We start from the raw sequence: 144,179 nt of genomic DNA on the forward strand, positions 1-144,179 counted from the left end.
TGATTGTGTAGGTTACTTGTGCATGTACTATTTAAGTTGGCTCACTCAACATCCACCCTGTTCACTTTCCTTTGCCTATTACTTTATAATGACTGGAAAGCAAAACTCAATCCCTAGCCTTCTTTGTGGCTAGAGTTGACTGGCCAGTGAAATGCGGGCTAGAATTTCTGAGCAGGGATACCCTCTTAGAAAGGTAAGCCTTCTCTGAAAGGCTTTTGACTTTTGCTATTTCCCTTCTACTCTCCTGGAATGCAGCTATGATGCCTTGGGACATAGCAGCCATTTTGTGTCTTGGTGTGAGGTCAGAGGCACCTATTAAGGACAGCAGGGTAAGAAAAGGGACCTGGCTCCTTGAAGACAGCCTCAAGATAAGAGCCCTAGACTAAATCCTCTGGACTTCTTATGTGAGAAAAATAAACTTTACTTTTTTTTCTTTTAGGTTTTTTTGTTCTTGGAGCTAAGTGTATTCTTAACATAGTGGTTAAGAACAAACATTGTAGAGTCAGAAATATGAAGGTAGGTCCCACATTTTGCCTTCCATAGTTAACTAAGTCACTTACCTCCCCAAACCTATTTTCTCATCTGAGAAATGAAGGTAACCATAGCACCTACCTTAAGGGATGGTGTGAGGAGGGACTCAGCATGTAAAACCATCAGCACAATATGTTACATTTGTACTTAATGTTAATAATTATTAGAAATTCAATTATAATGTGTAGTAAAAATTGTCCTTTAAAATTTTTTTTAAAACCCTGACCTAGTTTCTGAATATGTCCACATAAGGTCTTTGGTAAAACTCGTCTCTCATTGCCCTATCGCTGCTTCTAATGTTGGGTCTAGTGAGCTGTAACCACATCTAGATCTGCTCCTTGCTTTAATAATGCCTTTTCTTTGACTTTTGAGGATTTTGGAATAGACTTTTTCGTGAGTATGAGTTCTCTAATCAAGGCCAAGTCTTATACTTTTCTTGATACAGCTTTCTTCAGCCTTCCTTCTTCCACTGATCTTCAACAATAAGGCTTACTCTACAACAGACTAAGACATGTGATTTTGCAAATATTTGCTTACCCATCTGTATTGCCAGTGGACTAAATTTCTTCAAGGCTAGGAACCATATCATTTTTACCCTTACATTTGTGGTCAGCTCATATTAAAAATATATCATTTGTTTGTTTTCCAAATCAGTGCGTGAGTTCCACAAAGACAGTGCCTTTTGGCACTTAGACCAATGATCAACACACAGTAGACAGTCACTTAATATTTGCTGAGTATGAATGGCAGGTTCCTAATAAATTTCCTGAATATAATTCTGCCAGACTCTTAAAAAAATCTTTCCTATGCACAATAACATATTTTGTCTTCTCTGGTCCTGACTTTACTTTCAGACCGTTTAGTATTGTCTGATCGTACTACTGCTTTTCAGCATTGTTCCTTCACTATCGTATGTCATGATAGTAAACACACAGGTAAGAGTTAAGAACCATTTTGAAGGAGAGGTCAACAAGATGGAGGAATAAGAAGTTCCAGCTCTTTCCTCCAGAGACACCGACTTAACAATATGTGGACCAAAATACCTTTGTGAGAACTTCAGAAGCCAGTTAAGAAGTTGCAGTATCCTAGATGAGGGCAAAGCTGAGAACTGCCACACTGAAACAGACAAGAGCCAGTTCACTTCCCCTGCCACCATCCCTGCCCCTAGCTAGCCCAGCTTGGCCCCTGGCCCATGGATTCTTCTCCATGGGGAGTAAAGGGAGAAGAAAGTTCATCCAAAGATTCAACATTTTGGGGGGCTGTCCAAGTGACTGGTTTTGTCTCGCCTCACTTGCAGTGCTGATTGAACTGGCATGGTTTTGCACCTGAGGGCCTGCAGCGCTCCAGACCAAGCTCTGTCAGGAGAAAGTGCCCAACTCACAGCTTCATCCTTGGGAGGGAGGGAGGAGAACAGAGTGTGTGACTGGTGTTTCAGTTTTTTGGAGGGTTGCCCGAGGGACTGGTCTCTGTCTTGGCTGACTTGGGGTGCTGATGGAAGATGTAATTTGGATGCCTGGGGCCAATGAGAACAAAGGAGAGTGGGGTGGCTTCCTGCTGCAGCACCAAAGAACCTGCAGTACTGCAGACACACACAAGAGGAAGCAAGAGATTATGAGCTCCTGGAAAAAAAAAAAAATTGCAAACCTCCCTAATTGGCAAATTACATACTCAAGCCCAGAGTTCACATCCCCTAACCCCCAAAAGGTTTCAGAGGCCCCCAGAATCTAACCAGACTGACTGGTGAAGGTCTTCCCCTCTATAAAGCAGTCCATAAAAATTGATGAGGAGGCTAATTTTTTGAATGCACAAAATTCAGAAAAAAAAAATCAAGAAAGCACAAAAAGAAACAGAAACATGGCCCAATAAAAGGAAAAAAATAATTTCCACAAACCAACTCTAAGGAAATGGTGAATTACCTGACAAAGAATTCAAAATAATAGTTTTAAAGAAGCTCAATGATCTGCATGAGAACACAGATAAACAACTAAGTGAAACGAGGCAAATAATGCATGAACAAAGTAGGAATATTAACAAAGACATAGAAACTATAAAAAAGAACCAAACAGAAATTATGGAGCTGAGGAATACAATAACTGAATTGAAAAACTCACTAGAGCAGACTTGATCAAACAGAAGAAAGGATCAACAAAGTTGAAGACCCGTCATTTGAAATTATCCAATCAGAGAAGCAAAAAGAACAAAAAGTGGAGAGCCTAAGGCACTTATAAGACATCAGCAAGTGGACCAATATATGCACAATGGGACTTCCAGAAGGGAAAAATATTTAAAGAAATAATGGCCAAAGGCTTCCCAAATCTGAGGAAACAAATAGACTTCCAAATTCAAATGTTAAGCAACATATTACTAGACTGGATTCCTGATGATTGATTGTATTTTTAATGGCCTTAAAGTAATTTTATTAGCCAGGTGTTCTTACGTATTTTGCATTACTTTTACTCAGTAGAGGAGCAGACATTGTAAAGAATCAAACCTGCAGTTCTGTTAAAGTGTCTTGTTTGGGTAAAGGTGAAAAGGAGGAAAGACTCCCAAGGGACATGTCTGGGGCAGAGAATTGCAGGAAGGGAGAATTTCCCTTAGCCTTAGAGAATTCTTATGGATTGTAGTATGTTAAAGGAAAATATCCAATCCATAGACTTTAAAATGATGACTATAATGCAATTCATAATTTCTTCCTTTGAATTAATCTTCTTACCAAAGAGCCAAGAATGCCTTGAAATCACTAACTCTGTTCTGAACTCTGTTCTGCAACTTGTTTTATAAAATATTTGATATAAAATATTGGATACTCTCTAAAATCATAGCTCTTAACCTCTTACAGGGCACAGATCCCTTTAAGAATATGATAAAAGAAAGTATGAACCAGAGTATCCTAGAAAAATGAATCCATACAACACACAAAAGTTAACAATTTTTTCAGAAGTTATACAGACTGCATGAAGCCCACCCATAGATGCCTTACATATATGTGGGGACCCCAGGTTTAGAAAGCTTTCCTTTGATAGAAACTCTGGTGCTGTTTCCTCATGTCTAAATAGAATAAGTAGAGTAAGTGATTTATGAGGTTCTACAGCTGGAAGTGAAGTGCAATAGAGTACAAAGTCCAATAACAAACCAACTAATTTAAAGTGCTTGTGTAGGAAGTGGGATGGGAAGGGTAACAAAAAAGTGAAAAGGAACTTTTGTAGTTACAACAGTAAAAGATAGATTAGACTAAGAAATGAAGATTATAGCACTTGCCATCCTGTAGCAACTTAAATCCAGAAAGCACGTGTACATTTTCATAGCAAAATTCTGAAAGTCAACAAAGAAGAGAGCCAAATACACCCTGAGTCCCCCCACTAAGAAACCATTAATTAATATTACAGGAGTTGTGATTTAGTACTAATTAAACATTTTATTAAATGTTCAAGGTATTAAAAAAGGAGTTTACAATTTTGTTAATTACATGAAGCTTTATATTAATTTATGTATAATGTTTTGGAATTATCTAAGTCATATCTGGACTTTACAGAAATAAAATTGATACATTTTAGATTAGCAATTTCTTTCAATAACTTTATTCTTTACAAAATAAATAAATAAGGCAATTCAACTTCTAAAGTCTTACCACATTCAAGGAGACAGTATTGCTAACACCATTCTACCTTACTGGAATGCATTCATCTCCTGTCCTTTCACCTTCCCATTCTAGTGGCAAAGTGAAAACTGAATTGAAATTAAGTTAGACTGTGACATCATTGCCAGGGTTGGAGACATAAAGTAACAATCAAGGAATGCTGGGCCCAGAAAAGTGTCATAATTGGAGTCTACTGAATCTTGCACTCAGGCACATCTTTTTCTGAGAAGGCCTGCCTGGCATGTGACTGAGGATCCACATTCTCTGCTCCAGCAGGTGGTTCTTCTGAGAGGGAAAAAAAAAAAAAAAAAAATCAAAAACAAAAGTAATCTTATTTTAAAAATACACAAAAAACAAATCAGCTGGAAACGGAAAAGATGTTGTTAAGACAGTAGAAATATGAAGAATGAAAAGTGGCAACATGGTCATTAACTTCCTCGTGTTTGGTCATTAAAAAGGGTATATTTCACCTCATCAGAGTTGGAGTTTATTCCCTATTTTTTTTTTTCATAAAATGAATTGTGAGAAAAACTATGTTTTACATAAGACCAAGAAGTAATAAAGTCTTATTTGGAATTCATAACTTTGAGATTCAAAGTGAATCAAATACGGATTGAGTTTGATTTTCTTTTGTCTTATTTTTAGAAAACAAATGGTGTGCTAAACAAATAGTATGTATTTTAGGGAATATTTTAGACATCTTGGGAAAAATGTCTTTGAGCCTTCAAAAAGCACTTCAGCTACATCTCTTTATTTATAAATAATATTCATTTTCAAATTATATTCATAAAAGTTCGGCTGACCCTTGAACAACATGGGTTGGAACTGTGCAGGAACATTTACGTGTGGATTTTTGCAATACATACTATAAATGTATTTTCTCTTCCTCATGATTTTCTTAACATTTTCTTTTCTCTAGCTTACTTTATTGTAAAGAATACAGTATATAACACATGTAACATACAAAATATGTGTTAATTGACTATTTATGTTATTGCTAAGGCTTCCGGTCAACACTAAGCTATTAATAGTTAAGTTTTTGGGGAGTCAAAAGTTATACGGGGATTTTTTTAATGTGTGTGTGTGTGGGGGGTTGGCACCCCTAGCCCTAGTTTTGTCCAAGGGTCAACTATAAACCTAGCATAACTGGTCTTGCCAATTATCTTAGTTCTTGAAATAATTTAGATTACCTTTTTTAGAATTAAAATGAAAAACTGACACAAGTTTTTTAGACTGTTTCACTAATTTAAACTAGGACTATATCCTTTAATTCTGAATTCATCAGCTTTTGATTGATATCTTCTTCCAGTCTACGCTTTACTTTATTTCACTTAAAAATTGTACCAGAAACATCCACATATTGATAAAAAGAATTAAACATTTTTATTTGTGTTTGGATTAATTTATATTATGCCTGACTGTGCTTCTGGCACTATCAGATAAAATAAAAAAGGTGGTGATAAAAGTTTCTCCGTTTTTCAAAACTCTTCTAAAATAGTATATGTATACAGCAAAAGTACCACATAAGCTAGTTAATGGTAGGTCCGTGAATCATTGTTAAACACTATTCCATGAAGTGAACATTTCAAAAGCTTTTCCAAATGGTTTTGTGACTTAATATATTCCTAAGAGCAGTTTCAGACTCCCAATTTGATCTAATTTTGATGAGTAGTTGATGAGAATGGACTGATTTCTTTGTCACAAAGTAGAGCTCTCATAAACCCTGGCAGCCTTTCTTTGCTTAAGGCGTTAAATGACTTGGCAGCTGCCTTTCTTAGGTACAGTTGTGTTGCTTTAGATTTCTACAGCTGCACAATAGAGTATTTCAGACAGGCAGACACACTGTCACAAAGGGCTCTGGCCATGCACACCTGGGCACATAATAAATGCTATGTGGTGAGAAAGACCACAAGGAACATTAGAGCTTCTCTTGCAATGCTCCCCACCTGTATACAGCACCCCTGCAGGGCTGGGGGGTGACCCTTGACCCTGCCCCACTGCATCCAATCAGGCAACCAGCACTGCTGATTTTACTCCCCAATCTGTGCCGTCCGTCCACTTCTCTCCATCTCCACTGCACCTGCCCAAGTCCACACCACCTGTGACTTGCTTAGGCAACTGCCATCAACTCTTGCTCCTATTATTTGTTGGTTACCTCACAGTTGAGGTAACATTTTCAAAATGTATAACTCATTATGTTCCCCTGCCATTGTTTAAAATCTTTCAAAGTTTCCCTCTACATGCTTTCAGGAAGGAATACAAATTCCTTTAACAGCCTACAAAGCCCTGCACGTGTGGCTCTTCTCTCTCCCTCTGGCTTCCCTGACTCATCATCCACAGGAGCCTGTGTGCACTGTGCTCTGGCCACACCCTATGTCTTTCAACTCTTCCCCTGGTTATGGTCCCTCCTACTTGGGGCTGTCACCGTTCCATCTTCCTGACATGCTTTTCCCTCCCCTTTGGTAAGCTAACTCACATCGACCTCTTAGATCTCAGTTCCATTCTTCAAGGAAAACTTCCTTAAAATTCCTAGAACACAAACCTATTATAAGCCTCAGAGCCTTTTGCACTCTAGAATTTTACCTTTTCTTTTTTTGACTACTTGATTATCGACTATACCTCCCATTAGTCTGTAAGCTCTAGGACGGCAGGGATCATGTCTAGTTTTGCTCGTCAATATATTATCAGGGTCTAATGTGTGACACATAGTTGGAGATCAAAAAATTCTATTGACTGAATGAATTAATAAGTAAATGATGTAAGTCTATGATCTGGCTTGTGGAAAAGGAACATAATGCTTTTGGAAACACTGGCCCATCGAATTGATGAGAAAGTCTTTTTCTTAGTAAAAGTAGTTTTGTTTATAGGGTAGTGTCTTTATGTCCTTGAGAGAGTTGCTTGTCTATTCTCGGGAAAAGCTTGAAGGTTTAAGAGGCAGAATAAAGACTTTACTTGGGGTAAAGTGACTGCACTTCAGTGCTGTGCTTTGGAGAAGCTTTCTCACACAGAGACAGCTCCGCATCAGTGCTCTGTTACTTGCTCACCTACCTCTTCTCTTGTCTAAACTTGACCTTTGCGGCCACATATTAAAGATAAGCTCCAAATATTATCCCCTATTTCCAAGTAATCAGTATATTTACCCACCTGGGCAAAGGCCTAAGCCTGAGTTATCAAAATATCGAACTGGATGAGGTGCTGGTAAAGACTTTGATCGGCTGTCAAAAAACCAAGATTTTGGTGATTCCTTTGGCACGGGATCTTGTAAATTCTGTTCCTCACACTGAGAAGCTATACGTTGTCTCTTTTTAGAAGCTGCTCCAGTTACTTTAGGAGACTTTGGAGAATTTTCACAAGTTACTTCTTTGCAAACTTCTCTTTTAAGGATTTTCTCCTTCCATGTTTTGACTTCATTGGAAAGACGATTATTATTGCTTAAGTGGGGGAAGAGGAGAAAGGAGACCGTAAGACTGCTCACTTCCTGAAACGTGTTCACAGTTACATAAAACTTTTTTATAAAAAGTGTCGTAAAATATACATAATTTACCGTTTTATCATATTTATGTTTCAATTTCATTAAAATATTAAACTACATAGTAATTATAGTTAATCTCTGTGATCATGGAGTCTTGAAAAGAAAGCTCACGGTATGACATTAGGTTTTCAAATGAATCGATGATATCATCCAGAATGGTTTATCTATTATTGATACATTAATCTTCTAGATGGGCAAACCTTTAATGTTCTTTTGTTCTATTAAAAGAAACATTACACTGTGCTTTTCTGAATTGATTATAATCTTGCTTCTTACAGGAAATGCCACCAGCATTTATCTGGTTCCTCCAGAGAAACCTGGGAAGCAATTCTAGAGGCCCTGCTCTCCTTTCTCAGTTAGCCAAGTCTGGTGATACAACCTCAGACTTCCCGCTCAACCTCATCTCCTTTCTTTTAATTATTGACATCATTCTTATTTATTTATTTATTTTTTTGCCTGGACTACCACAGGTTCCTAAATTGGGCTATCTGATCTCACCAGGCCCCGGCTGAAAATCTTCCAGTGAAAGTAACCCTCCCATTAAATTTAGGATACCACCCAAACTCCCTCAGAATGACCTCTAAGGGCCTGTGGAATCTGTCCCAGTTACCTGTGGCCTCTCATCTTGCACCTTACTCAGGCTCAATCACTGTAGTCTGGCCACACGGGATGTCTTTCAGCTCCACCGACTGGTTATTCTTCCGAACTCAAAGTCTGTGTACATGCTGTTCCCTAGGCCTGGAAGGCTGACCAGGCTCTCCTTTCATCTAACTGAGCTTGTACTCATTTTTCAGATCTATTCATATATTAGTCTCTTGATCACCACCTCTCCCCATGCTTTGATCTCTGTGATACCCTTTCATAATATTTTATTTGTTTTTTGTTTAATAGCACTTATTACAAAGAATTAGTTATTTGCATAGACATTATTTGTTTAATGTCTATTTTTTTCCTACTGCATTATTAGAGATTAACACAAGATTCTAATCTTTGGTAGGTGTCAAATAATTAAATCTGTTAGAACTGTTTATAAAGTAAAATTAAATAGGCGACAATAGTGAACCTAACGGGTTCTCTTATGAGTAAAGCCTCATTGACTTAAGTATATGGACTTGTGGTGTATATAAGCTGCCTCCTCAAAGATGTTTGTTTGCATCCTGGTTTTTGGCCTAGTTAAAAATAGGTCAGTTGATAGATAGCAAACATCTGGAATAGTGCTATCATATTCTTACTCCTTTTAAAAAAGACACATTACATGAGCTCTAAAAATTACTTTCCCCATGTGTGAAGGGTTGCTAACTGCAAAATATAAATATGTATGTGTATCTATCACACCCCCACGCACGTAACAGCCATAAACATAGTTTCTGTATCACGTAAGCAGATCTTACCTTAATAGTTCATTCTTTTGCTTTATTAGCTGTTCATTTTGCTGCTTTAACTTAGAAATTTCCTTTTCGAGTCGTACATATTCACTTTTCAAAATAAGAGCTTTTGTGCTCTGTACAATGCCACTGCCACCACCACAGGTTAGGGGTTTATTTGAAGGCTGAGAATTAGTATCTTCTGATACCACTGTGGGAGGCAAATACACAGATAAGTGATAATTTTATTTATCTGCCAAGTTCAAAATAAAGGAAACATTATTCAGTGCAGCAAGTCACCACAAAATCGAACGCACCTTAACCATCATCTCCCTGGAAACCATCCTTGACTTCCCCCTTCTACCTGACCCCCATGCCTATTCCATCATCAATTCTAAGTATCTCTAGAAAGCTTCTGCTACTCTCCACCCACCAATTCCGCTACAGTAATCCTGCTAAGATCTTTCACCATGACTGCAGCAGTAGCAACCCTCTCCAGCTGGACTTGTCCCTCACTCATCTGCCTTCTACATCAGTGGAAACACTTGGAGGGCTTCTTCCAACAGAGTGTGTGGGGGGATCCACCCCATTCATTCAGCGTAGTATATATACTCAATATATACTTGTTAACTAAACAAACCTTAGAATTAAAGCATATATTATATATTCTACACTATGCATGTAAAAGTAGTGTAAAGAATTGTTTTATAAATTTTAGGTAAAATTTCATAAAAATGTGAGGAGCTTATAAAGTTGAACAATCCACTAAATCAATGACAATTTACAAAGGGGGTAAAGTGTGTGTGAAGAAGATACTCAATGTCTATTTTCTTTTGAATTATTGTGAATTCAGGTACAACGTGTACTTGAAATGCACTTACAAACCAAGAGCCATTGTCCTGACCCTTCTGTAACAACAAAGAGTCCTCGGTTCTATTTTTACCCCTTGAAGCTATCCATGTAGGAGTTGTAATAGACACTAGGAACTTTCAAACTAAATATGTACTAGACAACATCTTTAACACTACCTCTAATTTAAAAAAAATAAGTGGACAATAATACACACAAATGCCATCTTATGTTTGCTTGATATTTAGAATTCTTAGTGTGCTTCCACACACCCCTTTAGTTTGATCATTACAAGTGTGTGTGTGTGTGTATATACGTACATATAAATATATGTATATGTATGTGTATGTATATATGTGTGTATATATATAAACATAAGAGAAATATGGAAAAAGATATAGTTTGAGGACTGTATATGCAGAAATATGATCATTAGATTTGAAAACTGTATCTAAGATAAATTTTAAAGAGTTTACAAGTAAGCATCAACTCTGTATTTTCAGTTTACTAAGAACCAGTGGAATAATACTGACTTATTTTTATTGTGTACTGATTACATTTTTACTATGTATAGCGTCAAAATCCACTAAGATGTGTTTGGATTTTTATTGGGATGGGTACTTCTACCTTTATAGCTGTCATCCTTTTATAGTATTGAAGGTATCTTCACCAATATATAAAGATCTGATAATGCAAAGGTAAAATTCATATTTTTCAAGCATATATAAACAGTTAACATTATAGTAAAACTAAAGAGATGTCCCAGGACAAATATAATGGCAATGAATTCATTTTAAAAATAGTTATTTCTAAATTAGTGATAAAGCTAGGCTTATTCTTGACTGTTGCATATTTAATAGTCCTCAAAATGTGTAAGTGATTGAGAAGTCAAATGGAAAGGATCTAGAAATACCAATATTTTCTACTTACTTGAGGTATCTTGGGCCTGTTGATTTCTTCTAAGATTTTCTCTCAATTGCCTTATAACTTCGTTTTGATGTGCTACAGTGGTTTTTGTAGAAGCAATTCTAATAAGAACAACAATAGAAATATGTAAAGGCCCAGCAACTAACTTTTAATGGAAAAATGAGCACAACTGCTGTGAAGAATTTTCTAGTAAGATACATCACATTGACATAATATCCATACAAAGCAGTAGATAAGCCCTATGATTCCCCCCTCCCCCACCACCCCACACCCCGCAGCATGCACTTTGTAGCTATAACACCATCAAACTGGAAGTATTCAGTTTGGTTGCAGGGGCAATATTTTTAACATTGAAAAACCAATTCTTTCAAATTCCTGTAAGCTCAATAGCTATTAATTGGATATTGAGCAAAATTATACTCAAAGTCACCATAAAATAAATAATTAGGCTGTAACCATACCATTCTAGAAACACCTTAAAGGCACAACCAGTACCAGAGCATAAAAGTGAAAAGCAATTTCCTTCTACATTGTCAGGCAAGCAAACCTGGCTACAGCTCTGGTCGAGGTGATAACTAAAAGGTCAAATTCTGCTACTTGTTCCACAGGAGAAAGAGATACTTTATGAATTGTTGGCTTCAGCATTAATCAGTAGTGATAAATTATAAGACTTTCTGCCTTTATTAGAGACTGAAGTATCTGCTGATTCTATTCTATAAGCAAAACTGCTTTTATAATGAAGAACTTAGTAGGTTTCATTAAAACCAATATAGTCTTAGCGGAAGGCTGGTTAGAATGCATGCAGATTCAGAGTGCTGCTTTTTGAGCAAAATTAGATATCATCATTAAATATTTATTAAAGATTTATAGCAAGAATAAAAAGTGTTAAGAACTGGAAGGGATATTAAGAAATTCTCTAATAGAAACCCATCCTTTTATTAATTATGAATGTGAGGAGCAGAGAGATTAAACAAGTTGCATAAAGTGACATATAAATAAGTGGCAACATTGTATTTCTAATTCAGTTTCCCAGACTCTATTCAATGTTCTTTTTATTATGCTACATCACAAAAAAACTTTAGGTATGCTATCAAGTATAGTAATATATATTGATAAATCAATAAAAAGAGGATATGCTCTTGGGCACTAGATACTATAATTTCAAAGGAAATACAACCTTTACACAAAAACACAATACTAAGAACAAATGAAATTAAAAGGACCAACAAAAACCTTAGTCAAACTGCTAAATACACACACACACACACAAACGTTCTTATCATTTACTGTCAACCATTCTAAAGCTGTTTTTGATTAAACAAGAAGAATCCAAAGAAATATTGTGTTAGTAACTGATCAGAATTTTGCTTATTTTTAGAATCTTTACATATGTAATGAGAACTTAATAAATTTAAAATCTTTGAATGTTTCTACTTTTAAAAAGCAATAATATTTTCAGATACTTGAAAAAGTTAATTAATGCAAAGAAACATATCATTTAAGAAGAAAATTTAAGCTATTAAAGTCATGTTCAGTTAAGGCACAGACATACTCCTTTTCACACTCCTTGGCAATTTTCATCTTCTCTAGGTCTATTTTCACCAACTTCATTTTGAGATCTTCAATTTCTTCTTTATAGGGCTTAGCTCCTAAAGCACATTTGTCCTAAAGATTTTAGAGAAAAGAAAAATAAAATACTTTTAGAGCAGTTTCAAGAAGTTGTGAACAGCCTTTATTTGGTAGGAATATTTTAAAACAGCAAATTCTATTATATGAAAAGCAAGAAAGGCACACATTTTAACCCTAAAATGAGTAACAAATAGATATTTCAGGTGAAGTATATCTGAAGTTATTGGAAGCTAATATGTAATTAGAGAACATATAATTTTTATTTTTTAAAACAAATTCTTTCCCAGTTAAAAAACGATATAAACAAAATGAAACAGATTGAAAGTAATGAAATGGGTAGACAAAGGTAATCAGGAAAAGGAAAAAAAAAAAAAAAGACGTCAGAACGACAATATAAAACTAGAACTAAATTCAAAGCACAAAGTATTAGATAGCATTATTGGGGATATTTTTTATTCAAAGATGGTTCAATCCACTGACATAAATATATCTACTTTCCACTGAGAGAAAAAGAATTATTCATGTATAAATATATACATACATACATATATAATTTTTTAAAAATGAATAACGTCTCATTGAATGAATGTTAAATAATGCAAAGAACAAACATTCTTGACTTGTTCCTAGTTTTAACTGGAATGAAGAGACGCTGGAGCCGGAATACAAGCTTAAATGTCTTTTAGGGTCAAAGTCAGTAACAGAAGTGTGAGAAGTAGCTGGGCCTAAACTGAAAGGGAGTGCTAAGGAGGTGATGAGTAATGAGGGTGTGATGTGTAATGTAATGGCATTCATTGAAATAAATGTTCTAAGAGGGGGATCAAACAGAAAAAAAAATGTAAAAATGTACTTATCTAATAAGGAGTGCTAAATAGTTGGATAAGAAGCATTTTATTTTGAAAAATGAATATACATCTTCAACTATAAAGAGTATCTCCATGTCTTTGAAAAATAAGTTTTTAGAAAGATAAAAATAATCATTCTTTTGCATGAAAATATACTCCTGCATTTCATTTTTAAGTTGTCACTCAATTTTTCAAAGGTTGAGTACTGAACTTGAGACATACATCGGTATTAGGAAGTTGAAGTAAAAGATTAGAGTCCTAAATGATCTGCCACATTCAACAGTAAAAAGAAAAAAAAAACCCTTTTATTTATAAAATGAGTTTAAGTTACCTGAAGTACTTGGATCATTTCTTTTGTTTGTTCAAGGCATTTATTTGATTCATTAACTTGCGCTTGAAGTTTTGCTATTACGTCATTAGTCTTTTCAAGTTCTTTCTGCAACTTTATAATTTTGCCTTCCTTATGCATAGCACTTTCTTTAGCTTTAAGTAGTGAAGTTTCCAGCTCTTGAATTTTCTATCAGAAAAAGCACACATACGTAAGTTCTGTCATAAAGACAGAATCACTGTAAGTTTAAGACAAAGATGATCATATATAGGTATTAATTTTTCACAGACTCCATTAAACAAAGGAGAGAAGAGAAGCCAAATGTCACTCAATTTACACATGTATTATTTTTTCATTTAAAAGCTGATGATTTTGGATTAAAAAATGCCCAAATTTTATATTATAATGTTTAGCGTTTATTTTATTTACTGATTAGCACATTGCTAAGCATATTAAATCGGCACTCACATTTTAAATTAATATTACTTAAAGAAAGTACATTTGTTAATTGACTCTTTCAAGTAATACACATAACATATCTTTCTCTTTATATTTATTACCTAGATTTTAAATTGAAATATACAAGTGGAAAAATTTAAAGGCATATAATAGAGTAAGTTTTCCCATCTCAGACTCCCAATTGACCCTAAAGCAACGACTACTAAACATTTTCAAGTGTATCATTCCACAAATTTTTCATATGTATCTAAGTATATATGAATATAGTTTTTAAAAGTCAGTCATACACACAATAGAAACATGCTAAACATATAGTTCTGTCTCTTTTTCTAACTTAACAATATATTTTCCAGATCTTTCCATTATCAATACATACAGATCTCTTACATTTTTGTTTCCATATTTCCTGTTTCATGGAAATAGCATAAATTAGTTAACCCATCCAATGAACATTTAGATTATTTCCAGTTTTTGCAAGTACAAAAACACTTGAATTTGTTCATATTTATAAGATTATTCTCATGCACACTCATATAGGTTTTCCTGGAAAATGTCTGTTTCTTTCTGGCCCACTTAGAATATATTTTTGTTAAATGAGTGAGGTAGGAATCCAGACCTATTTTCTGCCAGATGGCCATATGGTTGTTCTGAATCAAATATTAAGTATATCATCTTTTCCCCACTGAGCTGAATGTTACCATTATCATACACTAAATTCTCATACTTACTTGGGTGTACGCTGAACTCTATTCTGTTCCATTGTCTATTCCTGAATCATTACCAAATTACTCTACGCTAATTTGGCATCAATACCAAACTAAGAGCATATATTTTATCTGGTAGGGTATTTTTCCTGGGGTCATTGAAGATGGAATTTCCTTCTGCTTCTTTATCTTATTGCTTTGGTAGGTGGGTTTCATAGTGCCACTATTTTTATCTCTGCTAGCTGATTGAGGTCTGTAGTGATCAGCAAATCGATAAACTGTATACTCAGGTTCTTTATGTTTCCAGTGGTAATTATTAAACTAATGAATGATGATTTATAGGTATTTATTTTGATAAAAATGATAAATTTACTTTTGGGTTCCCCACTAAGTCATTTTGTAGGCTAACAAAATAAAACATTGTATTTGCTTACAGACTCTCAAGTAAGGGTAGTTAATAAAGTAATTGCATTATTCAAATAATGTATCAATTTTTGGCTAATCTGCATTAGAAATCTGTTATTTTTTTAGCTTTTCATATTTTTACTTTGATTATAATATTAACCAATATTAAAGACATTGATGCCAATTGGAGAAAAGCGAAATTGCTCTTTCCCTCTAAGCTAGTGCTGTATCCAGACACAGATTATAGCTTGAAAGGAAAGTCACATGATTTAGGAAATTTATAATGAAGGGTGATAATGCCGTAAATGGCATATATATATCTATGATTCAAATTAAGCTATGAGTTACTTCTGTTTTATAATCCAAAGGGAAGCTCTTAAATAATGTCTAGCTTTATGGATAATTTAGGTTAATGACAGTCATGATAGAACTGTATTTAAAAAACAAGTTCCGCAAACACATACACAGATGGTCCATGTTCCTTAATAAATACATTCAATACTATAATTCTGCTCTGAAATGTTATATAAAATACAGCTTTACCTCTGTGATAAAGCTGCAAATTCAAAAATACAAAAAAAATTACATACCTCTGTGGTTAGTTGTGTGGCTCTTGATGTAACATGAAGATTCGAACCATCTTGTGTAGTAGGATGAACAGGGGCAACAGACGTCTGAGAGATCTTCAAAGTTTGGCAGTTTTTAAACAGTTTTTCATTTTCCTCTTTCATTAATTTCAGGTCATGTTCCCATTCTTTGGCTAAGGTAGAATTTCTTTCCTCAAACTCTGTTGATTCATTCATTATAGCCTATAGCATAATAAAAATACCATTATAGCTCTAAAATGAATTACATATTTTTTTTAAAACACTATGAAAAAATGCGATAATTCTAGGATAAGGTATATGTTGAAATTCATTTTCAGAACACTCTAGAACAGTATGTGAAGAACATAAAAGAATGTGAACACTCTTTGTGGTTTGCATCAGTTCCTGAAATTTCAGAAGATGTTGGATGTTGATGATAAAAGAATAAGGACTGGAGAGGATTCAGATTCATTTTCAAGGTGATAATCTTGCTATTAGATCAGTACTAACATATGAAGAGAAATTTGAGGTTAAAGTCACTATTTATATTATGGATGTTAACAAAACATTAACTGACATCTAATCGCAGAGCACACCCAGTAAACTTAACAACAATCAATTTTCTTGTTTCATTACAAACCTCAGTGTTAATAGGAAAAAGAATTCACTGACTTTTGGTATTTAATCTGAAAATCTTACATTTCTGTGCAGGGAATAACAATCAATACCATCTTTTACTTCAAAGGCTAACTAACTCTGAAATGACTCAGATCATCCTTTTTACTTCCTCGTTACTATGGGATGTTCTTTTTGCTCTCATCACAAATGTCTTATTGGTCTTATCTACAAGTCTGTGGCTTTATGGTCATTCTGTCAGAGTTGGATCCTAAATTAGCTGTATTCTTGTTGGCACCCTGGACTCTCTTTGGCTCTGGACTACTACTACTGACTTCACGTCACACACAGTTACCAATTCCTACTGTCAGGGTCCTGGAAGAAGCCACATATCCATGCTGATGTATACCGTAGAAATACCTGCTTTCCAATCACAACTGTGCCCTCAATATTACAAGAAAAACTGAATGATATGGAGATTATCTTGTCTAAACATTAGTTTTATGGTTTTCTCTATTAATGGTGGACTTTTTAAAAAGTTCATTTACTGTTTTGCTAGCTTCAGGTAACCAACAAATGGGGTGAACTATCCATTAAACATTATCTGTATTTCAATGTGATTTAAGTATAGTTTCCAGATGAAATCAAACTGCCTGGAAAAAACCACCCAAACACATGAAATATAAAACCAATTTTAGAATCTATACTAGTCATCTAGTTCCCTTTGCATATATATAACAAGCAACTTTCTGATTTCTACATACTTTATTTATCAAGTATATGAAGTAAGGATTACTTCAGAAAGAAGAATTAATATTCTGATCAGTGGAAGGTAAAACAAATTAATAAACTGATCTTAAAAGCAATGTTGGTTCTCACGAATTTGTCTACTAGGGCCAGTCACATTGGGAACAATGACACAAACCACATTTTTGAACCTCAACTTGAAGGATCAGCGCATGTGATGGTGACCCACTGACAGGAAAAGCACAAGGCCTTCCTGAAGTAGCTGCCTGTAGCCCTGAAAGAGGCTCCTGTCTCACCTGTCTGAGGCTCCCTGGGGACAAGGCTCAATTCCCACACAAGGAGTGAAAAGTGAGAAAGGAAAGGAGAATAGCAAGAGGACTCAAGATTTCACAAGTGGAAACCGACTATATTACACACTAAGATTTTGTTACCTTCTTTACGAGTACAAATTGATTTATTTAAGTATCTTAAGGCAGCATAATGTTAGAGGAAGAATGTGCTTTAAATAGTCACAATTTTTTTCACAAAGTATATACGAATAAATGAAAGAAAACCTTTAAAATCCAGTTGTTCTAAGTCCTTTTAATGAGGTAGAAAACGTAAAGCAAACAACAACAAAAAGAATGAGGTAGCACAATAAAAATTACTACTTACAATTATTTTGTTATTATAGAAGTTATTCACTTGACAAATCCTATCATTTTCTTCCTGGATGCCACTTTTAAGCTTTTCTATATCAAAATGAGTCTTCAACCACTCTTCCAAAAACTGGGTCATTTCTTTTCTATTACTTAATACTTGTTGAAATTCAGTCTTTATGCTGTGAAAGTCACATTCTGAAAAATCTTTGAGAATTTCCTGTATTAAAAAGGAAGTATTGAATTGCCTGAACATTAGGAAAATTTTTATCTAAATAGCATACAAATATCAAAAGGGGAAAATACCTTACTGAGCTCTCATTCTTAATATTTTGAAGTAAATATAGTTTTAGTTATTCTAGTTATACTGGAAATATAATTCTAATTTAAAACCTTATTCTAGTTATTTGAATAATAAAATATATGCTGTGTAACAGAGGCATGTCTACCAATTCTGCCTGTTAGAATTGAAACCTGTGAAAACTATAAATGTGGCTAACAATTACAATACGTGAACTGCTTCTGGATGCAGCTTTTCTGCAGAGAGCAGGCCTTACATGTGTGTTAGGAATGAGATGCCAGCCTCATACTACTTGCTGAAAGCACGACATTTCATGTGGAGTTGGTGCAACAAACATTTCTGACTCCTGGTCAAAGGTCTAGGAAGTTTTGGAAGCCATGTAGAAATTATTCTGGAGTTCTATGAATTCCCACTTGCTGATATTAAGTCTTTCTTTCTGTATCTGTGGAGTCCTGAAATGAGGCTAGTCTAGGCTATTACTTGGTACTCTTTACATTTGGCCAGCTGTCGCTCTGCAACATATTATTAATTTTTGATAAATGAAAATGCCTCTACGCATATGAAAAGATACATTTCTACTAGCTAAAAAGGCTTAAAATCTAATTAAATACATTTAAAATAAATTATACCTCAATTTGTAGATCCATCTTCTGGCTCAATTTGAGGTTCCTTAATTCTCTGGATGGTACATCACAGTCTTGTGTAAGGTGCTGCATTTCAGTTAGTAGTTCATTTTGTTTTTCCAGTTCATCAATAAAAACCATTTCAAATTTATTGATGGATTCATGTTGTTCTTCCTTTATCATTGTAACATGGCTTAACACATACTTGTAGAGAAACAAGCATATTGGAAAAAGAAACTTTTATCACATTTAGAGGATGTTTTAAATTCTTAAAACTAAAGGTGAAATGGTATCTCTTGTTTATCTATATCCTCTGATAAGTGAGGAAGAAGGAGCCTCTCTCTATCCCTAATTTCCTCCTCTCAGCATCTTGGAAGAATAGCTTCTAGTTCCTTATTTCTGACTTCCTACTGGGTATATACCTCATGGATGTCCTACAAGTACCACAGATCCAATATGTTTAAAATGTAACATGATCTTCCCCCCTAAAGCCCACCTTTCTTTTTTGCCCCCTTTTCGGTTAATTATATCACCAATCACTCAGGTTTCCCAGCTAGTCACCTGAGATTCATTTTCAACATCCCCTTCTGCCCACATTGGTCTGGTGACCAACAATGGGTGTGCCATGCCTCAAGCATATTTAGATGTTTGGCTTCCAGGTGACAATAATTTGAATGCCATTATGTTCCAGGGACCTCAAGAATAAGTTCTGGATAACAGATTGTCAGGATTTGTGAAACACTATCAGAGTCTAAGGGGCAATCTAACTAGGTAGGGCAGACATCTGCTTCCTGCTTCCCCAATTTTCACTATTCCTTACTCTATTATAATTTGGCCACTTCCTTAAAACTCAACCAAACCTGCTCTAACACAGGTCACCAATGAGCTCCACTATCAACGAACTGAGGTGACCTCTTCAGTCCATATTCTGGCTGTCTGAGTTATCTGACAAACTCTCCTCCACTGACCTGAGTGATAGCACTTTTGTTTGGTTCTCTCCTGTCTCTCTGACTTTTCCAACCTTGAACCCATGTGTTGCTCTTTTCTGTCTTTGCCTCTTGAAAATTTACTGTTTTCAGAGTTCTGTTCTTATCCCAAGGCTCTTACTCGTCTGTTATGCTTCCTGGGTAACCTCACTCACACATATTGAATCACCCATCATATACATGCTGATGAATCCCAAATCTTTATCTTTAGTCCTGACTTTTCTCCTGACAAACCTCAGATGCACAGCTCAAAGCCTACTTGGTTTCTCGGCGTGGATGGTCCATTAAAGGTATTTCTACCTCAAACATCTCAAACTAAATACCTGATCTCTCCTCCTGCCTCACCTACTTTGTTTTGCTCCTCTTCCCTTTTTCTTTATGTCATTAATGGTACCATTTCCGCCAACCTGGCTAAGCCCAAATCCTGGGATGCCATCCAAACTTCTCTCCCTTACTGCCACTGTCAATCACATGGACCTGCTATTTTAAGCTGCTAAATATTTAATGTTTTCATCCTTTCCATCCCTATGAATCCTTTCCTAGTAGTACAGTCACCCATAATATCTCACCTGGACAACTGTAACTGCCGCTCGTCTGTTCTCTCTGCCACTAGGCTTTATCCCTTGCAAACTCATTTCTTCTTGGTCTACAGTGAAGTATCTAAAATGGCAATCTAATCATGCTACTGCCACCACTTAAAGTAACTGTCCTATGGCAGCCCATCACCTACACATGAACTCCATCCAAACTTTATTGACTGAGTCTGTCTTCCACTAGTCTTATCTTCTTTAATTTTTTTCTGCTGTATCTTATGACCCGCACATACTTCTATCACTGTACTTATTGCCTGTTTCTATGTTTGCTTCACCTGTTGGACTCTGATATATTTGAGATGTTATTCATGCCTGTCTCTCAAGTACGTTGACACAGTGTGTAGACCCAAAGGCAGAGCCCAGGTTTTGTTGAATGACCAGGTTCTAGGTGCCCTGAGAATCATGCACATACTATTGTTACACCCACATAACATTTAATTCAGTAGTAAACACACTAAGTAGCAGTATATGCCAACCCCAAATCAGGATTTAAATAGACTGAAGTTTGTAACTGAAATTTATATCAACATTTACAAAGATATCACTAAAAAGGGTGGTACCTTAAGTTTCTTCATGACTCTATGGAATTCCATTGAACACCTCTGGTTTACAGTGAGAAGCTTTTGAATGTGTTTGCTTTGTGGATATGGAAGTGAGAGGTTTGCTTTTACTTCAACTGAAAGCTTTTTTTGGGTTTCAATCTCCTTCTCCAAGTCAAGAGACAATCCATGTAAGAACTCATAATGATTATTCATCTCCGAGTATCTCTTCAGAAGGCCCTAGAGAAAATTAGAATTCATTGAATTTAACAAATCATTCTAATTTAATAATAGTTCTAGCCTTAGAATTGTAACAAAACTTATGCTTTAACATTTTCTGTAGGAGAATAATAAATTAAGACCTTTTTGTTTAAAAAAAAAACCACAACAGGAAACTTATTGTTGATCTTGGATTAGAAATATGTAATTATTATAGGAATTCAACAAATTTCAACAAATATAACAAAGAAATCCAGAAACAACCATTGTTATCATTTTGATACATTTTCTTTTAGTCTTTTAAACATCCATGATTTGAATGAGCATCTACAAAGTCTGAAAAGAAATTTGAATGAATTCAACCTAGCATATATGGTGGCTCAAGGCTAAATGCTAGTTTATGTTTATAGTAGGCAGTGTGAATTAGCAGATAAAACACGTGACCAAGAATCAAACAAGCTGTTTACTAGCTTGATAAACAGCCTCTTCACACCTTTCTATTTGCCTAGAATCTGTGTTTTCTAATCTTTTATCAGCAAGTTCAAATTCTAGTTCTGCCATTTCCTGACTGGGGAAATCATTGAGACATTTTCTCAACTACAAAATGAAGACTACAGTAATTGCCACAGAGTGTCCTAGGGCAAAGAAGTAAAATGTAATATAATATCTATATGTAATGTATAAAATATATACACACATTATACATTAATGGAAGTAAAAGTATATTTGTAGATATGCTTCTATATCCAAGTTTTAAACTTAGATTTGGTTTCAAATCCTGATTCTACCAACTTACTAGCTATGTGACCGTGAGCAATTACTAAACTTCCTCTCTGAGCCTCAGTTTCTTTGTTTATAAATGGAGCAAAAAACCCTATCTCATGAGGTAAAGCACCAAGTACAGCGCCTGGCATGTGGTTGACACTCAATAAGCCTGGGCCCGTGAGCTCAAATGAGTAGAGCGTAGGCAGCGGGCACCGGTCTGAGTATAAGTGGAGGAACACACTGGTTCAAGTTGCTACAATAATCTAAAAAAAGTTTAGTTCAGGGTGTAAACAACAGAACAAAGGGCTTCTGACAGTAATGAGCTCTCTTTTTCATCAGTTAAGGAAAAGCTGGATGTTCATTAACATGGGATGTTGGAGAGGTGATTCCTGCCTTTGGCCGTAGGATAAATCACACTATGACATGCACCAGTGCTGTAGAATCATTCATTTGTACTTTTAGTAGATACGTACTGAGTGCTGCCTTCCCTTAGGAATGTGCTAAGTAGTACAGCCATAAACAACAAAAACAGTCTTTCGGGATCTTGCATTCTAGTAGGGGTAACAGTAAACCTTGTTGGTTTTACTCTCTGTGACAGAATCCAAACACTTGTCCCTACTTCCACTGCTTCCTCTCCTGGCCGAGCCACCCTCTCTTTGCCTGGATTACAAATAGTCTTCTGGCTTCCACTGTCTATTTTCAACACAGTCGTCGGAGTCATCCCTTTAAAATGTACGTCTGATCATGACTCTGCGTAGTCAGAACTCTCTATCTCCCTCAGAGTAAAACCCAAAGTCCTTTTAAGCTCGCACAGCCTGCCTCCTTCCCCTTTAACTCTCTGACCTCATTTCTTACTAGCTTTCCCCCTTCTTGACGTTCTGGAACCCACCAGACAGGCTCTGCCTCAGGAACTTTGTACTCGCTATCCTCCCTACCTGTACTGCGTGTCCCGCAGACACCTGTATGGCTCAATCCTTATCCTCTTTCAGGTATTTGCTCAAATATCACCTTATCAGTGAGGCCTGAAAAGCACAAACCTCCACTGTTTGGTTTATGTGTTATCTATATGTACACGTACCTACGCTAGAGAGTTTCGAAACATACTGAGCATTATCTATTCATTCCACAGAGATTCCTTTGATTCCATAGGCCTTTGAAGGGTACCAATACTCATCTGTAATTTTAAAAGGGGGCACTTACTTTTATCCTAAAGCACTTTTCTCTCAGGCTTTCGGTAAGGTGCTGTTTTCCATCACACCGTAACTTTTTCTCATATTTTACCACTTCTTTGTGGTTCTGTTGGTCCTGCTTGGACACAAAGAAATAAACAAGGTTTCCACTATAACTACATTCACAGATACGCATACTTTTTCTATTACATATTTTATATCAAGTTTCAATAATGGAATATTACACTTGTCAATCAAAAACAATGTTAAAAATGGTCAGAAAATGAATGATAGTACCACTAAGTCTGGTAGCAAGTGACCTCAACTCATAGGGGGGGACAAAAAAGGGAGAAACACTTATTTTTTGGAGATAGAATTTGTTCCTGTAACTTTCATAGTTGCAAATTAGGTTGTAGATTTATCTCCGGTTCCTACTTTTCCAAATCTCTGCATTGGAATCACTGCTGCCAACTAAACATACCAGCAAAACCACCTGTACTATCTAACGTGTTCCAAGCCCGATTCATATATTCTTCCCAGCACCTTGGAATAAAAAATTCATATCCTGTTTACATTTTGTGTTTCTGATTAAAAGTACAAAACGTTTTCTTCCACTTGTTTATCTTATTCACTGCAGTACCCAGAAGAATGACTAACTTCAAAAAATATTTGTTAATGACTTAAATCTCTCCTAAATCTAGTTAAGGCCAAAATGACGTGATTTCCACGTATCTGATGTTTCTATTGAGATTGCAAATGATATTGTTTTCCACTTTATTCTTGATATACGAGAATGAGGAAGATTTTTATAGATTTCATACAATTTCTTAGTTCTGAATTTTACGTTACTTTTTAGATATTCACTTTAAACAGTCACAATAGAAGAACTTCCTTTTTCATATTCATCTTGCCTTTCCCTTTTAACCTCACTGAGTCCATGTGTAAAACTCTATCATGTAGAAATAGTGAAATGGGGTGTTTAATCTTATACAAATCTAGTCCTTCAAATATTTCTCCATTGAGAATAATGCTATTTCCTGGTTTTAAAACCTTTTTGAAAATTACTTTGAAGAAAATAGTCTGCTTTATTAAACAAATCTTTTCTTAAAACTAAAGAATTAAAATGGTATTTTCTAAAAAATCATTTTGGCTTCTTTTAAAACCGTATTTTCTATTTGTGTGAAAATTATACTTATGGTTTCCCCATTTCCTTTATTGTTTGTAGACACCTCCAGAAAAACAGTAACAAAACAAACCACTGTTAACCTTTTTTAAAAAGCTTGATTCTTATATTTACTAGACAAGGGAAGATTCTGAACTCACTCTAGCTATCATTTCTCTTAATGTTTCTCTGTTTTGGTCTCTTTCCATTTTCAGAAACTCTTTTATCCTCCTTAGCTCATCTCTTTCCTTAGCTACAATTCTTATTTCTTCAAGGCTTTCATGAAGTTTCTTAGTCAAGTGTAAGTTATCCATTTCCATACTCTGCATAGATAAATTCTGAGTTTCAAATTGCCTCTTCAATCGTTCCATTTCATTCATTTTTCTATGAGTTTTATTGACACCTTCTTTCATTTTAAGAAGCTGAAGCTCTTTTTTCTGAAGTTCTTGGATCTTGAGATAATTATAAAACAAGTTAGAATGCAAACAGAATTCCTTCAAGGAAGGAAACTAGTGTCTATTTGTTATATACGTATGTACATATACAGCTACGTCTACATATCTGTATCTATATCCTTTCTCATTCCACAAATAATTTTGGACACTCCCAAAAGGACAAAACAACACATACCTTTTTCTGTAATTCAGCTTTTGATTTACTTAAATCCTTTTGAATATTTGAAATCTGAGTTGTTTTTTCTGAAAATCTCTCTCTGAATTTATCAATAGTTTCTTGGTGCTCTTTCAACTGCATATGAGCAATTTTTAGTTCCTGTTGTGTTTCCAGATCCTTTATTATTAGAAGAAATTGAGAAATATGATGATGTAAAGGCGCATTACCTTTCTTACTGAGGAATGAAAATCTTAAACAGGCATGCACATAGTTAAAAACCACCACCATACCATGGTTAAATTAGAACAGTGCAGAAGCAGAAGTAAAAGTTCCTGTCGTGAGCCTCAGCCACCTCAGTCCTGCTCCCTGGTGAACTTTGCCCCTTACTTTTCATCTTTCTTACTACTCGGTCACCTTTCTAAATCAGCATCACATGCCCCATTCTTATGCTTAGTATTCATTTATACAGATGAACCCCCACTTAGCCAGGGCATTACTGGTGGACAGTCGGATTGCTTCTACATTTTGTTCAGCACAAACTACGCTGCAGTAAACACTGGGGCATTTCTGCCCAAATGTGTGAATATATTGGTAGGATAAAATCCTACAAGTGGGGTTCCTGTGCCAAACGCATACGCTCATAGATTTTTAATAAGATATTGTCAAACTATACCCCTAAAAGGCTATAATGTTTACATTTCACCAACAGCATCATTTATTTTCAAAGAAGGAAGCTTCTTGTATTAAAAACATGTTTACTGGATAGGAAGAAAGAGCACAACTCACTTTAGCTATGGTTTCTTGTAGGTTTGCCTTGAGTTGGTCTCTCTCCAGTTTGAGAATCTCTTCTGCTCTCCTCAGATTATCTCTTTCTTTCGTTACAGATTTCATTTCCTCAAGGGTTTCATGAAGTTTCTGAGCCAAATTTAAGTTCTCCATTTCTATTTTGTCCAGAGTTAAACTTTGAGTTTTTAATTGTTTCTTCAATCGCTCTATTTCAGACATTTTTTTCTGTGTCTCACGGACATCTTCTTTTAACTTAAAGAGTTGATGTTCATTTGCCTTAAGTTCTTGGACCTTAAGATGATCAAAAAATAACATGTTAGGATATAGATGGTTTTTAAGGGAAGGATAAAGAACAGCTTCTCAATTAAGAAAACAATCTTCCCATGTTGCTCTTATGAATATTCTACTTAATTCCACATAGAAATTATTTTCTTTTGAGGTATAATATCTCTAAGTGCTCTATTCTTCAGTGTATAGAGTTCAATTATTCTGGACATATAGACACATCTATGTACTCATAACCCTGATTAAACCATAGAACCTTTCTAACATCCCCATAAAGTTGCTGCATGAGCCATCCTACAACTAACCATTATTCTGACTTTTATCATCCTGATGAGTTTTGCCTGCCTTTGATCTTATCAATCACAATGTATTTATCCATTCTCCCCTTTGAAGGCACTCGAGTTGGTTTCAATTTTTCACTATGATGATTAGAGCTGCTATGAACATTCTCATACACACCTTTATGCTGAAGTACGCATTTTCTCTTACGTACATACCCAAGGTGTAGAAATACAAGCCCTAGGTAGGTACATGTTTAGTGTAAGAACTGCCAAGCTGTTTTCCAACATGGCTAAACCATTTTTCATCCCCAGTGGATTAGGCAAAAATAAAGCAGATAACCAATCAAAACATCCCTCCCCATATCTGTTTTTGTAATTTAGTATTGGAATTTCCTAAACCATTCGCATATTTGCGATTTCATCTATCTTCTCTGAAACAATCCCCGAGTTCATCAGTAATTTCCCTGTGCTCCTTCAGATGCATGTGAGCAACTCTTAGTTCCTCTTGCTTTTCCATGTCCTTTATCATTAGAGAAATTTTAAGAACAGTGACATATCTTAACATTAACTAGTAATATAATGAAAATTATATATTTTCTTAGTAAAAATAAAACTATTACTTCTTTAACTAGTATTTTTTAAATGAAAGTGACACATTTTCTTAATTAAAAAAGTAAAACTATTGCTTCTTACTCTGTATTTTTGTTGTTAGAACGTGATAAGCTTTCCCCTCTCCTGTCCTCCCCTCCCCACAACCTACTCCTACTTTCCTGAGACAAACACATTATACACATACTATTCTATAGCTTGTTTTTCCCACTCAGAGTTATTTTGGGCTTCCAAATAAGGACACTCAAATCTATTTAATTTTTTTAAAAACCTGTTGCATAGTATTCTGACTTATTGCTCATATGTACTCAGTTTCCTTCTGATGGACATTTAGATTGTTTCCAATTTTTTACAAATTGCTACCATGAACAACCTTGTTGTTCATGTGTGTGATTATGTATGTTTATATCAAAGAAGAGTTCACTGCTGTCAGAAAAACACCACATTTGTTCACTAGGAAAAGGTATGAATGTAACTTACTTTGGCTTCTGTTTCTCTAAGGCTTTCCCTGAGCTGGTCTCGCTCTACTTTGAGGGTTTCCTCCATTCTTCTTAGGCTATCTCTTTCCTTAGTCACATATCTTATTTCTTCAAGGTTTTCATGAAGTTTCTGAGTCAACCTTGACTTCTCTGTTTCTATGTTTTCCAGGGCTGAATTCTGGGCTTCCAATTGCTTCTCTAATTGCTCTGTTTGATACATATTTTCCCTGAGATCATTTTTTGTCTTAAGAAGTTGATGTTCTTTCTCCTGAAGTTCTTGGATCTTGAGACAATCATACAATGAATTAAGATAGAGATAGATATTGATAAAAAGCCAAACAATAATTTCCAAACTATATAGGCAAATCTCGACTTGTCTTCAGTTTTAGGCTAATTCATATCCTGTTTCATTGCACAAAAGACTTGATTCAAATTCTGTTACTAAAGTAACAACTTAAAAACAAAGATACCTGTGCTTTTAAGGCAGTGTTTTTGTTTTCCAAATCCATCTGCATATTTGCTATTTCATCTGTTTTCTCGGAAACAACTTTTCTGAGTTCATCAATCGTTTCCTGGCGCTCTTCCAGATGCATGTGAACAACTCTTAGTTCCTCTTGTTTTTCTAGGTCCTTTATTATTAGAGAAAGAAGATAATATACTCACAGTAATACAATTCAAACAATGTGTAGAAAACTACAGGGTACAAAGTAAAACTTCCCCTCCCTCCTTATGCTCGTGCTCCTTCTCTACGTGACTTTTAGACGTTAACACAGGCTAGATGTACTACTCCGCAACTTTCCCTCTTCCCTAGCAGGACACTTCCCCATCAGCACCACAGCTCGACCTTATCCTTCATCTGTGGCTTAGGATTCCACGGAACAGAATTTAATTAGTCCCTTACTAACAGACAGAATTTTTCCTATTTTTTTTTGTTTGCTTTATTTTTTCAACACGCTGTAATGAATATCCTTCTACAAATATCTTTGCACAATTGTGCTAAAGTGTGTTGGATAAATAGCTGCGTCTGAACTTTTTGGGTCAATGAATAAATTTACTAAAATATTTGGAAAATATTACCAAAGAACCCCCACTCCCTTCCCCAATGTTGGGCCAATTTTACACTGTCACCAAGCCCCATCACCCAATGTCATATTTACTAGATGAGGAAAAGATGGTAACTCACTCTAAGGACAGTTTCTCTTAGGTTTTCCTTGAGCTGGTCTCGCTCTACTTCGAGAGTCTCTGCCACATTCCTAAGGTCATCTCTTTCTTTTGTAACAGATGTCATTTCTTCAAGGTTTTCGTGGAGTCTCTGAGTTAATCTTATGTTCTCCATTTCTACATTTTCCAGGTTTGACTTTTGGGTTTCAAGTTGCTTCTTCAAATATTCCATTTCACATATTTTTTCCTGAGTCTCACTTACAGCTTTCATATTAAGAAGCTGATGTTCTTTTTCTTGAAATTCTTGCATCTGAGAAAATCATATAACAAATTAGAACACAGGCAGAGTTTTTAAAGAAAAAGATTTATTACTAAACTAAGTCAATCATCTTTACATTTAATCTAATGTACGTATTGATATGAGGAATACAATAACCAGATGTCATTTTCCAACTTAACGAAACAAGACATACCCTTTCCCGTAATTCAGTATCTGAATTTTCTGAATCTCTTCTAATATTTACTCCTCGATCTGTCTTCTCTGAAATATCCCTTGTATTAATAGTCTCTTGGTACTCGTTCAGAAGAATGTAAGTAGTTTTTAGTTCCTCTTTGATTTTCTGTCCCTTTATGATTGGAGGAAAATTAATAAAACTTAACAGTGAATATCATCGTTATCCCCTTAAACTGTTTTTGCATCCAAAAAACATTGGAAGAGGGAAACTTACTTCAGCCATAATTTCTTTAATGTTTTCTTTGAGTTGGTCTCTCTCCATTTGAAGGGCCTCCTGCACCCTTTTCAGTTCATCCCTTTCTTTAATTATAATTTTTATTTCTTCTTGACTTTCCCGAAGTCTCTCAGTTAACTCGAGTCTCTCCCTTTCTATACTTTCTAGTGATGAGTCTTTGGCTTTGAATTGCTCCTTTAATTGTTCCAGTTCACTCATTTTTTCCTGCGTTTCACTGATTTCTTTGACGCAAATAACTTGTTCCTCTTTATCATGAAGCTCTTGAATCTTAAAATAATGATAAAATAGCCAAAAAACATATACACATATTCATAAAATGTGTTTATGTATGTGTGTATATGCATGTATATGTGTGTATTTGTATTTTTTTTCAAGGGAAAAAACCCAGGATGTTCTCCAAAAACAATTTAGTATGTAAACAGTAGTCTTCGCAATTCAGTTAGCTACCTCCCTCAGGTTTTTCTCCCACTTTTCCTTTACTCCCAATTTACCTTTTTCTGTAATTCATCATTGGTTATTTCTAATTCCTTTTGAAAGCTTGATAGTTCCGCTTCTCTCTCTGAAAGATTCACTCTCAGCTTGTCAATAGTTTCCTCCTGTTCTTTCAGGTGACAATGAGCAACTTTAAGTTCTTCTTCGGTTGCTAAGTGCTTTTAATAATAGAGGAAATTATAAGAAATGTATATAAACATCATAATCATCACATTCTAACTCCCTTTTCCAAAGGTTTAGTTTCTACAAAAATATATGCTTACAAAGTACTAAAAAAAAAACCCCCAAAGAACCCACACATACATGGAGAAAAAGATGCAACCTACTTTAGCTATGATTTCTCTCATGTTTTCTTTGTATTGGTCGCTGTTAGATTGGAGAACTTCTTGCAGCCTCTGTAGATCATCTCTCTCCTTAGTTATAGATTTCATTTCCTCATGACTTTCTTGAAGTCTCTCAGACAACCTGAGCTTTTCCATTTCTAGTCTTAGCAGTGCTGACTCTTGAGTTTTGAGTTGCTCCTTCAATTGCTCCATCTCAGTCATTGTTTCCTTTGTCTCACTGTTTTTTTCCTTCATATTGAAGGACTGTTCTTGTTTGTCTTGGATCTTAAGAGAATCATAAAACAATACAGTTGGTATCCAAAGATACTTTATTTTAGGGGAAAAGAAATTAGGATACTTTCTAAAATAATTAAGCCAGGATTCAATGGTTCATTTACAGATCAAGCTTCCTACTCCTCAGTCTTCCATTATTCAGGCATTTAGCACTTATTTATTGAGAGCTCACTGTGCTGTGAGTATAGTATACTACTAGAAGCTGGAGATAAAACAGGAAATGCGACTTACAGGATCTTGGCCTTTTTGAGACACATTGGGGGAAAACAGACATTATGCCAAATCTTACAAAACAGAGGTACTGGCTTCTCCTAGGGTATTAGAGGTACTGTGAGTGGTTAGGAAGGGATTCCTGCAGGACTGAAAGCTTCAGTTAAGAACGAAAGGATGAGAGCAGTAGTTAGGTAAAGGGGGGTATAATAACACTGTAGGCAGGGAGACCAGAATATCTGAAAGTCACAAGATGAGGACGAGCAATATACTAGAGTTGCTGGAACGGAATGAGCAGAAGGAAGAGAGCTGAAATAAGGCTAGAGACCAGCAAGTTCTGAGATGCAGGGCCTCCTAGGCCATGCGAGGGATTCGGGTCTTTATTTCAAGAGTAACAAGAAGCTATTAAAGAGTTTAAGAAGAAAAGACGACCTGGACTGTGAATGGGTAATAAATTGGAGACGTGTAAGAATGAATGTGGGAAGATCAGTTAGGAGGCTATTGCAGAAAGCCAGGCAAAGAGAGAACCGTGACTTGGATTAAGTGCTGGCAATGTGGAGAGAAAAGTGGGAAGATTTCTCTCTCTCTCTTACACACACACACACACACACACACCCTCAAAATATACAAGGTTTGGCGCTCGGATCATAGAATGAGTGAGGAGGGAAGGATGGTAGTAGTGGTGAACCCCAGATTTCTGGCTGAAGCAGTGAGGAAGACGGTAGTGCCTTATGAGATGCTTGAGGAATAGATTTAAAGAAGGAAAAAAACAGTATTTTTGGCTTCATCTCTTCTTGTCATATAACATTGTTCAAAAATCATTTTGAATATTTAAGAAAAGCTCTGTGTTCTCTGAAACATTTTCTGTCAGTTTCAATAGTTTCTAAGTATTTATGAGCAATTTTTAGTTCAATTTTCAATTACTTCATAAATAAAAATGTTTATGATTGTGATGGTTTTACACAACATTTGGCAAATCTCACAAAACTGTACACCTAAATTTTACTAGTTCCATTACGTCTTAATAAACCTGACTTCAAAAAAAAAAAAAGAAAATTAGTAGTAATATTTATTTAACTAACTGCCCCTTTTCCCAAAGACTTGATTCTTATAAAACATTAAATGGGAACAAAGGATGAAACTTACTTTAGCCAAAGTTTCTCCTTCTTCCAGCTGGTCACGTTCAACTTGACGAGCTTTTTCTCTTATTTGAAGGTTGTCTCTTTCCTTAGTTAGAGATTTTATTTCTTCGTGACTTTCTTGAAGTTTTTCAGTTAACCTGAGCCTTTCTATTTCTATGTTTGCCAGTGTTGTTGAATCGGTGGTTTTGGATTGTTCTTTTAAAAGCTCCAGTTGATCCACTGTTTCCTGAGTACAGCCGACTTCTTTCACGTTAGGAAGTAGCTCCTGTTCCTCATGAAGCACTGGGATCTTGTAATATTCATAAAATACCAAGTTTACTATCTGGAGATTATTATTATAACTTTTTAAAGGAAAAAGATGAGGATACTTTCCATGGCAATGAAAGTGAGCGTGAACCCTCAGGGCCTACCATGGATCCCCAACCTCTAATGACTCATTTTGCCTTGATTCCTACTGAAGCAAATTCAGTAACTTTTCTGTTATAATTTTCCTTTTCTCCAGCTTACATCCAAAGTGAACTAATCCTTACACTTTAGCAACAAATCACTAATTCAGTCAGTTGCACACTGCTACTGTTTCCCTGAAAATAAGACAGCAGGATAACCAGCTCTAATGAGTCTTTTGGAGCAAAAATTAATATAAGACCCGGTTTTATATTATATAAGACCCGGTCTTATTTTACTAGTACAATAAGTAAAATAAGACCAGGTCTTATATTAATTTTTTGCTCCAAAAGACACATTAGAACTGATGGCTGGCTAGGTCTTATTTTTGGGGAAACACAATATATTTCTATATTAGTTCCATAATGCTACAGAGGAAAATCATAGTAGAGCAGATTATAGCCCAATAAATGAATGGTCCTCATTCTCAGATGAATTCTAATACTACTTATCAATTTTTTTATGTGTACAGATTCCTTTTCCTATGAGCACTAGTGGTACCACATAACTTTGCATATTACATTTCTACATTTATCATACTGGAATTGAGGGATTTTTTAATATGCCTATATTGGGGAGCAAGAACAATGTCTTATTCATACATATAGTTTCAGTGCCTGGCACATAGTAGACTATTAACAAGGGTTGGTCCAGTTATCCCAGCATTTAATTTTCTGCATAGCATTTGCCATTATCTCAAATTATTTTATTCATTTGATTGTTTATTTATCAGTTACCTTTCCCCACTACAAAGGAAGCTGTATGATCAGAGATTTTGTCCACCTTGTTCCCATTTTATTTCTATAACTTAGTATTGTACTTGTCACATTAGACACTCAACATATACTATCCAATAAATGAATGAACCACATACAACTCAGTCACTATTTACTACTTACCTTTCCTTCAAGGGTGAACGAAAGGAAGTAGGGAGAAGAGGGAAGGAAGAAAAGACAAACCTTTTCTTGTAATTCAGTATTGGACTTTTCTAGGTCCTGATTATTTAGTATTTGAGCTGTCTTTTCAGAAACATTTCTTCTTAGATCTTCAATAGTTTCTTGATGTTCTTTTTGATTCATGTGAGCAATTTTTAGTTCTTGCTTCGTTTCTAGACCCTTTATTAACAAGTGAAGTTTAAATATTATAATAGCATCATTCCAACGCTACCTCCCCCTTTCCAACTGGCTCAGCTTTTAAAGAAACATTTAATAGACGAAAGAAAAGGATATGACTTACTGTAACTTCAATTTCTCTTATGCATCCATTAAGTTTGTCTCTTTCTATTTCAAATGATTCCTGTAATTCCTTCAGATCATTTCTTTCTTTGGTTATGGATTTCATTTCCTCACTATTTTCATAAAGTTTCTGGGCCAATTCTAGCTTCTCTATTTCCAGACATTCCAGTGTTAATTCTTGGTTCTTTAATTTATTCTTTAAATTCTCCATTTCATTCATCTTTTCCTGCATGTCACTCATCTCTTCCTGTACTCTAAGAAGTTGTTGCTGTTTTTCTTGGAGTTGTTGGCTCTTAAGAAGTACAATTTTTGTAATTATAATTTTGCCTGTTTACTCTTAAAATCTTATGTAAAATGTACTTTATCAAACTGAAAGAATCATTATCACAGCCCTGCCTATACTGCAATGCAAACAGACAAGTAGCATTAAAAGTAAAGTAACCTTCAGGCTTAGTGTCTGTACTGGGTTAAATAGTGTCCCACCCAAAATTCAAGTCTACCCAGAACTTCAGAATGTGATCTTATTTGGAAATATGGTTTTTGCCGATGTAGTTAAAGATTGAAAAGGAATCCTAGTGGATTAGGATGGGCCCTAAATCCAATGAGTGTCCTTACAAAAGACAGAATAGGACACACAGAGACATAGAGAAGGCCATGGGAAGATGAAGGCGGCGACTGGAGTGATGCAGCTACAAGCCAAGGAATACCAAGGACAGCTGGGAGCCAATGATAGCAGGAGGCGAGGAAGGATTCTTCCCTAGCACCTTCAGAGGGAGCATGACCCTGCAAACACCTTGATTTGGGGCTTCTAGAACAATAAATTCTTGTTGTTTTAACCTGAGTTTATGCTAATTTGATACAGAAGCCCTAGGAAAGTAATATGGTGTCACTAGGTAAAGTGAAACTGAGAAAAATTAAAAAAAGAAAAGCCTAATAAAATACACATATATAGCTGCCAAATAACTGTAATTTCTCTTCTCTTAAAATCTTTTTGGGTAATCTACTTTCACTTCTAGTAAGGTCCTTATGGGGTGGCCCAAACAAATACTGAGCATTAACTTTACATAAGGCTATTGATTTCACTTCTTTAAGCGTGTGAAGTAGACAAAAGGTTTTAATAAATTCAATTAGGTTATAGTAGAAGGGATGAGAATTAAGAGAACTCATATGAGGAAAAAAAAAAATCCACAGAAGCACAATGAAAACCACAATATGTTATCGCTAATGCATGTGGCATTGCTCTTGGAATACACAGAAAGATCTCAGTGGGTGCATTTTATAATTACTTGGGTAGTGCAATTGTTACAAGTCTTAGTTTTTATGTAAATATTACAAAAGAATCTTACTTTTATAAAAGAAATGTTTCAGAAAATTGCAAACATCTAAGAAATGGTAATAGTGATAAATCTTACATTTTAGGGAATGACTAATACATTTCTACAAGGGCAGGATCTCTGTTTTGTTGACTGATGTATCTCAAGTACCCAAAACAATGCCTGGCCCATGGTATGTTCAATGAATAGTCGATGAATGAATATATCTTATGATTAGTTTAGATGAATCAAGGCCCCTCTCTTATTTAAAGACTCTAGGATAATATAATCCTTGCAAAGGATATTAGTTAAGATCTCAGTATGAGCTGAAACTGCCCAAAATATTAGCATTAATATCTGTTCATTTGAGAGGTATAGGTCATTTATAGAATTTAGGTCTGCCAGAATCAAAATTTATTACTGAAAATAAAAGAAACACAACAACTTAGGAAAAATGACTAGAAAGACAACTTTAAAAATTAACCTTTTCCTTTAGCTTTTCTTCAACTTCTGCCAGTTTCTCACAGGTCCTAAACATTTCTTTTTCTTTGATCATGGTATGGTTCTTTTCTTGTGCAAGTATCTCTTGTTGCTTTTTAAGTTCATCTCCAAGAATTCTTAATTCTTCCTGATTTTCAATGCTCTAGAATTTTAAAAGTTAACATTAAAATGAATAACACTAGCTGCATTAATGTAATCAGGTAAAAATCAGCATTTACCGAAGCCTAAACATGAAGAAATCATTACAAACTATACAGGAAAAGACTAATTTAAAAAGAAAGTTAGTCTTTATAATTATGTATATGTCGAAAATTTGCTTTTTTATGCTGTCTCTTTATTGTTCAACTTACATTCCTATCATGAGAATTAGAACTGGAGTTAGCATTCTATCATGAGAGGTTTGCTCATTTACTACCACCCCTAAGCCAAAAGAGACTAAGCATTCATTTACTGATGAGGCTATAGTTATGGGCTCTTCATATGCTGAAATGGCTTTGGTTTGGGCTCTGATTAATACCAAGCTCCAAATGGCAGCTATCCTTTGCTAGATGGACTTGGGCTAATCCTAATTTAACATAAACAGTAACATTCTCAATTATTAAGACCACAAAAACATTACAAGCCAGAGGCTGAGAAGAGAATATGACTTTTGTCTGTCATATTCTTATTTACATTTAACTCTTTTGATCAAACAGACAATTCCAACAAACGTGGAAAATTACACAAAAGGTCAGGTTCTACTGTGATCCATAGTAAACTTCCCAAAATATTAATTTTGATCTACACACATTATAATGCCCCTAAATATAGAAACATAAAAAAAAGCTTTGAGAATATTGGCAAACATTAACAACAAAACTTTAAAAATGAAACTAAAAAATAACAATAGCATAAAAATAAAAGAAATATTTAGGAACAAATTTAACAAAACATGGACAAGACCAGTTCACTGAAATCTACAACTCATCACTGGAAAAACAGATAATTTATAGAAAGATAATTTATAGAAAGATACACAAAAGCACATGAAAAGATGCTCAATATCTTTAGTCGTCAGGGAAAGGCAAATTAAAACAATGAAGTACACATCTGATAGAATGGTTAAAATTAAAACCACCAATAATATGAAGAACTGGTGAGGATGTGGAGCCATTAAGAATCCTCTTTATTTCCTAGTGAAAACGTAAAATGGTACAACTACTTTGGAAATCAGTCTAGTAAATTCTGATCAAGTTAAATATACACCTCCCAGGTATTCCATTTAGATATTTACACTAGATAAATAAAAAACGTTATGTTCATAAAAAGATCTGTATAAGAATGTTCACAGCAGCTTTATTCAAAATAGCCAAATAGTGGGGATAACTCAAATTTCCATCAATAGGAGAAAAGCTAACCAAATTGTGCCTATTCATACAATGGAACACTGCCCAGTAATAAAAAGGGAGTGTAGAAAGAAGACACAAAAGAATACATGCTACATGATGCTGTTTGTATGCGGTTCTAAAAGAGACAAAGAGACCTAAGGTGAAGAAACATCGGAATAGTATTTGCTGTAGAGGGTGAGGTTAGGATTGAGCGGGTCCAAGGCTTGAGGAAATTTTGGGGGTCATGGGAAAGTTCTATATCTTGACTGGGGTGGACGAAACACAAGTAGACATTTGTCAAAAGTCACCAGACTGTACACTTGCATCAGATACAGTCATTGCATATAAACTGTACGTCAATAAAGTTGTAAAAATCTAAAACATACAAAGACAAAATCATATTGCCAAGTATACAGTGCTAAATCCTACCATTTCAATATTTTCCCTTAGGTCAGTCTTCAATTGCTCCTTTTCTGCTGTAATACTCTCTAACATTTGTTGTAGTTCATTTTTCTCCTGTATTAAAGAAAATATCTTTCTTTGTTGCTCAATTAGCTCATTATCCTCACCATCTGCAATCGGTGCTTGAGTTATTTTGGCTTCCGAATTCTGCTTTTTATCTATGCCAACCATCTAAAATATAAATGCATTAAAGAAGAATTTCTCAGTTAATAAGAATTTTAATAATTATAAAAGCGGCCAACATTTATATTACTTATGTACCCGGCACTATTTTCATATATTGACATATTTGATCTTTGCTATAACCTTATGAGGTAGGTTCTGTTATTATACCCATTTAACAGGTGAGGAAACTGAATCCCAGACAGAATAGGTCACTTATAGAGGTGGAGCCAGGTTTTGAACACAAGTGTCTGTGCTCTTGTGCCTGTTTACTGATAAGAACTATCTGGACAGCATCTGATAATTAATACTTATCTTCAGGTATGATGGGTTAACCTGACTTGATGAAGGAGTAACCCACCATAAACTCTATATTTTCTTTCCTTCAAAAGCTGGAAATCATTCCCTACCCTCTATTCCCAACAAATCTTTACTTTTAGAGGCAGTTATACTACAAAAGGCTGGAGTTTTATTATGTACAGAAGGCAAAATGATTTTGATAGAAACCGATCTCATATAACAGCATAATTCACATTTTCTTAATAGTTATTTTACTTATACTGCTTAAGAAAATCATGTTATATAAATTCATTTACCCATAAATAAGTCTTAACAAAAGGAAACCTAATATGTGGACTCCTTGGTAAAGAGAGACAATGACTGACATAATTGATGGTACGAAATTAGGGTATCACTCTATAACTTTATACTAGCCCAGTAAATACATTCAGCGCCATGTTGGCCACATATGTTTTAAAAAGTTTTTACAATAATCTATAATTACGTTAGAAAAAATTTGAAAAATAAAGAGAAAACTACCACCCAATGTCATCAATTTTACACAACCATTCTTAGAATTCCACAGTATTTCCTTTCACAGTTTTTTCCATTAAATTTTTTAAACATAGCAATTATAATGAATTTACATATATAGAGTTCTTCAAATTATAATTTTTAGTAGTTGCTTTGTTCTCTAGAGTGGATATGGACAAACCGTACTTTATTAAGCTCCCCTCTTACTGTTGGCAATATGCACGAGCTTCTGACAATAGTATGCACTGAGCAAACTATGTGAGAAATTAAGGTGGGGAACACATAGTCTGTCAGATACTACAGTTCAGAACCTTGCCATCTCTACTGTTAAGCATAATAAAAGAATGTACACAAAGACAAGGCAGATTGAGACAAAGTATTTTGTCATGATACACAAAGTACATTTCAAAACTGAACAGAGCCTAAAAAGTATTTCAGCCACCACAGTTATGAGTAAAATAGATGTAATTATTAAAGAAAAAAGTTCTGTCCTTTATATGAGAATAAGCTTACTAATTACAAAGGTCAAAATTTCTGTTGAGACACACTAGATAAACTGCATTTCCAAAGAGACACATCAAGCAGAATTGCAAACGGTGATTCATGAGAGACCTATTAATGCAGCTCTGTGGTGGCCAGATGAACAGAGGGGTCCCTGGAAATTCCCAGACCCACTCCTTTATCTACATGGGGATTCGAGCAGGAATATGATGTGAGACCAAGCTTATCTCAGCCTTCTATCCCAGATTCCAGGACCTCTGATGAACAGAATGGCCCTGGAGAATCCCCAGTCAGACCCTTTTATTGAAATGGATGCTTCAGCATGAACTTAACACTCCAGGACCCAGCTGGTCCCAGTGAGTGTATCTCTTCCCTCACTTCTCCTCTATTGCCTCCTTCTCATGGGCCCTCTGATTGTATTGTGCACGTATTTAAAAGCAGCTATTGATTGTTGTTATCTTATTTTCAAAAATTTATTTAGAAAAACCTTCCCCTCATGAAAGTGGAAATAGGAAATTTCAAATCAAGATCAAGTGTCTCTGGCCCATGGTTGATCCAAATTATAGATAAGCTGAGAACACACGATACAGAGGAAGTGAAAATGTTTTTCTAGGAGAGAAGGACTGAAGCTTAGGGAGAGAGAAAGAGAAAGCTCCTTTTCTAAGGCAGAAATATTGTGCGCCAGTGTAAATGGGAAGAAGCAGCTCATTATATACAGTTTTAGGATATAAATGTATACAGAGACTTATTTACATTAGTTGGATCTTAATTACACTGAAGTGTGTACTTGTTTTAATTTAATAATGTATCCTAAAGATTTTTGTTTGCACATAATGTCTACTTTTTTAAAAAAATGACTGTACAAAACCCAGTTGTGTTTCTATACATTAACAATGAACAATTCAAAAAAGAAATTGAGAAAACAATTCCATTTACAATAGCATTAAAAAGAATAAACTACTAAGGAATAAACTTAACCAAGAAATCAAAGGCTTATATGCAGAAAACTACAATACATTCCTGAAATAAATTAAGGAAGATGCAAATAAATGGAAAGATATTTCATGTTCATGAATTGAAAGACTTAATATTGTTAAAATGTCAGTACCACCCAAAGCGATCTACAGATTCCTATGAAAATCGAACTGTTTTTTGTAGAAATAGAAACATCTATCCTAAAATTCATATGGAATCTTAAAGGACTCTAAATAGCAAAAACAATCTGGGAAAAGAACAACATTGGCGGTCTTAGACATCCTGATTTCAAAACCTACCACAGAGCCATAGTAATTAAAACAGTGCAGTATTGGCATAAAAACAGACATATAGATAATGGAATAGAACAGAGCACCCAGAAATAAACCTTTGCATATATGGTCAACTGATCTTAGATGAGGATGCCAAACCACTCAATGGGGAAAAGACAGTTTTTTCAACAAATGATGTTGGTAAATCTGGATATCCACATGCAAAAGAATGAAGTTGGGCCCTTACATTACATCATATACAAAGATCAACTCAAAATGGATCAAGAACCTAAATATTAAGAGCTAAAACTATAAAACTCTAAGAAGGAAACATGGGGAAAAGCTTTGTGACACGGGTCTTGGCAATGATTTCTTGGATGTGATACCAGAAGCACAGGCAACAAAAGTAAATACAGATAAATTGAACTAAACCAAAAGTAAAAATATCTGTGCATCAAAGGACACAGAGTGAAAAAGCAACCATGGAATGAGAGAAAATATCTGCAAATCTACAACTGTTAAAGGGTTAATATCCAGAATACACAAAGAACTACTATAACTTAACAACAAAAAACCCTCTTTACCTTTTCCTGAAATTCATCCTTAGTTTCTCCTATGTTTTCCTCTACACGTAAACTCTTGGAAGTTTCCTCAGAAATTTTCCTTTTCAGCGTGTTAATAGTTTCTTGGTGTTGCTTCAAAGATTCGAGAGCATTTCGTAATTGTTCTTGGGTGTCTATATTCTTTGGCAGAGAAATACAAAACCATTTCCATTAGAATAAGGTAAAAAACAATGAAAATAATCGTATAGTTTCTACTTGATCATAAATAATAAATGATGGCTCTTGTAATGTGTTTAAAGAGGCTCTGAGTTTTCAAAGTTTAATCAGTCAAAACCTTACCATGTTTACAGTATCCTGAATGTCACTTTTGAGTTGGTTTCTCTCAATCTGCAGGCTCTCTTGGAGTTGTTTTAGATCATCCTTTTCTTGGATTAAGGTTCTTACTTCTTCTAAGGTTTGTTGAAGCTTCTCAGTAACCAATGTTTTCTCTCTTTCTACAGTTTGCAGCCTAGAGTCTCTATTTTCTAATTGTTCCTTCAGCTCTTCCACTTCATTTAACCTTTCTTGATTCTCAGTGGTTTTCTGCTGAAGTTCCTGAGTTTTGTGAGAAAGCTTGAAAATAAGAAACAGTAAATGTGAAAAGCAGAACATTCTATGGCATATATATGGAAGCCAAACCCCAGAAACTAAAGATCATTTCCCTAGAGAGCATCTTGTACCAACCTCTGTTGTTAAGGCATCCAAACTTAAACCAAGTTTTTGAGCTTCTTTAGAGAGATTTTCTATTTCCTGGTTTAGTCTTGCATTCTCCTCAAGGACCGTGTTATACCTTTCCTCAAATTCAGTATGATGATTTTTAAAATCTTGGAATTCTTTATCAGTGCTTTTATAATTCAACTGGGTAGTTGCTAGGTCATATTTAGTTTTCTCAATTTCTTCAAGTAAATCTTGAATGCTACTCTCTTTATGAACTACTTCAGAAAATAATTTGTCTTTTTCTGATGTTATTAGATATAGCTCTTCAGATTTATCATTTATCTATGGAAAAAAATAAAACAGCTTTATTAGTAATATGTGATCTACTTAAGCAGTTTTCAGGAAAAAAACTTTCTCTGCAAAAAAACAAGACTTTGAAATTAAGCAAAGATTTGACTAAGGAAAGGCAATACAATTATTGTTACATCTCTATAACAATATATTATCCTGTTTAACTTTACCTTCAGAATAAGTTATTTGCTTAAAAATGTTTACCTCTTTCTTTAGCATTTCTATTTCTGAGGGTAAAGATTTCAATTCAGAGAGCAAATTAACTTCTTTATGCAAAGCTTCATTTACTTCAATTTCTTTATTTAGTTCTTTCTGGAGGTCTGTAATCTTTCTTTCCAATTCCAAATTACAGAGTAAATCTAGGAAATTTTTGGTAAATTAAATAAAACAGCACGTAGATATTGGATTAATCTAAATTGCATACATAGATTTTTAATCAGATTATATAAAATGTATTTTTAAAAAGAGCCAGTATTGGTAAACAGCTAATCTAATTGTTAATACATAGTTTTTTAAAACATAAGTTTCAGGTATACAACATTATAATTTGATATCTGTATACACTACAAAGTGATCACCCCCCAAGTTTAGTTTTCCATGCCATACATGTTAATAGTTCTTGAATCACCTTTTTCAAGGTCAGGCGCATTTTATTTGAGAAATAATTTTTAAACCCTTATAATTTGAAGTCCACGGAAACGTAAATACTGATACAAATGATATTTAAAGTTAAGATTAAGCTACCAGAAAAATCAGAGAATGTATTTTTAATCACCAGAATATAGTTGCAAAATCCTTTAGGTACATTTCTACAGAAAGTAAGATTTACAAATAGGTAAGTCTGAAATTAAAAAATACCTTTTGGAACTTTGCCATCTAAAAGGGAGGTGAGTTTTGTTATTTCATTGAAGGAAGATTGTAATTCTTTCATCAGATCAACTTTCATTTTCTCTTTTGCGTCCAACTGGCTTTTATATAACTGATTATCATTTTCCATTTGCTTGCATATACTTGTAAGTTCTTTCTATTGAGAGAAACATTGCAGTCACAAAAATATACTGATCATTACAACTGCTTTATTATAAATATTACAAAAATCACTTACCATTTTCTCTTTCAGCTCCAGATTTTCACTTCTAAGAAAGGCTGATTCTCTCTTGGAATCAAGGGCTACAGTTTCAGCATCAACCAGAGTCTGTTTCATTTGTTTTAGGTCTGTAGTGTTCTCCTATACACAAGACAAAAAGGATTTAGTGAAATCTAACTTTCCTCGAGTTGGAAAAGATTAACACATTGTTGCTCAGCTAGCCTGCTAAATGTTCCTATGTATATTTATTTTAAGTTATTCTCCCCAAAACACGACAGGCAAGTAGTTAATAGTTAAAATTAAGGCTATTACGTCACAAATTGAAAAGAAAAACAAACAATCCAATAGAAAAATAGAGAAAAGACATGAATAGGCAATTCAGAGAACAGCAAATGCAAAAGACCAATAAATATATGAAAAAAATCAGTCTCCTTTTTAAAGAGAAGTGGCATTTTAACACGATTTTAGCTTACATGAATTCAACCATATGTCCTTGGTAAAATATTAATGCATGAATGAATAAATAAATGAATGAATGACATGAATAAAGAGTAATATACAAACAATAATTTTTAAAAATAACCATTTTTGAACTTATCAATAGATACTCCAGAATTACATAAAAGTGCCTTTCTTACCCACAGCCTCAGAACAATGAGAATACTTTTAAAAGAATCACTTGTCATTAATACAGGTAATAAGAAGTACTCTGAAAAACTCAAATGAAAACAAAAGAACAACAGAGACTAATATTAAAAAAATTCAAGCTGGAAATTGTTGTCTTTTTAAAAAGGGTATTAAAAACTACAATCAAACTGACACTTTCTTGAAGTAATCAGGTAGACTGACACAAATAAAAAAAAAATCAACAATTTCACTATGAGATTCAATGCTATTTAATGACATCATTTTATACCAACTAAGTCATTAGTTTCTGAAAAAAATATTCACCAAACTGTTAAAATAGTGAAATTATGAGAATGCACTAATATCATTAATGACATTTATAAAATCATGCTCAAATATGTATGATGTCTTATAATTCTAGATTTTATCTAGATATTATCAATAACACAAGTGCTCACCTGATACTATTCACCTGTGTCTGCATTTGTATAAAACAATTGAAAAAAATATAACATTTTTTGAATTACTAATTTTTAATGGAAATTCATCCCTAACTTATTTATATTCACTCAGAAGATAAAATCCTCAACTCTCTATGAATGATTCTTTATTGGTAAAATGGCAATAATCCTAATATAGTCCCTCTCTCATAGAGTCATTGATAAGATTAAATGCTATATGTAAAAAAATTAGGACAATATATATACTGCATTTGCTATGAGGATGAGGATGACGGTATACTATAAACAACATGATTCATAAGAAAATAAACCTGATTTTTACCGATGAGTATGACAAGTCCATTTTCATACTTTCTGACTTCTGAGAGTCTATGTATTTCTCTAGCTCCTTAATCTGTTCTTCCTTTTCTCTAAGCAGATCTACTTTGGAACTTAGTTCATTCTAAAAGAATCAAAGGAGAGTAAAACATAATTTAATTTCAATTCTAAGGGAGTAAAAAGAAATATTTAACAGTTTAAGTTGGTAGCTAGTAAAATTCAAATGGTTGGCGTTTAAAAAAATCGAATTCCTTTTATTTTTGAAATCATGTTCAATTCATATGATTTATATTTTATAGTTCTAGTTCCTTATCAGTAGAAATACCAACATAAATGCTCACCTCAAGATCTTGATTATACACTTCTGCATGCTTAACTAAATTCTTTAAGTTCGAAATTTCATGAATTAGTTGCATCTGTAAGAGCATGTGAACAGGCAACAGAGCAAACCAATAGTTAATAAAGCAAAAAAAAAAAAAAAAAAAAGTATTGAATCACCCAATACAGTAAAAAGGGACTGAGAGATCAATTATTCAAGCTACTATAACAGAGCACCTCATTATTTAAAAGTATAAGAAAACCCCAAAACCAAACATAATCAACCAAACAAAAAAATCCCCAACCCCACAAAACATGCAAATAAGAAAAAAACCTCAGCATGACCCAGAAAACAGTTATGTCATCTGTTAATAAAGCTACAAAAACATAAAAAGCAAATTAGCATGCATCATTTTGGAGGAGATAAAGTGGTACTCAAGCTTATAAAAAAACGCATACTTTTAATAGAGTTTTCTTCCCGTAAATTATCTATGTGGCTTTACAGTGGCATATTTTTTAATGAGTTGTGATTTGGAATTTAGGTTTAGATTAGGGTAGTTACATTGTGTCTTTACAATATTACTGTTCACCAAAGCTACAGAGATATGTACAGGATTACCAACTATTACACCTTGTTGGTTTATTTTATAGGAATGTTGGAAAGATGTTATTGTTTCATATTGTTAAACTGTCTAAAAGTATAAAGAATACTTGTAAAGATACAAGTATTTCTAATAAAGTTTTCTTTCTAACAAAATATATGTAGCATTAAATATTTGGGTACCAGCAAGTTTTGTGTTCAAAACAAATAAACTACAATTTACCAAAGATAAACATATTTTCCCTTAGAATTAATCTTTATAATCAGATGAGTCCTTAAAGAGTAAAAGCAAATTCCAGCAGAATGTAAGGGACTTACAAAAATAGCATCTTATTTAAATAATATTTTCTGGATGTTTAATTCCATACTAACTAGTCTTAGATTTCAGACTAGTGCTTATTTTAGGTCAGAGTCATTCAATAGAAACATAACGTGAGCAAAATCTGTATTCAAAATTTTCTAGTAGCCACATTAAAAAAAGTAAAAAGAAACAGGTAGAATTAATTTTAATAGTTTATCTAACTTATGCAAAATATTATTTCTTCATGTAATCAATATTAAAAATTATTAAAATATTTGACTTTTGTTTTTACTTGAGTCAATTCAGATCGTCGCTATTTCAAGTGCTCAGTTGTGATTAGTGGCTACCCGATCGTTCAGCAAAGTTTTAGACATTTGTATTGGTTATAATTTAAATTGATTATAATTTAAATTAGCACTATCGTTTATCTTTTCTTCCGTTTCTAACCTTTGTGCAAGAAAACTAACTGCCAGTTTCTAACTCTTGTGCAAGAACAGCACATTTATTATACCAATAAGGAAGAACTAAATAATCAATCTTAATTTTTGAAAAATTTTAGAAAGAAAAATTCTCCAACTTTCCATTTGAAACAGCACTTTGTTGCGCGTACTGGAAACAGGAAAAGATTAAGTAACTTCTGTAAACATCCGAGTGTAACCTTCCAATGATGTATTGTTTAAGATGCTCAGCACAAAGAGAAAGTATATAATATGATCAAAAGTTAACCCATAACTGCATAAGAAAATATTGTAGATTTCAACCATAATTTGCAGCAGGTGAAATATTTAACTTAAGACAAAATTCTGCAAGTTGTGAAAATAATAAAATTAAATACATCATGTTACAGTAGGTAGAGTTTTGAAATTTTTCTTATTCTCTGAGCATGATACTTAAATTGTTTATTCTTCCCTCCAAAATTACTGTTACTATGTTACTATATTACTATGTTCCCACTTGAAAATTATCCACAACTTTGGTGATTTTTGATGAAATCCTTAGGCAAACTAGGGCACATGTCCTAAGGCCATAATTTGCTTTCATTCCTTTTTTGTTAATCTTTTCCCCAAAGTGTATGTTTTGGAACATATTTTACTGTATGCACATAGACTTATGTTTTTAGTTTAACATGGAATGGATATTATAAAACTGTCTTTGAATAGAGTAAGTTTTATTACTTAACACGTTGCGTACCGCGGGGTTTAAATCCCTCGTGAAGATTCTCGTGATCCGTACGCAACGTGTTAATCTTTTAGGTTACCTTACAGAACCGAGAATTTCAATTTGTGTTCAAGTAAAACTGAATAGTATTATTTTCCCCCTTGATTGTGGTTAAAAAGGAAACAAAAAATAGGGATGTGATATTCAAGTCATATATTCTGTGTTATTTTGTAATCTTTTTGCATATGACTAAATTCAGTGAGCTTGTTTTTATTATTAATTAAATACATAAGTGATGTAAGAAAAAATTAGAGAAATTATTGTAACATATATGCCCACAGTTAATTTCATGTCATATTATTTATAACAAGAAATATACAAAAAAATTAGATGAAATTTTGGAGTTAGAAAGGACCTTGGCAAGCACCTGATCTAATCTCAAGAGTGAAGACATACAGGAAGTAGACCTTGACTTTCTCAAGACCTTGCCAATAACACACACCAGGCTTGAATCTGTAGTGAGCTAGTCAGCAGCAAAACTGGGGATTAAATCCAGAGTTTGGCTCCGGAGACCATGACACTAGGCTACTCCCTTTCAATAAAACCCAGTTTTACTGCCCGAAGTCCCATATTTTTTTCATGATATTTTGCATTTGGTTAATATGCAAATTTTAAAACAAGTTAAATGAAACTCTGGAAAACTTACAGACTTTTGCTTCTCAGGCTGTAATACCTGTGAAATGTAGGAGTTACTTTAATTTGTAGGTAGAATGGAAATAATAGTGTTGGTACAGAACTCTTTTTTCCTTTTAAAAAGGAAAAGAGGGTGAGAAACTAAACAATGATTCTGAGGAAAAAGGATCCTGTCCCTTTGGGCTATCCGTATAGAAATCTGAGAAGTATCTGTAAATTAACTCATACTTTAACTATACCAAAACACTGGCTCTTATTTTTGGGGGGCTTTATGGATCATTTTACAAGTCTGATACCAGTTATGGATTCTTGTTCCAGAAAAATGAATACACATTCAAAAATTCTGCAAAAAAAAATCATAGTGTCTGTGAACTCTATGTTAAGGACTCTCTGCATTAAGAAATTTCTTGAATCTTTTGGACAATGAGTCCCCAAAGTCTCATGGTCTCTAGATTATGTTCTCTTAACATGTAGCCCAATATATACTTTGAAAATGTAAGTGATCTGTCTCATTTCTAAAAATTTCATTAAAAGTATTTAGTATTAGTTATACTAATTTTCACAGTAATTCTCTTATATGGAAAAAGGTGCAAAATTAGCTTCCCCAGCTATTCTAATAATGTTCTATTAGGAATATATTTTCTAAAGAAAACAAAATCCATTAATATGCAGTATCCATACATAAAACATTCAGTTGGATGTTAAAATTTCTTCAACACAAATCCATCAATAGGCAGATTCACTAACCTTCCCAAAGATGTTTTTAATCCCTTCTTCCTTTTGTGCATAAGCACAAGTGAAACAAATGATTTAACTATTTTAAAGATAATATAAATGAATTATTTCTTAAATTCTCTAAACTGTGTATACATATGGAAAATAGTTGGATCCTCAATTTCAACCTTACAAATAAGTATCTATAGGAGAATGGTACTTCTTACAAAACTGTTGTTCTACTTTAGTTTCACATTTCCATCTTTACCTCTTGATCTTTTTCTGCTCTTCTTTCTAGTGCCTCAAATTCATCCAAATCATTTTTTTCTTTTAATTTTATTTCCATTTCTTCATTCTCTCTTCGTAGTTTTTCATAGTCTAATACCAGATTATCGTAGTTAGCACGAAGTGAATTCAACTCACTTTCTAAGTTTTCCTATTGTAAACAAAACCAGATTATTTAAGTTAGAGAGAATTCAAATGATACACTCTTTTTTTCCTTAACTGAAATTTGGGTTAGTCAAATAATTAATTTAACCTTGAATCATTTGTTGGTTTAGGCCACTTTCTTTTTCAATATCACCCTCGTAGTCTAGTTTGATCCATAGTAAAATAAAGCGTTTGCATTTTGGTAAACTAGCTAACTTAGAATAGAAGTAGACTATTATGAAAGGGGTAGAATTAAAAAAAAAAAAAAATCATATAAACAAATGATCCGCCTATGCCTGACTGGAAAAGCTTAGTCAGCAATAGGATTTAGAGTGCATAATGGGAAGTCCGTTTTACCACCGGTCCTTAAGCTCCTCAGTAATGAAGCTAATAATTTACTTCACTTGTCTGACCCCTGTTTTAGTTCTCAGAAGGCTCTGAATTTAGGAAGTAAAACAGAGGTATCATTTATTGATCTCTAAAATACTAATGGCTGCTAGATTTTATCATACTCAACAGAGACCTGTTTCTGTTTTTTACACTGTTATGAGAAAGAGATAAACCAAGTTAAAAACAACAACAAAAAACCCCAAACAAAAACTAAACTAATACTGGGGATTTTCCCAAAACAACAAACTTCTAGAGTATGTTTTAGGGACACAAAAGCACTTTACCTATAATGCTTAACTAATTAGAACTAACTATAGTGGTTAATAATTCCTCCAAATCGCTGCAATTTTATTCCAAAATTAAAATAAAGCTTTCTTTAACAATTACATATATAAAACTATACGTATTACTTTGAACATTAGCAGCCTAGAAAGTAAACATGGAATCTAATTTACTAAGGAATTCACTACAGAATTCCTTATTTCTAAAGTTGTGGTTTTTATTTACATTTCTCTGATGATTAGTGAGGTTGAGCATCTTTTCATATGTCTATTGATCATCTGTATGTCCTCTTTGGAAAAATGCTTCTTCATGTCCTCTGCCCAGTTTTTTAATTGGGTTGTTTGCTTTTTTGGTAATTGTATGAGTTTTTTATAAATTTTGGATATTAACCCCTTATCAGATATATCACTGGCAAGTATCTTCTCCCATTCAGTAGGATGTCTTTTTGTTTTGTTGATGGTTTCCTTTGCTGTGAAAAAACTTTTTAGTTTGATGTAGAGGACATACAGATGACCAACAGACATATGAAAAGATACTCAACATCACTGATCATCAGAGAAATGCAAATTAAAACCACAATGAGATAACACCTCACACCTGTAAGAAAGGCTATCATTAATAAATCAACAATGGCTATCATTAATAAGTCAACAAACAACAAGGATATGGCAAGGATGTGGAGAAAATGGAACCCTCGTGCACTGATGCGATTGCAAATTGGTGCAGCCACTATGGAAAACAGTATGGAGGTTCCTCAAAAAATTAAAAATAGAACTACCTTATGACTCAGCAATTCCACTCCTGAGTATTTATGCAAAGAAATCTAAAACACTAATTCAAAAAAATATGTGCACTCCTTTTATGGCAGCACTATTCACAATAGCCAAGATATGGAAAACAGGGGTGGCCAGTTAGCTCAGTTGGTTAGAGCGTGGTGCTAACACCACCAAGGTTGCTGGTTCGATCCCAGCATGGGCCACTGGGAGCTGCGCCCTCCTTAAAAAAAAAAAAAAAAAGATGGAAAACAACCAAAATGCCCACCCAAAGATGACTGGATAAAGAAATTGTGGTGCATTTATACAACAGAGTATTATTCTGCCATAAAAAACAATAAAATCTTACCATTTGCAACATGGATGGACCTAGAAGATAGTATACTAAATGAAATAAGTCAGACTGAGAAAGACAATTACCATATGATCTCACTTATATGTGGAATCTAAAGAACAGAATAAACGAGCAAACAAAACAGACACAGAGAAAAAAAACTGATGGTTGCTAGAGGGAGAGGGTTTGGGATATGGGGGAGAAAGTGAAGGGATTAGAAGGTACAAATTGGTAGTCGCAAAATAGTCATGGGGATGTGAAATACAGTGTGGGGAATACAAACAATAATGTTGTAAAGATCATGTAGGGCGCCAGATGGGCACTGGACTTATCAGGGGGATCACTTCATAGATTGTGTAGCTGCCTGACCACTTCGCTGTACACCTGAAGCTGATGTAGAATAATACTGAATGTTAACTATAATTAAATATATAGTATGTATGCAAATAGTCATGGGATATAAAGTACAGCATAGGGAACACAGTCAATGGTATTGTAACAGCTACATAAGATGTCAGAGGGGCAGTAGATTTGGGGGGTGTTATCAGTTTGTGAGGTGTGTAAATGTCTAATCATTACATTGTTTTGTACACATGAAACTAATATAAAAAAAGAAATATAAATATATTTAAAAATAAAAAAAAAATAAAAAAAATAAAGTTGTGATAAGACCATATACATTTACTTTATTTTCCATTATTATTTGGCAATTTTACCCCTTTCTGATGTATAATTCTACTATATGCCTGAGACTGTTGACACTTTTAATATCAGCCTTTTTTACCCTTAGGATATTGCCCAAGGCAAAATAAAAAGAAAAATCATAGATTCCAAGATCTGTTGATAAGAACCAGATGCAAACGTTTAGCTATCACCATACACCTGTTTTATAAAGTTTTTAGCTTCCCTCTGATGGCACAGTTGTCAACTGAGAGTGTAACCAGTGGGGGAAGCCTTAATTAGAACCAAACTGTTACTGAAATTAAGCAAGAGGTAGTAATGTGCTACAACAATAGTAAAGACCAATAACAAATAAATTTTTAAAAGAGTAAAAGGATAATGTTCTGTAAGTTACCTGACTTAGTAGCTTTGTTGCTGGATTCCACTCTATCTCAGTTAATGTATCAAGAGTGTTACTGAAAACATCAGCCTCTGAACAGACAGCTGTAATTCAGGAGGAAAGAAATTTATTCATAAACATGTTAAGTTTCCTAAAACTCAAATTAAAGATTATTTTAAAAATTCTGATCAGTGGTAATAAGCTCAAATTGGCTAATATGTGCTCACAGTACAATTGCCAAGAGTACATTAACAGATGTGATCACTTATTGTGTAAATTAAGATCACTGGCTAGAGCAAGTGATAAACTATAGGATCCTTAATACAACATAGGTAAAAAGGACAAACTCTGAATTTGAGATTTGGTCAATGTAAGTTTTAAAATGCACCTAAAAAAATCTTAAAATGTTATTAGAGACATAATTTTGAAATATTTTCCTATAAATGCTATCCTTTCAAGATTAGCAAAGTTTAAGGTAGATGATATATGGATACTAATTTAATTGGATAATGATTAGAACAAAAATAAATAATAAAAATATGTCTTAAGTGTTTTAATGACAGTGCATTATTCTTAAGAGATCTGCAAATAGAAAACTTCATGAACTTTCCTAAATTATTTATTTTTATCATTACCTCCATTGTAATTACATCTAAAACACACAAGTTTTATTTAAAAGTGTTTATCATATTAATGGAGTTATAAGTAGTCACCCTTTGCAGAGCTGCTTTGATAATTAAAAGGAGTTGAAAAAACACTCACATTCATCAATTTCTCCTACTGAACTTACAGAAGACTTATGCTTTTTTATTGTTATATTCATTGGCATATTAAATTCATTTACATAGCTTGACTCCTTCATTTTGTTAATTTTGCCAGGGCACCAAGTGACTCTTCGTTTTATTTTAGCCTAAAGAGGAAAAAAAATCAAAATGACCTGACCCAGATCTGAGCTCAAACATAATAAAAACAAGGGAACTAGTTTTCATTTTAAAAAATAATTGACTTGGTAGAATTCTTATTAAGCCTAGCTTAATATCTTATCAGTGTAAGGACAAACTGAGATTAGAAAAAAACATACTTCAACTTTTCAAATCAGTGTTTAACCCCCTAATAAACCTGATAAGACTATTTAAATTTCACTGTTTATTTGAATCTTTACGTACAAGCTTTTCTAGGACTTAATTGAAAGAAATCGGTTAACTCACAATCCTTATCGTAATCTGCTGTTATAAAGAAGGCACAGCTGCTGCCGCCTCCACCACAGTTACCAAAAGCACTTTCGGGTACGCCCCCACTTTAATGGGAAGGAACACACAGGTAGCTCATGTGAATTTCCTTCAGCAGGTACATCTTGTCATGGGGCCTGCATAATGCCAATTCTCTCCTAATTTGGTGAAGCCGATGCCTCCATCAGTGCTCCTAACCTCATGCATTCCTGTCTCCCTTGGGATCTCGCTCCCTCAGGTATCTGTTCAACTTCGTCTTCACTAGGCTCCCTGCTCTCAGACTACGAATGTTCAAGTCTGTTTCCTTTTGATTGTTTTTAAAAACAAACTCTTGACTCCTTCTCTCTAATTACCGTTTTCTTTTGGTTTCTACACTGTCTTCTTCCTTATCCCTTCAGGGACTCCTCTGTTACCTGGTTCTTATCCCACTCAGCTAGCTGTCCTCACCATTCACTCCACTTTGCTGGTTTTTCTTCCTCTGCTCACCTCCTGTTTGTGTTTTTCCATATTTCACAGTTACCATTCTCCTCTTGTCCCCCTACTAGTACAACATTATCTTAGTTGACCCTCTCAACAATCCTTTATCACCACATCCATTTTATAGAAAAACTGAGGGTCCAGAGAGTTTGGAGGAGTTGTGTACAATCATACTCCCAAATAGTGGCTGAGCCCATGTCTGTCAGTTCAGAGCCTATCCACTAGCCATTCCACTGCATCACCTCTCAAGATTATCTGTACCATGCAGATATTTGTATAATGCAGATACGTATCTGTATAACTGCATGCTTTCATGAAGCCTCTACTACATAACACCTTTCTGCTTGAAATGACACCGCCTGCTTGCAAAAGCCTAGTCTTACAAATCCTTGAATCCAGTGACGTTCAGCTCAACTCCATTTGTTCCCAAACCCACTCCTGGACCTTGTGATTAATCTGAAACTTATAAACTTAAACCTCTTGCTCTAACCACAGTTCCTATCCTTCCACTGCATTGATTCAGTTAACCCCATTTTAGTTATTTGGCTTACGAGGGACCTCTATTCCCTTGATCCGCTACTTTCTTCTTGCCAGCTCCCTCCTGGTTCTCATCCCACTCATTCCATCATCTTAGATTCCATAGATGATCACTTCAATCATGTTTTTGGGTTAGCAGCCTCAACTTATTTGACCCATGCTCTGTTCCCCACACCTATTCCAACACAGTGTACACTCAGCTGTATTTCACCCCCTCCAGAGCCTTTAGCCTCCTGAACGCTGTCAGAGCCACACAGCCCAAGGACTGGCTGCCAACACCACCGGGGTCCTTAATGCTGCCTGGCCAGACTCCTCTCCCCCATGTCGGCTTTCTTTTCCATTCCTTACAAAGGCTAATCTATTTCAAACCCTTAGCACGTCTATGAACTTGTCTCTACCATCTCCCGCCATTACAGCAGAAAAATGAAACCACCTATTTCACAAAGAAAATATATGCTAATCTTATGAAAGCATTACTTATAGTGACGCCTATCCTTTCCTCTGTCCTTGTTAAAATAAAGAGGTCTTTCTCCCTCAAGGCCAGACCTTTCTGCTGTATTTAAGATCCCATCCCTTTGGGCCATCTCAGCCCAATGCAAAGTAGCTTTCACTCCCAACATAACTCAAATTGCTTTTGCAATGAGCATCTTGTTTCTAAATCCCACACAATTTTGTCTATATATCTTATGTAACTTCTCAGCAGAATGTGACACCACTACCTCTCTGAAATATCCTCTTCCTCTCGTTACCACACTCACCTGGTTTCCTTAATTCTAGGGCAATCCTGGGTTCCTTTAGGGATTCTTTTCTGCCTTTATCTACAAAGTTGTTAGGTATTTCTTGGGATTTTGCCTTTGGCCCTCTGTTCTTTTCCTTCTCAACATGCTCCCAAAGCAAGCTCATCCATTCCCAAGACTTATTTGAATCTAAAGTAGTTAATGCCAAAATGGATACCTCCATTTCATAGCTTTCACCTGATTATCATACATTTGCATTTTTAACTGTCTGACACCTTAAACTGGAGATGTCCCAAATCAATACTGAGCAGCTCCACTGCTCTTCATTCAGTATTCCTTAACTCAACAAATACTGCTACCCTCTTCCCAGGCAGCCTGGAAATGCTTGAAAGTCATTCTGGAAACCTCCTTCTTCCTTTCCCTGCCCCCCACATGTAAACAATCACAAAGTCCTGTTGAGTCTACCTCCCAAAGAGCTCTTTAATTTATCCCTGTTTTCCACCTCCAGAGCCACAGTCCTTAGAGGCCCAATCAATCTTAAGTGCACAGCTTTCTAAAATGCAATTCTGATTATGTTAACTACAGGGCTTGTCCCTGTCCTTAGCATAATGCAATGTTCAAATCTTTCATTGTGCTTTAAAATGTCCCTGCCACCAGAACATGTTAAGTCCAAGAAATATGTTTTTTTCACAACTTCTGTACATGTAGATGTCTTCCTGAACCACTCTTCCGTATACCTTCCATTGGGTTATTTCCTACTCATCACTCAGTCAAGTAGTTCTTGAGTGTCTTTGATATACCTAGTATGGTGATTTGAACATAATGTCTATTAATCATAACCTTAATAGCATACATTTATTGAGGATTTGCTATGTAGAATATTAAGCACATTCTATATTACTTCTCACATCAGTCTTAGTAGGGATCAAGCTATCTCACAGAGTAGAAAACTGCAGCTAAGTGTATTTAAGAAATTGCCCAAAGTCAAGAGTTAGGAACCGACAGAACTGGAATTTAAATCCAGGCCGTCCAGCTCCAGAGGCCCTTCTCTTAACCATGACGCCATCATACCCCCAAAATATCTGCTGGATACATAAATCCCCACTCTAGTAAAAAAGCACAAACTGGAAGCCAGAATTTTGATCACTATGTTGATTTATACTCTAGGTCAATTTTCCTGAGATTAGTATTTGTTTCTTTAAATAGAAAATATTCCCACATATTCTAGACACCTGTAGTTCCCAACCATCTAATCAATTTCATTAGAATTTAAGAAGCACATTTCAAATCAATTCCTTGACTATATTCCAGACTTCTTGAACTTGAATTTCTACCTGTGGGAATCAGGGATGGGTATTTTCAACAAACCTCTTAGGTGGTGTTGATCTTTATACATCAACACAAAAGCAGGGGGTTTGTTGAATATACTATGTCAAAAGATAAGAAACGCATAACTATAAACATAGAAGAACACCAATTCTATTCTCTATATACCAAGTTTAAGCTGTCAACTTTTAAATTGTACCTTTAATTCCTGTTGTGATGTGAGGGAAGAGGACGTTACCAGCATCCGCGTTAGGTTTTGAATTTTCTCAATCTGTACTTTTTGAAGCAAATCTTTTTCTTCCAAAAGTTGGGCCAATTGGTCTTTTTCCATTGCCTGGGCCCGAGTCTCTAAGGAAACCTACAGAATATAATATTAGGCTATATTAATGATAAATATTGCTAGGTTTTAAAACCTTGAAAGTATCTTAAAATATTAATTTTTTGTGAACCATAAAATACTAATGTTATTGAAATAAAATACCCTATCTGCAGAAAACCAATACATAGTTACTATAACAATTTCTCAAACTGATAATAAAGTAAAATATACATTTCTTCCCATGTCCATATTCTGCATGCCATGTATAAGATTATAACAATGCTGTTAAAGCAATTCTATTAATTGTCTAAAAATATATAACAGGCAGAGAAGTCAGAAAAGCAGAGACCTGAATACCTACAGCAAAGAACGAGATGTTCTTACAAGACTATCCCATATTTTAGCTCATTTTTAAAAAGATCATTAAAATGTAAGATTTTTATGAAATAGGGGACCCTGATTGTTAAAACAAATAAATTACAATAATAAGTGATTATGTTATTTCATATTTTATTAGATTGCTATTGTAGGGATAGAAAAGGAGATGACATACAACTACAAAAAGTTTTAAGTAACCATACACGGTCTCTGTTTTTAACTTCATTCCCTATTTATTTGAGACAATTTAAAAAAAGTATTTCTACTTGGCCCATTTGAAAATCTCAAATTTTGCCCTTTGGAAATGAGAAACAAAATCTAAAATAATTTCAAGAAACCAAATCTTTCAGTTTATAGTAAATTAAGCTACAACTTTTATGAGCTGATTTCTTCTTAGTTGAAAATGCAGAACTCAGGTACCCATGATTTAAGTCTCTGAGCATTTAGGCAGATTTCAATTCTATATCTGTCCCTATCCTTTACTGAAAAATGCATGGTTCATTCATACCTCCTCTAGTTGTTTCTTAAGATCCATTATTTCTTTTCTATATCGTTTCAGGAGAGCTTCATCACTCGATACCTCATTAACATAAGGAGTATTCTTCATATATTTAGCAGTGCTGGCAAACTGTAAAAAATATACAAGAGTGTTAAGTGCTCAGAATTGAAAAAATTATTTTTGTCCATAACATATAGGTTTCTTGTAATTAAGTTTTGTAAATAAAAATCAATGCTCTTCCCAGGCAGCTTAATACATTTGAACACAAAGAGCATTCTATGTTCCTGTAACAATACCTGTAACTTACCCTGGCTGTTAGTCTTCAGGACAGTCAAAGAAATATCTTAAAGACAGATACCAACACAGAAACTACAAACATTGGCTTACAAAAATCCCATCTACCCCTCAGAGTCCAGTGCAAATGCTCCCTCCACCTGAAGTATTACTTCCAGTCAAAACCATCACTCCTTTGAACTCTATCCTATGTATTAGCCACTTAACTATTAATCAAGGTAATCAGGGTGGATGACAGGTCTTATCTTCCCTATCAGACTATATAGTCTGTGCAGCCAGGGACTATTTTCTATCTTTGTTTCTCTGACAGTACGTTGATCTAGTGCTCAATACTAGCTATTTAAAGCAATGTTTCTTAAGAGTATGAGTATCAGAAGTAACTTTAAGTGGGTGTATAATGAAGGTGACTATTAAATAACACAGAATCCTTCATTGAGAAAGCTATTCTATTGATATCTCTTAGTTTGCCTTTTTTTTAAAAACAGGAAAAAATAGAAAATGCAGTCCTTAGGCTCAGAGTCAAAGCAGGCAACAATAAACTAGCAGGAATTTAAGAATTATTTTGTTAGACACATTCACAAACACACACACACAATTTCTTGGGTCACACCTTCTACTTGTTGTAAATTATACCAGTTTTTCATTTATGGGACTGATATAAAGTTTTCTTTTATAATAAATTAAGTAAAAAAGAGTGAGCTATTTCAAGAAAAATATCAAGTCAATTTCAGTAAAAGGGTTGGATGTGGCAAAAATTGTGGAGATGGGATATGAATGCTTAAGTTTGGGACAATTAAAAAATGTTATTTACTAGACAACACATTAATTTTATTTTAACAGGTATGTTATGCAAACTAAAAAAAAAACCCTACAACTTAGGTTAAGTAGGTATATTTTTATTCTAGATGATTCCCCCCCATAATCAGTTGAGAAAAAAAAATCAAACTCACCTGGAGAGTACTAAGGGTTTCATCAAAATACACAGGAGTAATTGTGCAGATAATACGCGTTTTGGCATTTCCTCCCAAGGAATTCTGGAGAATTCGTGTTAATTTGCTATCTCGATAATTTATGAAACCTCTTAGTGAGAAATGAGTTTGGGAAGAAAAAGAGTAAGAATTTTTATGTAACAAAAATGGTTTATTTTTAATGCAGAATCTTAAATTAGCTACAGTTCTAAAAATTAATTCTTTACAGGTTACAGGAGGCAGATAAAAACTACTAAGTAAAAAGTATTTAAAATAAGGAAGTAAATTTAGTCATGGTCATATGGGTAAGAAGCCATGCATGCTCTCAAAATCATTATAGCTTTTATATACATACATACATATATATATATATATATATATATATATATATATATATATATATATGAAATCAGTACATTTATTTTTCATTGAACTATTACAATTTTCAACCTAATGAAAAATGTAAGCCTTAATAGGTAAATGTACAATAGAATAAACTCACCCAACTTGTCCATCACTAAGTTTCTTGATCACTTGTCCCAAAATAAATAAGCTTCGATTTATATTACAGCCTTCTTTGAGTCGCACACCTACATTTATTAAACAAATATGAAAACTAAAATTGATCTCTGTACTAGATTATGAACTTGCTTACCAGTAAGTTGAAGAGAAATTAGAAATTAAAGAGTCAGATGCTAAAGTCTATGCTTTGGATTAGATCTGAGCCCACATTTAATATCCACCTATAAAATGAATCAGAAAAGTCATTACCTGAGAGAAATAGCAAAAGGAAAAAGATGACCAAGAAAAGAAGCAAAGGGAGGAAAAGCCCATTTCCTAAGAGTCTCTCTAACTCCTCAGTTCAAATCTATTTTTTTCCAAATATCCAAAAATAAGCAACTACAGACTTACAACCAAATTAGTTCCTATAGGTTTACAATAAAAAAAGTTCTCATTTTTAAATTGTTAATATGCTCACATGGCTCAAATATCAAAGAAAGAAAAAGGACACTGAAAAAGCTCTCGCTTTTTTATGCTTTATTCAACCAATTCCTGATCCTGTACCAGGAAAACTTCTATTAGTTTATTCTTCTAGAGATTTTTAGAAATACAAGTCCATATATATTCATTTCTCCCCTCTCTTTTTTACACAAACAGTAGCATATTAAAAACCCACTCTCATGCACTGCTTTTTTTCACTTGGCAATATATCACATCAGTAAATATTGATCTTTTTCATTCTTTTTAATAGCACAGAATTTCATTGTATGAATGCATCAGAGTTAATTTACTTAGCATCCTGTTGAGGGACATAAAGGTTTTCTACCACATATATAAAAAATACGCAACAAGTAATTTTGAACAGCTGTTATTTCACAGGTGCATTATTCTACTGCTGTTAATATTGCTTCTTAATAAGCTAGCCTAAAACAACATGCATTTAGTTCATGTTCATAGGTCTGAGGAGCTACTGGCTTGGTGGATACAGACCACACTCAGCTGAGCGTCTATGTCATTGTAGGAAATTAACACAGAAAGGCGTGATATCTTTCTGAATTTGAACCTGCCTATCTAAGTATATTTTTCCATTTGTTTCAGTATTTGGTTGTCCTTCAGGTCTGTTTTAAAGTTTTCTTTATTTCAGTCTTGTGTAATTTTTGTTGAGTTTCTTCCTATGTATTACATCATTTAAGTCATTATTGTAAATGGAGTCTTTTTATAGATTAAATATTCTAACTGGTTGCTTGGATTATGAGTTATTAATGTCTGTATATTAATTTTGTACCCCATTACCTTTCTGAATTTCCTTACTAATTATGAAAATTTAGGTGATTTTCATGGTACTCTCTTGAGCTTTCCAGATATACAATCCCATCAACTGCATAGTTTTAGTTTTTTAATTGCTATTTTAGTAGCTGAAGTAGATAATTAGCTAGATACATGAAGCAGCTTTTTACATTAACGACTTCTATCATAAAATTATTATTGCCATTACTTTAGTAGTTTCTAAAATGCATGGCCGCACTTTTTATTCTGTAAAAGAACAGGAAAACATTCAGACCAACACATTGCATGAGTTTTCATTACCTTCAGCACCTGTCTGAGCAGCTCTTTCACTGCCTGCAAGATCAACGAAATTCTGTAAGATAGGTGAAAATAAACCTTTAGGAAGTGTAACTTGAAATAATAAAATCCAAACAACCGAAAGAACATTTTTAAACGCATGGTTTATCTGAAGACCACATCTGTAGCCCTGTCTCCCACCCCACCGTCTAGGCCTTCCCTTTTCTGAGTCAAACTGATCTCTATACCTTGTTCCGTCTTTATAATGTATCCTCCATAATGCTGCCAGAATAGGTTCTCTATTTCCTACACAAAGCTCAAAACCTTACCATGGTGAATATGATTCTTTATAATCTGGCACCTGTGTTGCTCTAGCCTTATACCTATCTATTACTTATTCTTAAATCTAGATGAACTACTCCCTATGCCCTAAACACCTCATGTGCTTCTACACTTCTAAACACAATCAATTGCCACTCCCTTTCAGTTAGTTGGAATGTTCTAGTACGACCCTACTATTTATTCAGGACCAAAGGCAAATGTTACAGCTTCAGAGTAGCTTTGCTAACTTTATCTTTCATCCCCCACACCATGAATGAATTGCTCTTTCAACTGTGCACCTAGATGTTTAAAGATATGACATATTCTTAAGAGTGCTGAGCTAGTCATTTGTGTCTCTGAATACACTGTTGATTCTTTAAAAGCCTGGACCTCTCTTTCATTTCACAAATGCTGAAAAAAAGTGACCGACTGTATGTTAAGTGCTAAGGATACAGCAGTGAACTGGACAATATAAACTGCTCACATATAACATATTCTTCATAGGGTGGGATGAGGAGAGGAGGAAGTTGGTGGGAAGAGAGAAAAAGACAAACAGGTAAGAAACATATCATGGTAAGTATAACACAGATATTTAAGGAGAGTGCTAGAAGTGGAAAGAGGAAGGGACAGAGGTTCTTTGGATTGGGTGGTTGGGGAAGACCTCCCATTAAGCTAAGAACTGAAATGATAGAGAAGAGAGAGTCAGCTATGCAAAGACCAAGGGAACCATACTCCAGAATAAAGAACAGCCAGTACACACAGTCACAAAGCAGTAATGAGCTTTCTATTTCAAAAAATAGAAAGGGCGACATGGCCGAGTTGGGTAAGTAGAGCTAAGACAAGACAGGGTAAACAAGAGCAAGAAGTCTGGATTTTCTAGCTGTAATGGGAAGCCATGAGAGGGCTTTAAGCAAGAGTGACATGTCTTGATTTAACTTTCTGAAGGATCAGCTATGGCCCTTAGGTGGAGAATGGACTGGGGGGGCGCCAAAAGTGGCAGCAGGGAGCCCAGTTAGGAGGCTGGTGCAGGAATCTGAGTGTGAGCGGATGGTGGCTTGCGCTAGGGAGGTAGCAGCGGAGAGAGTAATAGTGGAGGGATGGCCTCTTTATTTTTTAAATCTCAGAGCCCAGTACTGTGCTCACAAAATGGTAAAAGCTCACTAAATATTCTTAATGCATTAAAATAAAGTCAGAGATTTATGCTCAGAGAAGTCTAATCTTTCTTGTAGAGTATCTACTACAGATGACCTAGATACATGACAGGGCAAAGTGGTGACGAAGGCAGCATAAATTAAGGTATAAAGATGGGAACAAGCATTAGTGTTCAAAGACACTAAGAGGCCCAAGAAATCTGTAAGAGAGAAGGAGCTCATGTGGAGCAGTAGGTAAAGTTAGCTTGGTCAAGAGTGGCCGGATCTGGTCTAAGGAAGTGACACAACAAAAGCCGTGCTTAATAACATTGGAAATCTGCATAACAAACAGAAGAAAGGAAGTCCAGAGTCATAGAAGCCAGGTCTGGGAGAATGATAATAGTAATGTAAGAGAGATGAGAACCTAAATGAATACGACACCCACGAGAATGATGAAAGATGGAATCAGTAAGAAACAGTGATAACCGGACAAAAGGGAAAGCAGAGAGTCAAAAATGACTTGGGTTTCCAGCCTACATGACTATGACGATGCTGTACTACTAGAAAAAAGGAACATTCACAATGATAGGAAGACATTAATTTGGCTTTAGATACGCTGAAGTTTGAGACAACAGTGAGACATACAATTATAATAATCTTTGGGAAGACATGAATTAGAATTCAGAGACTCTGGGTAAAATAAATATTTGGCCATCAGTAACAGAAACAAGAACAGAAAGAATGTCTGGGAGCAAGCACATGATGTAAGAAAGGCCACAGAACATCTTGTGTTTTTACTAGGAGGGTAGGAGACAAGAAGCCACAAAAGGGAACAGAGAAAATGCCCAGCTAAGAGAACCTGGATATTATCATCACAGAAAGGTCAAGAGACACTCAAAAGCTACCTCCAAAGAGACAGGAAATGACTCTTTGGAAAAGACTTCTTCCCAAGAAGATACTAAGAGTCAGTAGGAAGGCTGACCAGATAGCATGTATGGTTCTTAGACAGAGAATCAAATTATATGAGAAAAATCACCAAATGGATCACTGAATATATCAAGAGTATTAGAGCTAACTTAGGAGAAGTTTCGTAGTGCAATATCACAGGCCAAATTTGTAAATCAAAACAGAAGTTAGCTTTTGTGGTTTTTTTGTTGTTAGATCAAAGCAAGACTAGTCTACTAAAATAAATTTTATTACTTGTACAATAAAACAACTGAGGTGAACTAAAATGAGGTGTTTAATTAAGACTCTGATTTTTGAAAACCTGAAAATGAACAAGCATATAGATTTTACTTTTTCCCCTGAAGTTTTCAAATCAAATACAGTAATCTTACATCACATCCCACATCAAGCGAAGGAATTTAGACCCTGAAGACAGAGAATAAAGCAAAAATGGTAAGGAACAGGAAAGAAGCATGTAGAGGGAGAAATGATATATGTGCAGCGATGGGAGGTTTATTTATGTGGGAAAAAGAAATGTTTGCATAATGCTTATAGTCACTTATTCAACAAACAGGTAGTGAATATAAACTATGTACAATGTGTTGGGGCTACAAAGATGAAGGAGATACCATTCTTCCCTTCAAGGGATTTATAGTAAAACATTATGTTTAGAATATAATATATATTTTCTTATTATACTTAAGAATGAACTTGAAGGTGATTTATTTTTAAACCATTCCCCCTAGGCTTTTATCTCGCAAGTCTCAATTCTATTAGAATTGAGGTGAGACTAAGACAAAACACACTCTCCCACCACCAGATTCTAAGATTACTTTAACTCTTAAATGTGTATGGAAAACAAAAACAAAAACAACCCCTCCCATTTTATCCCCCCAACCCTCCTTCATTACTGGTTAAGAGAAGCCTCACATCCCACAGTCCTTATTTCTAAATTTTAGGAGATGGCAGCCATAACATAATAGGAAGAAAGAGCCTCTGAACTCTTCCTCCATTTCAGCTAGTAATTTCACGCTACAGATGGCACTAGTTATACTACCACTTTATAGATGGTTTTAACTATTTAGTTCCGTTAACAGTTCTTATGAAACCAAACATTCAGCAGCTGAATTAATTTTGCTTTGGCCCATATGGTACATCATCATGGTTTATCAATACTCACCAAATGGGACACCTTGACAGATCCTTCACAATTCGAAGGTTCACCTTTTTCTCTACTTTCCAAAATCTAGATGGAAAAGGCAACTTGTAGAAAAATTACTGCATTCTTAATTGGAAAGACCAAATGGAGAGAGAATTACCTACCATCCTAAAAATGGTATGAGAACGACTGCTTCTTTGATTCATTTTTGTAATTCCATAATGTCTGTTCTCTGTAAAAAACGAGTCATATTTCAGCTGTGTACATTGAAATCCAAAGGAAGGCACTAACCTTTATTTTAGCGTAAGAATGAAAAACGTGTGATTTGAAGCCTAATTACATTCAATTGAAGTTTCTACAAGTGTTTTGAAGGAATACAAAACAAAGTCTTACTTTCTCCCTTTGTGATCCACTTCAAAGCCATTTCTGGTGTATAAACAACTTCTTCTGTGAGATCAGACACATACACATTCCTCTGAAACAAGTTTTAATTATGGGAAGAGGAGAGAAACAGAAGTCACTTAAAAGTGTGCATCTCAAAAAGCAGGTGCCAACGATAACAGAATTCAATTTAGAAGTTAAAAGTGCAAAACGGGAGCTACAGGATGAAAATAACAAGTAAACCTACAGTTTACTGCCTGTATCGAAGCTCACCAAATTCTAACCTGAAACTTCCATCTTGCTCTTTTAGGCACTTACGCCAAATTACTACAGCTGTCAGTATTTAAAAACTATACATGTTGCTTAAAAGATGACCTCTATAAACGCTAAGAAAGAAAACAAAACAAATGAACAATAAACAAACCATAGATACAGGAGACACTTTCAAAAATACAGAAACGGCAGGGAAATGTTCAAGAACAACAATCCCAATAGGTAAGTCTGCTACTCACACTGAAGTCTTCCCGAATTACTAAAGGCTTCATTTTCTGAGTGTTACAGAGTAAGTCTGTGATGGTTTCATTGTATATCTCCATGTAAGACACACGTAAGAGAAATTCCCTGTCAGGAAACTAGAAGAAAAAAAATATGTAAAAACATCAGAGATCATCCAGTTATGAAAACCTACTACTGACTGCCTAAGTGCTTAGAGTAAATATTAACATATTGTTTGAGAAATTATCTTGGTAAAACAAACAACAACAAAAAAATCCCCTATCATTCTGGACTGACAATAATAAACACAAAAATATATAAGCAAAAGCACTGGTTTAGAAATAATGAAAGTATAGTATCATAGAATTAGCAGAGTGCCTAGTCCAACTCTATCAGCTCAAAATAAGACCCTATCAACAGATGTTCAAAAAGTATTAAAAATCACTGAAATAATACTGAAAAAAACTAATTTAAATAATACCAACTATTAGGTAACTAGGCTGCCTTATCCAGCCCCCTGCTTTCATCTAATTTTTATTGCTCCTTGGTACTCACTGGTGGTTGAACAAAGGTAACGAGGAACTAACCATTCTGATAACACTTTCCTGTTCCTTAACGCCCACTCTGTGGTGGGAGTATTACTGCTTCAGGATTCAAGGGAAGGAATGAAAAGAACTATAAGCTCTATGAAGTAAGCTTATGGGGGAAAAAGTGAGTCTATGTCACGCCTGTCTTCTTTCCCCACGGATAATCAAGAGAGAACTGTAAATCTACCTCCTTTCATCATTACAAGAGAACACTAAGGTCGCTATCCTATTATGTTTACCTGTATGAACTAGAAATTTAGCTAAGTTGTTTACCTTCTTAATTTTTTGGAAAATGTCATGAATTGCTCTGGGTATTACTCCCAAGTAATCTTCTGAACCCATCATAGTGTATGTTTTTCCTGAAGCAGTCTGCCCATAGGCAAATATAGTACCTGCAAAAACAACACACACACACAAAGATTAAAAATGAATCTATAGTGTGTAAAACTATCAATACTTGCTAAACAGACACCCCGGACTAAAATGTTTCTGCAGTGAATACAAACCATTGTAGCCTTGGATGGCAGAATCTATGATTGGTACCGCTATTTCTTCATAAACATTTTTAGTAGTTTCATTGCTATGAAAGACACGATCTAAAACAAAACAAAAAAACAAGAAGTTAAACCAAAAAATAAACTGCATTTGCATTCCGAATTAGTAGTTGCTCAAAGAATAAAATTGCCAGTATATGGTATGATAAAATATTTAAAACACAATATTTTCTTCAACTTCTTGGTCTTCTGAAAATGTACTTCTCTATAAGGTAAAATGTATCAGTCTTCACACAGAAAAATACAAGTCAGCTATACTCTGTGCCTTCAAGAGGCAGTAGAGCATAGAGGCTGACTGAATATGGAGGGCTGTAATCAGATTGTCTGAAAATCCTGGTTTTGTCACTTACAAGCTGTGTGACTTTGGGCAAGGTCGTTGATATCTCTGTGCTTCAGTTCCCTAATTTGTAAAACAGACGTACTATATCATCTTCCTCAGAATTATTGGGAACATATGGTTAATACTTAGGAAATGAGAACAGTATATAACCTATCTAGCAAGAAGGCCTACCTCAAACTAAACCAAGAAACACAGACATTTGGAAGAAAAATACTGAGAAAAGCTGAATTTACAGGCAAAAACCAGTTGGCAGTCTGCTAAGTGCTGGGTTTAGAGTAGCATTTGCAGTGATGAGTTCACTAGTCTAGGATGCGGTTCTCTGCTTTTGTTAGCATACTAAAAATGGACCACTCTTTCAGTGGTAGCCTCACACTAAAAAGCTCACAAGAAATGGATTTGTGAATCAGGAGGGAAATTACCGACCTACGATGAAAAATTCAATGATCACACTGCTTGTACCCGGACCACTCATCTGCCCTGTCAGCAGAACTATATGGAAAACCAAAGTGCCATCTGAAGGCTGCTTAGGCGTCATGATTTCTGAATAAGGAGATGGCAGGATGATTCAAATCTCAATGCCATCTACTTCAGATAAGTGGATGAGCGAAAATCCTCTATGGGCATATATGGCTATTGAGAACCTGTAGTACCCAAGTCTGAATGCATCCCTTACTCTTGGTTTTATACTCTCTGCCAAATATTGTTTTACCTTTATAAAAATTATGTTAATACTCTCAAACAGTCCTCTCCCAGGAATCAGTTTCTCTACTATACATCTTTGCTCCAGAACCTTGTATGTTTTGTTAAGGTTTTCTAGCTTAACACTAATTTGACAACAAAATCACTTTTACTCCTAAGGTTGTTGAGAGGACCTCACCGTTGCTCTGTGGTACCTTTAAAAAGGGAAGGTACCTACTACATTGTATCTACTGCATGGCCTTGCTAGAGTATTAAATGAATGGATATTATGAAGTGCTCTGAACACTGGCACACCGGCAGCGCTATATACATGTTAAATCAGTACAACAATCAGCCTAGTAAACCTTTAGGGCCTCCAACTCTCTTTGTCCTAGCTAGCTGTCACTTATATGGCAGGTCCTAATTCAGGGTGTCATTTCAGACATCAGGACTACTTTGTCGCCTTCTATAAATTCCCACAAAGCTTATGTCACCATAAGTATAATTAATTGTGAATAGCTTTTTTTCCTACTATAATAAGCTCCAACAAAAGCAGGGGTGGGTCCTTGTTGTATCCTAGCAGACAAAGAAGTAATATCTTCACTATTTATTCTCTAAAGGGATTTCTAGTAAATAATTGTGGAAAGAATATACTAAACTGAAAGACCTTAAAGATGACTTGACATTATGTAACATATTTTAGCCTCACGGAATTTTAGGCCACAAATACATTAATGAATAAGAGGAAAAATGATAGTTTTAGTCATAAGACACTCTTATTATAACTGTATTTCAAACATCAACTTATTAGCTTACTTATCATACATGATGGATGGACAATTTTTTAAAGTTTCCACTGAAGCAGTTTATAGAAGGGTTAGTCTCATCTTTAATGACAAATTCAGTATTACTGATAAGCCTTTTGTACTCTTAATAGAAAAAGAATAACAGTTTAACTTTTGATGCTATTATAAGCTTACCAAAATTGAAGGATTTACTCCCATCCACTTGATAAATAGCATTATTGCCAGTTTTCCAACAAATTTGGGTATCGTCTCCAAGAGCTTCTTCTCTAAAAGAATAAAACACTGCATGTTAGTATAACTGGTCACAGAAGCCATATTATATGAAAGATAATTTAAAATATTTCACCTGCTGAAGAATATTTTAAAAGATGGTAATGAATTATATCATATATAAGAGAAATATGGAAAATCCATCTTTGCAAGGTCAATACTTTTAAATGGGGTTTCAGGAACCTCCTGCCCTCTAATGGGAATTTCCTTCTGAAGCTCTCCACTCCCACCCTCCTACCCTGTACTGGTACCAACCTATTCTCCTATATGAATCCTAACTCCACACAAATCAACTACCTGAAGATTCCCACGAGATAACAGATTCAACCTCTCCCGTGCTTGGAATACCCTGACTGACGTTTCCATTAAGTAACTTCACTATTTGTTCATTCATTCAAAGTGTCAGGAGTTTCCTGATACCCGTCCTGCCTCTCCCCCAACCTGTCATTTCATTGAAGGGCTATGACTCCTCTAGAAAACACTCTCCACCTGCCTATTATAACACTTGTTAAGATGTATTGTAATGGTTTATGTAGCTGTCTTCTAATGCATTAGATAATATGCTCCTTAAAAATAGGAAATGACCCATCTTCATATACTCATTAAGCACCCAGTAAAATTTAACAGATATTTCTCAAACACAAAATATGCTAGCATTCTGGGGCCAAGGCCAGTGACACAGATTATTTCTTCCCCTCCTTGTCTTTTCTCTATACCATTTATTACTCCCGTATCAACGTTTAACATTCAGTATTTTTCACTTTATTTTCTGCCCCTCCCCCCCCCCAGACAGGGCAACTATGGCAATGTCTGTTTAGTACAGTGCACTGTACTACAAAAATCCACCATGGTAAATATCAGTCATTCAACCTTCTGAATGTTGAATTCAGTCATCGTCTGAAACAGTCTTGAGTGCCTACTGAATACAATGCAAAAAGACAGACTAATCCTCCCTCTCAAGGAGCACCCAGAAAAGAGGGAGAGACAGTTAAGTGTAAAATGACTAACTTAACTGATGAGTGCCAGTAAGGATCTTTCCGATACGACTTCCCTGGGGGGTGGGTGTGGTGGATTGGCGCAGATGGGGTAAAGGCAGTGCAGCTCAAGGTTAAGGTCGTAAACGTCAGCGAGACTAGGTTATATGTGATTTAAAAGAATCCTGTAGCTGGGAAGTATCTTCTAGATCTCCGATCTTTCCCCATCACTTTATGGAGAAGGAAACCCAGGCACAAAGTGGGTAAGCGGCCGAGTTACTAAGCAGCAGTGACCGGAAGGAGCAGCTCTGGGAAACGCCGGGGGACTGACCCCTCCGGCTCGGCCGGGCTGGGGACCGCAGTGGGGACCTGGTCTCGGTCTGGCACACCTACCTGCTACTGAGGGGCCGAACCCGCACACAGACGGCGACCGCACCTTCCTCCGCCATCCTCTCAGGATGGGTCCTAGAGAACTGGCCAAGACCCCCGCAGCCGGCGCTTCAGAGCCCACGGGCCACCCCGCCTTTAAGTTTAAATTTTCCCAAACGCCGCTTCTGATTGAGCCGCGGCCTCATGACGTCATGGGCCGTTCCACCGAGCGTCTAAGCGCAGGGGGCGCGAGGCCGGCGGCGCGACCAGGACTGTAAGGTGGGGGTGGGTGGGTGTAAAGGGTCTGAAGGAGAATGGGGTTGGGGTCGCAGGGAGGGATCCGAAAAGCACCAGGGGACAGGCTAACCTGGCGGTAGCGGAAATAGCTATTATCTGCTAAAAGCCACTGAATTGCAGGCATCCATTTGCAAACACCATCCTCCACCCCATCCTAAAGGAGTTTGCAATCTATAAAACGCAAGGCAGATATTTTTTCCCCCACTAACAAGATAGAATCACAACCTTTAAAGAATCATACTATTTAAAAACAAGCAAACAAACAAACAATTAAACAAACAAAAAACTACCCTCACAGTGTCCAGCCCGGAAACATGAGTCTTGTGCTTAGAAACTCTGAGGTTTAGGTTTTTCCTTTTTCCTCCTGTTTCCATTGGCTGTGAATTCCTAAGAGGTGATTTAGGGAAAGAATTATTGAACACTGGAAAAACTCATTTAGTAATAAGGTGAAACTTTCATTAATGGAATTCGCAAAGTGATTCTAAATAATTCTTTCCCAGAAATAAGAGTTAAACAAAACATTTTAACTTTCATGGCTGTAAGTTTTTTTAAAAAGAAAGGGTTTATTAGGCCACTGCTAGCCAAAAAAACACACACAAAAAAACAACAAAACAAAACAAACGAAGAAACAAGGAAAACCCTTAATGGGGGGGGGGGGGGCATGAAGCCCAAACCACCAGCAGCATGCTGGGAGTGTGCAAGCGCTTTTAAACGTAAGGTAGGGAGAGGAGGGGAAAGACGTAAACTGTTTGCAAATATTTACCGTAGCTATAGGCAAAGGGACGGGAGAAAGTGAAGCGGGGCCAACCTAGGGGCCAGCTCTGGGATAGGCGCAGTGTCCACATGAAGAAATACCCACTCTTGTGGATTGGCTGCGGGCAGCAATCCGGCAAGCCCACTTGTAAACAAGAAGCGAGGCTCCTGGGTTTAGATGGTGATTGGCTAAAATAATCTGTAGAAATAGTCATCTGGGAATTATTCCGAAATTCCAATAGACATACCCTGTTTCCCAGAAAAAAAGACCTAGCCGGACCATCAGGTCTAATGTATCTTTTGGAGCAAAAATTAATATAAGACCTGGTCTTATTTTAAGACTGGGTTTTATATAATATAATACCGGGTATAATATAATATAATATAATATAATATAATATAATATAATATAATATAATATAATATAATATAATACAATATAATATAATATTGGGTCTTATATTAATTTTTGCTCCAAAAGACGCATTAGAGCTGATGGTCCGACTAGGTCTTATTTTCCCCGGAAACATGGTACTACTGACATCGCTGTCACTTGCTCTCACTTTCTCTCACTTTCAGGCTGCTGTAATTTAATTAAGAACATCTCAGAATTTTCTCCATGTCATAGTGCTTGGTTTTCCTTTATTTTATATATGTAGCACAGTAAAGTATTAACATTTTCTTTGGGAGTAATTTCAATCCTTTTCTTAGTTGATTTTTAAAAAAAGATTTTTATTAAAAATATAGTTGGCACACAATATTATATGAGTTTCAGAGATACACCATAGTTATTCAACAGTTCTATACCTAAGAAGTGACCACCATGATAAGGCCAGCAACCATCTGACACAGTACTATGCGATCACAGTATTATTGACTATATTCCCCGTGCTGTACATTACATTCCCATGACTTACTTGTATCATACCTGGATATTTGGAACACTTACTGCCCTTCACCTTCCATCCCCCTTTTTAATTTTTCAGTTACAGTTGATATTCAATATTATTTTATATTAATTTCAGGTGTACAGCATAGTGGTTAGACATTTGTATAATTTAAGAAGTGATTCCCCTGACTAGTCTAGTACCCACCTGGCACTATATATAGTTATTACCATATTATTGACTATGTTCCCTATGCTTCACTTTACATCCCCATGATTATTTTGTAACTACCAATTTGTACTTCTTAATCCCTTCCCCTTTTTCACCTACCACCCCAACCCACCTCCCATTTGGCAACCATCAAAATGTTCTCTGAATCTATGAGTCTGTTCTCTGAATGAGTCTATTTCTGTTTTGTTCTTTAGAATCCACATATAAGTGAAATCACATTGCATCTATCTTTCACTGTGTAACATACTCCATTCAGCACAATACCCTCCAGGTCCATCCATGCTGCCACAGAAAGCAAAAACCCATTCCATTCCATGGGTGAGCAATATTCCACTGTATATATGTACCAGCTCGTTTTTATCTATTCTTCTATTGACGGAGACCCAGGCTGCCTCCACATCCTGGCCATTGTAAACAATGCTGCAATGAACATATGGATGCACACATCCCCTCAAAGTAGCATTTTGGATTTCTTCATATAAATACCAGGAAGTAGGATTACTGGGTCCTTCTCTGTCTCTTGTTATATAAGCCTTTGTTTTAAAGTCCACGTTGTCTGGCATTAAGTATTGGTATCCCAGCTTTCTTTTTTTCTTTTTTTTTTGGTTTCATTTTCATGAAATAACTTTTTTCATCTATACTTTCAGTCTGTGTGTGTCTTTTGATCTGAAGTGAGTCTCTTGTAGGCAGCATATGTAAGGGTTTTGTTTTCTTATCCATTCTGCCACCCTATGTTTTTTGATTGGAGCATTTAATCCACTTACATTGAAAGCAATTGTTGGTATGTAATTATTGCCATTTTATTATTCACATTTTTAATCTTTTTTTTTCCATCTTAAAGAAGTCCCAGTAAGATTCCTTGTAATACTGGTTTGGTGGTGATGGACTCCTGTTGGGAAGGGCTCCGGTGCAGACTACCTAAGTAGGAGCTATAAAGTGATCCACAGTTGGTTGCTCCCTGTGCTGTACCTGGAGGCACGTGGGAGAGGCAACAGATTGTTGCCACCAGTACCAGGTTTGGGGTAGCTTCACAAAAAGCCAGGACACTCTGAGGCCCACTGCCACCTACTGGCTACTGTAAGGTTTAGCTGCTGATAAAGCCTTCTGCAGTATGCAAGTTGGGTGAGGCAGGGTCTCGGTGAGTCAGCTGGAGCAGCTACAGAGCTCACCAGGCCAGTCAGATTCACATTTGGTAGTAAGCAGAGGGGGTGGGCTCAACGCAGGAAAGATGGCGCCTGTGTGCCAGCTCCACCAGAGGAGGGCCCCACACAGGCAAAATGGGGACTGCCCTTGCAGTCCTTGCCCGAAGTTAAACGACTCGGTCTCTCCACATATGTCTCAGATGTCCCCAGAGTCACCATCCCTCCACCAGCGCACAGGATGAGTACCTGCATGGGCCCTTTAAGAGGCTGTCTTGGTTTCCCGCAGCCTTCCGTCCCACCTGGATGGTCAGAATCCCACTGTTTTACACAGCCAGAAGTTGTGGGGGTTCCTCTCCCCACCCCGGTACTTTGGGCTGGAGAACCAGCTGTGGGAGGCTGGGGTCCTTTGCTCCTTCGTGAAGATTCTCTGTGGCTGAGATATCTCTTTCAATTTTCAATCACCACACGTGGGTGTGGGACCAACCCATTTCACATCTTCTCCCCTCCTACCAGTCTCGACATGGCTTCCTCTTTATATCCTTAGTTATAAAACTTCTGTTCATCTAGATTTCAGATGGTTCTTCAGGTTGATTTTTCTATAATTTAGTTGTAATTTTGATATGTTCATGGGATAAGGCAAGCATAGCCTTATCTGCTCTGCTATCTTGGATCTCTAGTCCTTTTCTTAGTTGATTTTAAGGAGCATCAAGAATCATCACTTTCCCTCACCAAAAATATGACCTACAGGTGCTAATAATTGTTCATTATTTGAGAAGTAAACTCTACTGATTTAATAAAACGATTTTGGAAGGTAATTTGGCGATATCAATAAAACCTTGAAGGCACATATGCCCTTTATGCCAGCAATTCTGCTTTTAGACTTTATAGATAGATTTGAAGGACTGTGTAGGACATATATAAGGCTATTATTGCAGCTAATTGTTTACAATAACAATTGACTGGAAACACATTAAATGCCAATAAATATGGGACTAGTTAAATAGATGGCATTTTATCAGTACAGTGTAACCAGTAAAAATAATGATATAGCTCTTTATGTGTACTTTAGAAAGTCATCCAAGATGTTTCAATAACTGAAAGAAACACAAGGTGCAGAACTATGTGCACAATATGGTCCTGGTTGATATTTTCAAAGGATATTTATGTGTCTGGATATGCATGCATAATTTCTTAAGCGATATGCAGAATATACCTAGCTTCCTTGGACAGGAAAGACTTAATTAGATAGTAGATGTACCTTTCATTTTATGCTATGGTATTTTATACTCATTAATATTTTAACCATGCAAATATTAAGTAATTCTACTCAACATAAAGCAACTAGTTAATAATAAAAAACAGTAAATAAAAATGAGTTTGCTTATTCAAAATTTGTTTTGGGTAACCAGCTGTGAGCTACTAGAGACTACTTTTTTTTTGTGCGTGTGTGGCTAAACTGTGAAGATGCTTGGTTGTACCTAACAATATAATGCAGACTTAAGAAAAGTGTGTTTTAACTGATTTTTTTTTAAATAGTGGGAAAATACTGCACATATTTAGTGGAAAGGAAGGAGCCTGTGAAGAGGATGAAGGGACATGTAATTAACGAGTCTCTGATGGAGAGAAAGGGGGTTTGGTTCAGAGCACAGAAGAGATTAGCCTTTTATGATTGTCCCCATAATTGTTGCCATGGTTGTCTTTATTGTCACTGTCATAGCAGCTGACATTTATTGAACATAAATGTGTGCCAGGTGCTCTGTTTATTGCCCTACATGCATTTTTTTCATTTAATTTTCCAAATATGTTCATTAAGAAATATTCATTGAGTACCTACTATATATCAGATATGGTTCTAGGCTCAGGAGGCAGATAGTGAACAGAACAGAGAAAGCACCTGCTCTTATATAGCCTATAATTCTCTTCAGGGAGATGGAAAATGTGTAATGATGTACTTGCATAGATAGATACATAGATGATAGATACCGTAGATAGATAGATAGATAGATAGGTGAAATGATTTCTGATACAGAGTGACCGACTCCACCAAACTGACCACCAGTTCACCCTGGGAGTGGTGGGCCCTATCACCTGAAAGGAATATTCTTGCATAGGTAAGTGGGCCCATTAAGTTGCTTACTGCTTTGGATTATACAGCTCTTATTAAGCACATGCCATGTGCCTACAAGCCACCTGTGTTAGCATGTGCCACTTGGCTACTGTGGGGTTTGGGAATAAGTTTCCCCAGGATGTGCCACTCTGGCACGCAGATTATTTCAAGCTGAAAACAATTAAAGCCCAACAAACTCAAGAAGAGCTTTTTTTTTTTACCTCCCCCTCACCTGCCTAAAGTGATTCAGGTAGAAAAACCTGCTTCAGGAAGGGAACCTTAGCATATGCATATATACATCACATATTCACCATATGAATTAAGTGGGGCAGACAGGGAGGATCCAAGCAACTCTGTTTGCTCAATTCCCCTTTGTGTCCAATTGTTTCTGGATGGCCCTGCAAGAATTCATTTACCAAATATTTGCTCTTTCTCATCTATCAGTGAATTGCCTACCTCTACTTTGTTAGTCCAGAATGACATACATACCTAATTTTGCCTCACTGTCTTTGGCATTTTCATGCTTATGTGAATTCTCCATTCACACATATTAACTTTGATTTTCTCCTGTTAATCTGCTGTATGTTGTTTGAATTATTTGACCAGCCAGAAGAACTAAAGGGGTCAGGGGAAAGTCGCTACCTCCTGCCCCCCACAACACTATATATAACAAGACTCATCCCCTTTTGGGTGTGGAGATCTACCGTCTGCTGCTTCTGTCCATAAATTCCCTTAGTAAACTCTTGATGTAATTCTGGACTTGCCAGAGTCTTTCTTTGGTTTTTCAGCCTCAGGAAATTTCCTCAGCATTCTCTCTCTCTCTCTCTCTCTCTCTCTCTCTCTCTCTCTCTCTCTCTCTGTCTCTGTCTCTTTCTCTCTCTCAGACACACACACACACACACACACACACACACACACACACACACACACACCAGGTGATGATGAATATTGAGAAGAAAATTAAAGCCGGATCACCAGAAAGAATGACAAGTTGGGAATGGGGGTGCTAGTTTCTCATGAAACACATTCTTACGCAAAGAAGCAGACAATACAGAATAAACAAGTAAGTAAAATAACGTATGGTGAAAGAAAGGGCCACTTTAGATGGGATGTTCAAGAAAAGTCTATGGAAGGGAACTTTGTGGCAAGAGCTATATGATAAGAATTAGCCAGACTTGGGAGGGTAGGGGAGAGGGCTTAGTAGACAGAGGGACAATGAGTCAAAGAATCCAAGGCTTGTATGAGTTTGTCATGTGTCTAAGGCACAGAAGAAAAGCCCCTGTGGGGACAGAGCCCCAGAAAGTAGTTTACAGGCTCTCGGCCTCACGTGGAGAGGTGCTGGCTCGGGTAGTGGATGGCCGTCAGCTGTGGCTGATTGGCCTTCGGCTGTGGCTGGTTAGCCGATTGGCCGCTAGTATAACTGCTGCAGCTACGGAGGAGAGCCGAGGATTGCCGAGGATTGCCGAGGAGCCGAGGCACAGAGTCGAGGAGAGGGGAGGAGAGGGGAGGAGAGTCGTTGGTCGGTTGGCGGAAAGGCGGACGGCAGGTCGCGCATCCGGTGGGCCCAGCCTCCAGTGAGACCATAGTGGTATGACTCCCCTACCTATGGCTCCGTGGGTGTTCCTTTTTGGCCTCACCATATCCTGCGTTCTTATGTGGGGAGCAGGACCAGAGACCCCGCAGGCCGCCCTGCACGACAAATGGTGCAGTGAGCAGGGTCTCCCGCACGACAGCCCCCTTGGCTGCATTTTGGGCAATGGAGAGGTAGTTGGGGTCAGGCCCTGTGAGGCCTTGTGGATTGTGATAAAATGTTTGGATGCTATTCTAATGGTAGGGGGAAGCCTATGGGAGGTTTGAAGCAAGCAAGTGAAAATGGATTCATTAATTCATTCAAACAAGGCTTTCTGTTCTATTTCACTCTGAGAGTAGAAGTAGCTAGAAGAAATTTTGCACTAGTTCCTGCCAAGCTGTCTTCCTACTTGTCGATACCCATTTACCTTGTCTTCCAGGTTGTAACTAGATGAACAGCTGTCTGTCCTTCATTCTGAAAATCTCTCCATGTGTGAACTAGATCCTACCCCTTCCTGCTTGTTCTCTCTGTCTCACATCATCCTTTCCCCGGCTTGAGTAAACTGGTCTCATCGGCAAACACATGCCTTAATCTCTCCCATCGTAGGTATCTAACAGACATTGCAAACTTAAAGTGTCTAATGCCACATTCGTGCTCTTCCCCTCAAAACCTGCTGAATCTGGTTTCTTGCATCTCAGTTGATGGCAAGTCCATTTTTCCAGTTACCCAGCCCACAAACTATAAAGTTGTGATGGTTGATGTCTTTTCCCTCAAAGTCTACATTCAATGTGCCTGAAACTTCTGTTGGGGCTGCCTCCAGAATATGACCATTTATCACAACTTCTGCTATCCATCTGGTCCAAAATACCATCATCTCTTCAAACTCATCTCCATGTTTCCAACTTTGCCCACCCCCACTGTCAGGTCTATTCTCAACACAGCAATTTGAGTTATCCTTTAAAAATGTAAGTTAGGTCATGTTAATTCTCTCTCAAGACCCCCGGTGCCATCCCCACCCTGATTATTCTCAGAATAAAGCCCACAGTCTCAGCTGTCTCCCCAGGTCTTCTATTATCTCACCCCTTGTTACCTGTCTGGGCTTACCGTCCCCCCTCTTTTGTTCTCTCCACTCCAGCCACACTGGTCTCTTGGCAGCTTCTTGAATACTAGACAGGCTCCTTCTTAAGGGCTTTGAATTAGCTGTTCTCTGGCTGGTAGTTTCTTATCCCAGATATCTATGGCTTCCTTCTTCCGTTTAATTCTGGTATCTGCTCAGATGTCACCTTCTCAGAACTCTCTCTGCACAAAATAGCAACTCTCTTGTTTGCTACTTCTGTTTTTGTACTCTTCCTTTAAAATATTACCTATAAGTTTCAGACATAATGTATATGTATTAATTTATGTATATGTTATCTGTCCCTTCCCACTAGAGGATCTGCTTTGTGAGGTTAGCAACTTAGCTTTTGTTTACTCCTTACCCTGTACCTAGAAAAATACTTGGAGTATAGTAAACATTATATTAAAATTTTTTGCTTGTACAATCATCCAATAAATACTTATTGACATAATTTCTGGAAAGATGCATGAAATACCTAGTTTCCTCTGGAGAGGAGGACTAAGAAAATAGACCCATCTTTCATTGTATTCTACTTCATAATTATTAATATCTAATTATTAAATATTAAAATTTCTCCCAACTTTAAGAAATTAGTTAATAGATAAAAACTAATAATAGATAAAAAATAAATAGTCTGCTCAGTCAAGATTTGTTTTGGTTAACTAGTTGTGAACTAGTATAGACTGCTTGAATAAATTATGAAGATGCTGGGCTGTATCTAATAAGAAAATAAGAATTAAGAAAACTACGTTTTCATTTAAATTGAGTGGTCAGGAAAGGCAAAGAGATTTGCTAAAGATAAACTGAGGCATATTTAAAAATTTAGGAGTTTATTTGAACAAAAATCAATTAGAATCTGGCAGCATCCTATCTAGCAGATAGAAAAGAGCTTCAAGGAGAGCTATACAAAATGAAAGACTTTTATAGGAAGGGGAGAGTGGAACAAGGAACTTATACTAGGCCCAAAAGTGGGTTGGTTATTAAAAAATTACTTTCCTTTAGGGACGGCAGGAGCCTACCAGGCAGATTACTTAACTAGTGCTGATTTGGCAATTCCAGATTAATTGGTTTAAGATTCCATCTCCAGGAGAGCCGAAAATGTAATTAACTGAAGTCTTGCTTTGGTGACATGAGGCTTAGCATAAGTGACTCCATTTTGGGCCTGTTGTCTTGTTTTTAACAGGTTAAAGAACTTGTCTAAAGTCATGGAACTTTTGGAGAGAGAGCTTTAAAATTTGTATGCATTTCATTTCTGTAAAAGGTGATGAAAATCTTTATTGATTAACTTTTTTCTTACTTCAAAGATTAATACATGCATATGATGAAAAAATTTAAGTAGTACAAGAAGAACTACAGTGAAAAATAAAGCTTATTCCCACATCTGATCCCCAGGGTACAAGTTGGTCTCTCCAAAGGCAACTGTGCCATTTCCTAAAGTGTTATCCTCAGTTAATCTACAGATACACACACACACACACACACACACACACACACACACACACACACACACACATTTTTTTCTATATTGCATATCTTTTTACAAAAATAGGTGCCTGCTATAATGCTGTGCACTTTGCTTAAAATGTGATCTTTACATAACTATTTTTATTCAGTTTAAGAAGGTAAAGTGAATATCTGAGGAATGTTAATTGCACCCACTTCCATGCTGATGTTTACATTACTGTTTTTTCTTCCAAACTTTGTTTATTTCTGCGAAGCTGCAGAGGGCAGTGCAATCCTTCCAAAAGCATGGCATAGCCTTGGATAGTGTTTTGCAATTCTTGAATGTGGTGCAAATTTTAGGATTTGGAGAAGCTCCTGGTATTACACATACACATCAGTTCAAATTATTTACCTTTCTCACTTATTATGTGTATTTCATATAACATTAATGCCATGTATGTTTATATTTTGCCGTCACCTTTAATAGAGTAATTTTGTTTAATAGGTACAATGTTTAATTTCCAAAGCACAAGTCTTGTCTTTCATTTTTGAGACAGTTATTTGTAATGATCACAGACCTAGTACCCCTTTCCTTTTACTCACGGTTACACAGGATTTGTGTGGCATCATGGAAACGGCACTGACCTGGGTTAGTCCAGCTCCATGATTTATAAGCCATGCCATACTAGAAAATCATTTATCTCTGTGATTCACTACTTTCTCAACCACCAAATGAGGAGCTTGGATGAGAATATTTCTAAGGTTCCTTTCAGCTTCAACAAGTCAATGACACCATAAAAAAAGAAACTTGCTAAAACTGAGTATGGATGAGCATCAAATGGGATATATTAATAGATGTGCAAAGAGGTGGGAAAAGCTATTTAGGTTCCAGAGAAAATCTAAGGCAGTCACAGTGCCACAGAGACTGATGCCCGTCCACCCAAGTCCCTTCTCCTTTTTCTGGCCAGAAAGCAAGACTGCACTTCTAGCCTGTTTTGCACATAAGCTGCTACTTCTAGCCCTAGATAATAAAAACTTCATGGCTGCAGTTTTCCTCCCTGTCCTTAGTGAGCAGCCTTCCCCTCTCTCTTACTTACTGTTCCAAAACTTGATCGAGGCTGGGTTCATCCTCATCCTTACTGAGAAACCAGAGCCATCGGGTAAGATGTCTCACCTCCCAGCTCTCCTACCCGGACAGCCTGCACTCCAATTGATCTAGTATATCCCCACCACTTCTTGCCTCCTTTCATGCAGTTCCTGAGAATGCGCTGTGTGTCTGATCTGAAGCAGATCCTTGCGTGTATGCCCTCAATTCCTTCCTCTCCACGACCTAGTGTCACGTTCAGCGCAACAAGAGCAGTGGGAAATGAGAAGGGCTGCACAAGGTTAAGAAAGAGAGTAGAGTACAAGCGGGCCGAGGGACTGCAGCCTCAAGGACTGAGCCGGGAATGGGGCCTACGCTGGCTTTTATTAGTTAGGTGTGGAAGTAAAAGTAAAGCTTGTCAATCTCAAGATCTGTGAATCCCATACATTACAATAGGAAACTGATTTAAGCCAATCACCCTTGCCTGCAGGCAGCCGAACCATAAGTCTCAGGATAAGTACTTCCCCAAGGGACAAAACCTTTATGCATATGAATAGATGGGAGAGCACATCACTGAGTCACTTCCCCTGCAGGTTGTGGGAAGGAATGCAGCCACAGAAGAAGAGGCTCTTCTTAGCGGGGGAAGGTGGGGGGCTGTGCTCATCTCTATCGACCCTGCGAGTTCCCCAGATGGTCCTCACTCAACTGTGCCTGGCTTGGGTTGTCCCCCCAACCCATGGGGAGTTGTACCCGTCATTGACTAGCCAGCCATCTTTCTGGGGCCAAACAGGGAGACATAAGGTGCAAGCACAAAGGTGAAGCAAAGTCCCTGAAAGGATCCGTCCTACAGACTCTCCTTTCTTTAGGGGCAGGTAGGAGGAGACAGACAGGTAGGCTGCTGCGTGGCAACAACCTAGTTCCAGCAATTATTCTCTATTACAGGAAAAATGCTAGAAAACAAAAGAAGAATCATCTGTAATTCCATTATTCTAAAAAAAAAAAAGATTTAAAGTTGTCAAGTGAACATTCCTTATCTATCACCCACCCATCAAATTTCATCTTCCCTAAAGTGACTTACGCTAAATTTCTTTCTGACCTTTTCTTGAATACATGCAAGAAACCTACCTAGTGAAGTAGCCACATTTTTGTTTTCAAGAATGGAATTATTCTGTACTTTTTAATGTGAAAAATTTTTTTTACATTAACAAAGCAATATGTAAATCTGTCTTATTTATTTTATGTTTTTTTGCTTTCTAATTTTTCTAATTTTTTTCATTGACTTTCTAATTCAATTGTATGGTTACATTGTAGTTTATTCAACCATTCCTTTGTGGGTATTTAGATTGTTGTCAAATTTTCAATATACCTTATGATACAAAAATCCGTCAATAGACCTCTTTACACTCTCATGCTTTTATTTTCATAGACTAGATTGCTAGAAGTTGAAATATTGACCCAAATGATATGCTTGTTTTGAGTTATAACAAGTATTACCAATTTACTTTCTAAATAATTTGTACCAATTATACTACAACCATGAGTGACTGTCTACTTTCCTGTTCCTTCACCATTACTTGATATTATCAATATTTCTATCTTTTCAATTTTATGGGGAAAATAGATTTTATTGTTTTAAATTGAAATTCCTTGACTGCAAAAAGAGTGAGCATCATTTAATTGCTTATTAATAATATTTACATCTTATTTTTTGAATTGGATTAAACTTTTTCTGACACTCTTCACTCTTCACTTTTTTCTCTTAAAGACCATGGCCATATAGTAAATATTTTAGACTTTGTGGCCATCTGGTCTCTGCTGCAGTTACTCGACTGTGCCATTGTAATGTGAAAGCAGCTATAGACAATGTAAATGAATAGCTGTGGTGGTGTTCTAATAAAACTTTATAGAAAATGAAACTTAAGTTTTATTTAATTTTTACATGTCATAAAATATTCCTCTTTTGTTTTCTTTTCAACCACTCAAAAACAGGTGACAGGCTGGATTTGGCCTGTGTGGCTCAGTTTGCTAATCCCAGTTTTAGGAGATTTACTCACAGTGATGACATGAATTGCAATTTATGTCCATAATTTTCATATTTCCCTATATACATAGGCAAAGAAGCAGCCTATCCTATATGGTAAAATTTCTAGCTTATTTTGCACATCAATAATTTCATGGCTCATAGGTTAAACAAGAAAGTACTCTGAAGACCAGTTTTGTCTGCAGTGTCTGCTTTTATTTTTTCCTTTTGCATTTAATGAGAATAAATAAAATGTTCTGATATAAGAACAAAAGGTGTCATCAAATGTCAACAGCTGTGGAGCCATCTGTTATTGAAAAAGAGTTTGATTAGCATCCTAGAGCAATCAAGCCAGTTTAGGTCTAGCTGTACTAGGAAAAAGAAGAAACAAAGACATAGCTAACCAATGATGGCTATTATTATTGACAAGAGAGCACAGCTCATTTGAAAATGGGTGTAGATAACAAAAGAAGTAGTAATTTGAAGACTCCTGATAAGTTATCATTCTTTTGAACTTTTATATTTATTTTGGTAAAAATGTGAAAGGAAGCCATGGCATGTGAAAAAAAAAAAAAAAAAGAGCTGGGAAAGTTACTTGTAAGTTTGTAAAAACAAAATCTGATGGTCTACATATCATTAATTCTCCTGGGGCATGCGTGCTATTAGTAGCCCCACAAATGTGGTCCTGGCTTGTGCTCATTGAGTTCTAGCTATAACAGGGAATAGAAACTACTTTAGTGATGTCTGGCAGACTGAACCCACTGAAAAAGTCCTGAGACAATACCTCATAGTACCTAAGCTGTGGTCTTCAATGATTTCTTTTCCTCGTAAAGAGAAACTAGAGTTTCTTGTAGAAAAGAGTGTTTCTAGGTTGATGGCAGAATATGTACAAAAGGAGTCTGAAAGATCTTGTCATACCAGAAAATGAGGAAGTGACTAAATACTACTGTGAGTTATGACAAAAATGACACAGGAGCCAAATTAAAGAGGTTTCCTCAAAGAATAATAACTGCACTGGATTAAAGCACATCAAAAATGTTAAATTTCATGACTTCATAATGATACTTAAATACAAAAGCCTCATTGGGTACCTTTGGAGAATGTTACAGAACCAACTCGTTATTCTGAATCCTGGTAAATAAAGGGAAGGTATCAAGCATGTGTCTGTCTTTCCTGTATAAAGAATATCAGGGTAGCCATATACACATAGGTGATAAGGGGATATTTTTCTTTACTGAAGCATTCCAGCTAATAAATAAAGAAGAAATCAAATAATTAGGATATTATCATTTTTTAAACTCTAATAAAAATGGATCAGCGAAGACTAATAATACCTGTTAAAAATCATTTTAATGGAATCAGGCCAGCACCACCTAAACTCACAAAAGGAGGGACAATCAAATATTATATATTTCCTAGTAGAAGTTCACCACACCAACTACGACTTATTCTTGCCAAAATAACCTGAATCTGATCAGATCTCTATATCTAACTACCATTTACAGGAAATACAGGAAACAAAATAATATATTAACTGACTCTATGGAGCTACAATTAGCAGAATCTAGAATGTGGAAAACTCTATGGGAACAAACAGTCTTGTTCCTTCAATTAAAAAAAAAAAAAGCAAGGAATAGAAGAGAGAGAATGTGTGAATTAAAGATATTTAAGAAACATGTCAACCAAATGGAACATGTGGACCGGGCTTTATTCTTGATTGAGACAAATCAACTCTAAATAAAACAATAATGAAATAATTGGAGACATTTGAACATTGACTAGATATTTGATAATATTAAAAATGTTATTGCTAATATAAAAAAGTGATAATGGTATTTATTATTAAAAATTTCTTTTCTTGTAGACACATAAAATATTTATGGGTGACATGAAATGTCTGATATTTCTCCTTATTGAAAAGTCCTGCCTCATTGTCCCTTCAAAATTTGTTTGGAATTTGAAGTTGGTAACTGAATAGCTCAGGCAAGCTTAAGGGGTAGCACATTCACAAGACTGTACTCCTTGGAGAAGATGAAAATGAGATAGCTTAATGGATCTTTGTGCCTTCCTTTATTATCTATTAACAATCCATTTTCTACCTTCAGCAGGGAAACAGATATTTCTTCTTTATTACTTCCCTAGAATTAGCTTATAAACACCCCCCTTGTTTTTACGTTTCTCACAATTTCAGCACATCTGGACTTAAACCTTTCTAGAGCTCTTTTAAGGCTTTATGTCCCTTCTGTGATGTTTGTATTTAAAAACATTGAGATCATTTTTTTCTCTCCTTTCTCAGTACAAATTAATTCTGCCATTTGACTATGTTTGAATATGTCCAGTATTTCATTCCGGTGTTATTATTCCAAAATTATTTCGTTCTTAAATTTCTATCATACCTATATAACAAACTACTCAAAACCAGAATGTTGATAGCAATTAACATATTTCTTCAATTTTGTGCATGAAGGTATTATCAGAAATGGGAGAGAAGAGTGAGAGAGAGCGAGAGAGAGAGAGAGAGAGAGAGAGAGAGAGAGAGAGAGACGGGGGGGGAGAGAGAGAGAGAGAGAGAGAGAGAGAGAGAGAGAGAGAGAGCATTTCTGAAGGTTTTTAGGTTTTTTTGTTTTATTTCGTTTTTAAGAGAATTTGACTGGCAGATATCCAGATAATTAAAACTCCCCATCACTATCTCTTCTTTTTGTGCTGGATTTGTAACCTGTTGTTAAGGGAAGTGTCACTCCTTTCTTCTATGTGGGAAGCTGTAATCACATCATTATTTCTTTCTCATCTAAATGCTTTCCAGTAGGCTGGCACAGTAGGACTTATGAATTAACAAATCCTGTTCCTGTACGATATCTATGTACCTGCTATTTAGTTTTCATTTTCAAAATCTTAATCTTCAATAGAATCTGAAGAAGCACCACCTGTGTCCCCAAACCGTCTGCTTCCTAAGTAGGCTTCAAGGTTGCTCATGTTAAATTCTGCTACATTCTATTATGTTATTTCTCACAGTGAGTCAGCAGTAATGAGTCCACATCGAATATGGGTTTTATATTTTGCCAGACTCACTTCAGTGCTATTTCTTCTCTATTAGATTTAAAAATAATAATTATTATATCTTCATCATGAGTTGTGTTCTGTAATATCTCAGTGATCTTACTCATAGGGATCATTTAATTCCTTGGGTCAAAATTTTGAGTTGATCTAAAAAAATTACTAGCCCTCACTCCATATACTATTATGGAGAGGCAGCACGTTTTAACTTTGTATAAAGAGAGAGCAGGTCTCCAAGTCTGAAGTTTGGCACACAATAGTAACCAGCTAAAATTTAATAACACAGTTCTATTTTCATTCCTTTCTTAATTGTTGCCCTTTAGTTTTGGGAAGTGGTACTCGATTTTCATTTATGGCAGTGATACAAAGTTTCTGTTTAAAATGTATTTAAGTTAAATGGTGATTTATTGATTTAAAGATAAAAATTAAGGAGATAGTTGTATAGATTGTTCAAAGCACAAACTGTGAAGGTATCATTGAATGTAATTTAGCTTTAACCTAATTGAGGGCTTTCCTTTATAATTAATGTATCTTGTCATCTGATACCCAAAATTGGACACAATGCTTCATGAGAAGTCTGACTAATGAAGAAAACAATGATACTGTTAGCAACTCAGTTCTGCACTGTTGAACAGTATCATTTCTATTAATACCATCAAAGATTGCATTAGTTGTTTTGCAAAGCCCATTGTTTTGCATGCTTTTGTCTCGTATTGAAGTTGAAGTCAACTAAAACAGTCAGGGGCTTTTCATAAGAACTGCTGCCATGCTAGGTTTCCTCAAGACACTAGTACAATTCATTTTTTTAAAAAAAACCAGGGTACAGAAGATCACACTTACTGTTAAATTTCATCTTGATTGCTACACACCAATAATTCAGCGTATTCAGATCTTTGGGGATCTTGATTTTATTTTTGATTAATTAGCTATTATACCCAGTGCTGTCCTTCTGAAAGTTCGTTAAGAATCTTTCTATGTTTTCATCCAAGTAATTGATTTTATAAAATTAAGTAGAAAAGAGCCAAGGATTGAAAACTATCATATTTCATTAGATTCCATTTAGGTTGATGCCAAATTTTGATCATGGTAAAAATCCCTTTAAATTCATAGTTGAAGAAACTAACAATTCAGTGCCTCTGTTTTAGTTGCACAGGTTGTACAGTGAACAAATCTGAATGTGTATTCACAGACTCCAGTGCACCATTGTGTATAGCATTCCAGCTTTGGATGCTATTTTTCAATTATTGCAAATTCACTTAAGCCGTAGTTTCAGTTAGGTCATGTTTTCCTATTTTATATTATTTTTATTTTGTCGAATGTCTTGTTAGAAATCCAAAACACAAAATTAATAAGATTCTCCTGTTTCTCACTTCAGAATGAAACTTATCAATGAAAGAAATTTGATTAGTTTGTCATTACTTGTTCTTGACAAACACTTATCTCTTTGTCACCACCTTTATTTTTCAAATCACTTATTGATAATGTGGTAGAGAAGTTATTTTGAATTTTACTGAAAATTGATGTTAAACTTTCATACTTTTCTAAAGCATATTATTTCAAATAAAAATAATATGAAATAGATTTTAAAAGCTTACCACAAAGACTCTAGAAATTATATACAGAATTAGTTAAAATCTAGAATTTCTACCTTGTTTAATAATTTTGTTCTCCTCACCCACAGAAAATATAAATTGCAAAGAATTGTTTGTGTTAGTTTCTGTTTCTTCAGTTAGAAAGAAATCTACATATGACACAAATATTCAGGAAATAAAAATTTCATCTGACATTTGACATTGTGAAGGTGGTTTCTAAGTTTGTGTTTTCAGAGTACTAATAAATAATATTTATTGAATGTTTATTCCTACCAGGCACTGTTCTAGGCAGTTTGTATATACCACTTCATTTAATCGTTTCAAAAATCTTATGCGCTGGCTCCATTTCACAAAGAAGAAACTAATGCAGAGAGTGGTTAAATGCGTTACCCAGAGTCACTCAAGTAGGGTCACTGTTCACACTCAGCTATGGTGACTCTAGAATCCATTCTCTTACCTACTGTGACATATTGTAGTAAAACATAATCTAAAGACAACTTGCTACCAGCTTTTGCCAATAATCCTTTGAGATGGAATTTTCTTCCATTTGTTTTAAAGTGTCAGGAAAAAGCTTAAAAGTGTACCTCATTTTATAATAGTATCATGCGACAGAGAATGACAAATGAAAGACAGTAATATTTAACACAATAGACGTTCTCTATAGCAAAAGACCACTTCTTCTTTAATCTCGACAGTAATAAGAGAGACACTTCCTAAGTACTTAGTGTGGGCCAGAGAATTCACATACAATACCTTTAACCCATTCACATTTCATATCTTGATTTTATAAATGAGGAAATCAAAGATTGGAGAGGCTGACTGGCTTGTCCAGCATCTTACATGTGATAAGAGCAGGGATTCAGACATAGATGTGTCTGATTCTGAAACCCATGCTCTTTTCAGTACGTCATGCTGACTCAAAGTCCACACCAAAGCGAGGGGAGGTCTATCTCAATATCTATTTCTATTCCCAGAATTATGCCATGGTAAGAAGTTACAGGATCAGAAAGAAAGAAACCCTCTAATTCTCTAAGACGTGTGTCTTTTCTGTTGAAGAGAGTAAAAGAGAGAAAAGGCAGTGGCCTAGAAAATATATATTTTAAATTCCTTACTGTCTCTTTCCTGGAACATAAAATCAAGGTGCTATGTGTCTAGAATACTGGATTATAAATTGTAGTTGCTGCTGTTAGACAGTGGTGTTTTGTTAGATGACCGTTGTACTTAAAATCTGTTTTTGACTTTCTGGATCTTGATAAGATAAAGAATTCTGACATTTCTTTTTGTCATATTTTGCTTTGGATTATATAATTTCTGGGCTCTGAAGATCTTTATAGAAAAATATTTGAGATTATTTAACTGTTGTAAAAATAGGTCTTTGGAACCTCAAAAATAATATTATTTATTCATTCAATAAATATTTCTTGTGGGGACAGCCTCAGGTTCCAACAGAGGCTGAGAACCTGAACATCCATCCTCACCTGGCAGTAATGAGCCTATGCCTCTTTTCATTAATTGCAGTAGTGTCAGAGGAGCATTGCTTAAAAAAATAAGAAATAACTCCAGAGTCTTATAAAACTCCAAAGATCTAGGTTTCAATAAAAAATTGCTCATCATACAAAGGACCAGGAGGAACTCAAACTGAATACGAAATGATCATCAATATCAAGATGACACAAATGTTAGAATTATTTGACAATGAATTTAAAGAAGCCATCATAAAAATGCCTCAATGCACAATTACAAATATGCTTGATGTCATTAAAAAATGGAAAGTCTGGGCCAAAAAATTTAAATTCTCAGAAAAGAAAAAGAAGTTATGAAGAAAAACCGAATGGAAATTTTAGAACTAAAAAAATACCAAAAGCAAAGTAAAACACTCAGTGGGTAAGCTCAACAGAACAATCAAGAAGACAGAGGAAAAAAGAGTCAGTGAATTGAACAGATATCCCATCTGAACAACAGAGAGAAAAACAGATCTTTAAAAAATGAAAACAGCCTCAGGGGCATATGGGGACTCTAAGAAAGCTCTAACATTAAAGGCATTGTAGTTTCAGAAGGAGACAGGAGAGAGAGAGTGAAACTGGAAAAGTATTCAAAGAAATAACTGAAAACTCCCCAAATTTGGCAAAGGATATAAACTTACAGAGTCAAGAAGTGGCATGATCTCCACACAGGATAACCCAAAGAAACCCATGCCAAGACACATAGAATTAAATATCCAAAAACTAAAGACAAAGAAAAAAATGTTTAAGCAGCCAGAGAGAAAAAATATATTCTCTACAGGGGAAAACAATTTAGATATAATACTTAGAGCAACCACTAAAAATGTTATAAGAGGTACACTCAAAAACACTATAGAGTAATCAAAATTCTAAATTCTGAAAAATAAGTAACCCACAGGAAGACAGAAAAAAAAAAGAAATTAAAAACAGAAAGAACTGAAAATACAAAATGAAATGACAGGCAAGATTTGACATTTCAATGATTACATTAAATATTATATAATGTATATATCTGTGTTTTAATTGGTATTTTTAGACCATTTATACTTGATACACCAATCAAAAGACAGGAATTGGCAAAGATGATAGAAAACATGACCTGATTATATGCTAACTACAGAAAACTGATTTCAAATATATTCATACACATAGGTTGAAAGTAAAAGGAAAAAGATATACCAGGCAAACATCAAGAAAAAGAAGGAATGAGGGTCCACGAGATCTGACAATTAAGTTTGCAAATTTGCCACCGTGCGTTTACATTGGCACCACTGTACAAACAGCTCAGTAAGTTTTCATGACCTTGATATATCAGTGTCTCACAGCTGTGTTCATGTCAACGTGTGGCAGTGTCTTGCTGAGAGTGGCATTCATTATTGTTGTTACATGATTTTGTGAGCCATTGAAAGAATGTCTCAGTTTCAATTAGAGCAAAAACAAACATTAAATTTCTTCTTAAACTTGGCAAGAGTGGAAGTGAAATCAGGGACATGTTAGTCCACGTTTATGGGGCTAATGCCGTAAAGAAATGGCAGTGTACAAATGGGCTAAATGTTTTTCTGAGAGGAGAGAACACGTCACTGATGAAGAGAGGTCAGGGAAGCCAGTAATGAGCAGAACTGATGAAAACATTGCAACCATTCATCAAATTGTGAGTCAAATTCGTTGGCTCACTGTGAGAAGCATAGAAGAACAAGAAAACATTGATAGAGAAACAGAAAAATCTTAACTGAAAATCTTGGCATGAGAAAGGTGTGTGCAAAAATGGTCCTGAAGCAGCTCACCGATGAACAAAAAAGCAAAGGAGAGTCAAAGTTTGCCAAGACCTTTTGTGAGGCAAGATGATATTTTGGGCCATGTTATCACTGGTGATGAAACATGAGTGTACTAATACGACCCTGAAACAAAGCGTTCAAAGTGCACAATGGAAGTCAGCCAATTCTCCATGACCAAAAAAATTCCATCAGTCCAAATCAAGAGTCAAAATGATGTTGCTGACCTTTTTTGACATCAGAGGGATTATTCATTATGAATTTGTGTCAACAGGACAAAGAGTTAACCAAATTTACTATTTGGAAGTGCTGAAAAGGCTCTGTGAAAAAGTTAAACAAAAATGACCTGAACTTTTCACCAACAATTCATGGCTCTTGAATCACGACAATGCACCAGCTTACATGGCACTGTCTGTGAGGGAGTTTTTAGCCAGTAAACAAATCATTGTATTGGAACATCCTCCCTACTCACCTGATTTGGCCCCCAATGACTTCTTTCTTTACCCGAAGATAAAGGAAATATTGAAAGGAAGGCATTTTGATGACATTCAGCTCATCAAGGGTAATACGACAATAGCTGTGATGACTATTTAAGCAAAAGAGTTCCAAAATTGCTTTGAAGGGTGGACTAGGCACTGGCATCAGTGCATAGCTTCCCAAGGGGAGTACTTCTAAGGTGACTGTAGTGATATTCAGCAATGAGGTACGTAGCACTTTTTCTAGGGTGAGTTCGCAAATGTCAATGTCAGACCTCATATATTAATATCAGACAAAGTAGTCTTTAGAGCAAAGATATTACCAGGGACAGAGAGTGATATTACATAATGATAAATGGATCAATTCACCCAGAAGATAAGGCAATCCTAAATGTGCACACACCAAACAACTAAACTAAAATATATGTGAGGAAAAAACTGATAGATCTGAAAGCAAACCATAATTATAGTTGCACTTCAACATCCCTCCCTCAACAATTAATAGAACAACTAGACATAAAATTAGCAAGGTTGTAAGAGAATTCTACGAAATCATCAATCAACAGAATCTAATTGACATGTTTAGAACACTCCACCCAACAGCAACAGAAGACACATTCTTTTCAAGCACCCATACCAAGAGAGACCACAGTTAGGGCCATTGAATAAATCTCAACAAATTTAAGTTAATAGTTGCTTCATAGAATTAGTTAGGAGATGCTCCCTTCTCTTATATTTTCTAAGTGAGATTGTGTAAAGCTGGTATAAATTCTTCATAAATATTAGGTAGAATTCTCTGATGAAAGCATCTGAGCCTGGAGATTTTATTTGTGGGATATTTTTAATTATGAATTTGATTTCCTTGATAGTTACAAGGCTATCAAATATATAATATTGGAAGAGTTGTAATTAATACTTTTTGAGAAATTGGTACATTTCATTTATCAAATTTAAAAGTATTGAAATCATACAGGAAATGTTCTCTGACCACAATTGAATCAAACTTGAAATAAAAAACAGGAAAATTCCAAACATTTTGAAACTAAACAGTACATGTCTAAATAATCCATGGGTTAAAGAGAAAATCTCAAAGGAAAAAATACATTGGACTGAATGAAAATGAAATTACAATATATAAAAACTTGTGGGATGCACTTAATGTAGTGTCAAGGTAAATTTATAGCACTAAATGATTACATTAGAAAAGAGGAAAAGTCTCAAATCAACAATCTAAGCTCCTATCTGATCAACTACAAAAAAGAGGAGCAAAAATAAAGCCAAAGGACATGCAAATAATTAAATAATAAGAGCATAAATCCGTGATATTGAAAAGAGAAAAACAATAGCGAAACCACAGATTATCAGTTCTAGTCTTCTTCTTCCCATTCCCTCCCCACCCCACTGTCTTTCATGGACATGTGTTCTTTTGTTTCTTAGGACATATCTCAATAATAGACATTGCCAGAATCAGAGAAATCACCATAGGTGATAACACCACTATCAAACACACACTTATATCCAGATAATTTGCTAATTGTTCAGGGGAGAAATTTTTTTCAGTATTTTTTTTAAAATTAGTTTTAGGTGTACAAAACAGTGTAATAGTTAAACATTTATCATTTATATCCCTCACACAGTGATAACTCCCCTCCTCCATCTACTACCCCTCTGATATTGCATAGAGCCATTACATTTCCACTGCCTCTATTCCTAATGCTGTACTCCACTTCTTGTAACTATATATGTATGTAAAATTGTACTTGACATTTATTATTGTTTAGCTTCAGCTTCAGGTGTACAGTGCAGTGATCAGACATCTACATCATTCCTGAGGTGGTCTTCCTAATGAGACGAGTGTCCATCAGTTACCCTCCAAAATCTTTGCAACATTATTGATTACATTCCTCAAATTGACTTTTGTATCCCCATGTTAATCTAGTGGTTACCAATTGTGTTTTCTAATCCCCTCACCTTCCACCTTATCCCCACACCCCTGCTCCCATCTAGCAACCCTCAGTGTTTCTTCTATGTCTCTGAGACTGTTTCTGATTAGTTCATTCATTTATTCTATTCTTTAGATTCCACATATAAGTGAGATCATATGATATTTGTGATTCTCTGTCTGACTTATTTCACTTAATATAATGTTCTCTAAGTCCATCTATATTGTGGTAGATGGTTAAGATTTCATTCTTCTTTATGGCCGTGTAGTACTCCATTGTATAAATGTACCACAGTTTCTTAATCAAGTCGTCTACCAATGGGCATTTCAGTTGTTTCCATGTCTTGGCTATTGTGTAGGGGAGATATTTTTGAGTGAAGAGCTCTCTAGTGTTTCTAGTTGTCTCTGGGTTACAATCTCCAGACTGCAATAGTCCAGTAAAACAGGTTGTAATTCAGTTTTCCAAAGTGGAGGCATATGACACGTGTAAAGGAGATAATTTTAGATAGTACACTTGGAGGAATGGCCTCAAATAACATTGAATCACAGATTTAAAATTTTTACAATTTCTCTGGTTAGTAGAGAAAGAATCTCAATTTGATGTCAGTGTATATTTAACAACTAATACTTCATAATGTAATTTTTTTATGAAGAGAGAGCAGGTCTCCAACTCTGAGGTTTGGCAGGCAATAGTAATCAGTTAAAATTTGACAACGATTTTATTTTCATTCCTTTTTTTAATGGTTGTCTTTTAGCTTTGGGAGATGGTGCTGGATTCCCATTTATGGCAGTGATATAAAGCTTCTGTTTAAACTACATTTAAATTAAATGGTGATTTATTGACTTAAAGATAAAAATTAAGGAAACAATTATATAGATTGTTCTAAGCACAAACTGTGAAGATACCATAAACTTTAATCTGATTGAGTGCTTTCCTTTACAATTAGCATATCTGGTCATCTGATACCCAGAACTGGACACATTTTCGTGTGTAGAGTTGTCTGTAGTGTTCCCTTATTATGCTTTTGATTTCTGCAGGATCTATAGAGATATCCCATTTCATTTCTGATATTTGTAATTTGTGTCTTCTCTCTGTTCTTCTTTGCTAAAGGTTAGTCAATTTTATTGATATTTTCAAAGAACTAGCTTTGTGTTTCATTGAAAGTTGGTAAAACATTATTTCTAGGTGTTTCTGTGAGGATGTTCCTGGAAGAGATTAGTATTTGAATCATTAGACTGAGTAAAGAAGATTGCCCTCACCAATGTGGGTGGGCATCATCCAATCGCTTGAGTGCCTGCATGGAACAAGAAGGCAGAGGAAGGAGGACTTCGCTCTGTACGCTCAAGGTGGGATGAGTGTCTTCTCCTGCTCTTGGACGTCAGTGCTCAGGCCTTCAGACTCTGGGACTTATACCATTGACTTCACATTCTCAGATCTTTGGACTCAGACTGAAATACATACGCTACTGGCTTTCCTGGTTCTCTAGTTTGCAGACAGCAAATTGTGGGACTTCATGGCCTCCATAACCACATGAGCCTATTTCTATAATAAATCACACACACACACACACACACACACACACACACACACACACACACATATATCCTGTTGCTTCTATTTTCTGGAGAACACTGACCAATACAGGAGGGAAGGAGCTATATATGTCGGAGGAATAGCAACGAGGCAATGTGTTTGGAGTAGAGTAAGAAAGAGAGTAATAAAAGAGACTGGAGAAGTGGCAGTGCAGCAGAGGGTGGGCAAATTATGTAGGACACTGTAGGTCATGCTAAGTCTTGTGGCTTTTACTATGAATGGGATGGGAAAGCGCTGAAAGTTATGAGCAGAAAGTGACATTATCTTTCTTGTGTTTAAAAGGATTGTTCTGGCTGCTCAGTTGAGAACAGATTGTAAGGTGTAAGAGTGAAAGCAGAGAGCGTATTTAGAAAGCAGGTTATTGCAATCATCTAAATGAGGGATGGAAGTGTATTGGAATGGAATGGAGGACGGGTAGTGGTACAGGTAAAGTGAAGTGGATTCAGCATGTAATTTGAAAGTAGAGATCACGGAAAGTAGAGACTACTGGTGACTTGGATGTGGGGTGTGAGAAAAAGAGATAAATAAGATGTGTAAGTACAAAATTTGGGGCCTGAAGAATCGTAAGATCATAATAGTGCATTTGATAAAGTATGTGAAAGGTTAGCAGGGGTTGAGGAATATTTCTTCATGTCCAGTAAGCCTCAACATATGGCTGTTGCTGCTCTAGGGCTCAGATCTGTAAACTTGGTGAATATATTTACTTTTTCCTTCTTGCCAGTTACCACCAGATATGTGCCTGGGGTACCCCATAATTTATGGAGGGTATTAGTCACTGCCTGCATAAGGCGTACTAGTGACAGAGCATGAACCTAAATATTAGGAGTGTAACCCAGAGCACTCAGGCAGGATGATTTCGAATGCCTGCCATTTTGTAATTGGGTTTTATACCATTGTGTGAAAAATTGCATATGACTGCTTAGCTGGGCCCATTATTCTTTCTGTTCCCCTTTTGTTTCTGTCACATTCCTGCCTACCTCTACCTCCAAGACAAACCTGTTATCAAAGTTTTCTTTCTTTAAAATATACCTCTCAAACCTATAGAAAAAGGCTGAAAGCTTTCGTTTAGAAAAACTAGCATATGTCATCTTTCAACATATCCAATAAAATGTAGGGTGAATGACAGTATTTATTTTTTATATGAAAGGACTTCAGCTATTTTCTCTGAATGATGATTTTGGGTTTTGTATATTTTTGTATATTCTGTATATTTTTATTTTAGTTTGCACAAGAGGTTACCAGCTTTTTGCATGCTTGTTCATACGGGTTAATTTTACTAGAAAAATCAGTGTAGAAAAAACACTTGTTCATTAGTCTCATAAGAACTGGAATATAGTATGGGACTGCGCTTTTAGGATACAGTAAGAGAAAGAATATGAATATGGGTTCAAGTGAACAAGAGAAAAAAAAGAACCCAGAAATAATCAGAAGGAAATAAGGAAACATACAGTTATATATTAAGACCATAATGATCCCCAAATACATGCAATAAATGTTATAATGTCTCAATAAATGTTAGCTCACATTAATAGGCCAATTAAATTAGCCCACTAACAAATATCCTACTACTTCTAAAAAGTATAATAATAAGGAGAAAAGCCACCTCTCTGACATTTGGCCGGTGTGGAAAGGTAATATTTATCTCCAAATTTGCTTTTTTAAAATAAAAATAACTTCTTTTTTAATGTGGGAATTTATCTAGTAGTAAGGACTGAACATTTTTGGTCTAAAATATTCAAACTAATAGGAACCTAGATTTTTATAGGGAACAATTTCATTCTCTTTAAAGAAGATATCTTCCATTTCTTAATGGTTTGTAGTATACATGTTAAACATATTCTGGAATAAGCTATCTTTCAAGGTGAAACTTAAAACTAAAAGTCAGCGATAAATCTGTTACCCAAAAGGGAAAAAGCCAGGAACAGCTCATCTCTCGGTGTCAGAGGTTGCTGGTCACGAACAGTCATGGACATGGAAAGGCAAGCTCATACTGATGACTGGCCAAGGTGCAGGAGGTACACGTTCTTCTCCTCCTTCTAGAGGTCTTTAGTTGTTTTCCTGGTTGGCTTATGCTGGAAGGCAGCAGGTTTGTTTTCTGTTGGCAACCTACCTTTTCATGCTCCTTGAGACGTAGCTTTAAATTGATTATGTTGCCCCTTCACCTTTGGGGTCAGGTGCATAACAAAGGAAAGGAGCCCAGAGAACTCAGAGTTAGAAATGCACTACAAAAAGCAGCACCTTTCTTTGAATTCCTCTATCAGTTTGTCCTTCCCTTATGACACAGTACACTGTGTGGTGGCATTTTATTTTGCATCTATCATTTCTCTAGTGAAGTGTAGGTGTTAGAGAGTATATAGTTCAACTTTCCACCCACTACCAGACTCTCTCCTCACACCCCAGCTGCTGATTATCTAGCCCCTCCTCCAGCACATGCAGCCCTTGAGGTCTTACCTCACAACATTTTGGGGTCGACAGATTTTTTTTCCCTTTGATTTAGCCCAAACTACTTTATTGACACAAATCATATGATATTTTAGTTCAAAGAGAATACATTTTGTACTAATTCATTTTTATTTCTGCAGGGATGTTTTCTTCACTTTTTAAATCTTGATCATACTTATTAATGTTTTCTTGATTATTAGATAAATATTTAAACATATTCAACTTGCTCATTAATTCCTTGCATCAAGGAAGTTATTCTTTCACTTATTTTGCAAAATTATTTTATTACAATTTTGAATCAAGTTTATATTCAAGGTTTGTTTGCATGGTGTCTCTCACTTTTCTTGTGAAATTTTGTAAAGTTATATAATTAGTCATTTAGTTAATGTATTGTTTATTATTAGGTTGCAAAGGTAATGACATTACCTCTCATACCAACTCCTAGAATGTGAGTGAACCACTCCTAGATCTCTCAGTGCTAGTCCAGCAAATTCTTCATGCCTATCCCTTGAAGGTATTTGATACTAAACACGGGAAATATTAACTGTGGATCTGGGATCGAAGGGGTTCATGAATCCCCTGAAATTATATGCAAAAGTTTGGTTTTGCACCTATGAACATATGTTAAGGAAAGAGATTCCAGAGACTTTTAGAGGATGCTGTAAATTCCTCTCCCCCAAATAGTAAGAACCCCGTTACTAGAAAGTTGTAGAAGTATGTGTGATTTTGCTAGGGCTGCTGTAACAAATACCATAGAGTGGGTGGCTTAAACAACAACATTTATTTTCTCAAAATTCTGGAGGCTAAAAGTCTAAGACTAAGGTGTCAGCAAGGTTGGTTTCTTCTCCTTAGCTTATAGATGGCCATCTTCTTTTTGTGTTTTTACATGGTCTTCCCTCTGCATGTTTGTGTGCTGATTTCCTTTTCTGATAAGGGCACCAGTCATATTGGATTAGCATCTACCCTAATGACCTCAGATTAACTTAATTATCTCTTTAAAGACTCTACCTCCAAATACAGTTACCTTGTGAGGTATTGGGGGTTATGAACATATGAATTTAGGACACAATTTAGCTTATAACAGAGGGCTAATTTGAAAACTAAAGCTCAAAAGTGAAAACTGCATTCTATTTATTCTAAACCAAATTTTCCCTAGTCAGAATCTGTTTGTACCATTCCTATCAGCCTGCAACACAAACACAATTTCTTTTTCAAAGTGGTTGTTTCTTTGTGAGCTCTCTGGAGCCTAAATTAGTCTGCGATATCTATCGAGCACCCACTGTGTGCAGAAGCTGTGCCAAGAGGTCTAAAGTCTGCAGTATTGATTGTGCCTGCCAACCAGAGTCAGGCTGTCTTATGAAATGACTGGCATTTGCCTTGTGCTATGAAAGGAAGCAGTATGGAGGCATGAATTGGGTAGTTTAAACTCTGAAATTTAAAAGTCCTTATTGCAAGAGGGAAGTCTCAAGATGTCTTCCATCCATCTTTCCTTTAAAGAGAGTTTCTTTAAAGGAAAGAACTGGTTCAGACACTGATGATGTTTGTAAGCAGAAGGTCATTAGAAGATCTTAAAATATGCACATTAAAATTCATTCCATTTAGAAAGCATTCAGAGCTGTGGTAGAGAGAAAACACTGTATTATTATACTTTCTAAGCCAGTGCAGAGGGTTCATCTCAAGGAGAGAATTGTCTTCATTTGGGAACCTACCTTAATAGATGTGTTTGATTACCAAGGTGAGGCCCTCCAGATCGCATTTTGACAGAGATTGCTAAACTTCTCTGGCTAAGAAATAAACAGAAATTTGGGGGGTTAGGAGTTGAGCCACCCAGGCAGGATAGAAGAGGAGAGAAAAGGGGTGGGAGGAGGGTGGAGACACTGCATTCTGATGGATAGCTGGAGCCTGGGAAGATGTAACCGTTGAGAATGCCTCAGAGGTGGAAATGGCAGAGGAGAGGTCTAATGTTTAATTGTAAATTGTTGGCAGGGTTGTGCAGTGATGTCAGCCTTGTCTGCTGTTCCCAATTTCCAGTGAATTCTCCTGCAGGCACAGCTCTGAGTTTTTGGTTGCTGAGACAAATGGTGAGGCCAGATGGAACGGGAAAAAGGAGAAAAATATAATAAAATAAACACATGATTTTCCCTAAACTAAGAAATAGTATTACCAATAATGCTGAAACTGCCTTCGCAATATTTTACTAAAGCAAGCAGCAGATTCCAACAAATTTGGAAGCCTACTTTTATTGCATTTTTATTACCAAAGACAAGATTTTGCTTGGTTTTTGGCAGCCTCCTCTGGGACAGTGAACATCAGGAAACCATCAGAGTATGTGGTGGTGGCAGCAGCAGTGGCGGGGTCATGGGGTCATGCTTCTTAGGTATGGGTGAAAAGAGTCCTGTATACCCCAGCTGGCTAAGGAATCACTGTCCTTAGCTTAGTCCAGTAGTGCAAAGTTAAGGGCTGTTTATCTTGCTGATGTGTTTACTTCACATCTGTCCTTGCAATTCACCAAGTTTCTAATGACGTAGGGAAGGGCAAGACCTTTGCCGGCTTCTGCCAATTTCCTTGGATTATCTCCTTCCTAAGAGCCCCTGTGTAGTCAGATTGGGGTCTTCAGTCTGTAATATTTAATTTTCCATAAGCAAAGACTCATATTTCAAGGCTTGATAAGAATCTTCAGCTTAGCAGTATGAATGATACCCAGAAGAGGACTGTATGTGCCAGGGTGTTGCCAGGAATGAGATGGCACACTCAAACTGGGTGACGGAGCAGAGTTTAATAAAAGGACAATGTATGAAGGGGTAAGCAGGGCTTAGTGACGGCTACAGGCAGAGCACAGCTCCTCAGGTCTGGTGTCAGCTGAGAGTCTGCCCTCCAAGGCTAAAATGGGCAGGGGCAAGAATGAACACCATCCTGGTGAGAGAGCTGTAGAGAGGGTCCTATGGCAGCAGCTGGCTGTGGGGAGACAGACAGATAACCTGAGTGGTCTGGCAAGAGGGTGGTTAGAGCAAGAAGGACTCTGACCTCATTCTCCTCCTGCCTTCTGATGCCCGCTTGTTCCTTGGGTTGACTGAACCAACCTGGATGCTTGCTGCAGTCCACACAGCCAGAGTCCCAGGGAAAAGACCAGGGTAGAAGAGGATCTGCAGCGCATACAGGAGACATCAAGCTACAGATACATGATTTTTCTGCATTTTGAGGGGTTTGAGCATAATCCAAATAATAGGCTGTGTCACATTCAGAGAAAGCCCAGGCAACTAACTTAGCTTTGCTAAGTGCCTTTTCCGCAAAGTAGGCTTCCTCATGAGCCTGGACAGAAGGAGTCTTGCTGTCTTCTGGATATCTCTAGTACTTTGTCCTATTCATTGAACACAATAGACACTGCCTTGTATTCAGTGTGCCTGCAAACCTCTCTATTACATTTTTAGCTTCAGGCATAATTGGTATCTTGCTTATACAGAGTTCTGAAGTCTGAAAATTTAAATGGAAAATTCCAGAAATAAACAATTCATAAGTTTTAAATTGTGCACCGTTCTGAGTACTTCATTTCATCATGTAGGCATTGTATCATCTCATATCAATAAGATATTTTGAGAGAGAGACTATATTCACATAACCTTTATTATAGCATATTGTTAAAATTGTTCTATTTTATTATCAGTTACTGTTGTTAATATCTTACTGTACCTAATTTATAAGTTAAACTTTATCATAAGTATGTATGTATTAGAAAACGTACTATATGGAGAGTTCCGTATTACCCATGGTTTCAGGCATCCACTGGGGGTCTTGGAATGTTTCCCCCATGGAAAAGGAGGGACTATTGTATTTGTTTATTCCCAAATGCCTTGTACTCAACCTTTTTCCGTTAAAAGTTTGTGTGTGTGTGTGTGTGTGTGTGTATCATTATTAAAAAAAAAAAAATTATTAAGTTTATTGGGGTGACATTGGTTAATGACGTTTTATTGGTTTCCTGTGTACAGTTCTATAATACATCCAAAAATCATGGAACGCTTCACACATTTGTGTGTCATCTTTGTGCAAGAGTCATGCAAATCTTCTCTGCCGTGTTCCAATTTTAGTATATGTGCTGCGATGCAAGCACATGGTTTTCGTTTTTGTTTTAGAAGTGGTCAACCCCAGAGGGTAGCAGGGAGAATTATCCACACCTCCCCAAGTATAACATGGGCTTGCCTCGTGTTTTCCCAGTCACTATGATGGTGCAGTCTCTGCCGGATGGTAACGCCCGCATTTTTAGCATGATTCATGCCATCATCCTTCCATGCAGTTTCTAAGACACAGAGCACAGGAAGAATCATAACGTTGAGATGGTGTTGGGATGATTGTTTCCCTGCTCTGAAGTCTCTTGCTGTTCACCAGCTTCCTGCCCAGACAGTTACTCCCATCCCATGCTCCTTAGTTCCTTCCTCCAGTCTAACCCTCTGTCCTCACTACTCGGGGCCGCAGGCTCCTTTGCTCTAGTTCTGTATAGTCGCTTGCTGGCTCCTCAGCATTGAAGAGCATAGTTGTTTCTGGCTACTGCATACATCTCTTTCAAGGTCTAGAGCACTTCTTTCGATTTCCCTGGGTTACTAGGGAGTAAGCGTTGCCCTGAGATTGTGAGCAGGAATCTTAGCAGAATTGGAAAAAAATTACTTAGTTAAGGCATGTTTCTCTAATTTTGCATTTGTGTACGTGAATTTTGGAATCTGTAGGTAGTATTTTAGATGTTTCGTTTAAATATTTTTTATTTTCCTAAATAGTTTATGAGTATAGGCTGCATATTTTGGATCCTGATTATGCTGTCAGCATATTAATTATGTCTCCAATGTCTGTTTATTTGTAAATTTTATAAGCAGATAGTCAAAATTTCCATCCAAATGTTGGTGAAAGCATTAAAATAGATAATTTGTTATAGATAGAATATGATCTATTAACCAACATTCCTTGGTCTCATTATTCATCTAGCTATTAATTCACTCACTTGTAATATTATCCATATCAAATTCCTCCTAATTATAAGTTTATCATTAAAAACTTCAAATGCCTCACTACAACCAAATATGACATTTCATATGCCAGCCTGGCTATGAGAAAAGGATATTAGGTTAACTTGCATGATTTATTCTCCATATTGCCAGGCTGGCTCCTAGTCATGAACATAAATGTTTGCACACCCTGTTAATGACTTGTTCAAGTGTTTTTGCCAGTAGTTGAAATAAACTTTAGAAGTCTATCATTTCCAGAAAACATACTTGAAAAACAAAACATTTGCTTACTAGTCTTCAGTCTTCTGCCATCTCTTTTATTCACTATTATGTCTCAAATGCTGATGTCTATCCTGCCTTATACTTGCAAATCCTTTTATTATTTGGAAATAAAATTCATCATGGTTAGATCCATTAGAACTAAAAACAAGCGAAAAACTAACTAACTTGATAGGAACCCTTCAAGTCTCATCTCACCAATTTTGGATTGCAATTCTATTTTTAAAACATTTATTCTATCCTTTTTTGTTTGAAGGATTATTCTCCTTAAAGCAAAAGTAGAAGCAAAATGGAAGATCTAATTCTCTCGATAGCTGTTAGCAATGTAGTATAATAGATGGTTCCAAGTAATGAGCTTCTTCCTTTTTTTTTTTTTTGTCTTCCCCCTAAAAGACAACAACAGCAATAACAAGCCTCAAATTCCCACACTATATCAAGCCAAAATAAAAATTAATAAACAAAACCAAATTAAAAACAATCTCCTTCAACTGGAAGGTTTGGTCCTGGGTGGTGAAGGCCTGGGAGTAGGGTAGTTTGTAACCTGACTCTTGGGGTATCAAAGAGTTCAGCTGTTCTTGCAGTGTTTATTTTGCTCTTTTTATGTTGATGTAGCTTTAAAATGTATTTAGATGACTTTTAAGTGTACTACTAATAATCTTCTTTAGTGGGTTAAGAATAAAATTGTAATAGCGCCAAGAGCCTGTACCTGTAGGTATAATAGCAAGCATTAGCAGAGAGGTGTTCTCTCGGGTCTATTTACCCAATATCAGTTTGATTTGATAATCTCACCATAGTATCATTTACTGGTCATAAAATTAGCTACTTCTTTTTAAATTTTACCCCTCAACATTTGATGCTGTGGTTTTAGTTCAACACAATAAAATCCATGTCTTATTTTTAGAGTCTTTCAACTACAACATCTAAGGCATTTAGCATGAAGAAAAAAAAATGTGTGTGCAGAAAGGTTATATTATGCTTCTTCATTTGATTTGTGTTGTTGTTATTGTGTGTGTGTTCTAAGTTTGGGTCTTTACTCTGATTAGTTGATTTTTTTGAAGCAATAACCTTGATATGGAAGGCAGCAGAGTTGTGCTTTCAGTAAAAATACTAAAATGCAGCTGCTGAATAGGGGTGCTCGGTCCTCCTCAATGGTTTCATATATCTCGTGATATGTACAATTATTGGAAGCTACGTTTTTGTTTCTTATCAAACTGAAGACTAAAGAGCAATTTAATAATGTTCTTACATACAAGAAAATATTTTAAGCAGAGATTGGTGTTTGTTTATTATCCATTTTCTGCTGAAGAAAGACAAAAAAAGAATTACATTAAACTGTACATGAAAAATTGTAATAAATTTTGAGGAAAAATTCTCAATGATGAGGGTTATCAAATATTAGAAGGGACTTCGGCCTGCTTGGGGGAAATCAGGAAGGGAGACAGAGGGTAGAAAAGGGGTAACTGAGAGAAACTATTTGAGAGGGGAAATTATGTCCTATAATTCTCAGAGGGGATTTCACAATAGAATAGATTGTGAATTCCTCTCTCTCGGAATTCAAGGAGGATACTGGAGGGAGACTGGACAACAAACAGCATTTTAAAACTTAGTTGATATTACAATTTTATGAAATCCTTTTAACAATTCACTTGCAAGTGTATTTTATAAAAAGTATAATTTATTAAACCAAAGCATTACATATTATTGAACACTGTAATGCAGAAGGTTTTTTTGGGGTTAGATATAATTTGTAGCATATTGCTAAATTCAGGCATTGGTGCTTAACAAATAAATACTGATTTGAATGCAGTTTTCGAAGGTTGGAGATAATTCAATCTTTTCTTTTTGATATTTAGGAAGGGGTCTCCTATGTAAATTCTACAGATGGCTAAGGGTAAATAAAGACGTACTTACTCTGAATACTCATGGTGGGTTTTACATGACTTGTGAAACTTTCTACTGCCTCATTATTGTGTACAAGTTTAAGATTACTACTTGGGGGGCTACTCTCCACGTATAGTGCCTCAGGCAGTCTCATACCAGGCAGATGTTGTATGTTGATCATGCATTATCTGAAATTCTCCAGGTTATACAGTAACCTCTAGTACCACCCTTATGCCCAGGCAAGAGGGACCCCTTCTTTGAGTATTGTTACAGGCTGAATTGTGTCCCTCCCACTTGTAAATTTATATGTTGAAGCCCTGACCTCAGTTTTTCAGAATGTGGCTACTGTATATTTGGAGATAGGGCCTTTAAAGAGGAAATTAAGGTAAATGGGATTAGGGTAGAGCCTAATCCAGTATGAAAGGCTTCATTAGAAAAGGGGATTAGGACACAGAAAACTCATACAGAGGGACAACCATGTGAGGACACAGTGAGAATGTGGCCGTCTGTAAGCCAAGGAGAGAGACCTCAGAAGAAACTAAACCTGAGACACTTGACTCTGGACTTTTAGCCTCCAGAATTGTGAGAAAATAAATTTGTTGTTTAAGCCAGCCAGTCTATGGTATTTTTTAGTGGTAGCCCCAGAAAACTAACAGAGATTTCATGACTTAGAATGTCCCATTCTGGCCTCCTCCTACCATTTGTCTCTGTAAGGAACTAGGGATCTGCAGGACCAAAGAGACAGGCCCATTTGAGAGGTGGGCCCTTTTGGTACCTATGTCTACCTCCTAGCCTACCCTTTGTGGACCTAGACCCTGAAATTCTGCAACTCAGTGGCCTGAGTCCACTTTCAGGGCTTGAGTGGGCCTCTTACTCTGGTCAGTCCTCATGAAGGCAGATTTGTCCACCAGTGGGTGTCCCCCTGGACCTGGGCTATAGCTATGTGGGAGGCATGTGGGTGGAGCTTGGACAAGCGGGCTGGGGTGTCCGCATACAAATGTGCAAAGCCCTTTATTCCAAATGTGCAGGAATGGGTGATGGATAGGAAAAGAAGGGGTTAGCTATGGGTGGGATCAAAGCAGAGAAGGGGGACTATTCTCTTAGTGTCTCTATGTTGTAATATGAAACTGAGGAATCTGAGAATTATAAACTTGAATGTATTTTTCCAGGTTTTGGTGAAGATATATTTTTCAAGTTGGTAGGATAGATCATATTTTATTTAGATGTTTGTAAGCTCGAAGTATAATTTTCAGGTATTTAATTGTATGTTTTGTGGGTCTCTGTGCTCTTATTTGGGCTCCATATCAAGGGTGGGTCTGGTGATCATTAATTCCTCTACTGTAATTTGCTTCTCTCCATATTAGAAGTAGTATAAGGAAGCTGGATTTGTGCTTGACAGCAACCGTATATTTATTTGATCTTAGTTTATTCCAAGTTTGAAGAGAGATATTAAGACTTTAGACACTGAAGTCAGAAAACGGGGCAGGAAGAAATCCAGAGAGTGGGCACCTGGGGAAAGGAGGCACTGTTTACAAGCCCAGATCTCTGGGTTCAGACTGCTTTTAATGAATTTTAGCTTCACCATTTTTGGAATATGATTGTGTCAGCTCAGCTCCCCTAGGAAGCAGAGGCTAAGAACAAAGTTAGAAGTGTAAGATTTATTGGACCTATAGCTCTGGGAGGAAAAGCGCAGAGTAAGCACGTGCAGGCGAGGGGGAAAACCTTCAAAAGATGCCGCTGCTCTGAGTCTGTGAAGGGAGAATTGGGGAAAGAGAAGAGGGTAGGAAGAGCCTCAGATTAAAGAGCCATTCTGAGAAATCCAGCTGGCCCAATGGGGAGCTCCAGCGCACAGATTACCCACAGAGGAATCCCGAATTGGATAAAAAGGGCCAGGCCCAAGCACCCCACCAGGCTCAGTCATTGGCTGGGAACTGCTGGGGAGAGCGTGGTCTCAGCTCCAAGGCTGCAGTGCTACTGAAGGTGTTACAGCTGGAGGCTGTAGAATGCACTCCTCATGGCAGGTTCTTACTTGGGGGGTGGCATGAGGGCGCACTATATAACTGCTACATTTATTATTTTTTCTGATTGCAAGCATAATTTATGTTTATTGTGAAAACTTTCTGAAACCAAAGTAAAAATAAAAAAATGTTCAGAGAAAGTAAAAGTAATCCCATCCTCTATGAATAACATTTGGTAAATGCATTAGTCAGTGTTCTCCAGAGACACAGAAACAACAGGTTTTGTGTGTGTGTGTGTGTGTGTGTGTGTGTGTGTGTGAGAGAGAGAGAGAGAGAGAGAGAGAGATGTTTATTATAAAGAATTGGTTCACGGGATTGAGGAGGCTGACAAATCCCACAATCTACTATCCATAAGGTAGAGGCCAGGAAAACTGGTGGTGTTGGTGGTGTGGCTCCAGGCCAAGTCTAAAGGCCTGAGAACCAGGGGAGCCAGTGTGGTAATCTCAGTCTGAATCTGAGAAGAGAAGAATGATGTTCCAGTTTACGCAGTCAGGCAGAGGGAGAATTTCCTCTTCCTCTACCTTTGTGTTCTACAGATATACCCAGAAATAACACTTAATTTACATGCCCCATGTCTCAATCAAGTAGATACATAAAATCAACCATCATGGTAAATATCCTTAATTATAGAAATGCTTAAAAATTTAAATTCATATTGTACATATTGTTTGGCAATCAAATATTTTCATTTATGTATTCTATATTTTACATGATGCTACATGTCACTAAATATTCTTTTCTAAGATCCTGACATTTGTCTCTGTAAAGAACTAGGGGTCCCTAATATCTGGAACAAGACATAATAGGTGTCCCATAGCATTATGAGAATGTTTAGGGAAATGTCTCTGATGAGGCATTGAATTGGGACTTAAATGCAAAAAGGAACTAGACCTATCTCAGGATAGAGTTTCATAGAAGGAAGAGCAAATGTGACTACCCTGGGCAAGCCTGATGTGTTTGGTGGACATAAAGGAGGCCCATAAACGGACTGCAGCACAGTGAGAGGTGCGGCTGAGCTCAGGGCAGTGGAGGGGTCCAGTTCACGTTGAGCCTTATGGGCTGGCACAGTGAGGAGATTCGATTTGTATTGTAAGTAGGATGGATCCGAGCAGGACAGCAGCATCTGACTTGGGTTATCAGATGATTTCCCTGGCTATGGTTCCGAGATAGGATTTCCTTCAAGGGTAGCAGGAGGGACATTTCTGATTCATTCTAGTTCATTAATGTTAAGTATGAGAATCTGCCATCTAGTAGTGTTAGGATGATTTATTTACATAAAAAATGGAGTTAAGAATGATTTCTAAAGTTATTTTGAAAGCACAAAATAAAGTTTTTCTAAGAAAGTAACCCCCAATCCCTCCATTCCCTTAGAAATGCAATTGTTTATCAAAGCTTTACTGAGATTAGCAAATTATTGTAAAATTTGATTTCAAAGTCTCTATTTTTTCCAAGTATGCTCAGAATCAGCAGTTTTATCCCATCCCTATACTCTTTTAAATTTTATTTGATTGGAAACATTAGCATTAGTTGCTGTGTTTCTATATTTGTAAAGTAGAGCTCCTTATATTTCCTACATACGTAGGTCTTTAATATCTATTTAAAATATATTGGAAAATTGTATTAATATAGTTGTATTAGTATAATTGTATTAAAATAGTTGAAATTGTATTAATATAGTTGAATTGAATGTAGTGAATATGAATACATTTAATAAGTAGATTTATTGCCTTAACCATAAAGACATTGTATGCTAAGGCCTTTTTCATTTTGGGAAAGAGATTTACTTAATAAAGAAATATGTGTTCACCTCTCAGAATTTAGTGTTTCTAGTGAAAGTAAAATAAGCTTGTTCAGTCTGGTTCTGTTTCTTTTATGTCATATTGTTTAACTTTCTTTTTCTATTTTTCTCCTTGGTTAAGTAAATTAATGTTATATAAATAATTTAAATACTTACATGTAAATGTAAGTATTTATACAAATATAAATACCTTTCCTCAAGCAGCATTTTGATATCAAGTCCTGATAATAATCTTATTTAGCAAGGTGTTTCCATATAATTACAGTGTTAATTATGTGGCCCAAAACACAATAAACTGACAAATGATTTTATATTTATATATGTTTTGCTTTAGATGGATAAGTCCTGCTGTGGTGTTGAATTTACTTTTGAGGGTCAATTTAAGAAATTGCTTCTCAGACTTTCCTGAGTTGAAACTTTAAATATATTTTTGACATTTTAGGCAGCAATAGTTTTATAGAGAAGGTAAAAACAAAACAAAACAAAACAAAAATGCTGAAATAAAACCAGTTATCAACAAAAGTATGTGGAAATTGTATCCTTGAGAAATTTGACTATTTGGAAATTGAACACACTTTGACAATAAAATAAGATATCATACATTTAGATGTTACAAGTGAATGAAATATAGACATCAATTTTTATCTTTGGGTATCAAATTGATATGCTATGAGTGTCTAATTGTATTCTAATTGATCATAAAAGGACGTTTTTCAAAAAGAAATACTATTAAGATTTTTCAGAAAGAAATATGATCTCTGTTTTTATTTTTGCTATGAGTTTAGAATAGCTGGAGGTGGCAAAGTGACCAAAGATTGCCTTAGGATTTACACAAAATTTAATAGATGTTTGACTCATACATCTTGGTGTAGTAAGCCTATGCCCAGCTCAGGAAAGAACAATATTTGGGCTAACTGTCTAGTGTATAGTACACAGAACTATTTCTTTTCTTATGTTTCTTCTAGCTGGGAGAGCACACGCAGTAAGAATTATAATTTCCACTTTTCCAGTGAAGAAATGGAGGCTAAGAGAGGTTGAAGTGACTTGCGAGGAATCACAAATACATACAGTTATGTCTGGAATATTACCACCTTCTGAGAGTTATTTCCAACTATTTTGAGTATGAACATGCCTTGATCAAAACAAAAATACTATAAAAATATTACAAAATACTTTAAAAATATAAATGTAAACGTGTCACTAATTTATGTAGTGAATATCTGTTGAGTGCCTCCTAATGTTTCAGGCACTGTTCTGAGACTGCATATGCATCAGGAAACACAACCGACAAAACTCCTATCTTTGTGAAGCTTAAATTTTAATTGGAGGAGATAGATAATAAACCATAAAGTAGCAAATAAATAAATTACATAAGATGTTGGGAGTGATGACTGTTTTGGAAAAAAACAGAACAAACTCAGGGGGAATTGGGAATGCAAACGCAGCTGGGGAGGTTACAACTTAAATGGGTTGGTCAGATGTCACCCCATTCATGAAGTGATATTTGAACCAAGATTTAAAAGAAATGTGAGGATATTATATGGCAATCAGGGAAAAGAGCAGAGATAACAGCTAGTGCAAAACGTTTGAGGAGGCTGGTGCTGGTGCAAAATGCAGCAGGAACTGCGAAGTGGTCGACATGGCTCAAGAGGAGTGAATGAGAGGGAGAATGAAGAAAAAGTAGAGGTGTGATGGCCGGCATGAGAGAGGAAGGTGGCGGACAGCTTTGGGGGTTCTTGCAGTGGCCAGAATGTTTTACTCTGAGAGAAACATGAAGCCATGAGAGAGTTTGATCAGGTAAGTGCTATATTCTGACTTAAGTTTTAGAAGGAGTGCTCCAGCTGTTTATGCCAAGAATAGCACATAGGGAGCACAGGTAGAAGCGGAAAGACTGGTTGGAAGGTTATTGCTAAAATCCAGGTGAGAGATGCTAGTAGCCAGAACCAAGGTGGTGACAGTAAATGTGGTGAGAAGTGTCTGGATTTGGAGTATACTAGTGTTTTGAAGAGACAGCCAACAGGATTTCTGGAATGTGAGAAATAGTGAGGTGTCAAGAATGACTAACATTTTGGGCCTGAACTACTAGAAGGATAGAGCTGCCATTAAGTAAAGTGGGGAACATGTAAAGTCAAAAGGGTTTTAGGGGAAAGATCAGGAATTTCAGCTTGAGTTGCTAATTAGGCATCCAGATGGAGAGAGTGTGTATTGGTTAAATATAGGAGTCCCTGGCTGCAGATATAAAGTTGGCGTTGTATTTAAAGCCATGACACTGGCTAAGATCACCTAGGGAATAAGTGTAGGTTGAGGAGAGACTAGCACCAAGGACTGAGCTTTGAGCATTCCAATCTTTGGGAGTGGACTGAAGAAGTTGAAGAGGAGGAGCAAGCAAAGGAGACAAAGAAGGAGCTGGCCAGTGAGGGAGAAGGAAATTCAGGGGAGGTTGTGTCTTGAAAGTTGAGTGAAAAAGGTTTCCAGGATGAGGGAGTGACCTCAGACAAAAGCCTGCTGATGGGTCCGGTTGCATGAAGTCTGAACAGTGACCACTGAGTTTAGTAACACGTGGGCCATTTGTAATCTAACAAAAGCAGTTTTGGTGGAGTAGTGGAGGCAATACCCTGACTGCAGTGGATTTAATAGAGCATAAAAAAGAGATTAGTGGGTATAGTTAACTATGGTCAACTTTGAGGAGATTTGCTGTAAAGGAATATAGAGAAATGCATAGTTTACCAAATGGAGAAGAAGGCACAGAAGAGATTTTTTTCATGTATGTTTTAAAGGTAGGAGAAATATAACAACATTTTGGCCATTTCCTTTCTTTTCTTTCTTTCTTTCTCTCTCTCTCTCTCTCTCTCTCTCTCTCTCTCTCTCTCTCTCTCTCTTTCTTTCTTTCTTTCTTTCTTTTTAAATGAGGGTGCAGCTCACAGTGGCCCATGCAGGGATAGAATCGGCAACCTTGGTGTTATTAGCACCACGCTCTAATCAACTGAGCTAACAGGCCACCCCCTAACAGCATTCTGTATGATGATAGCAACGATGCAGGACAGACAGAAAAATTAGTGCTCTAGGAGAAAGAAGGGAAATTTTATGTGTTTGAATAAGTGAGAGGGGATGGGGTCTAGGAACAGGATTCCTGGTGGAAGGAGCAGAGATGGTTCATCCACACCAACAGGAATAAAAGCAGACATAAGGATGCAGATGCTCAGAGGATGTTGTGGTAACAAGACAGGCCCTCAAATCCCAACTCTCCCCTAACCTGCCCCTGCAAACTGTTGGTCTATATTTTTGTAGATACTTCTGGGGGATTGATATTTTCACACTATAACTCAGATGTGCAAAGAAAATGCAAGTGTTTATGAGCCTCCATTAGGCTAGAAATGGGGAGAACACCCCAAGCACAGTGTCTATCGGTGGTCCCGTGGTTCTGTCGTCTGCACTATGTGGTCTTTTTGTATCAGCCCCAGTGGCTCTTTGTGCCCCTACTACTGCCATGTTCTCAGTATCTATGCATCCTAGGTGTTACATGGAAACTTCTGGTTCCCAATATATGCTAAGTGCAGACCCTGGATATCTGGAAGTTGGACTCAGGCTAAATCCCCCAGGTCTGCCTATATCATAGTATTAGGATGAGCTGCTACACTTACTGCAGGATTTTTTTTTTTTTTTTTTTAACAGGGTGGTTGTGGATATCCAGTAGAATTGCATAATTTTGAGTCCGTGATCAAATTATACTGGGCAGATGCTAAGGGTAGACCAGGGCATCAATATTTTTAAAATCTCTTTAGGCATTTCTAAAGTCTGACCAGAGTTAAGAAACACTGCATTCAAGACCTATAGAATCTGTGAGGCTGAGCCCAGGGAAGACTTATAAATTCCTGCTGTTTTTAAGGTCATTCACACCGAGATATTTCTATGTTTCCTATTCCAAGGTGTAGCCCGAGGGTTAAACAGCGACCCAAATAATTGACGTTTTATTTCAATCCTGCACCTCCAGGGTTGGGAGGGATGGAGTTTTCATCTACTTTTCTTCTCTGGAAAGGATTCTTTTTATGCTCTATTTTTGATCTGGGGGCACAAAGCTTCACAGTTCAACTATAGTGATGGAAGGAGTACACACACACACACACACACACACACACCTGGCCTTTCCATTTCAAATATTGGCTCCATCACCACTAGTTGTATAGGTCAAATTAATTTAACCTTTGTATTTTATAGGGATAAAATCAGGATTATTATGAAGATTATTGTGAAAATACAATAAAACTCTTAGAATTAATGCTTGGAACACTAGAACAAAGCTGGAACACAGTAGACATTGACTAAATGTTACCAATTATTTTAATATTTACATGTAAATATCTATGTGGATATCTAAGGAAGGTAGATATTAAGAACACACTCATTTTTTTTCCTAAGTGGGAGTTAAGTGAATGAGTTTGTAGAAGTGAGACACAATGTGAGACCTAATTGATCCTATGTAAACAAAAGGAGATACGTAGAGATTGGGAAAGACACAGCAAATGAAGAAAGTTGAAATGAGTTAGAAAAGAGAGCTTGCATCTGGGTCTCATTTAGGAAAAAGACGAGATGGGTGGTGACCAGAGTAGTTGTATTAGTTATGAATTTTATTCAGCTGTTGATAAGAAAATTCAATTAATAGGGGTCTATGCAAGGTAAGGGTTTTTATTTTATTTTATATATAACAAAGAGTCCAGGTATAGGTAGTTGGAAGTGGTTTTGGGGTTCAGGGATGAAGTCTCTGATTTTCTTGGCTTTCTGGGGTTGACTTGCAATTACAAGATGGCTGATCAACCCAGAGCATAGCGGGTGCCCTCTTAATCAGCCCTTCATTAAGGAGACTTTCGCAAAGCTCTACTCTACAACTTCTGCTTGCATTTCATCATCCAGCATAGTGCCACATGGTCCCTAGCTGCAAGGGTGGCTGCATAATGTAATTTTAAAAAATCCGGGTTTGCTAATAATGCAAAAGTTGAGAATTGACATTATATAGTCTAAACTACTTTGACTACATAATATGCATTTATACACATTCTTTCTGACATATATGGAATACTCATTTTCCTTAGAGAGAAAACTCCATAGCCTCATGCAGCCAACTACATCCGGCTCAAGGTCCCAGCCCTCTCTATTGGACCTGTGGCTTCCATACTTATAGGATGTTCAACACCCTATAATCCACAAGGCAAATTACCTGCCCCCAGCACACTCAAATGATGTTGGTCAGATAAAGCAAGGTAGCCATAATAAAGCCACTCACAACAGGAGAGAATGGGGAATATATTGTAGTCACTGCCCAAAACAATGATCAAATGATGATGGGCAGGAATATCAAGGACTTAACTTGTTTGGCTGAGGGTTAAGGCCCTTGATTAGGCCTCTAGCAGTTCCTGGTCCAGAAACCTGGGAGAAATTCTCTAGTCCCTTGTCCTCCCTTACTTTCTGATGGATTTTAACCCTTTTCTTGAATTATACTTGTACAAATAATATTCAATGAACATGTGTGTGGTGGTTGAAGTTCATATTTCTGAAGAATAATTCCTAGAAGTGAAAAATTTTTGAAAGTTAATTGCATTGAAAATTTAATAGGTATTTCCAAGTTGTCATCTAAAATAGTTTATACCCAGTGTGAGAGAGTTCTTGTTTTGAAGTAACTCTTTTTTAATATAAAGAATTTCATAATCCCATATATCACCTAGTTGTACTTACAGTTTTTGTGGCTTGATAAGATACATAATGACATGGCTGCATTTAAAAAGAATGAATTTTTGTTCTTACAACAGCAGCATCCTGTATTTTAAAAAAGGTTTATGCAAAAGGTAGAGGGGCTATTTCGGAGGGTGAGCAGTCCTTCCTTGAGGGTCTCTGAGTTTTTGGTGGGCTTTTGGAGGGAAGTGGGTTAAACTCTACAGCAGCAGGCATTGGACCCCTTGGCAAGGCCATTTCACTTCACAGACATTCATCCTTTTCCTGCCAAACCACTCTTTCAAATTGTCCAGAATCACCATCAACTAACTCCTACATTCCATCCATTACCAAGGCCAGCTGGCTTTCTCTCCAGATGGCAGCTCACTGCCACCCTCCTGTCTTGATGCTGTAGCCTTTACCTTGATGTAAGTCCACATCAACTCCTTCTTGGGCTTCCGTGGGTCCTTTTTTGCAGGGATATCTGGGCTGTCAGACGCATCATGTGCTAACCCAGGGGTCCTTAACCTGGATCTGTGGCTAGAACTCAGCAGGTTCATAAAATTGGATGAAAAAAATTACATCTTTATTCACTAAACTCTAAATAAAAAGTAGCATTCCCTTCCATTATAAATGTTAAAAAACAACAACAAAAAACCAAAAACAAACAAAAAAACCCAAAGCACAATAGTAGTAACGTTACCTGTGAATTTGCTACCTGCAGATATTGTAGATATTTGCTTGTCATTGTACAGTTGGTGTTATTTTAAAGCAGGAAAGCTTGCTCTCCGGAAGGACCAGTTGCCCTGATTGTTGGAGGCAAAAGAATATGGATGAATCCTCTTCACCTTGGGCTTTTCTGCCTGTATTCCAGTCCACACTCTCCTCACCTTAAGGCATCTGTTTAGAAGACTCTGAAACTGAAATTTGATAGCTTTTTATTTCCCCAATAGATATGAGCAGCTATACCCTGAGGATTAAGAAAAAAATAAAAATAAACAAAATAAACAAACAAAAATTAAAAAAAGTTTGTGCATAAATGCACAAGATGACTCAGTTGATTCATTATAAATTAGTTGATTATTAGTTGACTAATGACTTAGTTGACTGACAATGCTTGTTGTATGTATCTCAGGGGTCTGCTGCTCACAATTTGGGAATCCTGACACTAGACCATGAGCTCCTCAAGCTACAGGCTTCTGCTTTGGTCCCCTAGAGTATTTGGCACTAAGTTTTGTACATGGTTCGCCACCTAGAAATATTGGTTGATTGTGTACATTAAAAAAACATTTTTATTAAAATATAGCTAACATACTATATTATATTAGTTTTAGTTGTGCAATATAGTTATTCAATATTTATATACCTAAAGAAGTAAGTGATCACCATAAGTCCAGCAACCATCTGACAGCATATCACACTGGCGCAATATTATTGACTATATTTCCTATGCTGTACGTTACATACTCAAGACTTATTTGTTTTATACCTCGAAATTTGAACCTCTTATTCCCCTTCACTCTTTCCATCCCTTGTTTTAATTTTTCAGTTACAGTTGACATTCAATATTATTTTATTTTAATTTCAGGCATACAACATATGGTTAGACATTTATATAATTTAAGAAGTGATCCCTTGACTAGTCTAGTACCCACCCGGCACTATACGTAGTTATTACCATATTATGGACTATTTTTCCATCCCTATGCTTTACATCCCCATGATTATTTTGTAACTACCAATTTGTTTTTCTTAATCCCTTCACCTTTTTCACCCTGCCTCCTAATCTTCCTCCCATCTATCACCCTGCAAATCTAGTACTCACCTGACATCATATATAGTTATTACCATATGATTGGTAATATTCCTTATGCTACATCCTACATCCCCATGACTACTGTGTAACAACCAATTTGTACTTCTTAATCCCTTCCCCCTTTTCACCCACCTTCAAGCCCCTTCCTCTCGGGCAATCATCAAAATGTTCTTTGTATCTATGAGTTTGTTTTTGTTTCATTTGTTTATTTTGTTCTTTAGATTCCACTTATGAGTGAAGTATGACATTTGTCTTTCTCTGTTTGACTTACTCCACTCAGCATAATACACTCTAGGTCCATCCATGTTGTTGCAGATGGCAAGATTTCATTGTTTTTTATGGTTCAGTAATATGCCATTGCATATATGTACCACCTCTTCTTCATTCATCCATTCAGGGACACCAATATTGCCTTCATATCTTGGCTATTGTAAATAATGCTGCAATGAACATGTAGATGCAATGTCCCCTCAAAGTAGCATTCTGGGTTTCTTTAAATAAGTGGGATCCCAGAAGTGGGATGACTAGGTCCTTCTTTGTCTCTTGTTCTGGCCTTTGTTTTAAAATCTATTATATTTTATATGGTATAAGTGTTGCTACTTCAGATTTTGTTGTTTCCATTTTCATGAAGTATTATTTTCCATCCTTTTACTTTCAATCTAAGTATCTTTCCATGTGAAGTGAGTCTCTTGTAAACATTATAAGTATGAATCTTGTTTTTTAATCCATTCAGCCACCCTATGTCTTTTGATTGGAACATTTAATACATTTACATTGAAATTAATGATTGATAGATATGTAGTTATTGCCATTTTATTATTTATATATTTTATTATTATTATTATTATTGTTATTTTCATTTTAAAGAAGTCCCTCTAAGATTCCTTGTAATACTGGGTTGGTGGTGATAAACTCCTTTAGCTTCTTCTTGTCTGGGAAGCTCTTTATCTGTCCTGTGATTCTAAATGACAGCTTTGCTGGGTAGAGTAATCTTGGTTGTAGGTCCTTGCTTTTCATCACTTTGAATATTTTGTGCCAATCCCTTCTGGCCTGCAGACTTTCTGTTGAGAAATCAGCTGACAGTTTTATGGAAGCTCGTTTGTAGGTAACTAACTGCTTTTCTTTTGCTGATTTTAAGATTCTTTCTTTGTCTTTAACTTTTGGTATTTTAATTATGATGTGTCTTGATGTGAACCTGTTTGAGTTAATCTTTTTGGGGATTCTGTGCTTCCTGGGCTTGAATATCTATTTCCTTAGCCAGGTTAGGAAAGTTTTCCATCATTATTTCTTCAAACATGTTCTCACTCCATTGCTTGCTTTCTTCTCCTCTGTTACCCCATATCATATGAATGTTGTTAACACTTGATGTTGTCCTAGAGGCCCTTTAAACTGTCCTCATTTTTTTAGATTCTTTTTTCTTTTTGCTGTTCTGATTGGCTCTTTTTGGCTACCTTGTCTTCTAAGTCATTTATTAAATCCACTGTTTCATCTAGTGTGCTGGTGATTCCTTCTACTGCATTCTTCATTTCAGTTAATTTATTCCTCACTTTTGCCTGGTTCTTTTTTATGCTTTCTATGTCCTTTTTTTTTTAATGCTTGCTATCTCTTTGTTGAAGTTCTCACTAATTTCCTCGAGCATTCTTACAACCATTGTTTTGAACTCTTTCTCTAGTAGGTTACTTGCCTGCATTTTGTTTATTTCTTTTTCTGGAGTTTTCTCCTGTTCTTTTATTTGGGACATATTCATTTGTTTCCTATTTTGGCTGCCTCTTTGTGCTTGTTTCTATGTGTTAGGTAGGACTGCTATGTTTCCCAGTCTTGACTGGGTAGCCTTATATAATAGGTGTCCTGTGGAGCCCTGGCACAGTCTCTCTGATCACCTGTTCCGGGTGCTCCAGGAGTGTCCCTTGTGTGAGTTGTATGTGCCCTCCTTTATAGTTGAGCCTTGATTGCTATTGGCACGTCAGTTGGTGGGATTGACCCTTGGGCTGATTGGCTCTGGGGTTTGGCCATATCCACAGCTTATGGGCTGAGTAGCATTCACCTCAGTGGGCTCCAGTACCTGTTGAGACCACTCTTTGGGTGTTCCACTTGTGGGACTAATTGGGTAGTGCTCTGCTGTGTTCTGAAGTTGACCTCCAAATATGTTGGTTCTGGGGCCTGTTGGGAGGGGCTCTGGAGCAAGCCCTGGTCACCCACTACCTGTAATTGGCCAGAGAGTACCTGGTAGGAGCTACAGAGCAATCTGCAGCTTCCCACTGCTTATGCTAAACCTGGAGGTGCATGGGAGAGGGCACACTGCAACTGAAGGATGTCTGCCACCAGTACCAGGTCTGGGGTAGCTTTGCAAAAAGCCAGAACACCCCAAGGCCTGCTGCCATCTGCCAGCTCCCTTAAGGTTCAGCCACTGATAAAGCCTCATGCAGTATTCTAGTTGGGTGAGGTAGGGCCTCGGTGAGTCACTAGAGTGGGCAGAGTTGTGGTCATCAGGTTAATGTGGACTCTGGTTTGGTGCCAGTGCTGAGCTTGGTGTGACTAGCAAAAGTCTCAGAGCACACCAAGGCTAGTTGTCGCCTACCTGGGTGTGCTGGACTCCAATAGTTTTCCAAGAAAGAGTGCACTGTGGGCAGGGCTGGCTGCTTGCAGAGAAAGTGCCTCCAGCATTGGGGGAGTTGAATACTAAATTGTATTCTTTCATAGTTCAAGGCCTTGGTATTTTGTGACTATCTTTGCTTCTATAATAATCTCTTCTTCCATAGTCTGAGCTGACTGCTAAATTCATTATTATTTCATTTCCTCTGACTGTTAAATTGTCAACGTCTGCTAAATTTTATAACTTCTCACAGAAGTAAGGGAAATTAAACATGAACCATAGTGAACTTGGACAAAATATGTGCTACGGTTACAGACTGAGTGAAAAAATAGATACTGAAAAGTTTCTAGGGATAGTCTTCTATTAAGAACCTTTGGTTTATTTGATTCCACATATTCTTGTTATACCAAATTATATTTTTTTAAAAAGAATTTCCATCAAAGCAGTCATTTTTACCTAAACGACTAATTTGTAGTAGAAAAGTGACCACTTGTACAGAGAGTTTCACAGTTGGCCATGTAGATAACAAGGTGACAGCTGCCTCTAAACAAATAATTGACTATAATGCAGTAGACTTATTTGTAAAGGTAAATTTATAATTGACCTCTATTGTGGGAACTAAATTATTACATTTAGGGAGGTGTCCTTCAGGCCTCTGTTACATTGCTTCTTTTATGAAATGGACTCCATAAGAGTTTATTACCTGAATTTCAAACACTAAAACTGAAATGAGAGCATTCTGGGAATATGATAAAATCCATAGAACTTCTTCAAGAAATATGGGTACATACAGACACACCCAAATTTTTAATATAATTTTAGGGGATTTGTAGAACTCTAAGATTAAAAATATATAAAGCTAGAAAGAGATGGATGTAAAAATAAAATTGAGTTAAAGAGGGGAAGATATCACTGGTGAAATTAAAAAACAAAACAAGAAAAGAAAATGAAATAATAAGTTTAATGCACAGACTATGTTCTTCGGATTATTAGCTTCTAACTATGCATGCTTTACAGATACACAATTTCCCTGGGAGTTTTAAGAAATGACTTACCTCTTAAAAATGAGTGGCAAAGATGAAAAAAATGAAGGAATATTGGTAACACGTACCATGATAAATGTCAATATACAAATGCAGTTGTCACACTTTAAAAATTTACCTAAAAAAAAAACACCCGAAAAAAACTAAAACTTACCGCTCTAATTCTCCAGGATTGCTGAAAAGATTTAAAGAGATAACATTTTATAATAAATAAACAGACTTTACAAAAAGCTGAGGAAAAAATCTATCTTAGAGAAATAAAAAGAGGTAGATGAAAGTATGTATATGCACATTAGTTTCGGTGTTACGATAGCAAAAATGCAAGCACCCCACCCTGAGTTCACCAGTAGAGCATAGATCAATTAAATGTGGAATATTTTTGTCAACACCACTATGCAATCATGAAACATAATGTTGTAAAGCAATGCCTCTTAAATTTTAATGCACATGTAATTCAGTGATGTGGTGGTAAATGTTGAACCATTGGCTCTCTGATGAAAATTTTGACTTGAGGTGATTTTTGTGATGTAAGTATTGCCATGGTAGCATGGCTAATAATGTCAAGCTACCAAAGTGATGCCACCGAATGCAGAGTTGGGAAGAGATGTGCACACACAATTGACTCCCTTAAGGTGTAAGCCACCTCTAGCACACTGCTGCACTGGGAATCACTTGCAGTCTCATTTACATGCAGATTCTGAGTCAGTCGGTCTGGGATAAAGCCTGAGAATTTTCATATCTAAGAAGCTCTTAGGTCACGCTGCAGCTCCTGCTCTGGGGACAATTGGAGCAGTGAGGTTGTAGACTATTAACTGTTGTCCAGAGGAAGAAATGTTCCCAATATATTCATATATGAAATTAAAAACAGAAGACAAATTGTATAAATTGTCATACCATCTTCCCAAGATATACGTCATATAATCATATCATATAATATAATCGCATATGTATATATAATGTTTATATGCCCAGTCAGTTGATACAAGCTTCACTTGTAGGGATGGAATCAAAATGAAATTTTACTTTTGTCTCCTACGGCACCTTTGAAATTAATTTAGTGGAGAAAATTTCTCCCCTTGAATGTAAACTTAAAAACGAACTGTCTAAATTACAAAACACAGTATTGATTGGGACAATAGGATGTGACACTTTAATAATCAAAACTCCAAATTTGATTTAAGATTAAATCTCCCCTCTTTCAGCTGGGACAGTTTTCAGGTAGCTTCATGCGTTTGGGAAAGGGTATATGAATGGCTTCTCCTCTTCCTCTTTCTCTTGATCTGAAGTTTGCCAACTGTAGCTTCCGTGATAGGTGCATGAGGAAGCAAGAAGAGAAAGGTGAATAAGAAAGTTCTTACCGGAACTCCTAGTGTTGTAAGCTGGCTTGGGCTCTCTGGGCCAGCAGATGGTTGAAGGGTGACTCCTCTCTGGGAGCACTTTGGTGGATTCCTCAGATTCTCATATCTGGGGACTTCTTACTTGTCATGCCTCAGCATGTGAGTTATTATTCTGTGAGGTCTTCTGAGATGCTTTCTGCAAGCCCTGGAATTCTGAATCCACTTCTAATTTCTTTGTTACTGGGATCCCTTCACCCTTCTAGAGACGCAAGACATTACCAATCGCAGCAACTTTTCATGTGGAGATTTTCACTTATCTTTAAATCTGAGCATCTTGGAAAGTCAAAGCCAAGTCAGCAGTGGCTCACCTGTCTCCACTACCAGTGCAGTCCACCTTTGCACTCTCTAGCTTTCCCTGGGGAATGTCAGACTCCAGCCCCCCATACCCTCACTTTGGGGTCGTATATAAAACCCTCCCTGTAGTTTTAATGAAGCTGCAGACTCCTCCTTCATTGTTGAACTTGACGTGTGGGGCAGGCATTCCCTATGCTCCCCCCTTGGGTGTCAGTGGGACATCCAGCATTTCAATAACTCTCTCCCCAAATCTTCTCTTGAAAGTCTTTCTCCTCTACAGTTTGTATATTATTTTGCATCCCTGATGTGGTGAGAATTCTAAGAGTCTTGGAAGAACCCTCTCCCCTCCACTTAAAAAAAAAAAAAAAAAAAAAAAGATAAATTATTCGGGTCTGACCTTTCCTTCTGGTATGCAAGATCAATCATGTTTTGTTACTGAGTATATGGTTGAGAATATTCTTGATTGAAATTTACTTTTGCAAACATATCACAAAAACAGAAGGATATGCCTCAAAATACTGATATTGGCTGTGGTGAGGTAGTGAGGTTATGGGTGTTTTCCTTTGAATTTGTATTTATTTTCCCATTTTTCTGTGACTATCACTTTCATAACTTAAAATATGTTATTAAAAAGCAACATATTATTACAATTTTTGCCTTTTAAAATATGGCAGTGAACTAATTGTTTCTATTAACTAGCTTGATTTTAAATTCTTGTTCAATCTCTGAATACTGCCCTAAATTAGGCCACAGTTAGGAAATTCTGTATAAATGTCATGTTTTTAAAAAGCTAGTTAATATCTGAAAGAGAGAGTGGAAGCATAGAATTTTATATTATACATGTATAAAAATGGCTTTTTTTGTTGAAGGCAAATATTGTCTGATTTACTGAAAGTTCTAAAAGTCTATGTAACCCTTGGTTTACCTCTGTCTAGAGTCACCTTTGTCTTTTTGTGTACTACCTTCAACATATTAAAAAAATCCAAAAGAAATAATGTTTCTCCTCTAGTTAATAGCAGCACACCAAATTTCCCCATAGTTAGGGGAGATGATGGAAAACAGGGCCAGAGGTAGGATATAGCTATGAACAGAATGAATGAATGAATGAATGAATGAATGACGGTATCTTAGCTGACAGATGAAGCATAGCTTGGCAATCCAGAAGCAGATGACACTTGGAAATATAGGCAAGGAGACAATTGGTGTCAAAACTCGTTTGGCAACATGGATTCTGATCCCTGGGCTACAGGTCAGGGTCAGAACTATAGTCTATAGGTAGGGCATGAGAAAGGATATACTATTCAGGGCCCTGGTTTTGGAGATAATGTTCTGGCTATTTTATGGAATCAAGGATTTCAACTCACTTCACATGTAGCCTTTGAACAGGTGAGGCTTTTCAGTATTTAATACCAGTGAAAAAACTAGTAGTATGAATCAGTTATGGGGACAAAAAAGGGAACAGTGGAATACACCAGTTATATGACTTCGCCTGAAAGATCAGAGCTAGGCCAGAAGTGAGGGTTATGGACGCTAAATCCTGATGGTCAGATTGGTGTTCCTTAGATTCTACCTGCTGGAGGTTGGAATTAGTTTTAGAATTTCCTTCTTGGGGTGAGGATGGTGGTGAGTAGTTTGAGCCTGCAGGAAGGAGAAAGTGTGAAGATAGATGCTGGGACTGAAAATTACCTGCTTGTTAAATAATTTTAGACTTATTAAAATGTGGATTTTCAGATTCTCTGAACTAAATGTTTGAGTGTATGTCAGGAATCTGCATGGCTGTGTAACATCTCAAGTGTGATTCTCATGCACTCTGGGGTCTAAGAACCACCAAAGCAGGAGGTGGCAATCACAAGATGAGTTTTCGACTTGGAATGTCTTTTGCTTTCAGCTCTGCTGATACTCCTAGCCTTTAACATTCACCTGAAATGTTGTCTCTTTTGTAAAGCTTCTCTCAATTTTACACGTGAAATGAATCACACAGTCTTCGATGCTTTCACAGCAATTTCCTTTACTGTGCTTTTGGTAATTAAATATCCTTATAGCATAGTTTTCTGTATGTATGGGTTTAACTTTCTTGGGGGAAAGACAGTATGCATAGTGGTCAAGAATCATTCAGCCTGATTTACGACTCATCTCCACCTCTCACCACTTACGTAACTTTAGTCAATTTCTTACGTTTTTGTTTTTAGTGCTTAACTTTCCTTATCTGTGAAACAAAGGTAATTGTGAAAATTAAATGAGTTATGTAAATAAAACACTTTATAGTGTATATGCTTAAAGTATTTTTGCTATTATTATTTGCTGGGGGAAGATAACATGCCCTATTAGTTTCCTTAAGCACCCAGTGTAGATGTAAACACACAAGGAAATTGTTGAAATTGAATTGAATTCACTAGGCAATTATAAAGTTAGACAGGACAATGTCCAAGTGGGGAAGACACACTTGACACTCTGTAAGAAAAACATGAAGATATGCAATGTAATATTTATGATTTTGGATTTGGGAGCATGAAGGGATTTAACGAAAGATACCATAAAGAGAAAGCAAGGTGAAAGAATGCCACAGTTTTCAAAATAAACTCTGAAGTATATGAGGTCTGATGATTAAGTTCACGAACTCATCCTAGAAAAAGTGCTACATACCTAATTGCTGAATATCACTACGGTCACCTTGGGAGGCTATCCACTGCCACCAGCACCTAGTCCACCCTTCAAAGCAATTTTGGAGCTCTTTTTCTGGAATGGTCATCAGAGCTGTCGTCATATTGCCCTAGATGTCCTGAAAGTCATCAAAATGCCTTCCTTTCAATATTTCTTTTATCTTAGTGTAAAGAAAGAAGTCATTGGGGGACAGATCAGCTGAGTAGCGAGGGTGTTCCAATACAGTTATTTGTTTCCTGGCTAAAAACTCCTCACAGACAGTGCCATGTGAGCTGGTGCATTGTCGTGATGCAAGAGCCCTGAATTATTGGTGAAAAGTTTAGTTCATTTTCATCTAACTTTTTCATGCATCCTTTTTAGCACTTCCAAATAGCTAACTTGGTTAACTTTTGTCCAGTTGGTACAAATTTATAATGAATAATCCCTCTGATATCAAAAAAGGTTAGCAACATCATTGCAACAAGTTCACGAACTTAATTGTCAAACTTCGTAGGTCTCCCCCCCACCTAAAATGTTCAGTTGCAGAGTCTTAGTTCCTTTTTAGTGGCTCATGTATTAAAACAGGTAAAAATATATGGTGTGTAGAAACTATGAGATAAAACTTCTTTATTGAATTCAGTATTAAGGAGATGTTTATTAAAATAATACATCCACTTCTGTTTTTCACAGCTAGTGACAGGTATAGAATTCAGGGAAATCTAGAGAGAGCAATCAAAATGTTATGAGAATTGGAAAATGATTTATCAGTGGAAGCATGGTTGCATTTTGCTTTAAGCAAAATTGGTAGTCTATATTCCAAAGTCAATTTAGGGATTTTCTTTGTAAAGCAGTTATTTCATTCATTTAATTTGTCATTTTTATTTCAAAGTTGATTTACACTTTAAGGAATTATCTACAGCAAATATTGTGTGTGTGTGTGTGTGTGTGTGTGTGTGTGTGTATCTATTATATGCTAAGAAAACACCATAGTGTAAAATCAAGAACTACCTAGTTAAGGTATATGAGGCAGTTATAAATTACAGTTTAAAAACTAATTTAAAAAGAAACATAATCTTTCCACCCACCCCCAATGGTTTAATTTAATATTCAAAATGCATACTCCATCTCTCTGGGTTGTCAGAAAACTTTAACTTGAGTCTCTTTTGTATTTCCTACCTCTTAACCTCAAATTAATTTCAGAAACATGTGTTTCATCATGATATTAGGTAACAAGGAATGCAATTATTAAATAAGTATCTTAGTTTACAGGTTACAGTTGATATGCCCCAGTTTGAGTTAGCATTGCCATTCTGATTTTGTGTCTGCTAATTTAGTGTAATGCCTGGCAAATCATTCTGGAAAGGTCATCATATTATGATAACCCTAGATGTACCACCCTGGTGAAAGAAAGAGAGAGAGAGAGAGAGAGAGAGAGAGAGAGAGAGAGAGAGAGAGAGAGAGAGAGAGAATTTCTGGGTCTTTGTCATGTTTTTCATAGACCTGCTAGAGAGCTTGGGGAGGAAGCTTCACCTCTTCCTCCCCTCCCCTCCCTGACCCCCCAGCCAGGAAAACTCATTTTTGAAAATTTGTTGTTGGATTGAGTGTAGGGGGTTAAGAGGTCTTCTAAGTTTTTTTTTCCAAAACATTTTGTTTTTACCTTGTGTTGGTTTTCCTATTGTTGCAACAAATTACTACACAAATAAAACAGAAACTTAATGTCTTAAAACAATACAAATTTATTACTTACAGTTCTGGGCTGAAATCAAGGTGTTGGCAGGGACATCTAGGGGAGAATCCCTTTACTGGCCTGTTTCAGGTTCTAGAGGCTGCCTTTGTCTCAGTGTCCCCTGACCAGCAATCACGTCATTTTAAATTCTGCTTTTATCCTCACATGCTTTTCTAACTTTTAGCCCCCTGCCTTCCTCTTTCACTTATAAGGACCTTTGTGATTACATTGGAGTCACCTGGAAAATCTAGTGTAATCTCCCCATCTCAAGATCCTTAATGTAATCACATTTGCAAAAATCCTTTTTGCCATGTAAATTAACATACACGGTCTTACAACTAAGTTAGCAAACTCCTCCTAGAGAAAGTGCTACACACCTCATTGCTGATTATCAGTATAGTTACCTTGAAGTACTCCCCTTGGGAAGCTATGCACTGATACAATAGTTCACCCTTCAAAGCAATTTTGGAACTCTATTTCTGGAATGGCCATCAGAGCTGCCATCGTATTACCCTTGATGTCCTGAATGCCATCAAAATGTCTTTCTTTCAATATTTCCTTTATCTTCAGGTAAAGAAATAAGTCATTGGGGGCCAGATCAGGTGAGTACGGAGGGTGCTCCAATACAGTTATTTGTTTACTGGCTAAACAGACAGTGCCATGTGAGCTGGTGCATTGTTGTGATTCAAGAGCCATGAATTGTTGGTGAAAAGTTCAGGTTGTCTAACTTTTACACGCAGCCTTTTCAGCACTTCCAAATAGTTAACTTGGTTAGGTGTTTGACCAGTTGATACAAATTCATAATGAATAATCCCTCTGATATCAGAAAAGGTTAGAAACATTGTTGCAACAAGTTTGTGAACTTAATTGTCAGAATTTGTATTCCCAGGTTCCAGGGATATGGACATATTTGGGTGGCCATTATTCTGTCTACAATGCAGTTCAAAATCTCTGATCTCTCTGGGGGCTCTGGAAGCCAAAAGCCAGAGAGAAAAAAAGGATTTTTAAATGTTCTGCCTTATGTCATCCTACTGATGATTCATAGACTTAAATGCTGGTCATAGATTTGCAGCTAATTTTTGAACATTAAAACACCATAAATAAAATTTAAAGCAAATGATAAATTCAGAAAATATATTTACAGTTAATATGGTATTTTATGTTTTTTTCAGTCAATCTAGGGAGTTAGCAATATTTTTAATTCTTTGCTGGAATGAGAGGAAAGCAAAATACTGAGGTAAAATCTAACAATCACAAGTCCATATACAAAGATGTATTATTTTTTTTGATCACACACGGCGTGTATTAAAAAACTTGATTAACTGAATGGAAAGGTTTAGTGAAGGCATAAATATTTATTATCCTGTTATGATATGACAGGGCACACTTTTCCTTTTCTCCACTGAAGAAAATAGTGAAGATATGAGCCCCAGACAAATTAGTATGAGACATACATGTTAAATAAGTGGAATAAAGTGAGGTTCTATGGGTTCCTTCCTTGAAAGTAGGAAAATATCCATTGGGCTATTCAATCATGATTCTCTTATGGTAGGGAATAGAAGAGTTTATTTGTGATTTATAAACCATTTGTTGTTAAATCATGCATAATAAGAATTTCAATAAAAAAGCAGCTTTAGCTTGTAACAAGCTAAACCACTGAAAATAGTGGCATTGTTTTGAGTCTGTGTCTTTACCTCTGAGTGAATTAGAAAATTTCAACAATGTTACAACTGATTAGGCGTCTAAACTAGGCTATGATAATTTATAAACCCTACATTTACCTGAATCAGCCCAAACATTAGAAATAAAACATTTCCAGATCTTTTATTAGCACATTATTTCCAGCTAAAACTGCAGTTTGCTGTGTATGTATGATTCGTGGCAAACATAAGGCTCTGTCTCAGAACAGAGGCCCCAACCACTTGTTTACCAACCGGCAGCAGGTGGAAACAGCCACCCCTGAAAGATCTTTAAGTCTATTACTTCTGTCATGGTTTTTGTTCCTTTCTCCTAAAATTTGATTTGTCTAGGTTCATTAATTTTAGGCAATGACATTCTTTCACAGCTGTTGGACGTTTAAGATTTAGAGCTGTGAAAGGGAAAACTGATATGATGAAAAATTCAGTTTGTGGCTTTACCTTGTATTATCCACCAGAATACATTTTAGATGTGTTGAAGAGTTAAATGTGAAAAAAAAAAAAAGTAATCATAAAAGATACTAGAGAAAATATGGGTGAATATTTATCTCAAGGTAAGGAAGGATTTTCCAAGATAAAAATCTATGAAAGAAATAATAAAAGTGATGATTCGTAGACTTAAATGCTGGTCAGAGATTTGCACCTAATTTTTAATTATTTTTTTTTAAATTGGGGAATATTGGGGAACAGTTTGTTTTTCAAGGACCCGTCAGCTCCAAGTTAAGTTGTTGTTTTTTCAATTTAGTTGCGGAGGGGGCAGCTCAGTTCCAAGTCAAGTCATTGTTTCCAATCTAGTTGTGGAGGGCCCAGCTCACTGACCCATGTGGGAATCGAATCAGCGATTCGATTGGTTTTGTGAGCACTGGGGTCTAACCAACTGAGCCAGTGGCCTCCCTGCACCTAATTTTTGAACATTAAAATACTGTAAATAAAATTAAAATGCATATGATAAATTCAGAAAATATATTTGCAGTTAATACAGTATTTTGTGGGTTTTTTTTTTTTTTTTTTTTCAGTCATGCCAGGGATTTAGCAATATTTTCAATTTTTTCAAAGAACCAATATTTGCCTTTGGTATATTGTTTTCTATTTCATTTATTTCTGCTCATATCTTTATTATTTCCCTTCTACTTTAAGTTTCATTTGCTCATCTTTTTTTGGCTTCTTATATAGAAAATTTAGATAATTGATTTTTTAAAATTGGATATATTTTATATGTAACATATTACTGTTTCCCCTAAAATACGACCTACCCTGAAAATAAGCCCCAGTTAAGATCTCAGCTAGATGGATGCATTTAGTACATTATGACAATGTTCCAGAAGAAAATGACATGACTGTATTTGAATAAATGTAGGTTGTTATACATGAAAAAATAAGACATCCCCTGAACATAAGCCCTAATGGAGCAAAAATTAATATAAGGCCCTGTCTCATTTTCGGGGAAACACGGTAGTTTCAGGTGTGCAACATAACGATTTGATATTTGTATACATTCTGACACGGTCATCTCACTACAATAAGTCTAGTTAACATCCATCACCATGCAATGTTACAAATCTTTTTTGTTGAGATGAGAATTTTTAAGATTTACTCTCTTAGCAACTTTCAGACATACAATACAGTACTATTAACTATAGTCACCATGTTGTACAATACTGCCCCATGAATTATTTATTTTATAACTGGAAATTTGTACCTTTAGACTCCCTTCACCCATTTCCCACACCCCCCAACCCCAACCTTGTTAATCACCAATCTGTTCTCTGTATCTATGAGTTGTTTTTTTAGAGTCCATGTATAAGTGAGATCATGTGGTAATTATCTTTCTCTGACTTATTTCACTTAGCATAATGCTCTCAAGGTCCAGCCTTGCTGTTGCATTTAGAAAAAATGATTCAAAAACTTTATTGACCTATAACCTAATTGGAATATACCAGATGAGAATCAATATTGTACAGAAAGTTGTACAGAATTTTTTACATAGAAACCTTTATATCTGTATGATACACATTATATCCATCTAAAAAATTTTTCTACATCCACTGTTAATACAGAATGCTTGATAATCTTGTCATCTTTTTAACCTAGTGCATTTTGAGTTAATTTTTGTATATGGTGTAAAATAGTGATTGAGTTTCACTTTTCTGCATGTGGCTGTCCAATTTTTACACCATTTATTGAAGAGACTGTGCTTTCGCTATTGTATATTCTTAGCTCCTTTGTCATAGATTAATTGACCATGTATGTATGGGTTTATTTCTGAGTTCTCTATTATGTTCCATTGATTTATGTGTCTATTTTTCTGCCAATACCATACTATTTTGATTACTATAACTTTGTAATATAGTTTGAAATCAGAAAGTGTGATGTCTCCAGCTTTATTTTTCTTTCTCAACATTATTTTGTTGTTCCACACAAATTTTAGGCTTGTTTGTTCAATTGTGGTGAAAAATGTCATTGGAATTTTGATGGAGATTGCATTGAATGTGTAGATTGCTTTGGGTTGTGTGGACAGTTTAACAATATTAATGCTTCTAATTGATGAGTATGGAATATCTTTTCATTTATTTGTGTCTTCTTCAATTTCTTTCATCACTTCTAGTTTCCAGTAGAAAGTAATACAGTTACTTTTACTGTGTTTTAATATTATATATTTTATATTTTCTCCATCTATTTACTTTTAGTCCATATGCGTCTTTATATATAAGGTGGATTTCTTGTACACAACATAAAATTGGATTTTATTTTATGGTAAACTCTGACAATCTCTATCTTTTAATTGATGCATGGAGACTATCAATGTACAAATTGATTATTGGTATAGTTTGCTTAATATCTACCATATTTGTTCCTGTTTTTTATTTGTTGCCCTTGTCCTTTGTTCCAATTTTTGTCTTTCAGTCTTTTTCTGTCTTTTGTGTATGTGTGAGTGTGTGTGTGTGTGTGTGTGTGTGTGTGTAATTAAAGTTTGTTGGGGTGACATTAGTTAGTCAAGTTACATAGGTTTCAGGTGTACAATGCTATAATGCATCATCTATGTATCACATTGTGTGTTCACCACCCAGAGTCAGTTCTCCTTTCATCACCATGTATTTGATCCCATTTAATTCGAGCTTTTATATAATCCCATTTTTCTCTCTTAGCATTCAGTTAAACTTCCTTGTTTACTTTATTTTACTGTTTTCTCTAGAGTTTGTGATATGCATTCACAACAAATGTACTTTCAAATAACACTATACTACTGAGTGGGTAGTGTGAATACCTTAAAATTAAAACATAATCCTAATTTCTCCCTCCTATACCTTGTATCATTGCTGTCATTCATTAGACTTGTACATAAGCATATATGTATATACATATATATATATATATAATATATATACACACAAGATAATATACATAAGCATACATACTTGAATACATTGTTGCATTATTTTTAAAAAAGCAGTTATCTGTTTGCTTAATTAAAATAAGGAAAAGATAAGTTTTTATTTTACCTTCACTTACTCCTTCTTTGATGCTCTTCCTTCTTTTATGTACATCTGAATTCCTGACCTATATTATTTTCTTTCTCTATAAAGAAACTTTTTTTTTTTTAACATTTCATATAAAGCAGGAGAAATTGGATGAAATTCTTGTCTTTGTTCCTCTGCAGATAAAGTGTTTTATTCCTCTGACTTCTTTCAGAATTTTTTCTTTATCTTTAATTTTCTGTAATTTGAAAATGATATGCCCATGTTTAAATTTTTTTGTTTATTCTGCTTGGTGCTCTCTGAGCTTCCTGGATCTGTGGTTTTTGTCTGACTTTAACTTGGAGGAAATTCTCAGTCATTGTGTAGAATGTTTCTTCTATTTTTTTCTTATCCTAGTATTCCCATTATGCATGTGTTACATCCATTTTAGTTGTCCCCTAGTCTTTGGATATGTTCTTTTTTTTTCAGTTTTTGAGGATTCTATTGATATTTCCTCTAGCTCAGAGATTCTTTCTTCAGTTGTGTTCAGTATAGTAATAGGTCCATTTACTGAATGCTCCTTTTCTGTTACAGGTTTTTTGTTTGTTTGTTTGTTTATCTCCAGCATTTCTTTTTGGTTCTTTCTTAGGATTTCCCACTTCTGCTTACATTGCCCATCTGTTCTTGCATGTTGTCTTTTTTATGCACTGGAGCCCTTAGCATATTAATCATAGTTTTTTTTTAAAATTCCCAGTCTGATAATTACAACATCCCTGCCTTGTCTGATTCTGATGCTTGCTCTGTCTTTAAATTGTGGTTTTTGTTTGTTTGTTTGTTTTTTTGACATTTTATAAGTCTTGTAATTTTTTCTTGGTAGGAAAACATGATGTACTAAGTTTGTAATTGCCAATTTAATTGTATTTATAGTGCTCTTAATGTTAAGAAGTTAACTACTCTGTGATCAAGTCTATGAATTCTCAACTTTGTTATTTCTTCCATTTCCTTTAGCAAATCCTTTTCCATCTGGACATAAATATTCATCCATATTTTCTAGTTTGTAATTTTTAAAATAAACAGGAGGAACCTTTAAAATCCAACTGAAATATAGGCCCCATGTATACCACTTACAGAAAAAAATGGCTTACAAATATGTCACAGTAAAACATACAAAAAACTTAACTTTAATATAAATGTAAAAAGTGTAAGTTAAAACAATGAAATGTTATTTTGACTTGTCAAATTGGAAGACATTTCTGTAAAAATAATATGCAAATAAGTTTTCTATGAAATACCCATAAAATGCTGATAAGATGACAAACTTTTCTTTTATTTCTCAATTACAGTTGACCTACATTATTATATTAGTTTAAGGCATACAACATAGTGATTAGACATTTATATAACTTATGAAGTGATCACCTTCGTTAGAACACATTTGCACCATGCATAGTTAATACAATATGGTTGACTATATTACCTATGCTATACTCTACATCCCTATGACTGTTTTGTACTTCTTAACCCCTTCACCTTTTCCACCCACTCCCCAAGTCCTGTCCCATCTGGTAACCATCAAAATGTTCTCTGTATCTATGAGTTTGTTTCTGTTTTGTTTGTTCATTTATTTTGTTTTTTAAATTCCACATACAAATGAAACCATATTTACTTAGCATAATACCCTCTAGGTCCACCCATGTTGTTGTAAATAGCAAGATTTCATTCTTTTTTATGGCTGAGTAATGTTTAATTGTACATATGTATCACCTCTTCTTTATCCATTCCTCTATTGAGGGATACTTAGGTTACTTCTATAACTTGGCTATTGTAAATAATGCTTTAGTGAATATAGAGGTCCATATATCTTTTCAAATTAGTGTTTTGATTTCTTCAGATAAATATCTAGCAATGGAATTGCTGGGTCATATGATAGCTCTATTTTTAACTTTTTGAGGAATCTCCATACTGGTTTCCATAGTGGCTGCACCAATTTACAATCCCACTATGGTGCACAAGAGTTGCCTTTTCTCCACACTCTCACCAACACTTCTTTGTAGATTTATTGATGAAAACCATTCTGACGAGCGTGAGATGATATCATTGTGGTTTTAATTTGTATTTTTCTGATGATTAGTGATGCTGAACATCTTTTCATATGCCTATGGCCATCTGTATGTCCTCTTTGGAGAAATGTCTATTCGGGTCCTCTGCTTTTTTTTTTTTTTTTAAAGATTTTATTGGGGAAAGGGAACAGGACTTTATTGGGGAACAGTGTGTTTTTCCAGGACTTTTTTCCAAGTCATGTTGTTGTCCTTTTAATCTTAGTTGTGGAGGGTGTCGTTCAGATTCAAGTTGTCCTTTCAGTCTTGGTTGTGGAGGGCACAGTTCAGCTCCATGTACAGTTTCCGTTGCTAGTTGCAGGGGACACAGCTCACCATCCCTTGCGGGAGTCGAACCGGCAACCTTGTGGTTGAAAGGACATGCTCCAACCAACTGAGCCATCCGGGAGCTCAGCAGCAGCTCAGCTCAAGGTGCTGTGATCAATCTTAGTTGCAGGGGGCGGAGCCCACCATCCCTCGCAGGACTGGAGGAATTGAACTGGCAACCTTGTGGTTGAGAGCCCACCGGCCAATGTGGAAATCAAACCGGCAGCCTTCAGAGTTAGGAGCACGGAGCTCCAACAGCCTGAGCCACTGGGCCGGCCCCACTGCCTGTTTTTTAATTGGATTGTTTGTTATTTTGGTGTTAAGTTATATGAGTTCCTTATATATTTTGGACATTAACCCCTTATAGGATGTATTATTGACAAATATCTTCTATTCAGCATGTTGTGTTCTCATTTTGTTTATGTTTTCTTTTGCTATGTAAAGCTCTTTTGTTTGATATAATCCCGTTTGTTTATTTTTTTCTTTTGTTATCCTTCCCTGAGGAGACATCCAAAAAAAAGTTGCTAAGAATGATGTCAAAGTATTTACTGACTATGTTTTCTTCTAGGAGTTTTATGGTTTCAAGTCTTAAATGTAAGTATAAGTCTTTAATCCATTTTGAGTTTATCCTTTTACATGGTGTAAGAAAATAATCCAGTTTCATTCTTTTACATATATCTGTCCGGTTTTCCCAACACCATTTATTGAAGAGACTGTCTTTACACTATTGAATACTCTTGCCACCTTGGGAGAATGTCAGGATTAAAAAACCTCCAGAAGAACAGTCCTAACCAATGGTTTACTTTCTTTTAGGAGAAGCTTAAGCCTCTTGGAGAGATCTTTAAGTTACTTGCCTCTGTGCTGGCTATTGCCATAGTTTTCAAAGTCTAGTTTACCTTCTTTTATGATTCTGAAGCAATATTATTTTCTCACTGCTCAAGTGCGTTTAAAAATTTAACATTAGTCAAAGGGAAAATTGAAATTTGAATTGATAAAAAAATCAAGTTTCACTGTCACTAAAAGTAAATTACAGATATATCAAAGAGTTAAATGTTAAAAAAAAAATTACAGACTAGAGAAATGCGGTTGCCTACTTATATCCAGGTGGAAGAGGATTTGCTAAAGGACATAGATGAAATAACAAAGGTGAAAATTACTAAACTTGACCACAGAGTAGTTAGCAATTTCTTAATATAAAGAGTACTATAAATAAAATAAAAATGGCAATTGCAAAGTTAGAAATATTTACAACAGAGGATTGATAAAATAGATAGCTCTCAAAATAATAGAAACCCCATCCCTTTGAGTTCCAGCTGAACAAATGGGCACCAAATCTACAATTCATAGACAAAACATGCATATATCTCTTAAATATATAAAAATTCCCAAAAGTCTAAACTTCATTCCCAATATGAAATATGCAAATCAAGACAATGGGATATTATTTTCAAACATTTAGTTGGAAATTATTTTAAAAAGTAGTAATGATGAAGTCTTGATGAGAAATTCACTTTTATATACTGTTCATATGGGTACAAACTGACAAAACCTTCAAAACTAAAATTTATCATATATTTAGATCCAACAATTCCAGTAAAGAAAAAAATCAGAAACATTTATACAGACTTACATTCAAGGATGATTGATTACTAGAGTGTGAATTTCAATAAAAGCATCAAAACTGATGTCCGATAATCAGGAAATATATTAATAAATTATGGTTCATAGAAGATAAATTTTTATGTAAACTTCAAAGATATCCTCAAAATCTTTGAAAGGTATGAGAAAATACTTGCAAAAAATCAGAATACATAAATCGATGAGTTATAATTTTACTTAAGTAAAAAAGTTGTATGCCTAGGAAAAAGATCAAAGAAAAAAACCAAGAGGTTAATTCTGATTACTTCTGTTTTGAGGAATTACGGATAATTTTCTTCTTAAACACATTAAGTCAAATATGAATGTTACTTCTGCTTTTTTCAATCTGCATTACCAGATAGATCTTTTGATAATTATTCTGTTTCCTTGAGTCACCCAACTCTAATTGTAGAGTTTAGAAGCAACTAGAACACATCTTTAGGAGAGAGGCATGAGCATGGAAATAGATTCTCTATATAGTCATGAGCTGCATAGTGACTTTTAATCAATGAGGGGCCATGTATACAGAGGTAAGATTATAATGAGACTGAAAAATTCCATTGCTTGGTGATGTCACAGCTGTCCTAGTGTTGTAGCACAACCCATCACTCACATGTTTGTAGTGATGCTCTTGTGAACAAACCTACTGCACTGCCAGTTATATAAAAGTATAGCATATGCAATTATGTACAGTACATAATACTTGACAGTGGTAATAAACAACTATGTTGCTGGTTTTTGTACTTACTATATTTTTTGATGCGAGGGCAGCTTCATCAAATCTATTCTGTCATCTTGGACCTTCTACTATACAATATTTTAATCATTATTTTAGAGGGTATTCTTTCTACTGATAATGGTGTAAAAGAGTATGGTGTGTTATGGTGGCAGCAGCTTCATATATCTCTTGTTTACTGCATCTCTTGATAGCTTCTTTTTCTATTGTGTTTGATTTAATCTCATGCAGTTTTACAAATTTAGTGTGGCCTAAGTGTACAGTGTTGATAAAGTCTACAGCAGTGTACAGCAATGTCCTAGGCCTTCACCTTTACTCACCACCCACTCAAAGACTCACCCGGAGCAACTTCGAGTCCTGAAAGCTTTATTTATTGTAAGTGCCCTATACTGGTGTACTATTTTAAAATTTTTTAAGCCATGTTTTTATTGTCCCTTTTCTATGTTTAGGTATGTTTAGATACACAAATACTTAGCATTGTGTTACGATTGCCTACAGTATTTAGTATAGTAACACGTAATGGAGATTTGTAGCCTAGGAGCAATAGGCTACATCATATAACTTACGTTTGTAGTAAGTTATACAATATATGTTTGTGAAAGTGCACTCTATGATGTTTGCTAAATGACGAAATCATCTAATGATGCATTTCTCAGAATGTATCCTTGTTAAGTGGCACATGACAATAATGATTCTTAAAAAAAATCAGCTTTATTGAGATCCTTTATCTCATGTAATGAGATGTTAAAATGTAGATGGTAACAAAGTTATTTGCAACTCTAAACTCATTGCCCTGAATTATAGATTATTTAACCAGTGCAACTCACATGAAATTATTTGTAAATAACAACTTTTGGAGTTTTCTTCAAGTTATGATTTCTTCTCTGAAAACTTTACTAATAAGGTAGATTAGGCAGTGTTGGTGGGTCAGGCAAAGATAGTAATATCAGATAAACAATTGGGTTAGAGCTGATAATTTATCAATAAAGTGAAGTTTGGTTGCCAGACTAGGGTTAAGGTAAGATGTTTATCATGGAGAAAACTTTTTGGGGCAGGAATTCAGGTCTGATCCTCAAGACTGGGAAATAACTGAAATATTAAACCAGTGAATTTAGAAACTGAAAATCTGTGATTTATCTCTTACCAGCTGTTTCTCAGTTCTCAGGATTCTCTATATTCTTTCTTTTGTCAGGGACTTCTCAAATTCTGTTAGTTGTTCTCTGCTTCTTCCTTTATTAGTAGAACACTAGAGTTTTAATGGGGCACGTGGCAGCCCAGATAAATACTTTATTTCCCAGCATTCCTTGTAGCTGGTCATTGTCTTGTACTAGATTCTAGACAATAGGATATGAGTAGAGTATAAGTAATATGTGCAATTTCCAGGTGGTGCTCTTAAAGAGTGAGAAGCACGCCCTTCATTTTTCTTCTCCTTGCCTCTGGCTGGAAACTAGGCTTGGGAGCTGGAATAGTCAGTCATAGACAATGAGATGAAAGCTGCCTGTTGAATAAGGTAGAACAGCAAGAAAGAAGCTTGAGGTCCCACTTCCATGAAGCCAGCAGATCAGATTTAGATTTCTTATGCTTAGATTGTTATGCAACTGAGAAGTAAGCTTTCATATTAACATGCTGATATTTTGTTCTTTTCTGTAGTCAAGCTTTATCTTCTTTTCATCTCTGCTTACTAAATTGCCTCTTATCTCTCAGACATCACCTTAAATCTCACTTCAAAGGCTAATTTGGTTTCTTCCTAGGATACTTCATCCCACTTACATTTTTCATTCTTTGCTAATTTAAAGTCCTATGAGGGAGAAATCATATCTTTCTTGTTCACCAAGACAGTACATGGTATGTACTCGTATGTAAAATTTGTGGCTGAGGTTGCCGAAGGTAGGGACTAGGTCAACATCTGTTCATTTCCTACTCTTTCTCCTGATATACAATCTAAACTTTTTGTGTTAGCTTTTATTCTTCCCAATGTTTTAGTCAGTTTTTGGCTGCTTTGCTTTCTCCTCGTTTAAATCAGGTACTTATAACTGGGCACAGACTGTCCTCTGCTCCTTTTTCCATTCCTGCCTTTACCCTGTTCCCACCTCTCCCTAATAGCTCTAAGACACCCACAGTTTTACCTTACTTTTGTAGAATGATGCCATGTCCTAGACTGACAGTATTTCAGACACATTCTTACTCCTTCTGAGTCATTAACTTGGATTTTCTGATTCCTTCCATGTCTTGAATCTTGCAGTTTTAAAAAAGCAAATGTGTGTTTTCTCAATAGGTAGTCAGAAACATACTCTCTGTAAATTGGGCTTTATTTCAAAACCTGTAAATGTTAAAATATCAAATAAAATGATTCATTTGATAAATAGGTATATCATCTTTAGTAAAATGATTGTGAGATTAAAATGATTGTGAGATTAAGATGATTGCGAAATTAAGGATGATCATGCCTATTAGGATAAAACATTTAAAATGTTTTCATTTTTCAGTTATACAAAATATAAACAGACTATTTCAAAGAATATATAAGCTAGATTTAAACAAATATTTAAAGAGGTTCTGTGACCATTCTTTATAATAAAATTATTTTTTACTATAAACTAATTTATTCTTGTTACAAATAAATGCAACCATTACCAATATAAAGGGTATAAGTGTAAGTCCACCTATTATTCTGATCTTTAAAGATAGCTTTATGAACATATTTTTTTTTCTACGTAAGTACTAAAATGTATCAGTAGAGGAAGCGTTCTGATGTAATTGAATACTGGACCAATAGTGACTTAATCATTTAAGATGTTTAATTATTGCATATTATCAATAATCCTGAAGACAGGGTGGCCAGTTAGTTCAATTGGTTAGAATGTGGTGTTGATAACACCAAGGTTGCTGGCTCGATCCCCGCATGGGCCACTGTGAGCTGCGTCCTCCTTAAAAAATAAAAAAAAGAAGAATCCCGAAGAGAAGTGATTCTAGGGTTGGTGGGATGTAGGACCCAGACTCTTTTCTTCTGCTTTTCTTTACCTGTTGGCCTGTTGGCTTTTTTCCCCAGAGGCTTCTTCTCTCATGGGTATAAGATGGCCGCCGTAACCTCAAGTGTCACATCTTCATACAAGGGCATTACTGGCAGAAGGAAAAGGCGATCTTCCTTTCATTAAGGAGAAAAAATGCTTCCACAAATTTCCCCTACCCTTTTAGTCAGAACTGGATATTTGGCACTTTTGCTGCAAAGAAGGCTGAAAAAGTAGTTATCTGGCAAAGGGCAATGGAATTGACCTTCATATATTTGTCCAGTTACAATTTTTTCTTGGATCTAAGAGAGTTGTTTCTAGAAACAGAATTATGATTTTCTTTTCTTTCTTTCTTTTTTTTTTTTAAGAAACAATGGGAGAAGTCCTATTGAGCAGGCCAGTAGCAGTAGCTGCTATACACATTGTATCAATGTGTGTGTAAAGGTTAGGATTGCCGGTGATATAGACTCCAAATCACTTGGGTTTAAACACTAGGGAAATGGACTTCTCTCCTGTAAAAGTTTAGAGCAGGTAATATGGGAGTGAGATTCCTTCTAGACTGCCATCCCTAGAGAATGGCCCTCATCCCTGTGGTTCAAAATAGTGACTATATTCCAAGCAATAGGATGAGAAAAGAACAATGTCGATAAGGGGGCAAGAGGGCATGCACTGGCCATTGTTTTGGCAAGGGGCTTTGAAGCTGCTCTGAAACATTCTGTTTCTGTTTCATTGTCTGATTCTTAGTCATGGGACCACACCGCACTCATGAGGAACCTGAGAAACGCACCTTTTTGGATGGGTGGCTATGTGTCTAGGTAAAAGTTAATGCCTATTGAAAGAGTGGCCTTAAAGAGAGTGGAATGGAGGAACTGTGAGAAGTCTCTGCCACGTTTAAGCATAAAGGAATATTCAATTTTGTTATTTTTGTAAAAATGGCGTCATCCTGAACATGTTTATTACTATCTTCTTTTTATTTAAAGGAATTGTTTCAGGATAAGTCTTGTGGAAGCTGTAGGAAGTCACTATTTCATTTGTTTAATTTATCCCTAAATTTTTTCCAATATAGTGTTTTGGTTGGAACTAAAGAGAACATTACTGAAAGACACTGCGTTTTCATATTGTAGGAGTTTAAAGAAATAATTTGGAAATTATCTTTTTGGTTATGGCTTGAAATCATTTCCATAAAAGATACGAAAAGGACTGAAAAATTTCTTAAAGGTGTAACAATATTCAGGTCTTTTAACCTATGAAATCTGTGTGTGAAATCCTGTCACCACAGCATAAACTGTTGAATAGAGAAATCCTTTCTTTTCTAAACTTTTCTTTATTCTTTCTGAATGACTACTAGGCACCAGATATTAAGATTTTATTGAACAGATTTATGTGTGAAAAGAAAAGCCATGGAAATCTCTTTTATGTGTTTTTTTCTTTTTTTAAATTGCTTCTGCATAGATTAAATTTTATATCCAACCTTAGAGGTAAAAAGCAAACTAGTAAAACAATTGTTCTTTGTCTGGTCTGGTCACAGACTTCTGCAGGAAGCTCATTCAAATATTGGCTCTTCAATATTTCTGGCAGAAAATAAAAGCTTTCTCCCTTGTTCGCAAAAATAATGCCATACCAGTGCATTTTATTAATCCAGGCTTTGTGAAATGAAGTTTTAAAATCTACTAAGTATCCTCTAATTCAAAGAGTTGTTCTAGTAGAAAGAGATAAGACCATTGTTTTATTACTCAAAGAATATTTACCTATATACAATCTGTTTTTGATCCCTCTGTCATTGCTTCATTGGCAGAATGCTGGCTTTCACATATAAATGAGTCAAATTTTATAACTTCTGTCTGCAGGTCATTTCTCTGAGAGATGCGGGTGACCAACTGTCTGAGAATGTATTATTGAGGGTTGACTTCTGCATGCCACATGACATCTTCTTCCTGGTAATACTGTTCTAAGTCTACAATATTTTTTATGGAGTCCCTTATCCGCTTCATTATTTCATATCACTAAGCAGTATACCCCTGCTGGCTGCTGAAAGGAGACTTTGCTTCCCATATTTTGCACTACAGTGAAATAGGCCTAGATTTCTGTAATAGCACTGACAATGTGGCATCAATAAGAAGGTCACGTGGATTGTGGTAAGATTTGGACTCTGCTTTGAAATGGGATTTTTTTTAAATTAAATTTATTGGGGTGACAATTGTTAGTAAAATTACATAGATTTCAGGTGTACAATTCTGTATTACATCATCTATAAATCCCATTGTGTGTTCACCACCCAGAGTCAGTTCTCCTTCCATCACCATATATTTGATCCCCCTTACCCTCATCTCCTACCCCCCACCCCCCACCCCCCTTACCCTCTGGTAACCACTAAACTATTGTCTGTGTCTATGAGTTTCTGTTTCTCATTTGTTTGTCTTGTTCTTTTGTTGTTTTTGGTTTATATACCACATATCAGTGAAATCACATGGTTCTCTGCTTTTTCTGTCTGACTTATTTCGCTCAGCATTACACTCTCAAGATCCATCCATGTTGTCACAAATGTTCCTATATCATCTTTTCTTACCGTCGAATAGTATTCCATTGTGTATATATACCACAACTTCTTTATCCATTCATCTATCGAAGGACATTTTGGTTGTTTCCATGTCTTGGCCACCGTAAACAAAGCTGCAATGAACATTGGAGCACACGTGTCTTTATCTTTAAATGTTTTCAGATTTTTTGGGTAGATACCCAGGAGAGGGATTGCTGGGTCATATGGCAATTCTATTCATAATTTTTTGAGGAACCTCCACACTGCCTTCCATAACGGCTGCACCAGTCTGCATTCCCGCCAACAGTGTATGAGGGTTCCTTTTTCTCCACAGCCTCTCCAACATTTGTTACTATTTGTCTTGTTGATGATAGCCATTCTGACTGGGGTGAGGTGATATCTCATTGTGGTTTTGATTTGCATTTCTCTGATGATTAGTGATGTTGAGCATTTTTTCATATGTCTATTTGCTATTTGTATGTCCTCTTTGGAGAAATGTCTCTTCAAGTCCTCTGCCCATTTTTCAATTGGGTTGTTTGTTTTTGTTGTTGTTGAGTTGCATGAGTTCCTTGTATATTCTGGATATTAGCCCCTTATCGGAGGCACTGTTTGCAAAAATCTTCTCCCATTCAGTTGGTGGCCTCTTTATTTTGTGGATGGTTTCTTTTGCTGTGCAGAAGCTTTTAAGTTTCATATAGTCCCATTTGTTTATTTTAGCTTTTACTTCCATTACCTTTGGAGTCAAATTCGTAAAATGCTCTTTGAACCCAAGGTCCATAAGTTTAGTACCTATGTTTTCTTCTATGCAGTTTATTGTGTCAGGTCTTATGCTTAAGTCTTTGATCCATTTTGAATTAACTTTGGTATATGGTGACAAATAGCAGTCCAGTTTCATTCTTTTGCACGTGGCTATCCAATTCTGCCAGCACCATTTATTGAAGAGGCTGTCTTTGCTCCATTGTATGTTTTTAGCTTCTTTGTCAAAAATTATCTGTCCATATTTATGTGGTTTTATTTCTGGGTTCTCAATTCTATTCCATTGGTCTATGTGTCTGTTTTTCTGCCAATACCATGCTGTTTTGATTATTGTAGCCCTGTAGTACAAGCCAAAGTCAGGAAGTGTGATACCTCCATTATTGTTCTTTTTTCTTAAGAGTGCTTTGGCTATTCGAGGTCTTTTGTGGTTCCAAACAAATCTGATGATTTTTTGTTCTATTTCTTTAAAATATGCCATTGGGATTTTGATGGGGATTGCATTGAATCTGTATATTGCTTTGGGTAATATGGCCATTTTAACCATGTTGATTATTCCAATCCATGAGCACGGAATGTCTTTCCATGAAATGGGATTTTTGAAGCCCCTCCAGTAGCAGTGAGTTTCTTTGCTATTTTTTTTCCTGAAAGTTTGTTACTGTATTAAAATAGTAATCATGTATATTCTACTGTATGCAGTAATTGTTCTTGGTGTTTTAAAAGATATCACAGAACAATAAGATAAAATTCTTCCACCCAATCACTCATCCTAACTCGTGAAGTAATTGGGTGGGCGACAGCAGGGATTTTCCCTTTCTGCCCTAATACCACTCAGTATTTGCAATCTCTTCGACCTCATGAGATTGGCTGTGTCTCCCCTCTAAGAACCTCTCTTCCCAGCCTCCCATGGATCTAGGCCTGGCCCTTGACCCCACTCTGACAAGCAGACACACATCCCCAGATGTGGGAGGGACAACTCAGAACACATTCTGGTGAAGTGAGGCAGCTGCATCACCCTCTTTCCAGAAGCAACAGGCAGCAGTGAAGGGGGTGTTGGAGGAGCACCTAGCGGTTGCCCTGCTGGGGTTGGGGAATTAGCTAAGCTGTCTGCATCCATGTGTAGTAGCGGTGATGTCTTCATGACACCAGTTCTGTGATGTGTACTGGGGCTTTTCCCTGGTTGGAAAGTCTCTATGACTAGTTTCCAGGCTCTTTTGTTTTTTGTGAGTTAATCAAAATATTTAATATGATGAGAATTACTTCCTATTGCTTGTAACTAAGGCTGAAAACTAGCACATCTTTAATGAATAACCAAAGAGAGTAAAATCCAAATTTTTGAATAGACATATAAATGTAATAGGAAGGAGATAAACAAGGGCTCAAGAAGATAAGGAAGATGCACTGAAGAGGTGAATGTTGAGATCTGGAGTCTCAATTCATTGAACACATACTGTAAGCTGTTGATATATACCAGATATGGTAGTAGCAATTGGGATAAAACAGTAAGCAAGACTGACACAGTTTCTGCCTTCATGAAGCCTACAGTCCAATGAAGAAGACATTAATCTTCATTGCAACAGCTCTGGCAACAACTCTGTTGGGGGAATAAGAAGATACAGTGTGAACGTATATCAGGGACCCTTATGTATTCAAGAACAGTGAGGTGAGGTTTCCCAGAGGAGTGTCTTTGAGAAACAACCTGAATGATGTGCAAACTGAAATGAATGGATGGAGGAGGGTCTTTGGTAAAGAGTGTCCAGGTAAAGACATCAGCATTTGTAAAAAGCTTTATAGTGAGAAAAAAATGTGGCACATTTTAAAAACAGAAAAATGTTCTCTATTCTTCAAATATAGAATATGAAAGTGGAAAGTGGCTGAGAGAATTTGGAGAAGAACCAAATATTTGTTTCCTCTATATTGAACTTTCATGGTTAGAGAGTTTACTGAACTTAGTACTTATGAAATGTAAAATTAAGCCTGAGGATAATATGCAACATTATGGCACTAGTATGATTTTTTGCAAATAAAGATGATTCCTTTGCTGGTCCTTCAATGCATGCTATTAAGTCCTGATATTCTATATAATCTTGAAACATAGCTTTATATGCATTTATGCCTGGGTAAAGAATTATTTGAAGATGAATCATTCTAAACAATTCTGGGTCAAACTAGTACAGAGTTGTGCAAATAAGAGATTCTTAATACATGCTTTTCAAAGAGATGGAGGACTAACTAGTCAAGTTTGGGAATGCAGATTTTCTTATCCTGAAATAGTTGGGTATCTGTACAATCTGTGTGATGATGTACTAGACCAGAATGGGGCCAGTAGCAGTGTTTAAAGGAATGAAGAGAAATAGACATATTTAAGACGTATTTAGGAGGAAATGGTCATTGATTAAAAGGATAAGTGGCATGAAGAAGGGGATGCAATCAAGATGTTGCTTCTTCATTTGAAAGTCTTCCTAAGTGGTCTTTCTGTCCACCTGTGATAGATGGGCCAGTTGATATAAATAAATCTCATCATGTTTCTGTTTATACATATTTCAATTTAATTTTTAAAGTGTAAATATCTTTAAAAACATAGTAATAACATATCTTTTTTCTGTTGTCTAACAAAACTTCAGGTAAAAGGCTCAGAAAGTATTTATTTATCTAGTGGCTATGGCAAAATTTGACACTTTCTTTTCTTTTTTTTAAATTTAATTTATTGGGGTGACAATTGTTAGTAAAATTACATAGATTTCAGGTGTACAATTCTGTATTACATCATCTATGAATCCTATTGTGTGTTCACCACCCAGAGTCAGACACTTTCTTTGGATAATACTGGGTTTGGATAACATCTAGGCATATATTTGAAGAGTTGTATGTGATTTATTCATGGGATGTAACTATGAAAAATAATAGTTTACACTGATACAGCACTTTGCATTTCTTTTCAAAGATCTTCTTCATTCATTATTTCATTTTGTACTCACCAAAACCTGTGAAAGGCAAAATTATCCCCGTTGTACAAACTGAGAACACATTGGCTTGTAAAGTTTTAATAACTAAGTTCATCCCGGCTGTAGGCAGCAGAACATGGATAGCAGTTTGGCTTTTCAGGTCCTCATTCAGAGGCAATAAGAAGAGTTAAGCATTTTTTTTCTCACTAGGTGATAGTTTTCAGAAATCCAGAATACACAGTATGAGTGAAAACTCTAGAATTTATAAAGAAAATTGAGGGGGACCAAAGTTTTGCCACCCCAAAATAGGCCTTTTGGATATTAATTTGAACTTGGTTATTAAGAACCAAAAGACTCAGAAAGAACCTTTGAACCTCCTCCTTCTTACCTAAAGGAATTCAAATAAAAACAAAAAGAAAACTGCTTCAGGAAGGGAACCCCGTAGCATAATCATCTTAGTATCTATGAATGAGCCCATATGTGACAGACAGGAAGAAATATAACAAAGCCTGTTTACCCCTGTGTCCCATTGTTTCTGGGTGGCTAGTAAGAATTTGTTTACCATACGTTTGCTCTTTCTCATACCTATTAACTACCTACTTTCCCTTTGGAATCTCAGACCCTTGGCCCCTTTCTCCTTTGACCAGAATAGCATATAAGCCTCAATTGCCCAATGTGTTTTGAGTCTCATATCTTACGACACCTCCCGCACGTACATCTGTAATAAACCACATTTTCTCCTGTTAATCTGTCTCTATTAATTTGATTTTTAGCCCAGCTAGAAGAATTAGAAAGTGGAAGGAAAGTTGTGTTTATTTTTAATGGCCCCACAAGATGTATGAACTGCTAATTAGGTAACAAATTACTTAATTTTAATTTGGAAGGTCATGGTAATTTTCCTTAATGTATGTAGTACAAGCTATCTCTATTCAAGCAAAATGAAATAGTGAGTTGATCAATGTCTCTCAAACATTATCGAGTAAAGGATCATTTAGGTCATCCAGGTAATATTCCAATAAACCTTAGAGTTATTTTCAGTTTGTTTTTTTTATTTTGTCCTGCATTGCTTCTTTTTGTACTTAAAGGTGAAGACATTATTCTCTACTATTTTGTTTTTGCCTGAAGAGCTTATACGACACTGAGTTGAGTGCACTCAAAACTATTAGGAGCTC

General features: G+C 35.9%; 1 protein-coding gene and 2 non-coding genes across 5 annotated transcripts; 1 reads left to right on the forward strand and 2 right to left on the reverse strand.

Moving 5' to 3' along the window:
* Positions 1–3,948: 3,948 nt before the first annotated feature.
* CENPE (centromere protein E) lies at positions 3,949–68,794 on the reverse strand. 3 transcript variants are annotated; one of them, XM_019738884.3, is made up of 49 exons: positions 68,640–68,794; positions 67,177–67,268; positions 65,131–65,220; positions 64,898–65,016; positions 64,055–64,174; positions 63,555–63,636; positions 63,326–63,393; positions 63,183–63,248; positions 59,631–59,682; positions 58,045–58,132; positions 57,525–57,654; positions 56,290–56,409; positions 55,284–55,442; positions 51,541–51,688; positions 50,794–50,882; positions 47,779–47,946; positions 44,067–44,141; positions 43,730–43,849; positions 42,338–42,460; positions 42,091–42,256; positions 41,437–41,591; positions 40,909–41,223; positions 40,525–40,797; positions 40,207–40,365; positions 36,867–37,070; positions 35,054–35,212; positions 33,258–33,548; positions 32,981–33,136; positions 31,582–31,866; positions 29,935–30,216; positions 29,608–29,766; positions 29,096–29,383; positions 28,841–28,993; positions 28,390–28,677; positions 27,677–27,835; positions 27,208–27,489; positions 25,553–25,843; positions 24,785–24,943; positions 23,024–23,128; positions 20,861–21,079; positions 18,728–18,925; positions 17,814–18,017; positions 15,801–16,019; positions 13,646–13,831; positions 12,393–12,505; positions 10,844–10,941; positions 9,092–9,275; positions 7,313–7,599; positions 3,949–4,453 (listed from the first exon to the last, which is right to left on the reverse strand). In XM_019738884.3, the coding sequence occupies exons 1-49, from the start codon at positions 68,693–68,695 to the stop codon at positions 4,359–4,361; spliced, it is 8,097 nt and encodes a 2,698-aa protein (XP_019594443.3). In that variant the 5' UTR covers positions 68,696–68,794; the 3' UTR covers positions 3,949–4,358. The 3 variants fall into 3 exon arrangements, with proteins under 3 accessions (XP_019594443.3, XP_019594442.3, XP_074178971.2); XM_019738883.3 differs by having other exon boundaries at positions 23,024–23,131; XM_074322870.2 differs by lacking the exon at positions 44,067–44,141 and having other exon boundaries at positions 23,024–23,131.
* On the forward strand, positions 49,517–49,590 carry TRNAV-AAC (transfer RNA valine (anticodon AAC)). Its single transcript has one exon. It is a non-coding gene; the product is annotated as a tRNA-Val (tRNA).
* A 30,845-nt stretch (positions 68,795–99,639) lies between the features above and the next one.
* LOC141570228 (U6 spliceosomal RNA) lies at positions 99,640–99,745 on the reverse strand. Its single transcript, XR_012494239.1, has one exon. It is a non-coding gene; the product is annotated as a U6 spliceosomal RNA (small nuclear RNA).
* Between the last annotated feature and the right edge of the window lie 44,434 nt (positions 99,746–144,179).

Source organism: Rhinolophus sinicus, chromosome 1 (assembly GCF_057876585.1).
Source record: "Rhinolophus sinicus isolate RSI-liver-muscle chromosome 1, RSI-T2T, whole genome shotgun sequence".
NCBI lineage: Eukaryota > Metazoa > Chordata > Mammalia > Chiroptera > Rhinolophidae > Rhinolophus > Rhinolophus sinicus.

Bases quoted from the DNA above. Each gene is read 5' to 3' on its own strand.
- CENPE (XM_019738883.3), bottom strand. From the start codon at position 68,695: ATGGCGGAGGAAGGTGCGGTCGCCGTCTGTGTGCGGGTTCGGCCCCTC. The intron at 40,366-40,524 runs GTAAGGTTTTGA...TCTCTGCCAAAG, and splicing joins TTCAGGATACTGTAAACATG to AATATAGACACCCAAGAACA. The intron at 35,213-36,866 runs GTAGGATTTAGC...TTAAAATTCTAG, and splicing joins TAAGGGAAAATATTGAAATG to AGCATTGAAAATCAGGAAGA.